General features: G+C 51.7%; 6 protein-coding genes and 1 long non-coding RNA gene across 8 annotated transcripts in view; 5 read left to right on the forward strand and 2 right to left on the reverse strand.

The window, feature by feature from the left end:
• The first annotated feature begins 6,949 nt into the window (after positions 1-6,949).
• CUNH1orf174 (chromosome unknown C1orf174 homolog) lies at positions 6,950-10,538 on the forward strand. The gene is made up of 3 exons (XM_087702186.1): positions 6,950-7,050; positions 9,150-9,551; positions 9,757-10,538. Exons 1-3 carry the CDS (start codon positions 7,036-7,038, stop codon positions 9,871-9,873), a joined length of 534 nt encoding a protein of 177 aa, XP_087558312.1. The 5' UTR covers positions 6,950-7,035; the 3' UTR covers positions 9,874-10,538.
• Positions 10,539-11,734: 1,196 nt separating this feature from the next.
• DFFB (DNA fragmentation factor subunit beta) lies at positions 11,735-20,409 on the reverse strand. Its single transcript, XM_014057887.2, has 7 exons — positions 20,281-20,409; positions 20,054-20,183; positions 19,002-19,190; positions 18,725-18,804; positions 12,947-13,117; positions 12,464-12,564; positions 11,735-12,238 (listed from the first exon to the last, which is right to left on the reverse strand). The coding sequence occupies exons 1-7, from the start codon at positions 20,383-20,385 to the stop codon at positions 11,896-11,898; spliced, it is 1,119 nt and encodes a 372-aa protein (XP_013913362.2). The 5' UTR covers positions 20,386-20,409; the 3' UTR covers positions 11,735-11,895.
• Positions 20,410-20,565: 156 nt separating this feature from the next.
• Positions 20,566-44,315, forward strand: CEP104 (centrosomal protein 104). 2 transcript variants are annotated; one of them, XM_087701811.1, is made up of 23 exons: positions 20,566-20,641; positions 20,984-21,059; positions 22,620-22,750; positions 23,437-23,610; positions 24,091-24,229; positions 24,769-24,831; positions 25,579-25,655; positions 25,783-25,951; positions 26,493-26,651; positions 27,985-28,224; positions 29,335-29,538; positions 30,000-30,167; positions 30,962-31,135; positions 32,676-32,852; positions 34,614-34,820; positions 35,543-35,659; positions 35,972-36,008; positions 36,322-36,403; positions 37,156-37,264; positions 38,117-38,255; positions 38,354-38,421; positions 39,290-39,386; positions 41,125-44,315. In XM_087701811.1, the coding sequence occupies exons 3-23, from the start codon at positions 22,638-22,640 to the stop codon at positions 41,259-41,261; spliced, it is 2,850 nt and encodes a 949-aa protein (XP_087557937.1). In that variant the 5' UTR covers positions 20,566-20,641; positions 20,984-21,059; positions 22,620-22,637; the 3' UTR covers positions 41,262-44,315. The 2 variants fall into 2 exon arrangements, with proteins under 2 accessions (XP_087557937.1, XP_087557938.1); XM_087701812.1 differs by lacking the exons at positions 20,566-20,641; positions 20,984-21,059 and having other exon boundaries at positions 22,651-22,781.
• Positions 44,316-47,023: 2,708 nt separating this feature from the next.
• Positions 47,024-53,835, forward strand: LRRC47 (leucine rich repeat containing 47). The gene is made up of 7 exons (XM_087701895.1): positions 47,024-47,749; positions 48,736-49,170; positions 49,540-49,656; positions 50,551-50,666; positions 51,639-51,741; positions 52,253-52,342; positions 52,548-53,835. Exons 1-7 carry the CDS (start codon positions 47,057-47,059, stop codon positions 52,752-52,754), a joined length of 1,761 nt encoding a protein of 586 aa, XP_087558021.1. The 5' UTR covers positions 47,024-47,056; the 3' UTR covers positions 52,755-53,835.
• Positions 53,836-59,011: 5,176 nt separating this feature from the next.
• On the forward strand, positions 59,012-78,735 carry ZNF362 (zinc finger protein 362). Its single transcript, XM_087702569.1, has 10 exons — positions 59,012-59,231; positions 61,842-62,008; positions 64,639-64,847; positions 67,698-67,761; positions 69,175-69,421; positions 69,945-70,266; positions 70,887-71,111; positions 72,814-72,892; positions 73,834-73,992; positions 75,340-78,735. Exons 4-10 carry the CDS (start codon positions 67,699-67,701, stop codon positions 75,454-75,456), a joined length of 1,212 nt encoding a protein of 403 aa, XP_087558695.1. The 5' UTR covers positions 59,012-59,231; positions 61,842-62,008; positions 64,639-64,847; position 67,698; the 3' UTR covers positions 75,457-78,735.
• Positions 78,736-80,845: 2,110 nt separating this feature from the next.
• PHC2 (polyhomeotic homolog 2) lies at positions 80,846-116,182 on the reverse strand. Its single transcript, XM_087702463.1, has 17 exons — positions 116,094-116,182; positions 109,223-109,434; positions 104,118-104,276; positions 103,660-103,728; positions 103,365-103,544; positions 102,254-102,340; positions 101,494-101,855; positions 100,195-100,556; positions 98,111-98,237; positions 94,848-94,852; positions 93,786-94,193; positions 87,424-87,632; positions 86,181-86,304; positions 85,604-85,718; positions 84,066-84,207; positions 83,280-83,562; positions 80,846-81,061 (listed from the first exon to the last, which is right to left on the reverse strand). The coding sequence occupies exons 2-17, from the start codon at positions 109,394-109,396 to the stop codon at positions 80,907-80,909; spliced, it is 2,961 nt and encodes a 986-aa protein (XP_087558589.1). The 5' UTR covers positions 109,397-109,434; positions 116,094-116,182; the 3' UTR covers positions 80,846-80,906.
• Positions 116,183-131,428: 15,246 nt separating this feature from the next.
• Positions 131,429-137,142, forward strand: part of LOC148042626 (uncharacterized) — a 26,828-nt gene continuing 21,114 nt past the window's right edge. Inside the window, exon 1 of the long non-coding RNA XR_015695172.1 lies at positions 131,429-132,029. This is a non-coding gene — a long non-coding RNA (uncharacterized LOC148042626). The remainder of the gene's footprint in view (positions 132,030-137,142) is intronic.

Raw genomic sequence — 137,142 nt, forward strand, 5'->3', positions numbered from 1 at the left:
GACTTCGAATGGCCACTAAATGGACTTAATGATGAAGGAGGAGGGGAGGAGGAGGAGGAAGGAAGGAAAGAAAGAGAACAAGGAAAACGAGGAGCGGTGGAGGAGGAGGAAGAGGGAGGAGGGAGTAAGGGAAGGAGGAGGAAGAGGAGGAACGAAGGGAAGGAAGGAAGAAGAGAAGGAAGAGGAGGGAGGAATGGAAGGAAGAAAAAGAGGAGGAAGAGGGAAGGGAGGGAGGGAAGAAGAGAAGGAAGAGGAGGGAGGAGGGAGGAATGGAAGGAAGAAAAAGAGGAGGAAGAGGAAGGAGAAGGGAGGGAGGGAAGAAGAGAAGGAAGAGGAGGGAGGAGGGAGGAATGGAAGGAAGAAAAAGAGGAGGAAGAGGAAGGAGGAGGGAGGGAGGGAAGAAGAAGAGGAGGAGAAGGAGAGAGATTGTAGAGTCTGTGGTGCTCCCTGAATCTTGCAGACATTTTATTACCAAATTAGGTAACATCATCAGTGTTGGGAGGCAGTGGGCTTTGCAGAGAGGAGGAAGAAATGTGCCACTTAATTAGGGAAGAATAATTTGAAAGAAAATAAGGGAGCCATGGCCTCTTGGACACCTTGAGGAGGAAACGGCGGATCCTCTCTTGGTCTGGAAGGGAGACGGTCCCTAAAACCTCCCCCCCCCCAAGGAAAAATAAGCCATCAAACTTTTAAGCAAGCCTTTTCTTCATTTCCCCCCCCCCCAAAAAAAAAATAATTTCAGCAAAAGAAAACCCAGCCATTTATTAGATTCCAACCATCTCCACCAACACCCGAAATCGATCACATCCATTTTAATTGGAAGAGAGAAAACCTGGCACCACTTTTCTCCCCCCCACCCTCCAAGACTCGGAGGGGGGAACCCGCTCCTTCGTTGCAGGGGGCCACTCGTTTTAAGTTAACGGGGCCCCGGGGGCCCCTGCGTCCTTCCTTCCCAAGTCCCCCCCCCACCCTGCCTCCATCCGACGTTTGCCGTGAAAATATCTGCGCGTGGAAAGGAAACCTGGGATCCGAGCTGCAAAGTGTGAGATTTTTATGGGTGCAATTAGAGAAAGGTTTGAATGCAGCTCGATGGCTCTGCACAAAAACAGAGTCACAACGCACGCACAAACACACACACACACAAACACACACGCACCCAGGGAGCAAGGTCTGTGTGACAAATGAGCTTGGCAATCCCACTGCAGCAACACGAGGCCCTTATATATTACGAGAAGGAAGATGAAGGAAGCCATTACTTCAAATAGCAGAGAGGATGGACGGCATTGGGAGTGGGGAGCAGAGGGGGGGGGAATAAAATAAAAACGGAATAAAATTTATAACCTCAGCCATCTGGACTGGCCAAATGTGATTTTTTTTTGGTATTGGGGACTCCAAATTGGCTTCAGCAGGTTCCTTTGCGGGAAAATCAGGGCGAAGGGTGGGTAAAATTTGGCATCAGATGCCCCCTCCCTCCATACCCACCAAACCCCGGGGGGGGGGGGGAATTAAGCCTTTGAAACTTCCCAAAGTGATTAAAAACATGCAGAAGGTTGTGAAGCTAATCTCAGGTTATTTAACAGGGAGTCCTCGGTTTACAACGATTTTTAAACAATGGTTCAAAGTTACGGCAGCGTTGAAAAAAAAATGGATTTACAGCTGCTCCTCCCGCTTGCAGCTGATCCTCGCGCTTATAACGGTCACGGCATCCCCGTGGTCGTGAGATCAAAACTGGGGTGCCTGGCAACCGGCATGGACTTACGAATCCAAGCTTTTGGTTGCTGAGCGAGACAGTTGTGAGTTTTGCCCCATTTTGCGACCTTTGTGAATCATGGCGTTTGATCAGCCAGTCAAACGGTCGTTGAGTGAGTCCGGCTTCCCCCCGTTGACTTTGCTGGACAGACGGTCGCAAAAGGGGATCGCGTGGCCCTGGGAACTCTGCAACCGTCATAAATACGAGTCAAGTGACCTTTTGAGGATGCTGCAGCAGTCACAAAAGGGTCCCAGGCGATTTACCAAAGTCGCTGCGCTGAGGTCTCACTTAGTGACAGGGATTTGGGGCTCCACTGTGGTCGTAAGTCGAGGACGACCTGGAAACGGCCTGAATCTACTTTTCACTTTTCTCTGGCTCGGGGGAATCTGTGCAGGGCGTTGCATTCGAGGTTGATGCTTGTAGAAATTTAATAAACTCCGGCATCAAATATTCATGGCTTTTACACGGGGTTAAGTCATTTTCCCTTGCCAAAATCAGCCCGGCCTCTTCATTTTTCATGAGGCGGCTGTAAAACAGGCCCCTCGCCCAGCACTGAAAGACCGGGCGGTGTTCGCACATCGTGTGGGGTGAGAGAAGCATCCAACTCCCCAGAGAAATCCCCCCCCTAAATAATGCAAGGAGTCTTCTTCTTCTTTCTTTCTTTTTCTTCTTCTTCTTCTTCTTCTTCTTCTTCTTCTTCTTCTTCTTCTTCTTTTCTTTTTCTTCTGCTTCTCCTCCTCCTCCTCCTCTTCCTCTCCTTCTCCTCTTCTTCTTTTCTTTTTCTTCTGCTTCTCCTCCTCCTCCTCCTCTCCTTCTCCTCTTCTTCTTTCTTTTTCTTCTACTTCTCCTCCTCTTCTTCTTCTGCTCCTCCTCCTCCTCCTCTTCTTCTTCTCCTCCTCCTCCTCCATTTCTTCTTCTTCTTCTTCTTCCTTTTCTTTTTCTTCTGCTTCTGCTTCTTCTCCTCCTCCTCCTCCTCTTCTTCTTCTTCTTCTCCTCCTCTTCTTCTTCTTTCTTTTTCTTCTGCTTCTGCTCCTCTTCTCCTCCTCTTCCTCTTCCTCTTCTTCTTGTTCTTCTTCTCCTCCTCCTCCTCTTCTTCTTCTTTTCTTTTTCTTCTGCTTCTGCTTCTCCTCCTCCTCCTCCATTTCTTCTGCTTCTTCTGCTTCTCCTCCTCCTCCTCCTCTTCATCTTCTTCTGCTTCTTCTTCTTCCTCTTCATCTTCTTCTGCTTCTCCTCCTCCTCCTCCTCTTCTTCTTCCTCCTCTTCTTCTGCAAGGCGGTGCCCCCCCCTCCCCAAATTGGCACCCGGCAAATGGAAAGGCCCCTTACCCAGCTTTGAAGGAGATCCATGGAAATTAGCCTCTTCCTGCCAGGCAATTGGGGTTTGATGGCACCAGAGTTCCTCCCAGGGAGACCTCGCCTCCCCCCCTGGCTCTTCTAAACTGCCCAAAGGGGGGGACCCCGTCCCTTTTCCGAAGCCTTTGGAAGGGCTCCTAAGAGAGGCCTGCACGGAAGGGGCTGCAAGAGGACATTGGGGGGGGGCTTTCCCGCAAGGAGTATTGTGCCATCTCTCCAATACAGGAGTTGGGGGAGGTTGGAATTAGGGTAGGGCGGGGGGTGGCAAAAGTGGAACTCATGCCAGCATGCCCATCCCTGTATTTTGGCTGCTTTCAGGCCGTTTGTGGCCCGTAAAACAGCCTGAAAATGTCCCCAAAAATGTCATGGAAACAGCCATGAAAACCATGGGAGTTTTTTGGTCATTTTGGGGGCCGTTTTCCGGCCCTCCAGGACCCATGAAGACCAACTGCCGGAAACCGGGAGAGCAGCTGGCGATGGTGCCCATGCCCACAGAGAGGGGCTCCACGTGCCTCCTCTGCCACGCATGCCACAGGTTCCCCATCACGGGGAACACATTTGTTTAGGGAAATCAAGGGGCTTAGGTGACTTGGGAGGAAGACGAGGGTGGCGGTGAAAGGAGGGAAGGAGGGAAGGGAGGAAAAGGGGAAGAAAGGGAAAGGAAAGAAGGGAGGAAGGAAGGAAGGGGAGAGAAGAAAGGGAGGGAGAGAAAAGAGGGAGGGAGGAAGAATAGGAAGGAGGGAAAGAAAAAGACAAAATGGAAAAAGAAAGGAAGGAGGGAAGTGGGCCAAGCCCTCTCTTCTCTTCTGGGGGAGGAACAGAGGAGAACTGTAGCTGGGGAGGGGGGGTGGGGGGGTTAAGCCTGTCCTGTTGGGTTTTGTTCTGCTTTCCTGGGAGCAGCTCCCCCCCCCCCAGACACACACACACCCTCAGGGAGGGGGGGAAAGGGGGCTGGGGCTGAGTTTATTTGAGGCCACCCATAAGCCCAGCACCCTCTCCAAATCGGAGGCTGCTGAAGCTGCAGTTGGCGAAGAGCAGAAACGCCCCCCCCCCACACAACTCTCCCCTTCGGCTGACGTCACAACCTCATCCTCTCTCTCCCAACTCCCTTTTTTCAGTGTTAGTGGAGCAGAAACTTCCCTCCACGCCCGGCAGCCTCTCCGGAAAGCCCAAGACGGCCGAGTCTGGGCAGGGCTGAAACTTCGCCCCCCCCTGGACCAAAGCCCTGAGTCCTTCTCTGGAAAGCCTTTCCTTTCAGACAGACAGACAATCCTGCATCTTCCAAGCAATTAGAAGGGGAGGGAGGGAGGGAGGAAAGAGGGAGGGAGGGAGGAAAAGAAGATGGAAGAGGAAGGAAGGAGGGAAAGAGAAGAGGAGGGAGGAAGGGAAGGAGAAAGGGAGAAGGGAAAGAAGGAAAGGAGAAAAAGAGGGTGGGAGGGAGAGAGGGAGGGAGGAAGGGAGGAAAGAGGGAGGAAGGGAGAGAGGGAAAGAAGAGGGAAAAGGAAGGAGGGAGGGAAGGAGAAAGGGAGAAGGGAAAGAAAGAAGGAAGGAAAGGAGAAAAACAGGGTGAGAGGGAGAGTGGGAGAGAGGGAGTGAGGAAGGAAGGAAGGAAGGAAGGAAGGAAAGAGGGAGGGAGGGAGGAAAAGAAGACGGAAGAGGAAGGAAGGAGAGAAAGAGAAGAGGAAGGAGGGAGGGAAGGAGAAAGGGAGAAGGGAAAGAAGGAAAGGAGAAAAAGAGAGTGGGGGAGAGAGGAAGGGAAAGAGAGGAGGGAGGAAGGGAAGGAGAAAGGGAGAAGGGAAAGAAGGAAAGGAAAAAAGAGGGTGGGTGGGAGGGAGGGAGGGAGGAAAAAAAGAGGGAGAGAGGGAAAGAAGAGGGAGAAGGAAGGAGGGAGGGAAAGAGAAGAGGAAGGAGGGAGGGAAAGAGAAAGGGAGAAGGGAAAGAAAGAAGGAAGGAGAAAAAGAGGGGAGGAAGGAAGGAAAGAAAGAAAGAATAAAAGGAGAGGGAAGATGAAGGAGGGAGGGAGGAAGGAAAAGTGAAAGAGAGGAAGGAAGCCTTCTATGTGTCTGCTCTGGCGTTCTTCTATCCTCATGGTGGTTTTCTTTAGCCCAGATCAAATGCTGGCTTGTCCAGAGAGAGAAGGTAGGTTAAACTAGGGGAAAGAACCTTGAGGGAAGGAAGCGCAGCCATTTCATTTCTGGGCGATGGGTGCCCCCTGCTGGTCAAAAGATGCGTGACAGTCTTCCTGCTTCCCATCCTCTTCTTGACAAGCCCAACATTCAAAACAGTAAAATTCAAAGTTTTTTACTTTCGGTGACTTCTCTTCTTCAGGAAGAGACTGGACAGCCATTTGTCCGGAATGGTCGAGGGTCTCATGCTTGAGCAGGGGTTGGACTAGAAGACCTCCGAGGTCCCTTCCATCCCTGTCACTCTATCTTCCGTGTTCTGGTTTGATTTTCTCCGTTGAAATAATAAGAGCCGCATTTTCATCCTTCAACTCTTGATTTGAGCCAAGTCCAGGCTGATGTCTGATGACAGGCCAGTTTCCATTTCTTTGTTCCCTTCGGGGTTTTTTTATTTTTTTATTTTTTGGCCCCTTCCAGCTTTTTAAGAGCATCTTTCAATTATAAACATTTGACAAGGGAGAGGATGACTTCATACCTTAAGGTTTTTTAAAAAAGGATTTTTCCTCCCTCCTGCAGCAATTTCTACAACCAGTTTTGGAAGGCAAAACAAATCCTTGCTAATAGCATTTTTATTGATTTTGCTTCCTTCTTCAACACAAAAACCTTGTAAGCCTGCCAAGGCAACCACGAGTGTGAGTGTGTGTTTGTGTGTGTGAGAGAGAGAGAGAGAGAATGAAGGGGGTGTTGGGGCTTAGAAAAAGGCTACACCAACCTAGCAGGGTGGGACGCTCCCCAAACCACAAATTTATAGACCGGTTAGAGGCATATAGGCAGCACACAGGTGGTCCTCAGTTCATAACCATCCATTTAGAAAAAAATAAATAAATAGCAAAGTTGGAGCTGAAAAAAGTGGCTTGCAACTGGTCCTCGCACTTATGACCGCGTTGCAATGTCCCCTCCCATTATTGCGTGATTGCGATCCAGGTGCTTGGCAAGTGACTTGCATTTGTGACAGTTGCAGCATCCTGCACTCCCCGTGTCACCATTCGCAGCTGACTTCTGATAAGCAACATCAGTCGGGGATGGAGGGTTCACTTAACGTCCAGCGGGGGGAGGGGGGTCGAAAAATTGGATGTGATTCATTTAATGACCAGACCGCCTAGCAACTTACCTTTCAGTCCCGATGACGGTCGTAAATCGAGGAGTACTTTTAATCCATGTCTCTGTTGCGGGTTGTGTATTTTTATTTTTGCAATTTTGCAAAAAAAATAATAATAATTCAAAAGGCTCATTTGAACTCGTAAACTCGACGCAGGCATATTCTTCTACACGTCGCATATATCTACGTGTCACATATATCTACGTTCCATCCAGGAGGAAAAGTGGGCTTACCCTCCCTAAAGATGGCCGTTTCTACGTCAGCCTTGGCCTACTGTTTAAAATTCTTAGAAAACACAGCACTGAAGGGGGTGAAGCACCTAACCCTAATCCTTAGGCGATTAAGAGATTACCTGGAATAAAAAAAAAACCGAAAAAAAGCTTCACAGTTAAGGAGCTCTTAGGCTTGGAAAGAACTGCCATATAAAGGTGCCCCGAAGAAAGATGGCGACGGCGCTCAAGGCGGGAATGAAGTCCCGTCGGGAGACGGGGGGAGGTCTTGTTGCCAGGCAACGACGGAAGAGAGAGGGCGTTCCCCCGTCCTGCATTTTAATTGGGCAACTTTACCGGAAAGGTGGTGCTGCTGCGGAAGGCGGAAGTCCTGGCGGGGAGCAGGTGGCCTTAGGGTGGTGGGGGTCCCGCCGCTTCTTCCATGCGGGCCCGGCGGGTGAGTGGAGCAGGCAAGGGGCGGGGCCTCTCGAGCCGCGATTTGCATATGGATATATGCAAAGCAGGCTAGCAGGACCTGCGGGGGGGCTATGCTAATTTATGCAAAAATTGTGCTAATATTTGAGTAAATGCATGGTTAACGAAAAGGATCACTTGGGGTACCTATGTGGGTGTATATGGGCATATATGTATGCGTGTGTATAAATATACACGTACATAATTAAATATTGAAATAAACATTTGCATAAACCATGCATTTGCTCGGATATTAGCATATATTTGCATAAATTATCCTAGGCGAATTAATGTAGAATTGTATTGATTTATACTAGTTTTTAAATTATATATGAGCGTGAATGATAAGGATTACTTGGGGTAATTAATTAATGTGGGTATGACTATATTATATGTGTATAAATATGCACTTATATAATTAAATATTACAATACTCGTTATCATCACACACATAATTTAAAAAACTTGTATAAATCAATACAATTCTATTATCGTTCTTTTTATATTTTATTTAAATTACAATAGACTATGAAACTAATATGTTAACATACATATTTATTGCGTTATGCATTCTATGTACACTAGTAGCATTCTAAGAAATGCTTTTCATGTGGAAATAGATGTTTACATCAATATTAGCCTAACCCTGAATAAATCAGCATGGGGACAATGGGAGCTTTCTAATGTTGCATGAATTGCCAGGGAAGGAAGGAGAGAAGGAGAGAAGAAAGGAGGGAAGGAAGGAGGGAATGTAGGAGAGAAGGAAGGGGGGAAGGAAGGAGGAAAGGAGAGAAGAAAGGAGGGAGGGAAGGGGGAAGGAGGGAGGGAAGGAAGGAGAGAAGGAGAGAAGAAAGGAGGGAAGGAAGGAAGGAGGGAAGGAAGGAGGGAAGGAAGGGGGAAAGGAAGGAGAGAAGGAGAGAAGAAAGGAGGGAAGGAAGGAAGGAAGGAGGGAAGGAGAGAAGAAAGGAGGGAAGGAAGGAGGGAATGTAGGAGAGAAGGAAGGGGGGAAGGAAGGAGGAAAGGAGAGAAGAAAGGAGGGAGGGAAGGGGGAAGGAGGAGGGAAGGAAGGAAGGAAGGAGAGAAGGAGAGAAGAAAGGAGGGAAGGAAGGAGGGAATGTAGGAGAGAAGGAAGGAGGAAAGGAGAGAAGAAAGGAGGGAGGGAAGGGGGAAGGAGGGAGGGAAGGAAGGAGAGAAGGAGAGAAGAAAGGAGGGAAGGAAGGAAGGAGGGAAGGAAGGAGGAAGGAAGGGGGAAAGGAAGGAGAGAAGGGAGAGAAGAAAGGAGGGAAGGAAGGGGAGGAAGGAGGGAAGAGAGGGAAGGAGGGAGGGAAGAGAAGGAGGAAAGGAAGGAGAGTAGAGAGAAGAAACGAGGGAAGGAAAGAGGGAGGGAGGGAAGGCTGTAAGATAAGATGGGTTTATGGATGTTAAGAAAGCAATCTTCAAGTATATTGTCAACTGTAGGGAAAAATTGTTATAAATACATATTATTAATAACAGTTATGAGATCATATAATTGTGAATGTATATATGAAATTGATAAAATAAAAAATTAATTTAAAAAAAGAAAGAATTGCCAGCCTAATAAGCATAGGCTAATGTTGATGCAAATGCCTAGTGCAGTGTTTCTCAACCTTGGCGACTTTAAGTCCTGTGGACTTCAACTCCCAGAATCCCCCAGCCAGCACACCTGTGCTGGCTGGGGGATTCTGGGAGTTGAAGTCCACAGGACTTAAAGTCCCCAAGGTTGAGAAACACTAGTGAGGTTCATGAGCCATAGCATCTCCTGCATTTTGGTACCCCTGAAGGGCAATCCATTGGTTTCCAAGTCCAGTTCTGACTTGCTAGCCATCCCACCAGCAGTTTCAACAGAATGCAGAATCACAGTAGCTGGAAAGGGACCTTGGAGGTCTTCTAGTCCAGCCCCAGTCTATCCAGTCTCTTCTCGAAGACCTCCAACGATGGAGCACCCACAACCTCCGGGGGGACAGCCTCCATCCCACTGATTGATTGTTCTCACCGATAGGAAGTGTCTCGTTTCGAGGGTCCTTGGCGGGCTTCCTTCTCTCCTTGCCCTTCCTTCCGCAGGGTCCTTCGCACAACGGGACCACCAGGCGTCCCTCGAAGAAGCCGAGATGCGAAAAGAAACGGGGGGCCAAGAAGACGACGGCGCCTGGGGTGGGGCTGGCTGATGAAGCCCACTCGGGAGCCTCCACCCTGGACCTTGAGGCGAGGGTGCCGAACGAGGAAAACCCCCAGGATGGAGCCCAGGAGAACACGGAGCCCAGGAGGTCTGAGGCCTTCCGGCCCCACCGGCCACAGGAGGGGGAGGAAGAGGAAGGAGACGAGACTGCGTCCACCTCTTTGCAGATGGAGCCGGAGGAGGCGTCCGGCCAAATCAGCGAGCCGGACAATAGCGTTTTCTTGGACGAGGACAGTAACCAGCCTCTGCCGATGGACCGGTTCTTCGGAAGCATGGCATTCACGCAGGTACGGGTGGGTGCCCTTCCGCAAGGCTGGCTGGGGCATTCTGGGAGTTGGGAGTCCACAGGAGGCAGGTAAGAGGCAAAAGGAGGCCCTCCTTCCTTTGGGTGGTCAACGGAAGGTGCTTCAGCCTCTTAATTTGGGGGATCAAAGTCCATACTAATGGAGGGCTGACACTTCAGCTCTGAAGGCCATCGCCTCTTTCTTCCAGGACCCCCCACCGGCCGCCTCCTTCTCACGGAGCAACACCAGCCGGCGGGAGTTCCGAAGAATGCACTTTATTGCCAAAGAGGAGGAAGAGGAGGAGAGCGGAGAAGAGGTGCTCTGAAGGCCCCGCAGTTCTCCCTGAAGGTTGTTTGAAGGCCAGCGAGAACCAACCCTGGGTGAATTGTCCCTTTTCCCAGGCCCAGTAAAGGCTAAGAATGCTCCTCGCCGTTGTAACATCTTCCAGAGTTTGTGTTCTTCAGGAAGAACCACCGGCGTGATGGTGATGGACGCTGGGCTACTCGCAAGCCAAGGTCCCCGTTTCTGGCGAAGCCCATGGGTCACAGCAGCAACGACGACCATGTTGACAGAGCCTTGGACGACTTGACAACCCACCACCCAGAAGTTGTGGGTGCTCCATCAATGGAGGTCTTCAAAGAGATTGGTCAGCCATTTGACTGGGCTGGAATAGACTCCTGCTTGAGCAGGGGGTTGGATTAGATGACCTCTGAGGTCCCTTCCAACTCTGTTGTTCCGTATGCTTCTTTTCCCCAGGCGTATCAAATCTCTCTTTATCTAAAAGCGTGTTTTTTAAACCATTTTCTGAGTTCATTCAGAGCTGTTTTTGAAGTTTGTAAAACCTGGCTAAGCTGTGGACTGCACGTTAAAACCTAGTTTATGTTCTGTGAACAGATGTTGGAGGGGTTAAAAAAAACTAATGGCAGATGTGTGGGCCCTCCCAGGTTGGGCACATCTGCCCCTAACTATGAATAAAAGACTCTTATTTTAGAGCTCAAGAAATGGTTTTTTTTTTTAAAGATACAAATGTTCACAAGATTTTGCTCCCTTAGATCAGTGTTTCTCAACCTTGGCCACTTGAAGATGTCTGGACTTCAACTCCCAGAATTCCCCAGCCAGCGAATGCTGGCTGGGGAATTCTGGGAGTTGAAGTCCATACATCTTCAAGTAGCCAAGGTTGAGAAACACTGCCTTAGATTACCACAATTATAAAGCTTTATTACTAAAATTAAAACAACCACGATGACCGAAAGGAACTGCTTTCGTCCCTGAAGGCTGAGTTGGTGCGCTTAGATCAGTAAAGGACAAAGTAACATTTATTATTTATATAATCTACGTAGTTGAGAGACACTGAAATCCAGGAACAGGCCCAAAACTGGATGAAAACAGGTCAGCAGCTCCTGTCCTTATTCTTCACAGCTGACACAATAGTTATCGCTTAAATCATAGCAATAGCAACAGCAGTTAGACTTATATACCGCTTCATAGGGCTTTCAGCCCTCTCTAAGCGGTTTAGAGTCAGCATATCGTCCCCCACAATCCGATAGATAGATATAGATATAGATGATAGATAAGATAGATAGAGATAGATAGATAGATTGATAGATATAAATAATTAGATATAGATAGATATAGCTAGATAGATAGTTAGATTAGATAGATAAGATAGATAGGTGATATAGATGATAGATAGATGATAGAGATAGATAGATAGATAGATAGATAGATAGATAGATAGATAGATAGATAGATAGATAGCAATAGCAGTTAGACTTTTATACCGCTTCATAAGGCTTTCAGCCCTCTCTAAGTGGTTTACAGAGTCAGCATTTTGCCCCCAACAACAATCCGGGTCCTCATTTCACCCACCTCGGAAGGATGGAAGGCTGAGTCAACCCTGAGCCGGTGAGATTTGAACAGCCGAACTGCAGTCAGCTGAAGTAGCCTGCAGTGCTGCACTCTAACCACTGCGCCACCTCGGTAGGATTCTTCCCACAGCACCGTCTGTAACTTACTAAAAGTGGTTACTGAACAAACCTGGTTTTTCTGGGTTCACATCGCCCATCAGACCCTGCAATGAAACAATTCCGGCTTGCAAGGGGATTTCCCGACATTTCCAAAGGTGGCTCACCAAGTTGCAGCCTTTAATGAATGGAAGAGGTGGGGGGAAACAAACGGCAAAAATATTCACTAATTTCTGTAATTTAATTTTTTTTTAATCTATTTTTTTAAAAAAAAATACGGAATGGAGTTAAAAGCAATCATTTAAATAACAAAAATAGCTTCCTGGCCAGGCAAATTTGATTCGGCCTCTTCTGCAGTCGTCGTTAAGCAAACGGCACAGCCGTTAAGCGGATCCCTTCTTAGCTATGGGGTGGGGCTTTTTTGTTGCCTTGTTTTTAGAAAGTTTGGTGTTGTTTTTTTGTTTCGTTTTCGACAATTGAGCCCGTGGACTTAGGTTGTGGCCGCAAAGAGGCCTGGTCTTCCGGCCTGCCTTTCGTTTACGGTAGATTTTTGTCCGGTCGCAGCCGAGGTTGTGGACTGTTTTCTTGTGGCACACAATGTGCACCAGTTTCAAATTGTCCGTGGTGAACATGAGCCGGTAAAAATATTCCCAGTCGATTTCCTTCCCGTCGCAGCCTTTCACGGCCTCGACTAAGGTGGGCAGGACCGCCCTCTTCTTCTCAATTCTGAAACAGAAAGGAAGGTTATGTGTATTTCTCAACTTAACTTATAAATTCAATAGTGATATTGCTGTTTCTTTTGAAATTCTTCCCCGTCTGTACATACGGCAGCCAGGGAGCTTAAAATTCAAGGAATGTTTTTTTGTCTACACACAATTGATCCATCATCCCCAGGAAGGGCCAAAAAATAATGACTGAATGAAGAGGGTGGGGTTGTGTTCCGAGACTCACATGTGGTCGAGGTTCCACGTGCTGAACAGAATTCGGCTTTCTTTGTTCCCGTAAGGGTTGATGGAGTGTCTCCAGGAGCAGTCTTCGGTGTCAAAGGGGCCCTGTAGATATGAGGCACACAAAGCTGGAGACAAGGAGTCCTCAACTTACAACAATTCATTTCGTGACCGTTCGAAGTACCAACGGCACTGAAAAAAGGAACTTAGGACCATTTGAATCCATTTTTATAAGTTGAGAACTACCTGGAGGTTTTATTTTGGCACTGTCAATATATGTTGGGCAGTTTGCATCTCTGTAAAGCCAGCGTGAGCATCCCCGTGCCCGCGGGCCCCACCCTGAAAGACCCACCCCCCTCTCCCCGTGCTTCCTGCAATGCCTGACCAAAGGTTCAACTTCGGAAAGCGAAAGTGAACCACTCAACGCCACTCAAAGAGGAAAATAAAAATGCTTTAACGCCTTTGCTTTGGTTTTCTTACCACTTACTTGGCAAGAGAACCAGCCTTCCGGTGTGCAGAGGCGATCCTTGGTCTCTTCCTTCCGGTCAAAATAAAAACCATTGTATTTCTCCGACTTCAGTTTCTCCAGCATGGCTTCAGCGATCCCACTGAATTTCATTTGGAGGGCGGGAGGGACGGCAGAAACGTAAGCCCCAACCTTTGGAGGGAGAAACGCAAGCTTTAAGTATCTTATTTAAAAATATCATTTAAAGATAATTGGGCTTCCTTGCCAGTCCGCTCCCCAAAGCAAACTTCACGGTGGTTTTTTTTTCCACAAACCAGGCTGAAACCTGATCGATCAAAAGCTAATTCAAACCCTGAATAAGAATGGCGAAAGCAAACCAAACTAAAAAGTAGGATGGAAAAAATGCAGGGAATTATGGGGGATGCCTTGCCCGTAACATAAAAGAAAGAAAATCCCAAAGCAGCTTAAAAAGGTTTGTGTCTATATTATCAGGGAGCCTTTGTGAGTTTGCAGTCCGCAAAAAATACACTCGACGTTTCCATGTAATTAAGAGCACAATATGGAAAGTTAGAATTACAAATGTTTAGTGCAGATAATGTGCCAAACTGTGCTTCACCTTGAATTTTATGCCTTTCTTTTTTGATTTAATAAACAAAATAGTAATGGGCCACAAAGTAATCATGCAAAAATAAGCAACTTTTTTGACTGTTAAGTGCTAATCAGTTCGAGGAAAAGTTCAATCAATCATTTAGGTTTAGGTTTAGGTTTATTGGGATTTATATGCCGCCCTTTTCCCTGAGGGGACTCAGGGCGGCTTACAACCACAGGGGAGGGGAAGTGCAAGGTCAAAACAAACACTTTGTGAACAAAAGAAAAATAATAAAACACAGCTTTCATTCAGCAATCAAACACTCGGGCGGGTAATTGGAAGCCTATCCCCAGGCCTGCTGGGAGAGCCAGATCTTGAGGGCTGCGCGGAAGGTCTGGGTCGTGGTGAGGGTGCGGATCTCCATGGGGAGCTCGTTCCATAGGGTCGGGGCAGCAACAGAAAAGGCTCTCCTCCGTGTGGTCGCCAGTCGACATTGACTGGCAGATGGAATTCGGAGGAGGCCCAGTCTGTGCGATCTGATTGGTCGATTTAGGGAGGTAATCGGCAGAAGGCGGTCTCTCAAGTACCTAGATCCACTACCATGGAGTGCTTTAAAGATGGTCATCATTATCCTGAAGCGCACCCGGAGACCAACAGGCAGCCAGTGCAGCTCGCGGAGGACAGGTGTAACGTGGGCGAACCGAGGTGCGCCCACTATCACTCGCGCGGCTGCATTTTGGACTAGCTGTAGTCGCCGGATGCACTTCAGGGGCAACCCCATGTAGAGCCCATTGCAGTATTCCAGTCTAGAGATCACAAGGGCTCGAGTGACTGTTGTGAGGGCCCCCCGATCTAGGTAGGGCCGCAACTGGCGGACCAGGCGAACCTGGGCAAATGCCCCCCTGGTCACAGCTGACAGCTGGTGGTCAAAAGTCAGCTGTGGATCCAGGAGGACTCCTAAGTTGCGGACCCTATCTGAGGGGTATAAAATTTGACCCCCCAGCCTAAGCGTTGGTGTATTAGCCAAATTATTGGGGGGGAAACACAACAGCCACTCGGTCTTATCCGGGTTGAGCACCAGTTTGTTAGCACTCATCCAGTCCTTAACGGCCTCCAGACCCCGGTTCATCACGTCCACCGCTTCATTGAGTTGGCACGGGGCGGACAGATACAATTGTGTATCGTCCGCATATTGATGGTATTTTATCCCGTTTTGTTAGCACTCATCCAGTCCTTAACGGCCTCCAGACCCCGGTTCATCACGTCCACCGCTTCATTGAGTTGGCACGGGGCGGACAGATACAATTGTGTATCGTCCGCATATTGATGGTATTTTATCCCGTGCCTCCGAATGATCTCGCCCAGCGGTTTCATGTATATGTTAAATAGTAGGGGGGATAGGACCGAACCCTGAGGTACTCCACATGTTAGGGGCCTCAGGGACGATCTCTGCCCCCCCACTAACACCGACTGCGACCTGTCCGAGAGGTAAGAGGAGAACCACCGCAAAACAGTGCCTCCCACTCCCACCTCCCGCAGTCGTCGCAGAAGGATACCATGGTCGATGGTATCGAAAGCCGCTGAGAGGTCAAGGAGAACCAGGATGGACGCATAGCCTCCATCTCTGGCCCTCCAGAGATCATCGGTCAATGCGACCAAAGCGGTTTCTGTGCTGTAACCAGGTCTGAAGCCGGACTGGAAGGGGTCAAGATAGCTAGCTTCCTCCAAGGCCCGTCGAAGCTGAAAGGCCACCACTTTCTCAACAACCTTCCCGATAAAGGGAAGGTTGGAGACAGGACGAAAGTTGTTTAAGATGGCTGGATCTAACGATGGTTTCTTTAGGAGGGGTCTCACCACCGCCGTTTTGAGTACGGCGGGGAAGTGCCCCTCCCGAAGAGAGGCGGTGACAACCGCCTGGATCCAGCCATGTGTCACCTCCCTGCTGTTAGCCACCAGCCAGGAGGGACACGGGTCCAGAATACAAGTGGAGGCACTTACAGCTCGGATGGCCTTGTCCACATCCCCAGAGGCAACTTCCTGGAACTCAACCCAGAACTGATGTGGCAAATGATCCTCCCGTGTCTCAGCTGGATCTACTGCGGTGGAGTCCAAGTCCGATCGCAACCGAGCTACTTTGTCCGCCAAGAATTGAGCATAATCCTCAGCCCTACCCTGCAAGGGGTCTCCCGCATCCCTCCTATTAAGGAGGGAGCGGGTTATCCTGAACAGGGCGGCTGGGCGTGACTCGGCGGACGCAACCAAGGAAGAAATATATGATCTTTTTGCAGTTCTTAATGCTCGGACATAGTCCTTGGTGCAGGTAGTTAAGAGTGCTCGGTTTACCTCGGACCTATCGGACCTCCACTGGTGCTCTAGGCATCTCCTCCGGCGTTTCTTCTCCCGGAGTTCCTCGGTAAACCAGGGAGCTCTCCGGGATCCACTGACCCGGAGGGGCCGTAGTGGCGCAATCCGGTCGAGAGACTCCGACGCCGCCGAGTACCAGGCGGCAGCCAGAGTCTCCGCCGAACTGTGGGCGAGGGTATCAGGAATAACCCCAAGCTCCGTCTGGAACCTCAAAGGGTCCATAAGTCGCCTGGGGCGGAACCACCTGGTCGGTTCCTCCTCCCTACGGTGGGGGTTTGGCCTCCGGAAGTCAAGCCTCAGTAGGCAATGGTCTGACCACGACAGGGGTATGATCTCATTACCCCTCAGACCAAGATCACACATCCACTGCTCCGAGAGGAATACGAGGTCGAGCATGTGACCCGCTGCATGGGTTGGGCCCCGAATTACTTGGGTCAAGCCCATGGCCGTCATGGAGGCCATGAACTCCTGCGCCCCATCAGAGCGTTCACCGAGCGATGGCAAGTTGAAATCCCCCAGAACTATAAGCCTGGGGAACTCAACTGCCAGCTCGGCTACTGACTCGAGGAGCGAGGGGAGGGATGCTGCAACGCAGTTGGGAGGCAGGTACGTTAGCAGCAAACCCACTTGACCCTTGAGGTCCAACTTTATCAGCAGAGACTCACACCCGACAAGCTCCGGAGCAGGGACCCTACGAGGTAACAGAGACTCCCGGATTACAATAGCCACACCGCCACCCCTTCCCTGGGCTCTCGGCTGATGAAGCACCTGAAATCCCTCTGGGCACATCTCTACAAGGGGGACTCCTCCTTCTGTGCCCAGCCAGGTTTCAGTAATACATGCCAGGTCTGCCCTCTCGTCAACAATTAAGTCCCGGACGAGGGGAGCTTTGTGAACAACAGACCTGGCATTTAGCGACAACAGCCTGAGACCAGGGTCCTGACTACTCGCGCCATCTGGTCTTGGAGTGGGACTCCTAGGGCCGGAAGGAGGGATCTCTGCAATGTAGCGAACCCTCCTTCCCCGGTAATGGCCAGCCCTAAGGTCCCCGCCGTATCTGCCTCTCCCTGTCACGACCGCTATGCTCCGACCCACTCCCATGTCCATGGTCCCCCCAACCACCCCGGTTCCTCCCGCCTTCCCCAGCAGGTCCTCCGAGTCAAACATACTCATTTATCCACTCTAACAATTCCCACGTAAAAATTTAAAACATATAAAATACAAGGGTAACAATTACTAAAAGTGGGCCATTCATTCAATTCCAGCCAGCTCCCATACACTCAGCATTCTATTTAAAATTGCGCAGTTATAGTATGTAATAATAATAATAATAATAATAATAATAATATGGGAACAATGGAGGAAGCGATGGTTTGCTCCTCTCCCTTCTTATGACCTGAGGAAATGTCCTAAGCCACCAAATCAAAAGTACGTAGTATATCAGGTGGCTGTAGGCAAGCGAAATTAAATATAAGACTCCAAAGTTCATAAACGACATCCGTATAGTCTTGTCCCACTGGTGGAAGTTAGCGGGCTGTATATTCGAGAGTCTCTTTCCCAAGGATATATAAGGGCCCCAATGTAGGGGACCAGAGTTCGAGGCTAACTTGCACCGCTCTTGGAGATGGAAGGAGAAATGCTGGTATTCTCGGGGCTCAGTCCTTATCCCTGTAGTCGCCATCCTCTATTTCTCCCCGCCAGTTGGCCACAGTCCTACTCCTCCTACTAGTTTAATGAGCAGGGAGCAAAGTCCGGAGGGGGCTACAACGACGATAGACAGCAAAGCAGCAGATGATAAATCATAAATAATAAAATGGCGACAGATAGTACAGTGAGCAGAGATAGATCCGAGGGGGGGGGGGCGTCTAGGGCGATAACAAGCACGTCCATTCAATCTGTAAATTCAGTGCAGCCTCCAACAACTTCCGACAGCCCCCTTCTTTAAAGTAAAATAAATTAAAAATTCACCCCTCTCAGTTCACTAGTCACCAAGACTCACAATCTCAGTCACGACTACTCAGCTCCAGCATAGTCAGCAAGCTGGCCGGAGAAGAGGATGTAAAATGTAATACTGTGAGTCAGCTGATTGGCGCCGCCATTTCCTCCATGCTTTCCTCCACGTTTCTCTTCCAACCTCAGCAGCTGCTGTTCCGCTGCTCTGGGATGGATGCTAGGACCAGGGGCCAGCAGGTAATTGGCCAGGGGGCTCACCAGCAGCACCAAGGGCTACCAGGAAGACCAGAGATGGTAAGGGGAGGCTCCAAACAGGCTCCGAACGCCCGCCGCCGCTCTCACCGCCGCGCGCCGCCGTCGCCGCCACCCTCGTACAGCTGGGTAGCCCGGGCTGCCGTTATGAAGAAAATGCGAGCCTCCGGATTCCGGGGATCTTAGGCTCTCCCAGGCGCTGTTCCCAAGGCCAGAGAAGGCCAGAGATGGTAAGGGGAGGCTCCGAACAGGCTCCGAACGCCCGCGCGCCGCTCTCACCGCCGCGCGTCGCCGTCGCCGCCGTCCTCGCACAGCTGGGTAGCCCGGGCTGCCGTTATGGAGAAAATGCGAGCCTCCGGATTTCAACAGGTCCTATGGGATCCGAGGGTCTTAGGCTCTCCCAGGCGCTGTTCCCAACAATTTTTGCGGTCCGTTTGGGGCTTCCCGGTGCTTTTTCGCCAGGTTAATGTAGAGCGAAAAAGCCCGGTCGCCATTCCAAACCCGCACATGCGCATAAATTTGCCGAATGCCTGATCACCATAAACAATGGTTAGGTAATAGGTAGGTATGGTGAAGGCCGGCTTTGTCTCCAAAAACCTTAAGGTCAAAATAAAGATTGGGTAAGGAGTTTCACACATTACCTCTTTCATGTATCCACGAATTCTGCTCTCACAACTATGGCGCATATAACTGGACTTGGTCTTAAACCGAGACTCAACCCCTAGGAATGGTCGGAAATGAATGCCGTCAGTCCTCTGCTTTCCCAAAAAGCCTCTTGGGCCCACATTCCAAATCCAAGCGAGACTGTCAAGTTTCTAGTCCTTAAGGCTGCGTTCCCCAAAACTCTCGACATCCTGAGCATTTTTACCCACAGACCAAACGCCAGAGAGATGCACAAGAGGTCGGCTCAGAACTGACCTTCAAACCACATCTCGTCTTCCTTTCTGCTTTCGGCAGAGATGTTTTCGCTGAGGTTCTGAATCAGGTCAGACAAGAGTTTGCACCTCATCGGAGCCTCCTCGCCTGAGAGGAGCCCCTGAGCTGCGTGGACCACGCCAGGAGAACAGCTGGAGAAAGCGCTCAGGAAGCGCTCGATCTCACTGACGTCTGCCAGGAGAAAAAGACGGGAAAACCAAAGATTACTCATTCCTGCAGATGATTAGCTTTAAGGGCATATGTATATGTGCATAAGGTAAAGGTTCCCCTCGCACATATGTGCTAGTTGTTCCTGACTCTAGGGGGCGGTGCTCCTCTCCGTTTCAAAGCTGAAGAGCCAGCGCTGTCCGAAGACATCTCCGTGGTCATGTGGCCGGCACGACTCAACGCTGAAGGCGCACGGAACGCTGTTCCCTTCCCACCAAAGGTGGTCCTTATTTTTCTATTTGCATTTTTTACCTGCTTTCAGACTGCTAGGTTGGCAGAAGCTGGGACAAGTCACAGGAGCTCCCTCCGTTACGTGGCGCTAGGGATTTGAACCGCCGGCCTTTCTGATTGACAAGCTCAGTATCTTAGCCACTGAGCCACCGCTTCCCCATGTGTGTGCGTACCTATATGTGTATACGAGTGTATGTATATGTATGTACGTATGAGTGCCTGTATGTATACATTTATTTGTCTGTGTTATATATGTACATGTGCATGTATGTATCTATATATTGGATCTTTGAGGTTTGCACATTTCCTAGTATGTCAAGTTGCTAGTCCTCAGGGTGGTCTCTAATCCAGAGTTAAAAATAAGGAACGATTTCAAAAGAAACAATTTAAAAACAAGACACCATACAATCAATCTGAGCAAGGCGCTAGTCCTCATAGAGGCAAAGTTCTAAATTTCTAACAGCGCTAGAAACCAACCCTTAGCTGACCTATTTGGGGCTGGTTGGAAGAGGAGCAGGGGAGGGGGTTGTGTTGTGTATTGTGTGTTGTGTATTTTGTTTGTGTGTGTGTGTGTGTGTGTGTGTTGCGCCACTTACATCCGCTCCATTCCTCCCCGGGGCGCAGCAGGATCAGTTCGGAGTTCTCGGGCAGGGCGCGGAAAGCCTCCTCGCTGACTTGGCGGCCGTCCTCGTAGCAGCCCAGCCGGCAGCCCTCCACCAAGGGCGGCTGTGGGGAAGCAGGGAAGCCCCTCAAGGGAACCGTTACTCGGACAGAGACGCGCCGGCCGCCCGCCCTCCTCCTCCTTCCCCTTCCCTTCATCCACCTCCAGCCGGGAGGCCTTCCGCAGCAGCTCCGCCAGGCTCCCGGCCGCCAGCCCGTATCTGCGCCCTGCGGGGCCCGCCCGCACTTTGAAGGCCTTGGCCGCCATTGCACCGGAAACCGCCCCCCCGCCTCCCCCCAACTGCGGCTCCTGCTCCTTGATTGGCCCGGAGCGCAGCCAATCCGTGGCCGATTCGCGACTGCGCACGCGCGGAAGGACCCCGCTGCGAGCATCCCATTCGCTGCCTCGCTGGCCCTTTCCCCCCCTCCCGCCGGCCCCACTGTGCCGCCGCGCTCACGCCTGCGCAGTCGCGCCGCAGCGGTTGCTAGGGGAACAGAGGCCCTAGTGATGGAACCGGAATAAAGTAGGAGGCGAGGGGGGCGAGAGGGACGGAGGGAGCCCCCCACCTTCTCTTGGGCTCCCCTCCCCAAACGTGGGGACTGTGGGGGGCGGGGCTCCCTTGGGGCGGGGGTGAAAGGGGCGGAGCTCCTCCCGAGTGCGGGGCCGGTGGAACTGCCCGCCACTAGATGGGGGCAGCGGGAAGGGGCTGGGGGGGGAGGGCTGGCGTTGCTAACATTGGGATTTATGGCTCCTCTTAACCGGGACGGGGGAGGGGAGGGGAGGGAAGCATCGCCGTACCCGAGAAGAGCCAGTCAAAGTGAGCTGTGCCCCCTCCCCTTTTGTTCTCCCCCCCCCTTCCCCGCAGTCGTCTTCATGGTGGTGAAGGTCGCGCGAGCAGAAGAGGCCGCCCCCGCCTGCCACGACGGACGGATTGGCTCCAGGTGGGGCTGGGAGAGGGGTGCGGGATGGAGGGGGGGGGGAGGCACCTGCATGCAAGCCCAGAACAGTGCAAAACATGTCAATCCAATGCATGCAAAACTCCTGCGCAATGCAAAACATGCCAACCCAACATATGCAAAGCATGGGGCATGCAAGGCCAGAACATGCAAAAGTCACGCCATTCCAACACATGCAAAACAATTGTGCGTGCTAGCACTGTGCAAGCAAAGTGTGTTCAATTTCTGTAGCTGCCCAGAGTCTCTTATTGAGAGGGACAGCTATATAGAAATCCAACAAATGTTTCTTCCCCTTTTTACGACCCTGTAGTCGTAATTCAGGGTAGATGTGGGGCAGCTGGGTGGAGATGAGCATTTACTGGCCGGATGCCCTTCCTGATGCCTGTGCGGAGTTGGCAGCAGATATTTTCTCTTGGGCCGCCGAGAGAGAAAAACGTCTGCTTGCTATACCTAAGATTGAAGTCTCAACCTTCACGAGTGGGAGGCGGGCATCTTCACCAACTAGGCCACTCAAATAAATAAATAAAACATGCCATTCCACGTGAAATGGTGGAAACACCATTGCACAGTGGGTGCAAACACAATACATGTAAAACACATGTGCATGCAGACCCAATACGTGCAATTTATTTATTTATATTTTCAAAGCACCTCTAGGTGACTCACAATAATACGCAAATCGATTGGGTGCAAATACACAACATGCAGATACGTGTGCCCAGGCCAGAGGCCCCAAATGTGTGAAGGGCCCTGTCTTCTGTTTTTACTTTGGTTTGGTTTATTGGTTTATTGGTTTTGCACTCCCGAAGGACTCCGGGCGGCTCACAATAAAACAGGGAAAGGAAAATAAATAAGACAATACAAAGAATTTAAAAATGCACAACATTCACAATTGAAGCGGGGCTGGATACTTCAACAGCCCCCAGCCTGCCGGAACAGCCAGGACTTAGTAGCTTTGCGGAAGGCCGGAAGGGTAGTAAGGGTCCGGATCTCTACGGGGAGCTCGTTCCAGAGGGCCGGAGCAGCAACAGAGAAGGCTCTCCCCCGGGGCTGGCAGATGGAACCCGGAGAAGGCCGAACCTGTGCGATCGAATTGGTCTTTGGGAGGTAATTGGCAGGAGGCAGTCTCTCAGGTACCCAGGTCCGATGCCATGCAGGGCTTTATAATAACTAGCACCTTGAAGCGAGTCCGGAGACTAATAGGTAGCCAGTGCAGCTCGCGGAGGATAGGTGTAACGTGGGTGAACCTAGGTGCACCCACAATCGCTCGCGCGGCTGCATTCTGGACAAGCTGAAGTCTCCGAATGCTCTTCAAGGGCAGCCCCATGTAGATAGTTTTATCCTGGTTTGTTTCCCACAGTTGCCAATTGAGTTGGGCAGCTGTATAAACAGACTGAATAAGATCGCTAAGTAGGAGGCAGCAAATGCGAATGTTTGAGATGGATCTTTGACTAACTTTCGAAGTCGCTTGCGGTTCACAGCGCAGAGTTAAAACGCCGTAATCGTTCTCCTTCTTGTAAAAAGCAGCCTGTTCTTTCTTCCTAGTTAGCACAAGAGGGCAGGATGCCACACAAGATTGGGTTTATTGTTATAAGTTCATCTGGACACGAGGACGGCTTCAGTGCCAAGGAACTGATGGTTCACGCGCCAGCGGTCAACGGATGGAGGTCACCAAGGTCAGGCCCTAAGAAATTCTAGATATTCCATGTGAGATTTTTTTCTTCGATTTAAATAAGTGGAACAAATAAATAAGATTTATATGCAGCCCCCCTCTTGTTTTCCACTGTTCAAAAGAAGCTTCTTCTCTCCCCCCCCCTCAAAAAAAATGGACAATAAAGCAACTAGAAAAAATTACAACCTGTCAGTCAGAGGGTTTTTAAAACTTTAGTAGCGTGTCTTCATCTCTATTATTAGGAGATCAGAATGTTGAAAAGGTCATAATTTTAAGCCCAGGATTGTAAAGCAGTCAGCCAAGAAAGTTTCCTCATAAATCATAAATTTCATGCATTTACCTTTAGCCTTCTTGGTTTTTAGAGTCCTGTGGCTACAGTATGTTATGTAGTGTTAAATTTATCCACATTGAATTAGGTATGTTCAGGCAGTTTAGCTGTATAGAGACGTCGGGGTTTCTGACATTTTATTTTCCTTCTTTTCCTTCTCTCCCTTTCTCCTTCCTTATCTCTCCTTTCTTCTCTCCCTTTTGTCTCTTTTTCTCCCTTTTTTCCTTCACTCCCTCTCCTTTTCCTCTCTTCTCCCTCCCTCCCTTCCTTCCTTCCCCCTGGTCACTGAGTGTAATAAAATATTCCCTCCGTTTCAAACCTGCCATGGGAAATCAAAGGCCTCCCTTCGTCTTTATTTTCAGACTCTGCCAGTATCCCCAAGAAATAGTCCTCCAGATGGTGGAAAGGTGCAGAATCCGAAAGCTGCAGCTCCTGGCTCACCAATATATGATCTCCAGCAAAATTGAGTTCTACATCAGCGAAAACCTGCCCGATTATTTTGCCCCCTATAAAACGGAGCAATTCCAGAGGCTGGGGTGAGCTTCCTCTTCCCTGACGTGCGTCAGTTTTCCTGCCTGAGTCCATCAGGGGGGGTCACCTAGACCAAGTGGGTTGTCATTGGGCATGTGGGATTTGCCCGGCCCCCTGGCTGATTCCGGATCAGACCGCCTGTAAAAGCAAGGTGCAATTCCCGATAAGCAACCATAGATCCTAAAAGACGTGTTTTGTGAATGCTGGCTGATTCTCTGCTTGTTCTCCTTTCCTTAGGAATTTGAGAGCATTTGTGGATAGTTTAGGATTTCAAGCCAGTAATTTGAAAAAGACGTACGCCCATCCAACACACACACACACACACAACACACACACACACACACACACACCTCTTGGCAGCTCACTCCAGGCATCCTTTTCTTAGGACATAAAATATTGAGCGTCCATCAGTGCCAACGGCTTCGCAATACTTGTAAAATATAATCTGCATTAAGCCTCTCTCTTTTTTTCCCCATCTTCTACAGTTATGTCTCCCTTTCCGATAATGAAAAGACCGGCTACAGGGCCCGGGAATTAAAATCGGTCTATGTGGATGCGGTTGGCCAATATCTAAAGTTGACTTTCCACAAAAGCTACGCCAACCGGTATAACCTATACAGCCAGGTAAAAAAAAATGCCACTCTCTAGATCAGTGTTTCTCAACCTTGGCCACTTGAAGATTCTCCGGACTTCAACTCCCAGAATTCCCCAGCCTGCCATGCTTTTCCGCCCACCAGAGTAGAGAGATTGCAGAAAAAGGGATTATAAGAGAGGACACTGTGGGGATATCGGAAAGAATGCGGTGGGGCCAGGGAATTGGGAGTTAAAGTCCACACGTCTCAAAAGTTGCCCAGGCTGTGAAACACTTAAGGGAAGACCGTATAAAAATCATTGAAGTTGATAGTAATATTCTGGTTTTGAATGGCCAGAGAGAACCTGTCTGTGGGGCCCACAACGTGCCTGGAAAAAATACAAATTATTAAGTTCCTTATTATAAAAATAATTAACGTAGGATGTAAAAGTTGACTTTCCTACGTGGATCATTAAAAGCAGACTGGCTGGGAAGTGGTTAAACTCTGTTTTTGTTGCCCCTTGGATTCTTCTCTTGTTCTCTTGAAACAAAAAAGACCTCCGCTCTCCCTTTCTCCCTCTTCTTTTCCCAGGTTGCTCTCGTGGCAATAAATATCATTGGGGAACCTGCGGATTTGAGCCATGAGAACAGCCAGGTAGGTCTGTTTACCCCCCTCCTCCCCCCCCCCAATTAAAGATTTTCAACCATCCTAAGTTACGACTCTGACAGGCAGACTCCATTACAGTCTGCAACTCAAGGTGCAGAGGTGGCCCTTGATACAGTTGTTCAGATGTAGAGGCTGTAACTCAAGGACCACCTGTATACGAGGACTAAAGCTAGTCCTTCGACCTACGACCACAATTGAGCTCAATGTTTGCTGAGCGAGATAGTTCTCAAGTGAGTTTTGCCCCATTTTACCACCTTTCTTGCCACAGTCGTTCAGTGAATCCCTGCAGTGTTTAAGTCAGCAGCACGGTCGTTAAGCGAATTGATTTCGCCGGTCAGAAGGTGGCAAAAGGGGATCGCGGGACGCTGCGTCCGTCATAAGTATGAGTCGGTTGCCAAGCGTCTGAATTTTGATCACACGGCCCGTGGAGATGCCGATGTGGTTATAAGTGTGAAAATGGTCATAAATCACGTTTTTTTCAGTGCCCTTGTGACTTCAAACAGTCACTAAACCAGTGTTTCTCAACCTTGGCCACTTGAAGATGTCCGGACTTCAACTCCCAGAATTCCCCAGCCAGCATTCGCTGGCTGGGGAATTCTGAGAGTTGAAGTCCAGACATCTTCAAGTGGCCAAGGTTGAGAAACACAGCACTAAACATATGATTGTTATGTGGAGATCTGCCTGCATTTCGGCGTTGCTGTCCCCCTTCCGGTCAAAAGTTCCACCTTTCTCTAGTCTTCCAGGGAGAAGCTGATCGACCATTACCTAGGCACCAATTCGGAGGACTCGGCCCTCGAGGGGAGCTACCCTGGGTGAGAACGGCCTCAACGGGGAAGCCTCTCCGCGCCCGTTTCCCTCCCCTCCCTTACCCACACCCGCCCGCCCACCGTGGGCACCCGGCCACCGTCCCAGGGCTGCCATTCTCCCCCTTCATTCCAGGAAGGCCGACGCCATTTCTCCGCTGGACGATCTGGCTTTTGACATGTACCAGGATCCGGAAGTGGCCCAGATCATCCGGAAGCTGGACGAGAAGAAGCACGAAGCGGTGCACATGGAGCACTACGACCACGCCAAGAAGCTCAAGCAGGCCATCGCGGACCTCCAGAAGGTAGTGGCGGCCGAGCATGAGAGTGGGTAGGGTCCGGATCTCTGGGGGGGTAGCTCATTCCATAGGTCCGAAATGTGGGAAGGTTTTTTTGTCCCCCTTCTGGGTGTTGAATATCAAAAGCTCTTCCTGTTGGGTTGGGGTAACCCGGTTTCTTAAACCAACCGTGGTTTAGTTTCTCATGGCTTTGAATGCAGACCTGGTGAATGGTGGCCAATTCATTCGTTTAATTATCCCTCGGACATAGCAATATAGCAGTAGACTTATATACCGCTTCATAGGCCTTTCAGGCCTCTCTAAGCGGTTTACAGAGAGTCAGCATATTGCCCCCAACAACAATCTGGGTCCTCATTTTACCCACCTCGGAAGGATGGAAGGCTGAGTCAACCCTGAGCCGGTGAGATTTGAACCGCTGACCTGCTGATCTAGCAGTAGCCTGCAGTGCTGCATTTAACCACTGCGACATCCGGGCACTTGCTCGCTCTCCCTGTGCTTCAGAGGCTTTCTCCTGACCGATTGCCTCCATGCCGGGCTCACGTTTCAGGTCGGGGAGCGGCTGGGCCGCTACGAGGTGGAGAAGCGGTGCGCCGTCAAGAGGGAGGACTACGACTTGGCCAAGCAGAAGAAGCAGCAGATGGAGGACTATCGGCTGAAGGTCTACCAGCAATTGGAGCTTCATAACCTCCTGGACCCAGAGCTTGCCGTGAGTGGGAAGGAATCCCCCGGGGCACCTCTGGAAGCCAGCTGTTTGGGACCCTGGGGAAAGCTGTCCTCTCTGAAGACTGATCAGGGGGTTGGGATTTATAGGATTTGGAAGGTCCGCTTTGGGTTCGAATTTGGCCGCTTGAAGATATGTGGACTTCAACTCCCTATTAGAAGAACCTGGGTGGCAGAGAAATAGGCACTGGGGGAGGGGGGGGCACCGTGTGCCACAGTAAACGTGGTAACCAGAGTTTCTCAGCCTTGGCAACGTGAAGATGTGTGGGCTTGAACTCCCAATTCTAACGCCTTCCTCTTGATGTGTACCCCCATTGCAATAGCAATAGCAGTAGCAGTTAGATTTATATACCGCTTCATAGGGCTTCCAGCCCTCTCTAAGCAGTTTACAGAGTCAGCATATCGCCCCCAACAATCCGATAGATAGATGATAGATAGATAGATAGATAGATAGATAGATAGATAGATAGATGATAGATAGATAGATAGATAGATAGATAGATAGATAGATAGATAGATAGATAGATAGATAGCAATAGCAATAGCAGTAGACTTATATACTGCTTCCTAGGGCTTTCAGCCCTCTCCAAGCGGTTTACAGAGTCAGCATATCGCCCCCAACAATCCGATAGATAGATGATAGATAGATAGATAGATAGATAGATAGATAGATAGATAGATAGATGATAGATAGATAGATAGATAGATAGATAGATAGATAGATAGCAATAGCAATAGCAGTAGACTTATATACTGCTTCCTAGGGCTTTCAGCCCTCTCCAAGCGGTTTACAGAGTCAGCATATCGCCCCCAACAATCCGATAGATAGATGATAGATAGATAGATAGATAGATAGATGATAGATAGATAGATAGATAGATGATAGATAGATAGATAGATAGATAGATAGATAGATAGATAGATAGATATAGATGATAGATAGATAGATAGATAGATAGCAATAGCAATAGCAGTTAGACTTATATACCGCTTCATAGGGCTTTCAGCCCTCTCTAAGCGGTTTACAGAGTCAGCATATTGCCCCCAACAATCTGGGTCCTCATTTCACCCACCTCGGAAGGATGGGAGGCTGAGTCAACCCTGAGCCGGTGAGATTTGAACCGCTGAACTGCTGATCTAGCAGTAGCCTGCAGTGCTGCATTTAACCACTGCGCCACCTTGCAGCCTGCTTACTCCCTTCTAATCCCTTTCTCTGCAATCAGAGACTTTGCATTGTCTCTGTCCTTGGGGGTTTTCTGAGAAGCAGAAGGGAGGAAGGAAGGAATGAAGGGTTGGGTGAATTCCTCTCGTTCACTCAGATCCGGCGAATACCTGACTTGCCGCTCGACCCCGTGGCTCAGCCCACCACGACCCTCCAGCAGAAGAAGCCCCTGCCGTCCCCCTGGCGGGAGAAAGCCGAGCCAGAGAGCCCTGCCTCTCCGCTGCACTCCGAGAAGCCCCCCGAAATCCCCTCGCCTGAGCCGGGCCCCTCTCAGGTGGCCTCCCCCCCACCGGCCCAGGCAGCTCCCATCGCTGCGGAGGGATTCCCCAGGATCAATGTAAGTTTGGGCCGACTCTTTCCTGCTTCTCTCGTCAGAGGTCGGGTGGGGGGGGGAGGAAAGGACACAGCAGGAATTCCCCCCCCCCCTGAAGAAGAGACCCAAGTGCCAAGACTCAGGGCCTTCTTCCTTCTTCTCTCTCCTTCCTTCTTTCTTCCGTTCTTTTACTTTTTCCTTTATCTTTTTCCCCTTCCTTTCTTCCCTCCTTTCTTCTCTCTCTTTCCTTCTTTCTTCCATTCTTTTCCTTTCTCTTTTTCTCCTTCCTTTCTTCCCTCCTTTCTTCTCTCTCCTTCCTTCTTTCTTCCTTCTTTTCCTTTCTCTTTTTCTCCTTCCTTTCTTCCCTCCTTTCTTCTCTCTCCTTCCTTCTTTCTTCCATTCTTTTCCTTTTTCCTTTCTCTTTGTCTCCTTCCTTTCTTCCCTCCTTTCTTCTCTCTCCTTCTATTCTTTTCCTTTTTCCTTTCTCTTTTTCTCCTTCCTTTCTTCCCTCCTTTCTTCTCTCTCTTTCCTTCTTTCTTCCGTTCTTTTCCTTTTTCCTTTCTCTTTGTCTCCTTCCTTTCTTCCCTCCTTTCTTCTCTCCCCTTCCTTCTTTCTTCCATTCTTTTCCTTTCTCTTTTTCTCCTTTCTTCCCTCCTTTCTTCTCTCCCCTTCCTTCTTTCTTCCATTATTTTCCTTTCTCCTTTCTCTTTTTCTCCTTCCTTTCTTCCCTCCTTTCTTCTCTCTCCTTCCTTCTTTCTTCTGTTTTTTTCCTTTCTTTTTTCTCCCTTCTTTCTTCCCTTCTTTTCCTTTCTCTTTTTCTCCTTCTTTTCTTCCCCTTGTCTCCTTTTCCTCTCTATCCGTCCTTTCCTCAAATGCCGAGTTCTTGTGGGAGAACTTTTTCCACAAGTATCTCCCGCCCTTCACATCTCTGGCCCTAGACACGAATCTTCCCCCCCATTCTTCTTCCTCTGTGCTACCACACTTCCCACTTTGCTTCCTTCAGAACTGCTGCCGGGGGGGGGAAGGGGGGTGTTTCCGGGAGCCGCACCCTGGAGGGCATCCAACCGAGGAGGGACGTCATCCGGCCACCCACCCACCTTTGACCGCAGGGGGGTGTGTGTCCTTCTCTTCCAGGTCGAGTTCTTGCCCTACGACGAGCGGCCCCTCCCGGCCATCCGCAAGCAGCAGGAGGAAGGCCTTTCCTTGCCGGAGCCCGAGATGAACGAGGAAGATCCCGGAGACACGCCCAGGAGCGGGGTGGTTGGCGATCCGGAGCCTCTGACCGAGAAGGCCCTGCGGGAAGCCAGCGCCGCCATAGACGTCTTCGGGGAAACTCTGGTAAGGGGGCAGGGAGGGGGGCAGGCAGCTCAGTTACCTACTGAGCCGAGGTGGCGCAGTGGTTAGGGGTGCAGTACTGCAGGCCACTTCAGCTGACTGTTATCTGCAGTTCGGCGGTTCTAATCTCACCGGGTCAGGGTTGACTCAGCCTTCCATCCTTCCGAGGTGGGTAAAATGAGGACCCAGATTGTTGGGGGCAATATGCTGACTCTGTAAACCGCTTAGAGAGGGCTGAAAGCCCTATGAAGCGGTATATAAGTCTAACTGCTATGGCTATTGCTAACTTCTGGAGTTCCACTGATGGATTTGTTCTCACGATCATGAAATTCCTCCTTGGTCCCAGGTTGGATCTCACCGTGATTAGTTTTCGCCCATTGTTTACCCTTCCTTCCCTCCTTCCTTCCCTCCTTCCTTCCTTCCTTCCCTCCTGCCTGCCCACCTGCTTGCCTTACTTTCCCCAGGTGGCCGGCGCCTATTCCAAAACCTGGTCATATCGCGAGGACTCGTTGTTGGCCATCTACAAGAAAATGACCGAGGCTCCCACCAGCATGCCAAAGGAAGAGCTCAAGAACATGCTCCGGGGGGCCATCTTTCTTGTCGTGAGGGCCATCAAAGATATCGTCTCTTCGGTGAGTAAAGGTGAAAAATGGGAGGTAGAGAGGGAGGGTGCTGTGTTCCACCAGTGGGGCTGGGAGCAGATTTGAACAGTGAGGAGGTTGGGGAGGAGGATGGGCCAGTCCTGGAGTCTGGGGGAGGCTCTGAGGAGGGCTCTATGTCAGAGGCAGAGACGGGGCCAGGGCCGTCTGACAGTTATCAGCTGCCTTCGGAGTCAGACGTCAGTGAGGCAGAAGAACAGCTGGAGCCTTTTCCCAGTGGGCGCATGCGCAGAGTGGCCAGACGAAGGGAAGAACTAAAGAACAGGGGTGGACTTGGGAGGAAGGCCTCAGGAGGATGGTGAATGGCCCCTCCCAGAGGGAATAAAAGAGGAACGAAAGGGGAGTGGAGCTTCCAGGAGACCATTAGTTCATTTCATTGGTTCGTGACTCTCCGAGGCTCCTGGCCAAGTTCTGCAGAGATCGGCCTGGCAGCTCTCCAAGCCAGATAAGGTCTGTGACCGTAAATCCTCCCTGGAAAGACTTTGCTGGAGGTGAAGGAGCAGAATTCACAGGGAATTAATAAAAGGGGGTTTTGTCGGGACAAGGAGTTGGCTTCAGGCGCTTGGGAAGCCTCGGTCAGAACAGTTTATCCCAGCACCCTGGTTCCCCAAATCCCCTCCCCGTCCCCAGGTCTCCTGCGCCTGCTTCCAGCTGATGCCAAAAAGAATAGCGGTTGCTTGAGGGGGGGGGGGGGCTTAAAAAAACCTGAAAACGTCTCACCTGGATGCCCTCTCTGTGTGGCTGCTTCCTTCTTTTAACCACGGCAGGTCTTCCACGCCTCCTTGAAGCTCCTGAAAATGAGCATCACGCAGTACATCCCCAAGCATAAACTGGGAAAGCAGGAGACCGTCTTCTGCGTGGAGCGCAGCTTCCCCAACCTCCTCTCCCGCACGGGGGACTCCTCGGCCCGCCTTCGGACGGCCGCTGCCAACTTCATCCAGGTCAGTCTGGCTTCAGGGAAGCCGCCTTGGGCTCATAACGGTTCCGCAGTCGGTTAGCTCAGTGTTTCTCAACCTTAGCAACTTGAAGATGTCCGGACTTCAATTCCCAGAATTCCCCAGCCAGCGAATCTTCAAGTTGACAAGGTTGAGAAACACTGTCCTAACCACTGCTGGGGAATTCTGGGAGTTGAAGTCCGGACATCTTCAAGTTGCCAAGGTTGAGAAACACTGGGTTAGCTGACTTGCCTTCTGTCGGGTAGCTGGAGATTTGTCCCGTGTTGTGATATCAGACGTGATTTAAAAATTCACCTTTTTTTTTTAAATGTTCTAGTCCAGTTTTCTTTTTTTAAATCTGTTAATTTTTCTTCCTGTTGCATTTTGTATTTGGATCTTCTGAGCAAAATGTTAAAAAATGAAATTAATTTCAGTGCAGTTTCATGCGTTTCTTCATATTTTTATGATTTCATTTGAGTGTTGTAAGCCACAATTCAAATGAAGGACTTCTTTATTTATTACGCGAAGAACGGTTGCAGGAACTGGGGATGTCTAGTTTAATGAAAAGAAGGACCAGGGGAGACAGGATAGCAGCCTTCCAATATCTCAGGGGTTTCCCCAAAGAAGAGGGAGTCAAGCTATTCTCCAAAGCACCTGAGGGCAGGACAAGAAGCAATGGGTGGAAACTAATCAAGGAGAGAAGCAATTTAGAACTGAGGAGAAATTTCCTGACAATTAGAACAATCAATCAGTGGAACAGCGAAGGAAGGAAGGAAGGAAGGAAGGAAGGAAGGAAGGAAGGAAGGAAGGGCAATGGATGGAAACTAATCAAGAAGAGAAGCAACTTAGAACTGAGGAGGAATTTCCCGACAGTTAGAACAATTAATCAGTGGAACAGAATTTGCCTTCAGAAGTTGTCAATGCCCCAACACTTGAAGTCTTTAAGAAGATGTTGGATAGCCATTTGTCTGAAACGGTATAAGTTTTCCTGCCTAGGCAGGGGGTTGGACTAGAAGACCTCCAAGGTCCCTTCCAACTTTGTTATTCTACTCTATTCTATTCTAAGAGTGCAGAGAAGAGCAAGAAAGAGGATTAGGGGACTGGAGACTAAAACCTATGAAGAACAGTTGCAGGAACTGGGTAGGTCTAGTTTAATAGAAAGAAGGACTGGGGAGACATGATAGCAGTCTTCCAATATCTCAGGGGTTGCCCCAAAGAAGAGGGAGTCAAGCTATTCTCCAAGGCACCTGAGGGCAGGACAAGAAGCAATGGGTGGAAACTAATCAAGGAGAGAAGCAACTTAGAACTTAAGGAGAAATTTCCTGACAGTGAGAACAATTAATCAGTGGAACAGAACTTGTGAATGCTCCAACACTGGAAGTCTTTGGATAGCCATTTGAAATGGTGTAGGGTTTCCTGCCTAGGCAGGAAAGGTTGGTCTAGAAGACCTCCAAGGTCCCTTCCAGCTCTGCTATTCTCTTCTAAACGAATGGTTGTAAGTCGAGGACCTTTCTATGCTGACGACCGAGTCTCTGCCTCTTCGCAGGAGATGGCCCTTTGCAGCGAAGTGAAACCCCTGCAGATCATCCCTGCCCACCTGGTGCAGCCCCTGAGGTCCAACTGCCCCACGCACCTCGCCATGAGCCAGATGGAGCTGGTGGAGCGCTTGCTGAAGCACCTGGGCACCGAGAACTCCGGCTTCACCGTCGATAACGTCATGCGGGTAAGAACTCTGGGATCCTCTTTGTCCTCGGATTTGAGCCAGAGACGGGACTTTTCTATTTTCATCCTCTCTTATCCCATCCCAACCAAAACTCTTTATTTCCTTGGACACTTAAACAGCCGGTATTTCTCCCCCTCGGCAGCTTGGTGATGTGTGGGGGCTTCAACTCCCAGAATTCCCCAGGAAGCCAACATAGCCCATTTCCCCCCGCCTCCCGTCCCCCGGAGCGGAGAGATTGCAGAGAAAGGGATTATAAGAGAGTCAAGCAGCCACAATGTTTGGGATGCACATCAAGCGTGAACGCCTTAGAACTGGGAGTTGAAGTCGAGACATTTCCAAGTTGCCGAACTCTTCGATTACCAGGTCAAGGGGGCGTATCTTTTTATATATATATATATATATAAATTTTTATTTTTATTACACAGACAACACATACATACAACAATAAAAAAAGAACAAAAAAGCATCATCACATCCAGCCTGTCGTTTGTTTACAGGTGTTTTAACATCCATATTCTGGAATAGACATTTACCATCTCAGATTTTCCATCTAGTATAACTAAATGCCTCGCTTTCATTGTACAGTATATGTTCAATTACAATTAGTATTATTTTTTCCCCAATAAGTCATAGTTCCCTTACATTCTTGATTATCTATTTGATAACAGTATAACCTTTATATAATCCCCATGTGAAAGAAAAGATTTTTTTTTTAACCAACCATTTATATTTATAACTATTTTCCATTATACATAATTCCACCAATCGACTATCAGGTATGCTGATGTTCATTGTTATCCTTGTACCTCATACCTTCAAACAGAAGTCTTATTCCTTCATTTTTCAACAAAATATTCTAAATAGTCGCTACATATATATATATACCAATTTTTAATTATTCCCTTATTAAAATTATCAACAACAAGATATCATTGTAATATGTTCTTAACAGTCACTCGGGCCCTTGTGACCTCTAGGCTGGAATACTGCAACGTGCTCTACATGGGGCTGCCCTTGAAGAGCATCCGGCGACTTCAGCTAGTCCAGAACGCAGCCGCGCGAGTGATTGTGGGTGCACCCCGGTTCACCCACATAACACCTATCCTCCGCGAGCTGCGCTGGCTACCTGTTGATCTCCGGGTGCGCTTCAAGGTGCTACTTATCACCCATAAAGCCCTTCATGGTACTGGATCTGCGTACTTGAGAGACCGCCTGCTGCCAATTACCTCCTCACGACCGATTAGATCACATAGATTAGGCCTCCTCCGAGTACCATCTGCCAGTCAGTGCCGACTGGCAACTACACGGAGGAGAGCCTTCTCGGTAGTAGCTCCGACCCTTTGGAACGATCTCCCCGTGGAGATTCGTACCCTCCAGACCTTCCGCACAGCCCTCAAGTCCTGGCTATCCCGTCAGGCCTGGGGACAAAGATAACTGTCCCCACCCGAATGATGAATGAATGTTGCTTACTATTTTATTTCTATGTATTGTTGTGTCTATTGTCTGTCTATCCCCCCCCTTATTTTATGTAAGCCGCCCTGAGTCCCCTCAGGGAAAAGGGCGGCCTATAAGCATTAATAAATACCAAATACCAATACCAAATATACATTATATCACCAATCCTCTGTCAAGTATACATATCTTGAGGCCCATCCCCTCTCCCCCCACCGGCCATCTTTTCCTTCTTGTGGCTCCAGATCCTAAATGATTATGCCGGACGCTCCGATTGTTGAGCCTGACCGGGCTGGTTTTCCTTCTCAGTTTGCCACAGGGGCTCTGGAGCACCGCGTCGTCGAGGTGCGGGAAACGGCCCTGCGGATCATCCTGGACATGTACCGGCAGCACCGAGAGACCGTCCTGGACTACCTGCCCCCCGACGACGCCAACACCCGGAAGAACGTCCTGTACAAGACCCTCTTCGACGGCTTCGCTAAAATCGACGGGCGGCTCACCGAGGCCGAGCTCAAAGTAAGGGAGGGTCCCCGCCCCTTTTTCAGGGCTCCGCGTGGTCCCTGCTGGAAATCCCTGGCTCTTAGAAACCCCAGGCGTGGGGCTGGCGCAGAGGGCAGGCCTTGAGTTGGCTTCCCCTGGCCCACGCTTAGTTGGGAAGGGGCCGGAGGAAGAGGCCGTGGGGCCCTCAGTGCTCTCCGACTTTGGTGGCTTTCTTAAGAGACCCATGATGGCAAACCTGTGGCATGCGTGCCAGAGGTGGCACATAGGTCCCTCTCTGTGGGCAGACATGCTGCTGCCAGCTGCTCTTCTGGTTTGAAAAACGGGGGCTTTTGGGGGGCATTTTCAGGCCATTTCTGGGCTGTTTTCAGGCCGAAGAGTGGCATGAAAATGGCCTGAAAAATGCCCCTCAAAATGGCCCCCAAATGGCATGAAAAATGCCTAAAAAAGCCCCCTCAAAACGCCCCCCCAAAACAGCCCAGGAAATGGCTTGAAAATGTCCCCCAAACTGTCTGGAAAATGGCATGCGTGCACCGGCCTGATGGTCTTTGGGGTTCCGGCTCTTCAGCGCACACACAGGCACACATGCACCCATGTTCCACTTTGGCCCTCCATCACTGTTCCAGACGTTTCACGGCCCAGCGAGGTGGCGTCATCAGTGCTAGAAGGAAGGGGGTGTGGGTTTCAGGGGGGAGGAAGAGGAGGGGGCTCCATGGCTGCCCGGCTGGTTGTCTCCGCAGGCCCAGAAGAAGCCGGGCGCGGAGGAAGCGGAGAAGGAGAAGAAGGACGAGATGAAAGCCTTGGAAGGCCAACTGGCAGCCCTGAAGGAGATGCAGGCAGAGGCCCAGGCCGACAAGGTCTCCTAGGGGCTTCAAAGACACCCCCCCCAACACCGTCCCCGTCCCCCGTCCCCCCGGCCAGCATGGGCCTCAGCAGATGTGGCCCTCCAGCACCTCTGTGGGGTGTCAGCCAGAGAATGGTCCCCCCCCCTGCCTCCTGCTGTGACTCGGGGGAGCCCCACATTGTCAACTGCCTGGCAGGTTTGGGGGTTACCCGATGAGACACACACAGACACACACACCCCTTTTGTTTTGCCTTGTTAATTAAACTTGGCTCTGCGCAAAGAGCCTGCGTTTCCCTTTCTCTTGACTCCCTTCACTTCTTTTTAGGAAAAAGACGGCGATTTCCAGAAACCAAAGAATCGAGGTACTGAATTCATGTTTTTTTAAGGCTTTTACACAGCACGGCTAAATTCGGCTACCCTGTGATTTAATTCCCGTAAAAATAAGGAGGAGGAAGCGTCCGGCTCTTTCGCAAAAGGAAGGGGCCTTTTAATTTTCTTCTAACGGTTGGATTGTACGGGGAGTCAGCCAGAGAAGGGCCCCCCAGCCAGAGAAGGCCTCCAGCCTTCCCCTTAATGACCGCTCGGAGTTGGGGGGAAAAGGGAATTTAGGGCCATGATCAAAATGCGGAGCCTTGGCAAGGGGCTCTTACGGAACTCTCTCCTTTTCCTTCCAAGTGGAAACGTCCAAGAAGAAAGAGAAAGAAGTCCCAGCGGATCCTCAGGATGACCATTCGTCCGTCACGAACTACCTGGACAAGTAAGTAGCTGGTGATTCCTTCCTTCCTTCCTTCTGTCTTCCTTTCCTCCTTCCCTTTCTCCTTCCTTCCTTCCCTCCCTTTCTCCTTCCTTCTTTCATTCCTTCCCTCCTTCCTTCCATCTTTCTCCCCTCCTTCCCTTTCTCCTTCCGTCTTTCCTTCCTTCCTTCCCTCCCCCCTCCTTCCTTCCATCTTCCTTCCATCCTTTCCTTCCTCCTTCCTTCCCTTTCTCCTTCCTTCTTTCCTTCTTTTTCTCCTTCCTTCTTTCCTTCTTTTTCTCCTTCCTTCCTTCTCCTTCCGTCTTTCCTTCTTTCCTTCCCCCTCTCCTTCCTTCCCTTTCTCCTTCTTTCCTTCCTTCTCTCCTTCCTTCCGTATTTCTTCCCTCCTTTCCTTTCTCCTTCCTTCCTTCCCTTTCTCCTTCCTTCTTTCCTTCCTCCCCTCCCTCCCTCTCTCCTTCCTTCCTTCTGTCTTCCTTCCCTCCTTCTCTTTCTCCTTCCTTTCCTTCATTTTTCCCTCCTTCCCCCTTTCTCTTTCCTCCTTCCCTTCCTCCCTCTTTTCTTATCGGGCATAAAGAATCAGGACCACACATTATCCTCCAATGAAGCTTCTTCACGCAGCCCTGAACGGAGGCTAGGGGAGAGCCAAGAGGAGAGAGCGCCAGAGGGGGCTTGGGTGGGGGGCCTTTTCCAGGGGGTGCCGTTCCCGTGGCTGAATCTGAGGGTTTTCCCCCCCCCCTGTTCTTCCTCCCCACCAGCCTCTGCATCTTTTGTGGGGAAAGGGACGAGACCTTCACCGAGGAAGGGCTGGACCTCCATTACTGGAAGCACTGCCCCATGCTGACCAGGTGTGACTTCTGTAAGCAGGTGAGCCTCCCCTCCTTCCCTGAGGGGCTCCCCTCCTGGACTTGGGGGCGGGGGTGCTCCGTCTCTGGAGGTTTCAGGAAAAGATTGGACGGATTTTCAGCGGCATCCCCGGGGGTCACGTGGACGCTCGGCAACCGACTCCTATTTATGACGGTTGCAGTGCCCCGGGGGCCTCCTGACGAGCACAGTCAATGGGGAAGCCGGATTCGCTTAACAACCGAGTTAGTAACTGAACAGCTGCAGGGATTCACTTAAGAACCCTTGTAAGAAAGTGGCCGTAAAATGAGGCAAAACTCAGTTAACAACTCTCTCACCTGCTTGGACAGGGGGTTGGACTAGAAGACCTCCAAGGTCCCTTCCAGACCTGTGACTTTTAAGGCCCTTGGTTACACCCTCCTCTTCATTGCCTCGTAACAGAATCACAAGAGCTGGAAGGGACCTCGGAGGTCTTCTAGTCCAACCCCCTCCCTGCTCAAGCAGGGGGACAATCAACCACCCCAGTCAAACGGCTGCCCAGGCTCCTCTTAGAAACCCACAACGTCTGGAGGGGGAAATCCCCACGGATTCCTTGTCCTGCCTTAACTCCTTTTGCAAAAGGAAAATGCCAGACCTATTTTGCAAGCCAGTCCTAGGAGTTTGGGGAGAAGGAACTCTGGTCAGTGAAAGCTGGTCGCTAACGGAGAACCTGGCCACAAAACGGTTGGGAAGGCAGGCCTGGCTTCTTTGGTGGTGGTGGGGGCAACAGGGGGGTCTTCCTGCCAGCCTGGGAAGAAAGAAACACGCCCCCCCCCAGACAGAGACCGGTTTGCCCTCCTCTCAAGCCGAGGCCGCCTTCTCTTCCCACCTGGGCAGGTGGTGGAGATCGCCAGCCTGACGGAGCACCTGCTGACGGAGTGCGAGCGGAAGGACAACTTTGCCAAGTGTTCTCGTTGTTGCGAGGCCCTGCCGAAGGACGAGCTGCCCCGGCACGCCAAGAGCAGAGCCTGCAACCGTAAGTCCTTCGTTGGCGGCCGCCCAGGGACCTCCGTTGGCATCTGGGACCCTCCCCTGGCTGACGGTCTCCTCCCCCCCTCTCTCTCTCCTCTCCAGCCGCCAAGCCTGAGAAAGTGGCCAATCGCTGCCCGTTATGCCACGAGAATTTTACGCCGGGCGAGGAGGTGAGAGCCGCGGGCGCGAAGCAGAGGAATTGATGGTGGAGTGAAGAGTTTGGGCAGGGGGGAACAGAGGAAGGGTCCCCTTCCTGTCCTGGGCGACCGAGGACAGCCGTTGACTTGCATTAATGAGGGGAAGTCCGCGTGGGTTCAATCCGGGCAGAGCTATAATTCTTTTTGCATTTCTACGTTGCTTATATTTCTCAAATCGATCAGAATTTCAGGGACTTGGCAATCGGCATTTATAAACTTCCCCACTTTAAGAGGGGTGGACTTCCAACTCCCAGAAATCCCCAGCCAGCTCTGCTCTTAAAGGGCTCGAGCCCCCCACGGCCCTGGGGGTTTATTAACAGAATTAAGAAGCAGGATGTACAAAAAGCACCTTGACCCACCCCAAATAGTGTGAGAATCAGGGAGCTGCGTCAGGATCTTGACCCCCTCGGAACAGTCCCAGCGCTCCTCCCTGGGTGGATTATCTCATTCATTTTTAATCCTGGGTTTGGTCCTTCGACATCCGCCTCCCCCCTCCTCTTCCCCACCGCATTTTCTCACCATGAGGGGAACCCCCACTGCCACCGAGCCACCATTCTTCCACTGGGGGTTGTGAGCCTGTCGTCCGTTGCTCCTTCTCTCTCTCTCTTCTCTCTCTCTTCATGGCTGCTGTAGACCGGTGTTTCCCAACCTTGGCGACTTTAAGTCCTGTGGACTTCAACTCCCAGAATTCCCCCAGCCAGCTATGCTGGCTGGGGGATTCTGGGAGTTGAAGTCCACAGGACTTAAAGTCGCCAAGGTTGAGAAACACTGCTGTAGACCATCTGAACCTTTCTTTCCTCCTCTCTCCCTCCCCCCACCTGCCCCCCACCCCACCCCGCAGGCCTGGAAGGTGCACCTGATGGGCAAAGACGGCTGCCGCATGAACCCTAGGCACGCACATTCCCTGAACAAGAGCCTTCCGACGCAGACCGCCACCGGTAAAGACCCTCCCGTCTCTCCCCCTCCCTCCTCCATAAACTGGGGTGACCTCCTTCCCCCCCCCAGAAACCAGGGCTGCAAAACGCAGGCAGCTGGCACTTCTGGCTGGGAATCCGCGTCTTACTGTCCTTGACTTCACAACCGTTCCTTTAACCAACAGCGCTGAAAAAAGTTACAGCCGGTCCTCGCGCTTACGACTCTCACCACACCAAACCGGTGTGTATCTGAGACGGTTGCAGGATTGGCGACCTTCTTGGCTAAGCAAAATGAACCGGATTCACTTAAGAACCACGCGATTCACTTAACAGCCACAGCAAAAAATGTTTATATGTGGTGTCCCTTATACAAAAGGACACACACACAAACAACCCTCCAGGGTTAAATATCGCCTACATGTTATCGCCCAGAGGGGGAGGGAAGGGAGGTGGGGATTTAGGGGGAGTGGGGAGGGGGGAAATACAATATGTGTTAAATTCCATGATTGTATTTGTATACTGTGGCTTTTCAATGTTAGTGCGAAAATAGAACAAACCGAATATACTGGAAGGTAATAGAAATATACCGAAGGAAAGAGTCGAGTGAAAGAAGAAGGAGGGTGGAGAGGGTGAGAGAGAGGAGGAGGAGAAGGGAGGGAGGGAATGGATTAGAGGGAGTGATAGGGTTAGGGTTAGAAAGAAGGGGAGGGGAATTAGGTGTAGAGGGGTGTGTGAGAAGGAAGAATGAAAGTTGGAGGGGGTTGAAAGAGGGTGTATGGTGGGCCAAGGTGGTATATTGGGTTTGTATTGTAGAGGGCATTTTCTATATAAGTGAGGGCCGTGTTTATTACTCAATGTTATATGCCCTGATTAAGCACAGTGAATATGTGATTGTATAGAATGAAAACATAATAAAAAATATATATATCAGAGTATCCCCATAGGCGGCAAGTATATTTAACGAATAAATGAAAAAACGAACACCGTACAAATGACAACGTAGAATAATTATATTGGGACTGGAATTCTGTTGCAAGCTTGGCCAGAGTTGCGGCTTCAGGGAACAGCCTCGAAATTTCAATGGTTAATAATAACCACGCGATTCCCTTAAGAGCCGCAGCGACTCACTTAACAACCAAAAGATCAGGCGATCCGGCTAAAAGGTAACTAAAAGGTTCAGTGGAAAATCCTGTTCCCCCATTGAGGTCGTATGTGACGTTCCCGTGGTTCGTCCATGAGTCCAATGTGGAGAAAAGACACGGACACGACCTTTCTCGGGATGGAGCGACCCAGATTGGGGGTCTGGGAGCCCCTTTTATTGAGATAGGACAAAGGCAGGAGGAGCAATCAGCATGTGATTAAAAACAGCCTTTAAAAGTACAATTTCTAATCTACTGCTCAGGGAAGTTCTGTCTATATATGGTCAAATCCTGGGCGTCATTGGTAGGGCACATCTCAGGATGTTATGTTATTCACTATCAGGATGTTATGGAGTTTTAGGAGTTTGTTTTCTCCTGTGTGGTTCAGCGTGGCTCTGCATGCCCTGGTATGAACTGGGCCATGGAGGACACACACCTACACAAGGAACTATATTACAACAGTCGTAAGCCGAGGACTACTGTTAGTTTCAGCTCTACACACAGACAGAGCCCATCTTTGGCTGCAGACTCCCTCCCCTTCCCATCTGTTCCTCAGAAGGGGTGCTAAATTCTCTCTCACACACACTCTCTTATTTTTCTCTCTTTTCGGTCTTAATTTGCAGGTCGGGCTGGCGGGAGCGTCCTGAACCGGTCGGGGCCCCTGGGAGCGAAGCTGCGGTCGCCCACCGTGGGGAGCAAAATCCCCGCCCCTCGAGGAGGCTTCAATAAAAACGCTGGCAGAACGTATGCGAAGCGATGAGGCAGCTCCCTTCTTTACCTCCCAGGGGCCCCCCGTTTCTCTCCTTTCGCTGCAGGACGCCTCGCGGTCCGCGTGGAGCAGCGGCGGTCCGATGGGGATGGGGGCGCACCCTGATCCTCTGCCATTCGCAACCCCCCCCCTTCCCCCTTTCATTTACAATGGCTGCAGTTTGCTCTCTGTGCAGAATAACAGAGTTGGAAGGGACCTTGGAGGTCTTCTAGCCCAGCCCCCTGCTCGAGCAGGAGACCCAGTCAAGTGTTGGCCCAATCTCCTGTTGAAAACCTCCTCCAGTGATGGAGCAGCCACAACCTCCGAAGGCAAGCACTTCCACTGATTAATTGTTTTCACTGTCTGGAAATCCCTCCTCATTTTGAGTTTGGATCTCAGAATGCAGACTTAACAGAGTAGGAGGGGACCTTGGAGGTCTTCTAGTCCAGCCCCCTGCTTAAGCAGGAGACCGTCTACCACTCAGGACAAGTGGCTGTTCCAGTCTCTTCTTAAAAGCCTCCAGAGATGGAGCTACCCACAACGTTTGTTTCACTGAATAAGTGTCCTCACCCTTAGGAAATTTCTCCATAGTTCTAGGTTGGCTCTCTCTTTAATGATCTTCCAATACTAGGGCTGAAAGGGACCCCGGAGGTCTTCTAGCCCAACCCCCTGCTCAGGGCAGGAGACCTTATAGCGTCCCAGTCCAGTCACTTCTTAAAGGCCTCCAGAGATGTTGCAGCCGCAGCTCGGATAACCCAAGATTTCCGCCAGTGAGGCGGGCTGTGTATAAATTTAGCGAATTTCTAAATATTCCCTCTTTGGAACGAAAACCAAAGCGCGAAATAGATTAGAAGCGACTCTCTCTGGAAGACGGTCGAGCTGTGAGAATTTGCAGGCTGCGTTGCTCCACAGTAGCGACCCTTAAAAGGGCTTTTCAACACACTCGCGCTCTTCCTTTGGAAGCCAGGCCAAACAAGGCCAAGGAGATCCAATTTTTCCCTTCGCCCAGAACTAGCAAAATCTGGGGGAAAACTCAGCAGCTTTTTTGGCTTCACCCTGGCTTTTTATGCCTCGGGGAGCACAGTTGAGTGAGTTACTTTTGATTCCCCAAAAGTCATCAAAAGGCAATTCATTTTGTTCAGGATCGCAGCCAGGGAAAAGGGCAAAGGAATCCGTAAAATGAAAGGGGGGGAAAAAATCCCTTTGGAAGTACAGGAAAAGCTTATAAACAATTGGACGAGGGAAGTAGAAAACAGTCAGCGAATCCTCCTCTTTTAAAACAATAATAATAATCTCTTTTTGGTCTTACGCTTCCAGCCCTCAATTTGAAAAGACGGGCAGCATTTTTTCCCCCCAAAACAAATGGATTTGCATCTCTTTTTGAGATGCCTTAATTAACCAAGGGCTCATGCGTAGGTTTCTGAGATGCACCAGCATACAGGAAACTAAATATGCTTTTCTGTCAGAGAGCCAAGCCTCATATCTATATATCCTCTTCCCCATCCTCTCTTGATTTGCTCAGGACAGGCAAGAGTCTTCCTTTAAGAGAGAGCCGAGGTGCGGCAGTGGTTAAATGCAGCACTGCAGGCTACTTCAGCTGACTGCAGTTCTGCAGTTCGGCTGTTCAAATCTCACCGGCTCAAGGTTGACTCAGCCTTCCATCCTTCCGAGGTGGGTAAAATGAGGACCCGGATTGTTGTTGGGGGCAATACGCTGACTCTGTAAACCGCTTAGAGAGGGCTGAAAGCCCTATGAAGCGGTATATAAGTCTAACTGCTATTGCTATTGCTATTTAAAAGACTTACGAAAACAAACCAGGTTGTAGGAAATCAGCATTTTCCCTTTTCTCTCTCTTTTATTTTTAAAAGAGCAATCGCGGTCGAGACCCCGGCCGAGCCAATTCAGTTTGGGCCGAGGGACTCACCTAGGCAAGACAATTCGAGAACTTTCTACTATGCAGTCCACCCTCTCGACATCTGTAGATGCACAAATGCACACCGTAGACGCTTCCAAACTTTTTTTAAAAAAAATTGTAAGGAGTGTGGATTTATTTTTATTTTTGAAAAAAATGGAATTGTAGAGAAGTTCAGTTCCGTAGAACGGAAGAGGGAAGGGAGGGCTGAAGCGTTGTTGGATTTGACTCGGAGCGGAGGGCCACGGTTGCTCACACTCCAGACATGCTTTGAGGAGTAGGGGGTGGGGGTTTCTCAGTCTCGGCAGCCTGACCTCGTATGAGTGCTGGCTGGGAATCCTGGGAGTTGGAGTCCGCCCCTCCTAAAGTTGCCGAGATGCTTTTTAAGGCGGTGTTTCACAGACCCCCCCCAGCACCCATCGCCTGCTCAGCAGGCAGCCCTCACCTTAAGTTAGGAAGGTGACCGTTAAGTGAAGCTGGTCGGAAGGTTGCAAAAGAGGGCCGCGTGACCTCGGGACACTGCAACCGTCATAAAACGCGAACCAGTTGCCACGTGTCCGGATTTTGATCACGAGAGAGAGAGATGTTGCAATGGTGGGAAAGTGTGAAAAATGGTCCTCACTTTTTTTGAGTGCCGTTGTAACTGAACGGTTGTAAGTCAACGACAGAACGATGCCTTGGCTAGCAGGTCCTGCCCCTATCTGGGAAGGAGGGGGCAAGGAGGACCCTCGCCGTACTCGTCACATGCCCTGAAACCTCTCTTTTCCTGGGTTGTTCTGATTGCGTCCATATTTACTTTCCTCTGAGATGGGAAAGGGAAAGTTATGGGAAAAGAGGCCTTCAAAAACTGCCTTCTCCACCATCTGAGGGCCTCGGGTGGAAATCTCTGGCCAGTCTCGAGGTTTGCAAAAGCACATTTTTGGTGGTGGTGGTGACGGGGATTCCTTTAGATCCACCAAAGTGGAGTCCTACTCCAAAGGAATCCTTTTGAGGCCTCGAAGGGTCCGGGCCGTTTTTATTCCGACGCCTGTCTTAACCTAAAGAGCAAATATGATGGATTGCAGGTCTGATTCCAGAGTTCTGCAGGCTCTCGGCTACGTAGAAACGCTCCTGTTTGTACTTAAATGATAATAAAAGTTCTGAATTTCAGCTGACCGGTCCTTTTTGTTGTATCTCTCTCTTTTCTGCTCACCCGATTCTTTTTCTATCATCATTATTATTATTTTTGCAGCATCGTTCTCAGCTCCAAGGGAAGATTTAAAATGGGTGCTTTAGAACAAAGAGCCCCTTGGGCGTGAGTTCTAGTGCCACCTGGACACAGAGTTGGATGAGTGAAGTTGGGTCAGTCTTCTCCCTCTCAGCCCCTAGGAGGGAGGCCGTAGTATTTAGGGTCCCGAGGCTGAATCCACCCACGGAGAGCTGAGCCACCAGAAGTTTATTGAGCAAAGCGGTTCATGGATAGCAGAATCAACAGCAAAATTATTAATAGTGGAACATCATTCCTGTAGTTTTCGCCTACTTTACTTGTTATATCATTATTGGTTAACAAGTCTCCAAGGCACAATAATTGGTTAGTCATTACATCCTTGGTGTTTGTGAGAATGTGCATGTTCTAAGGACCATCCAGATGATTCACTGTGAAAACCCTACAGGAGGCAATGGCAAGCCATGGGATCTTGCCTAGAAAAGGGACAGCCGTTTGTTCAGGCAGTGACCCAACTACGTAACGGTATCAGTGCTGGAAGGGAGGAGGGGGTTTATAGAGAGGAGGAGGAAGAGGGGGCCTGTGGGGTTCTTGGTGCTGAGATTGGTGGTGGTCTCGCAGACGTCTTACGACCCAGCTAGGGGACATCATCAGTGCCAGAGAAGATTAATGCACAGATGTTCTCCAGTTGGCTTGGCCTTTCAAGGAGACACCGAGGACCCTACAGAAGGGGTTCCCCAGCAACAGGGGAGACGGATTCAGCCATAGCCGTGGAGGGGACCCCCTTTGGAAGACCAGGTAAGAGGCGGATCCTCTGGAGAAGGTCTATGTGCTTGTGTTGGGAGAAATGGCCTTCTGGGCACATAGGCCTTCTCCAGAGGATCCGTTCAGCTCCAAGTGGGGGGAAAGACACTGGAAGCATGGAATTTGCTTGGAAGGAGGGTTTAATGGCGGACAGGACCACGTGGCTTGAGCTCCTGAACGGAAGAGGGGGATCATAGGATGCTCCCAGATGTTGGGGGAAGGAGGACAAGAGAAGGGCTTGCTGAGAGTTCCTGGGTTTTTTTATGCTCTCTGTTCGGCCCAAACTCTCTTGTTTTCTGTTCCTGTGTAAGAAATGTATTCAGATTGGCTGTCAGACTCGCATGGCAACTCTCTCGGCTGAGTTTTGAGTCTAGGTTTGGTTGAGCCTTGCTTCTTCCCAGGTGCCCTGTGGTGAGGTGTGTAAAGGGCTAATGTTATCCATGCCTTACTCCCATCACCCTGGAGCTGAAGGGGGAGACCTTTGTTACGTAGAATAGGCTGGCTCAGGCCTTTTAATGGCCCATTGACAAAAAGTGGGGGGGGGCTATCAAGAGTGAGTCTGCTTCCTGCCTAAAAACACGTTTCTCCATTTCTGATCCAGGGAAATAACAACATTCTGCCTTTTCAATATTTCCCCGGGGTGTTTCATTCTTCTAGGAGAAGGGTGAGTTTTTAACTTTCTACACTTGCTTGGAATGACGGCTGGCTAGGTTAACCAGAAAGAGACCACGATGGAAGGACTGCGATGCAGGCGCCATTAGAAGCACAACTAAGGGACGCTTGCCCTGCAGAAGGTTGTTGAAAGAAACGTCCTTTTGGGTTCGGCTCCAAGTGGGGAAAAAGACACTGGAGACATGGAGGCTGCTTGGAAAGATGGTTTATTGGTGGATGGGACCACGTGGCTTGAGCCCTGAACAGAAAAGGTGATCACATGCTTCAATGTTGGTGGAGAAGAAGAGAAGGGCTGAGGGAGGGGCTTGCTAGGCTTTTTATACCCTGTTCAGTCCCACCTCTCTGTTTCCTGTTCCTGTGTAAGAAATGCATTCTGATTGGTTGTCAGACTCCCATGGTGCCATGCAGGGGGCTACTCTCTAGGCTGTGATGAGTTCTCAGATGCCTTGTGGTCAGTTATTATCATGCCTTTCTGTAGCTGCTGGTGAAGTCTTTATTATGTAAAGTGGGCTAGCCTGGCCATCTCAATGGCCCATTAACTGGGCGTGGGCAGGAAGCTACAGGCAGCTATTCTGTCTTTTAAAACATGTTTCTTTCTTTTCACATCCGGAGAAATATTCTGCCTTTTCAATATTTCCTAGGATATTTCATTTTTCTGGGAGAGGGCTGGGTGATAACTTCCCACAAGGTCTTCGGGGGACTTGGCGTTTCCTTGATGATGCTAATCCAGAGGACTCCAAACTGGGCAGCTTTTCAGACTTGGGGACTTCAACCCCCAGAATTCCTCACGTTCACCCCATGGGTGTTGAAGTCCCCAAGTCTGAAAAGCTGCCCAGTTTGGAGACCGTTCCTTGGATCAGCCATTGGGGAGGAGAAGCAGCAGCGGCACCACTGGAAGATCCGAGAAACCAAATATATATATATCTTAAAAGGTGTAGAATTTTTTTTCAATCTGGGCCCCTTTAAAGACGGGTGGACTTCATCTCCCAGCATTCCCCAGGCGGGAAGTCCGCCCATCTTAAAAAAAGAACCCATCTTGAGAAAAAAGCCGGTCTTAAAATGTCTCGGCGCCTGCGCAAGAAGAGCCGCGGGAGGAGGAGGGGGAGGCCGCGGGAAACGGCGTGACGTAGAGCGGAAGAGACGGGCCGCGTCATCCGCGCGCGTCGCAGGGGCGTCATCCGCGCGCGCCGGAAGCGGCCGGGCGAGCGAGCGAAGATGGCGGCGCCTGAGGGAGCCGAGGAGGACTGGCCCGAGCTGGCGGCGGGCGGGAGGCGGGAGCTGCGGCTGGAAGCCGGCGAGGCGCTGGAGCGGAGGGTCCGAGCGGCCGGAGGTCGCCTCCCGGCCGCGCTGGGCGAGCTGGGCGAGGCGCTTCGCTCCCTGGAGGTCTGCGGCTGCCCGGAGCTACGCGAGCCCGGCGCGGCGCTGGGCCTCCTCTCGGGCCTGCAGGCGCTGGCGCTGCCCGGCTGCGCGCTGGGCCCGGCGGGGCTGTCCCTGGCCGGGCGGCTGCTCCCTGCCACGCTGCGCTCGCTCGACCTGTCGGGCAACGGCCTGGAGGAGCTGCCGCCGCAGCTGGGCGGCCTGGAGGGCCCCGAGGAGGAGGCGGCGGCGGGGACGGCGGCGACCCTGCCCGAGCTGCGGGTGCTGAACCTGCGCCGCAACCGCCTGCGCGGCCTGGGCCCCGGGCTGGCCCGCTCGGCCCCCGCGCTGCTGGAGCTGCTGCTGGGCGGGAACCGTCTGCGCGCCCTCCCGGGGACGATGCTACCCCCGCCGCCTCCTCCGCCCGCCCAGGGGGCTCGCCGCCCCGGCCCTCCGCCGCCCTCGCCTCTGCCGCTGCTGGGCCTGCTGGAGGCGTCCGGGAACGAGCTGGAGGTGCTGGGCGCAGAAGTGGCCCGCCTGGCCGGGCTGAAGGTGAGCCAAAGCCGGTCACCGCAAATGAATGACGGGCCAATATAGATTATATTTCAGTAAAGCACGCCTACATTGGGAGGGGTTGGACTAGAAGACCTCCAAGGTCCCTTCCGACTCCTATCCCTTCTCAATTACTCAATGGAAGGGCTTCCCCTCCAGAAGTTGTGGGTAGCTCCATCACTGGAGGTCTTCAAGAAGAGATTTGGCAGCCCTTTCTCCGGAATGATATAGGCTTTCCTTCTCATGCAGGGGGTTGGACTAGAAGACCTCCAAGGTCCCTTTCAGCTCTGTATTATACATTATATGCAGTGGGTGAAATGGGGGCTGTAAATCCACATAGACACACATCGGCATGAAATAAAACATGTTTTCAGGAAAATCAACTTCACATCCCCCCCCCCCCAGCATTTCTGTAATGATGAGAAATGATATCTGATTCCTACTGACTTCAGGAACCAAAGATACATAAGTGATGTCGTAAAGCATTCCAATTTTGGAATAGAACACACACACACACACACACACCATGATGGTGGCCTTGACCAAGAATGTGGAAGGGGTGAAGGTTTGTGGTAAATAACCTCCAAAAAATGCCTAGCACCTCTTAACTTCGTGACCCGACAAAAGCGTGTCGCTAAACCCGCGACGTCGACAACAGCGGGTCGACAGAAGGGCGATTTAAGTTAAGGGTTAGGCTGGGGGTTAGCGTTAGGGTTAGGTTTACAGCGCCCTTCTGTCGGCCCGCTGTTGTTGGCGCGATTCAGCGCTCATTCATCCTCGCAGTTCAGAACCCGCGGTTCAGAACTCGCGGTTTAGTCGGGCGCGCTTTTGTCGGTGAACCCTCAGCTTCACTCTGTGAGCTTTTGCCCTGCCACCTGTCGTGGTTTTTCAGCCAAGGCTGCCATGTCTGAGAGGACAAGAGATGTTCCTAGGGATTTGCTCTCTTTTCTTGGTGGAAAACAACCGGTTCTGTTTCCTTTCTCCAGACTTTGGACCTCTCCAATAACAAGCTCTCCGAAATCCCAGCGGAGCTGGCCGATTGCCCGAAGCTGAAGGACGTCAACCTGAAAGGCAACGCCCTGAAGGACAAACGCCTGGAGAAGATGGTCAACGGCTGCCAGACCAAGTCGATCTTGGAGTATCTGCGTCGGGGGAGAGGCAAGCAGGAGGGGGGCACCGACAGAGAAGAAAGCCGGAAGAAGAAGCGGGAGAAGAACAAGAAGAAAGGAGGCAGCGACGACGAACTGGAAGACGCCCAGAAGCTCCTGGTGAAAATACTTCACATCTCGGAGAGCCCAGCGCCGCTGGTGGTGAAGGCCAGCCCCAGCGCGAAAGACGTCCGTCCTTACATCGTGTGTTGCGTGGTGAAAGGCATGGATTTCAGCTCTGGCAATGCTCTGAAGAGGTTCCTCTCCATTCAGGTGAGGTTCCCAAGTGGACGCCAAGCTGTTAATTTGAGTTTGAGTTTAATAAAATTTGTATGCCGCCCGCTCCCTTGGGACTCTGGGCGGCTCACAGCAAAACAAAAGAAACATTTAAATTTTAAAATAAAAAACACAAATACTAAAATTCCACACCATCCATTCCATCTAAGTGGGGCAACAGCCCCAGGCCTGCCCGGAACAGCCAGGTCTTGACGCTATGGACTCTCCTGTCCCTCCCAGGTGGAAAACTGTTCTGTTCTCAAGTCCGCCTGTTCCTGATCAGGCAGCAGGATCTCGGCTTGAAACGCCGTAAAGGAAGAGTTCAAAATAAATCTGAATCTGTTTTTCTTTTAATCCCATAAATAGACGAAGCTCCACGAGGACATTTGTGAGAAACGGACAGCGGCCACCATTGCAACTCATGACCTACAGCTGGTGAAAGGACCACTGGTCTACGAGGCTCGGGCCCCAGAGGAGTTGAAGGTGGGCTATCCTACAGCAGAGGGGTTTGTGGAGAGGAGGGGTGGGTCCCTTGGTGCTCTCTGAGCATGTTTGGTTCCTTGTAGACGTTTCATGACCCAACTAGGGAACGTTGTCAGCACTAGGAGCAAACTCCCCCCTCCGAATTCCATCAGCCGGTCAATGTCGACTGGCAACTATCCGGAGGAGAGCCTTCTCGGTGGCTGCTCCGACCCTTTGGAACAAGCTCCCCGTGGAGATTCGGACCCTCACCACCCTCCAGACCTTCCATGTAGCCCTTAAAACCTGGCTGTCCCGACAGGCCTGGGGCTAAAGATTTCAACCCCACCCGAATATAGCAATAGCAATAGCAATAGCAGTAGACTTATATACCGCTTCATAGGCCTATCAGGCCTCTCTAAGCGGTTTACAGAGAGTCAGCATATTGCCCCCAACAATCTGGGTCCTCATTTTACCCACCTCGGAAGGATGGAAGGCTGAGTCAACCCTGAGCCGGTGAGATTTGAACCGCTGACCTGCTGATCTAGCAGTAGCCTGCAGTGCTGCTCTAACCACTGCGCCACCTTGGCTCTGTATGAATAGTATGACTGTTGTGCTTTTTAACGATGTATTGTCTTCATGTGTATAACTTGTTTTGTACTCCCCCCCCCCCTCCTGAATTCTGAGCCGCCCTGAGTCCCCCCAGGGAAAAGGGCGGCATACAAATAAAGTTAAAATCAAAAATCAAATCAAAATCTGTTCTAGCCCTGATGACGTTCCCTAGTTGGGTCATGAAACATCTTACAGCAAAACAACCCAGCTCAGAGAGCATCAAGGTTATAAGTTGCCTGCCTGTTTCCTGCCTCAGTTTTTCTCCCTCCGAAGTTGCCCATCTTGAAACCGTTCCCCGTTTTTCAGATCGTCCCCCTGGGCCGGAAGGAGATCAAGGCCAACGACCTCCTCCGCCAGTTGCAGGCCGAAGCTGAGGAGCAGCGGAAACAGAAGAAGAGGCAGAACATCTCTGGACTGTACAAGTACGTCACAAGTTGAAGGGCAGAGGAGGAAAAGTAAGGGGAAGCACGAGTTCAAGAGTTACCACGTCTGTAGACTAAACAGGGTTTGTTGCCAAGGTTTCCTAAAAGAAGCAAAGATTTGGTGCTCTCAAATTTTACGTTAAAAGTTTAGTTTTAAACTACATTATTTTACCTCTTTATCCTAGAATTGGCAGCAGGGTTTCTTAAGAAAAACTCCCGAGATTGTGCACACAAATAAACACTCAGATTTTACACACACACACACACACACACACACACACACAAACACACACACACACACACACACACACACACACACCACACAAACAAAAAGAAATCTGTTTTAAAATATTAATTTACCCACGTATATTAGAGTTGCCAGCAAGGTTTTTTTAAAAATCCAAAATTTCATGTTCAAATAAACCCGGATTCTACACAAAACACCCCAATAAATCATTTTTACACTAAATTATTTTTATCTATTTATCTCAAGAGTTCTCAGTGGGTTGACTAAAAAAAAAAAAATTCAAGATTTTATGCTCAAATCTTAAGTTTTGCACAAAAGTCCCAAGACAGCAAAATATTCTATCTTAGCTTTCAACTAAATAATTTTTAACCATTTAATACACGTTCTGTAATCTCACGTATAGAAAAAATTAAGTTTTCTGTATGTTTTAAAATAAGAAAGTAAAAACCCAGACAGGAATTGAAAAAAAAAACCCAAATTTGGATTTAAAAGCCCAGCACTGATGATCCTGTCGTGAAGCCTTTTGTGGCTCGAATTTAATTAAATTCTTCAACATGCAGTTTGATCTGCCTCTCGGCTGCTATTTTTAGAGACGTGGTGGGGAGGTTTTAATTGATTTATTTTTTTAAATGGTGCATCAATCTAGGGCAGTTGCCTGGGGCTTATTTGACTGTCATGGCATCCTAATGACATGGAGCTTCTTCCTCCTTTCAATTTGGTCACAGGTACCTTCAGTTGCTGGATGGGAAGGAGAATTACCCCTGCCTGGTTGATGCCGAAGGCGCCGTGATTTCTTTCCCTCCTATTACAAACAGCGAGAAAACGAAGGTGAGGGGGGCTTGGCTCTGAGCACTGGGTGAGGAGGGGGCTGGGATCCTGCACTTATTAAGACCAGTTCTTCAATCTGCCAATCACACAGTCGAGCCAGCCTTGTATAAATATATTACAATCAAAGAGGAGACAGATAAAACCACAGTGGGGAATAGAATGCGCTGATGATGTTACCTAGTTGGGTGATGAGACGTTTGCAAGAAAACCAGCTGAGAGAGCACCGTGGATCCCGCAGTCCTCCTCCTCTCCTTCTCCACCTCCTCTTCCTCCTGCTTCCCTCCAATCCCTCCTCCCATCTAGCACTGATGGCGTTACATAGTTGGGTCATGAAACGTCAAGGGACCAAGCGCCTGGACACAGGGACGTCACTGCAAGGACTGGTTTGATTAACTTTCTTCAGGGCTGTTGCAACTTTGAACGGTCATTAAAATGAATGGTTGTAAATTGAGGAGTTCTTCCTTGTAAATGCAGGGATTAAATGTTGATGTTTCCTTTCGGTCTTTTTAAGCTTGGGAAAACGACCACCGATTTGCTCCTGGAAGTGACCAGCGCCAGCAGTCTCCAGCTGTGCAAAGATGTAATGGACACTCTCGTTATGGTACGTCCTCCTTCCAGAAATTGGCCATGCAGTGCTTTGTTCTGCCAACTCCCCATTCTTGATTTTATCACATCTTTTCTGTATTCTTGTCTCGTCTGTTGGGCCTTCAGTAGATTTTTGTTCTTTACTTCGATTAATAGATGTTCTTGACTTTCTTTTAAATAATAATAATTATTATTATTTATATTATTTTTATGAATTACAGAAAATGGCCGAGATGAACAGGCTGACGGCAGTCAACAAAGATGGGGAAGCGGGTTCGGATCACGAAATCTCCCGGCCCGAAGGCAGCGTCCCAACCCCCCCTCTGGTCTTGGAACAAGTGCGGGTGGTGGACGCCGAAGGGAACCTCAGAGTCGTCTACCCGTCCAAGGCGGATCTCCAAACCTCCCTCCTCACCGTCCTTCATTAAGCGCCGCTTCCCCCGGGACTCCCTTCGGGGGACGCTGGATAAAAGTTTTCGGGGAGTCCCGGCACTCGGCTCGTCCGCCAGCCGCAGCAGCCAGGAAGCCTGGAGCTATTTTAAGCCGCGTGAATTTGGGATCTCGAGAGAGGCTCGGACGCTCGGCTTGCTTTAATCCCCCTTCTCGGGTGAGAGGGGTGGTGGTGTCAGTTTTGATCCCTTGCCAACGAGCGTCCAAAGTTACGTCCCCCCAACCGATCCCTCCCGGTGGGAAGAGGTTTGCTGTGCTGTGTGACCGAGTTCCTTCCACGGGAAAGAGGCGGGTTGGGGGGGGGTCTCAAGGCATGTCCTATGGGGAAGGAGCCCCAGTAGAAAATCACTGCAGGGTAGCCTTTCCCTACCAGGCTCTTCTCTGCAATGCGGATTCTCCAAGAGAAGAGGGGTCCCCCTGACTTCCCCGGCTTGGCCCTGGGACATTTGGGGTGGGGGTGTCCCAAATGGCCACCAACCTTTGCCCCCTCCCAAATGTGGGTTTCGTTTGAGCTTGGCGCATTCTTCTTGCAGAGATTTCATTACCCAACTAGATATCGTCATCAGCACCAAGAGGGAGAGGTGGTTTGTGGAGGGAGGGAGAGGAGGAGGAGGAAGGCTGTGGGGTCCTTGGTGCTCTCTTAGCTTGGTGGTTTTCTTGCACACGTTTCCTGACCCAGCAAGGGAACGACATCCATGCTGGAAGGGAGGAAGGTTCCGCTTTCTAGCAATGACGTTACCTAGTAGGGTCGTGAAACGCCTGCGAGAAAACTACCAAACTCAAAGAGAGCAGGAAGGACGGACGGACACGCCCGACAGGCAGGGCTCCATCCCCCGTTTCTCTTCCGCCAAAGCTGGCCCAGGGTCACGCCCGCGTTCCAGGTTGTAGGGGAGCAATCCTGCTATTCAGGGCAGCGCAAAACGGGTTTCCAAATCCAAATTTCCCTCTAAAAACGCATTTCCAGCTGGCGAATCTTACTGGAAATTAAGGCTGCCTGGATCTCCAGCTTTGGGGCATCGATAGTTCCTCAGAGAAGGAATAAAAACGTTGAAAAATCTCTGTTTTGCCGTGTGTTTTTTTGGCAGTGAAGGAAATGGGGCAGAGAAGCGGGGCCCGAACCTCAGATGGCAGCCCTAGGGGGCTGGAGTACAGCAGGCAGCGCCAGCCCTGCAGAGTGGGCTTCCTCCCCTGTTGCTAGATGCAGTGTTTCTCAACCTTGGCAACTTGCAGATGTTTGGACTTCAACTCCCAGAATTCCCCAGCAGTGGTTAGGACAGTGTTTCTCAACCTTGGCAACTTGAAGATGTCTGGACTTCAACTCCCAGAATTCCCCAGCAGTGGTTAGGACAGTGTTTCTCAACCTTGGCAACTTGAAGATGTCTGGACTTCAACTCCCAGAATTCCCCAGCCAGCATTCGCTGGCTGGGGAATTCTGGGAGTTGAAGTCCAGACATCTTCAAGTTGCCAAGGTTGAGAAACATTGTGCTAGAGTGAACAGTGAATTTGGGGGGGTCACAGTAAGGAAAAAATGAGTCAGAGGACGGTGGCCTTCAACCAGTGTGTCGTCCCCCCAAACCCTGAGGCTCAATGGGCTTCTTTGTAGTGCACCCCAAGATTTGGGGTTTATGTAAAAGCCAAAGAGCTTGACCAGTTGAGTGCTCGGCCTGCATTCCCAGCCACTCGGGCCCCCCTATGACCTCTCTCCACAATCCCTTCTACATTGGACCGGAGACGCTGGAGAGTCAGTCACAAGGGTGAGACGCTTCCCACGGCCTGGGAAGAAAGTACATGGCTTAGTTTCACTTTCGTTTTCAGAGGGGAACGAGTTCTACGGAATCCCATTGGGCTCAAGAGAAGGCTCTTAAAACTCAATTTTCACCATGTGGCCATTGAGCTCCTCAGAACACACACACACACACCTTGAGCCCGGCTTTGGGGGGAGGAATTGCATTGCCCAGATTTCCCCCTTGGGAGCCTGCAGGACCCACAGCAGCCAAGGGAGGGCGCTACAACCTACAGTCTCAGTATGTTGTATCTTGCTCCTGTGTATGTTGAATTGGGGTAGGGGGGTGGGTTTTTTTGGCCATTTTTGAGTTGTAAGTCACCCACTGAATGGCAAATCAATTAAATAAATGAATAAATAAGTATTGCCCGTAATATAAAGAAGATGAAAAACGTTGCAATGTGTTTAGGCCGTGGGACATGCTGCCCCCTGGCGGAGGACGTGGGTGTTGCAGGCTAAACACGGAACTAGGACAAAGCATTGAAAATATAGGACACTGTCGTCATATTCCTTCTCCCCCATTGTGCCTGCGGCAATTCGGTGATCCACCAGGGGGCAGTACGACCTATAGGTTCAGGAAAGGGTGTCACGAAAAATAGGGGATGAATAGAAGAATTATACTATCCCAAAATAGTTTTATGGGTCTTGAACTAGAATGTCCTTTTCATTTTTAAATATATCATAAATATAATAAATAAAGCAAATATCCCTTTTTAAATTTGTCGCGCATCTCAGATATTTGTAGAGCAAAAGAGCAGATCATCATCATAAGCTCGCCACCAAAAAAAAATAATAATGTTTTGCTGTCCTTTTCAAGTTGAACTAGTTAAAAACTGTCCTTTGCTGGGTGTAATTGCCCCAAGGCACCACCAGAGGGCTGCTTTCAAGAGTGTGCAATAGCCCAGAACGGCCACAGGAGGGCAGCAATCGGGAGAGCCTTTGTAATCCTGGCCTCCAGTTCCTCCTGCAGGGAGGGGCTGTTCCCAGCCCTCTTGGGGAAGCTGCAATTTCAATTGGATAATTTATTTTTTAATTTCGGGGCCGGCGGTGAAGCTGCAAAGGGAAAAGGCCGCCGACAATTATGGGATGGGCAAAGACAGCTTTAAAAAAATAAATAAAACGAGGAATGCAAAGCAACTGAATAAACCTTAGGAATAAAACTTAGGAAGAAGAATCTGGAGCAAACTCCCTGGGATTTCCCAGTTTTATGGGGATGTTGTGTGAATGCGTCACAGAGAAAGAGCGGAATGGGGAGGGGGGACAAGCCGCTTCCCAGGAGATTTCCAGAGTTGGGCAGGGGTCTCCAAACGTGACTGGGAGTGGAAGTCCACAAGTCTTAAAGTTATCCCGTTTGGAGATCCCTGCAGTCGGCTGTGTGTGTGTGGGGTGGGTGGGTGGCCTGAGACAGAGCCTCTGAGACCCAGGCCCACTTTCAGCCCCCCTTCTCCGCGTTGGAGGAAGTCGGAGGGGAGGGGTGTCATTTGGCCTCTTATCCCCCTCCCCTTCCAGCTGTGCAGAGAAAACTCTGAAAACACAGCCCAGCAGCGAAGGCATCCCCCCCTCCCTGGGTGTGGGGGGGGGGCTCCAGCCAGCCTGCCATGCGAGGGGGGGGTGGGCTGCAAGGGAGAGAGGGCCCCTCCCTTGTTGCTCCTGGCCCACTGCCAACTTCCCCTCCTGTTTGGCTTGGCAGAGGAAGGGGGCCCTCTGATCAGCCCCTGTGGGGATTTTGTGCTCCTCCCCTTCCAGATTCGGCTGGGGTGGGGGAGTTTTGGGGGTCTCTGCCCACCTGGGATGCAGAGAGGAAGCCAGAGCTGGGAAGTCTTCAGCCACAGTTTGCCCTCCAGATGATTGGGGGGGGGCGCTGGGGGAGGAAACGGGTTCGAATCATGCGAGTTGCCAGGCTGAGAACAGGCAGCCCTTTTTTCCAACAGTTTACTCCCCCCCCCGAACTACAGCTCCCATCATCCCCAAATGACACCACCCCGAGCCCCCCCAAAGAACAGAAAATGTGACTTACAGCCACAACGGAACCCAAAATTTCGGTTGCTAAGCAAGACAGTTAAGCTGTTAACGTTTCGCCCCACTTTACGACTTTTCCCGTCACAGTTGTTCAGGGTTAAGTTGTTAAGTGAATCACTGCTGTTGTTAAGTGAGCCACGGGGTCATTAAGTAGATCCGGCTTCCCCATCGTGTTTCCTTGTCGGAAGGTCGCAAAAGGCCATCAAGGGACTCCAGGACTCTGCGACCGTCACAAGTCCGTGCCAGTTTTGATCATGGGACCACGGGGAATGCTGCAACGGTCGTAAGTGTGAGAAATGGCCCTAAGTCCCTTTCTTCAGTGCCATCGTGACTCTTCAAGTAGCCACTAAACTAACAGTCGTAACTCGAGGACTGCCTACAATAGTCGCAAACTTTCAAATAAACAGAAATGGATTTAAAAAATAATAATAAACACTAAAAGAAAGTAACAAAGCAACCCTGATTGAGGGGGGGGGCTTTTCCCTTGAATTCATATACTGGAGTTCAGTGCCCTCCTTGTTACTTTTCTTCTTGCAGCCCCCTCCTCAAAAAGAGGCCCGTGTCCTTCCTAAATTTCCCTCTTAATTTAGGATGGAGCGGGGGATTAAAAGGGGAGGGGTCACAAAACAGGATTCGGGGAGGGGGGGCAGCAATCCAAAGAGGGGCTCCTGAGGTTGCTATTGGCTGTGTTTGGGGGGGGGGAAGAAGCTGAGTTTCTTTATTAATTCAAGGACCTCTTTTGGGTCTGGGGGTGACAAAGTCCAGCCCAGGAATGTAGACCTCCCAACAGGGTTGTGGAAAAAGGAAGCCCCCCCTTCCCCTTGGGCCTCTTCTTAGATGCTCTGCAAAATCTGGGTGTGCAAAGGGGGGGGACTGCCCCCCCACTCACCCCTCACACATAGAATACACACACACACACACTGTGTTTTCTTGGCTGCAACCTCCCCCCCTTCCCCTCTTCTCCTGTAAAGGTTGGAGACTTCAAAAGTGTTTTGACACGGCTGGGGGGGGCGCAGAGAGGAAAAGACACCCTGCCAAGTTGGGGGAAGGGTGTGTGTGTGTGTGTGTTTGTGTATGTGTGTGTGTGTGTGTGTGAAAGAGAGAGAGAGAATGAAAAAGAGAGCAAAAAGAAAAGGGAGAGAGAGCAAAAGAGAAAGAAAGAATGAGAAAGACTGAGAGTGAAAGAGAGAAAAGAGAGACTGGAAGAGTAAAAGAGAATGAGAGAAGAGTGAAAGAGAGAAAGAGAATGAGAGAAGAGTGTGAAAGAAAATGAGAAAAAAGAGAATGAGAGAGAATGAAAAAGAGAGAGAGAAGAAAAGGGGGAGGAAGCAAAAGAGGGAGAATGAGAAAGAGAAAGAAAGAATGAGAGAGAGAGAGAATGAGAGTGAAAGAGAGAGAAAAGAGACTGGGAGAGTAAAAGAGAGAATGAGAGAAGAGTGTAAAAGAAAATGAGAAAAAAGAGGAGAGAGAGAGAGAGAGAGAGAGAGAGAGAGAGAGAGAGAGAGAGAAAATTGTTGAGAGACAAAGGGAAAAGGGGGGAGTGAGAAAACAGAAGTGAAGAAGGAACGACCTTCCACTCTTAAAAAGATTTTGCAAACTTTCCTCTTATTTTTCCCCTCCTCTGTCCCTTCTTTTCTCAACCTCTTTTCAGGGATCTACCCAGATCTCCGAGCCTTCGCGAGGACCCAGAAGTGAACTGTCCACCAACCCGGAAGATTTGAACTAACCACCCAGCGAAAGGGGGGGAGGGAGACCCAGAAAAAAAAGGGGGGGCGTTAGATGTACCATCCCACCTTCAGGCGTGGGGGGGGGAGCCCAGAGGGGGGAACACACCAGACGCTCTTTCTCCCCCCCCCTCCAAAAATCCCCCAACCCTGAACGGCTGAATTTGGGAGAAAAAGCCAGCGAGCAAGGAAGAGACCTTCCCCCTCGGCTTAGAGCCCCCTCCTCCGCCGAAGGTACCTGGGCCAAAGCGCTTATTGCTTCGCCTGACTTCTTGAACTCCAGAAGGCGGGGGGGGGAGGTGGGGGGGGCGTGGGAAGGGAGGGGTCGGGAGGAGAAAGAGTTTGGGAAAATGTGCCTGTTTGGGGCAAACTTGCCGCCGCCCCCTCCTCTTGCTCTGCAGGTCAGTCTCGGGGGGGGGAGCTGGGAGGGAGGGAGGGGAGGGGGTCTCTCTCTCTCTCTCTCTCCTGAGTGCGGGGGTCTCTCCTCGAAGGAGGGGGGGTTCTCTCTCTCTCTCTCTCTCTCTCTCTCCTGTCTTTGCAAAAGAGGCGGCGTCTGCGTCCTTTGGCGGGGCCACCCAGTCTGGCTTGGGTAGGGGGTCTCTTCTTTGCCCCCCCGCCAGAGAGGGAGGAGGAGGAGGAGGAGAGAAAGAGGAAGGCTGGGGGGGGCGCCCCCTTTCCCTTTCGCTGGCGGCGGAGGGGCCATTGCCAAGCGCGGCGTCTCTCTCTTCTTCTTCTTCTTCTTTGAAATAAATAAAAGGCCGGGCGATTCAAACAGCGCCGTCGGGGGAATCGGGGGATCGAGAGAGAAAGCAGATCCCGAGCAAATAAGCCCCCCCAAAGCCATGCTGATCCAAGGGACCCTTTTTGGCGCAGCCTTCCGGCCCGGAGCGATCCCCAAGCAATGAGAGACGATGGCTAAGCGGAGCGAGGTGGCCTTTTTCTTCCTTTGGGGGTCTCAGCCGGGGGGGTTTTCCCCCCTTGCCCTGCCGGGGAGGGGGCTGCCTGGCGCGGTGGGGGGAGGCCCCCCTTCCCTCTGCCCCCCGGGCTGCCTGGTCCCCCCTTTCCCTCCCCAGATCTGCAGAAGATGGCGTCCCCGATCCGTTTTAAAAATAACACTGGCTGCCATTTTTCCCCTCTCTTTTGTCTGCGAATTTTCCTCGAAACGGGGCCGGCGGGGAGGGGGGCGGCAGGGGGGAGAGGGGGCGCGGGGAGGGGGCTGGGGGTCGCGCGGAGGAAGGGCTTTCCCTCCCCAAAGAGGGGGGGGAATCGGATTTCTTTTTCTTTAGCTTTTGGGGCGCATTTGCGGCGGAGTTTCGCCTTCTCGCATCCGGATTTCCACGCGGGTGGGGGCTGAGGGGGGGCAGGCGGCGGGGAAGGGTCTTTCGGAGGAAAGGGGCAAATCTTGGGGGCCGAGAAGGCGAGCGGAGACCCCCCCCTTTCCTCCCCCCCCTCCCCCGCCGCCTCTGGAATTCCGCCTCTTTCTTTCCACGCGTGTCGCGCAGGGCGCGGGGAACCGAACCCGCGGCGGAGGGAGAGGCGGAAAGAAGGGAGCGAGACAGAGAGAGAGAGAGAGAGGAAGAGGGGAAAAAAAACCCAGCACAGGAAATGCAAAATGTATCTTTTCGGGTAGTTGGTCGGCTGGGGGTTTTATTTTTTTATTTTCCCCTTCCCTTTCTTGCTCCAAAATGGTGGGAATCGCTCAGCCTCCCTTTTTCCTTCCTTTCTTCCTGCAAAAAAGGAGAGATAGAATCGCTCGCTCGCTCGCGGCACGGAACGATGCCACGTTTGCTGTGGAATAACCGGGGAACTTTGCACGGTTCGTGGGTGGGTTTTTGCAAGGGGGGGGCGAGCTTCACAAACGGGGGGGGGGATTTGCCTCTCCGGTGGGGGGGGTTGTGTTGTGTTGTGTTTTTCTGGCGGATTTGCGACTTTGTATGAAGTGTTGCGGCTTTGTGTCCAGTAGAGATCTCTTATGTATCTATTTCTGGAGAGGCTTCGTCTCCCCCCCCCCCACCCCACATTGTGCGATCCCTGGTGTGCAAAGGTATCCTGGTTGATATCCGAGTTTGTTTGCCTGGAATGGCAGGAAAGGAGAGAAGGGGGGGGTCCAGCAGGAATTTATTGGGGGGGAGGGGAGGGGGCTAAGATGATCTGTGTGAGTGTGTGTGTGTGGCCGCAGTGCCTATTTGAGGGGAGAAATGCTGGAAATTCTCTTTTTCTCCCCCCCCCCTCTGGCTGCATGGAATCTTGGGGGGGGGGGTGTTGTGTTTCCCTTTTGTGTTATTTTCCAGCAGTTTGGGGCAGCCTGAGTGTGTGTGTGGGTGGGGGGTTCTCCGTCCATAATCTGACATTTTGCTTCGTTTTCTGGGTTAAAGCTGAGGCCTGGGGGGTCCCTGCCTCTCCAGGCCTTGGGGAGGGAGGGAGAGATTGGGGGGGGCAGAGGGGGGGATGTTGGGGGTCAGTTTGGAGGGCTGGGGATACAATACAGGTAGTTCTCGACTTACAGCTTTTCATTTAGTGACTGGTTGACGTTACGACGACCCTGGGGTGGGGGGGGAAGTGACTGAGGAGTGTTTTCCCACGTGGCCCTTGGGGGTCATGGGATCAAAATTCAGACACTTGGCAACTGACTCGTATTTATGACGTTGATCCCTTTCCGCGACCTTTGAACCAACAAACCCAACGGGGAAGCTGGGTTCGCTTAACAACCGGGTTGCTAACAGGAACAACGGCAGCGATTCACTTAACAACAGTGACCAGAAAGGTCGCAAAACAGGGCGAAACTCGCTTAACGATGGCATTGTTCAGCGTCGCAGGTGTTGGGCCCCATTGTGGTTGTAAGTCGAGGGCTACCTCTCATTGCGGCTGTTTTTCCTTTATAAACGGGTGGGGCTTGGTGACACAATTGGGGAGGGGGTTTTTTCACAGAGGCGCGTGGGTGCTGAGAGGGACCCCCCCCCCTTGCCCTAACCGTGTTTGTTTAGCTGTTAAGCTGCGTTTCGGGGTTAAAATGTGGCTTTATTTCTGGAGCCTGGCCTGAGCTTTGGAGAAGTTGGGTTTAAGAACACTCCCCCGTTCAAGAGAAGTTTGGGTGGCCATTTGTCTGGGATGGTTCAAGGGTGTAAGGGGGTTGGACTAGATGACCTCCCGAGATCCCTTCCAGCCCTAGGAGGCAGATCCTGGCCGAGGGACTCCCACCACGCTGAAATTGGGATATACGTGGAAGGTCAGTTTTAGCTAAAGCAGTGTTTCTCAACCTTGACAACTTGAAGTCCTGTGGACTTCAACTCCCAGAATCCCCCAGCCAGCATAGCTGGCTGGGGAATTCTGGGAGTTAAAGTCCACAGGACTTCAAGTTGCCAAGGTTGAGAAACACTGAGCTAAAGGATGAATAATTGCTCTAAATGTGAGACCCCAGTCGAGGTTTCCCCCCCTCTTAATTCAAGGGTCTCCAACCTTGGCAACTTTAAGCCTTGGGGACTTCAACTCCCAGAATTCCTCAGCCACCCATGCCTCTTTTCTTTTCTTCCACTGTCTAGAGCGGAGAGATTGCAGAGAAAGGGACCGCAGGAGAGAGTAAGCAGGCATAAAGTGGGGAATACATATCAAAAGGAATGCGTTACTGCCAGGGAATTCTGGGAGTTGAAGTCCACCCATCTTAAAAGTTTCCAAATTTGGAGACCCCCCTGCCTTAAAGCTTTTTCAGGTATTTGGTTCTATTTTATTCAGTTTTATTATTGTTTGATGAAACTTATATCCTCGATGTGGAGAAAGGCTTTATCAGGCCAAAGGCCTCTCTACGCAGACACCGTTTTCTTGGGTCTCCTACCTCTGGCCTTCGTCTGTAGCCTTGAGGACTAGGAACCTTTACAGTTGTCATTACTAATTTGACTCAGCCCGAATGGCAATTATGCCAGCACCTTGTGGCACGGAGTTCCCCAGGCCAGCCATCTATCTGCTTTGTACCTGACAAAATAAGTTAAGGGCTTGCTGTAAGATGGAAGAAAAAAAAACAAAAACCTGGAGAAATATATAAATATATGTACATTTGAAAAAGACTTTCCCCTAAAATATACTTAGTGGTGTCTCTTGATTTTCATTCAGAGAACTGCAGAGTCCAATTTTAATATCAGAAAATTACAGTGTTGTATCTATTTTTTATTAGATAAATTGAGGCTTTTTTCCTCCCCCTAACAACACCCATCTGTTGGAGTCTTTTGTTTTCCCAACTTTCCAGCAAAGTTGGAAGTGTGAATTTTAGGGGATTTTTTCCCCCCTGTCCTGTGGTCTTAAATCAAAGGAAGTGTATTTGATTTGCTTGTTTATTTAATTTTTTTAATGAAAGAAATCAAATATTTTAAAACCGCATGCCTGCTGCACTTCCATCTCAAAAGTTTTGAAAATACCAAATTATTTTGAAATTTTTGGACAGGGAAAAAAATATCAATAGCAAAAGCTCCTTGCTGTATGTTACACCGTTTCCATTACACTTTTATTTGTATTTGAAAACCTGGTTTGTTTGTGGTTTAGTGTATTTTGTAAACAGATTGTGGTTAAAAGCAATTAACTCCTTAGTGGCAGGGATTCAAGCACTGAGATTTATAAAACAGAATTTGCGGTGTAATGCAATAGGTCAATCCAGTTCATGTTGGGCTATTCAATAGACTATGATTAGTAGAAATCATGGTGTGTTTTGGCCAGAAACTAGAATTAAACCCCAGTTTCCAGCAAAAAAAAAGGTTGTACGTTACAGTCACGTGACCTTGGAACGCTGCAAATATCCATAAATGTGGGCTTGTTGTCGAACATCGAAAATGCAATCACTTAACCGGAGGGGTGGCCATTGCAACTTTAAAACCAGGTTGTAAGTAGCACTGAGAAGGTCTGTCATAACTTGGAACGGTTGCTAAGTGAGGACTGCCTGCAAGCGATCCCTTGACTCCACCTGTTGCTTTCAGTTTTTTAGCACTTTCGGTGGCATCCGAGATGCTGGAAGGGAATAGAAAATTACACTGTGTGTGTTAGGAACTGCAGTGTTGTTGTGAGGCTGTGATAGAAGGACTGTGCTTTATTTTAAGGACAGAAGGATTGGTGGATTTTTGTGAATTTTTCCCTTGATGGGAAAAGTCGTTTGGAGCCCCTCCCTCCCCCCCCTCTCTCATTCTCCTTACCCTTTCTTTCTTTCTCTCTTTCTTTCTCTCTTTCTTTCTTTCTGTCTATTTCTTTCTCCTTTTCCTTACCTTACTCCTTCCTTCTTTCCTTCCTTCCTTCCTTCCTCTTTCTTACTCTCTATTTCTCTCTCCTCTCCCTTTCTTCCTTTCCTTTCCTTACTCTTTCCTTTTTTCCTCTTTCTTTCTTCCTTTCTCTCTATTTCGCTCTCCTCTCCCTTTCTTCATTTCCTTAACTTACTCCTTCCTTCCTCTTTCTTTCTTTCTTTCTTTCTCTCTATTTCTTTCTCCCTTTCCTTACCTTACTCCTTCCTTCTTTCCCTTCCTTCCTCTTTCTTATTCTCTATTTCTCTCTCCCTTACCTTGCTCCTTCCTTCCTTTCTCTCTATTTCTCTCTTCTTCTCTCCCTTTCTTCATTTCCTTAACTTACTCCTTCCTTCCTCTTTCTTTCTTTCTTTCTTTCTCTCTATTTCTTTCTCCCTTTCCTTACCTTACTCCTTCCTTCTTTCCTTCCTTCCTCTTTCTTATTCTCTATTTCTCTCTCCCTTACCTTGCTCCTTCCTTCCTTTCTCTCTATTTCTCTCTTCTTCTCTCCCTTTCTTCATTTCCTTAACTTACTCCTTCTTTCTTTCTTTCTTTCTTTCATTCTCTCTATTTCTTTCTCCCTTTCCTTACCTTACTCCTTCCTTCTTTCCTTCCTTCCTTCCTCTTTCTTACTCTCTATTTCTCTCTCCTCTCCCTTTCTTCATTTCCTTAACTTACTCCTTCCTCTTTCTTTCTTTCTTTCTTTCTTTCTTTCTTTCTTTCTTTCTTTCTTTCTTTCTTTCTTCCATCCTTCTGCATTTCTGCTCTTCTCTTCCACTTCTGCCTTCTCTCGCCTGGAAGCCTGAGGGGGGGGGGCCTCCTGCCTGCTCCCTCGCAGAACCTCCATTCGCCTTAGGAACAGCTAACCCAGCTTTAGCTGATTAGGTGGCGAGGACAGGACAGGCGGTGAGGTTTCACCGGAGGAAGCGAATCAGGAATAGCTTCTGGGCGCCTTCCCAGGTGCCCTCGGACTCCTCTGAGGTAGACTGCCCCTCCACGGGAGGCTCCATCTCCTGCCCGGGCCCACGCTCAGCGCTCGGCCGCCCTTTCTGTCTGAACAATGTCTTATTTCTCTTTATTTCAGCCAGGCGAGAGGCCAGGCAGCCTCCCGGGGACGGCAGCCTCCCCCTGCCAGGGGCCGTAGCTTGTGTTAACTGCAGTTGGGTAGGACCTGGCGGAGGCCGGGCAGATCTCCCGGCCCGAACCCGGCGGCCGGTGCTTGTCCCTGCCGGCAACAGAAGGGACGTTTCGGAGTCACAGCAACACCCTTCTCGCCAGGGTTCAAGACAGCCCGTGAGTACCGAGCTGCGGTTAACGTCTTCCCTTCTTGCAGGGCTGCGACCGGCCCCAGCAGTGGCCAGACCCCTCCGTCCGTCCGCCCGTCCCTGCCTGCCTTCCTTCTTTCCCCAGGCAGCTGGGGCTCCATGTCCATCTGAGGAGGCCCCATCCCTCATTTCCTGGCTATGGAGAAATCAGGGTGGTGAGAATCCTCCTGCAGGCCCTCCTTTCCAAGGGGTGGGGGGTACGTGCCCCACTTCCGATGCCTAGAGGGGTCGTTTTCTCTGACTTCCGAATTTCCAAAGCAGAAGCTTGGAGGGATTTGCAAAGCAGGGTTGAAACATTGAGGGCTCCCTGGTGCTCCCTGAGCACGGAGGTGTCTTTGCAGACCTCTCATGACCCAACTAGGTAGCATCATCAGTGCTAGAGCCGAGGTGGCGCAGTGGTTGGGGTGCAGTACTGCAGGCCACTTCAGCTGACTGTTATCTGCAGTTCAGCGGTTCTAATCTCACCGGCTCAGGGTTGACTCAGCCTTCCATCCTTCCGAGGTGGGTGAAATGAGGACCCAGACTGTGGGGGCGATATGCTGACTCTGTAAACCGCTTAGAGAGGGCTGAAAGCCCTAGGAAGCGGTAGATAAGTCTAACTGCTATTAGAAAGGAGGGGGGCTTGCAAAGAGGAGGAGGAGGAGGAAGTAAAGGACTGTGGGCTCCTTGGTGCTCTCTGAGTTTGGTGGCTTTCTTGCAGGCGTTTCATGACCCAACTGGGGAACATCATCAGTGCTAGAAGGGAGGGGGGCTTGAGGAGGAGGCGGGGGGCTTGCAGAGAGGAGGGGGAAAGGAGGAGGAGGAGGAGGGAGACTCCTTGGTGCTCTCTGAGTATTGTTCCTTTCTTTGTAGGCATTTCATGACCGAACTAAGTAACATTATCAGGAGGGTGTTTGCGTTCTTTTTAAACTCCCATCCTTCCCTTTTTTTTCTTTGCCCCTTCAAATTATTCTTAAGCCCCCCCCCGAGATAAGTTGGGCCATTTGAAAGAAGGGACCAGGATGTAGCTGCGTAAGGCAGGTGCTGGACTGTTTCAACAGTTCAGGATTCAAAGAAGCCTCTTGAACAGATGCCGAACATCTGGGCTGCGACCCAAAGGGAAGCTGGACTCACGCTGATGTTGTGGGTGATGGGCTATAACGGGAGACGGAAGTGGATCTTGGGGGGGGGAATCGAGGAAAGATTGCAAGAAAGAGGAAAGCGGGAGGGAGGGAAAAGAAAGCTTGAAAACTGGATGCGTCTTGATTTTAGACACGCATAAAGCGAAGGGATGGGAAATTCTGGCAGGTTTTTTTTAAGTTTTTGCTACGGTATCGCACCACAATAAAAAATGGACCAAAAGCCATTTTTACAAATCGCATCGGCTTCCACCTGCATTTGCTACTTCTAGTCCGTTAACGGCAACGTTGTCATTTTGCAACCAAAATTTCTTTCTTTGCTGTCCTTTAAAAGGAGGTTTCTCTCTCTCTGGCTCGGCGCTGATTTGAAGTGTTGTTTTCTCAGTTTAAATTATTTAATCGCGTCGTTTAATCCGTGAGCGTGGCAATTAATTCGTCTCCCGGATGGTTCGTTATTTTTCTTATTGCGGGAGATGGCTTGGGAGTTTGGGGTGAGCACTGCAGTTTATCAGCGACTCCCCAAAAAACTTTCCAAAGTTGTGTCTGTTGTAAAAAACAAAAAAGGGGGGGACATATCTTTGTTGTGATTTCGTTTTTCCCTGCCTTGAATGTCCCACTAACAAGGTGGGAAAACTTTAAAAGTGGGTCCAATTCTCAGCCAGCTCCTTGTCTTCTGTCTGTATTTTGAAAATATATATTTTATGTTATCTGTGAGAGTTAAAATTTGGTGTGCGGTTGAAAGATTTCAGCCTGTTTATGGTGTGTTTTTGATGCGTTCCCCCCCACAAACACACAATCCTTCCCAACCCCACCAGTAAAAAAACCCCACCAGACCTTTTGTCAATTTGGAGGCCAGGATTTGGGGGGGGGGCTCACAATGGTGAGGGTGCTTGCCAAGCCTTCACTCAAATGAAGAGGGGTCTCCATTCCCACTCTCAGGTTTTGGATTCAAGTGGATTTAAGTTCCCCTCTTTCTTTTCTAGCTGAAACCAGGTTTAAAAGTGGCTGGTGGTCTTAACTGGTCTTTTAAAAATAAAAATTTAGCTGCTTCTTTTTAAACCTCGTAGCCAAAACAGGAAAGTCCTCGTTTTACAACTAAAAGGGAGACCCAAATTTATCTTCCTAGAACGACTCAGTTGGGTCACGTGAGCTTTGGCCCCATTTTGCGACCTTTCTTGCTACAGTTGTTAAGTGAATCGCTGCAGTTGTTCAGCTACTCGCGCGGTCGTTGAGTGAGGCTGGCTTCCCCATCGACTTTGCTGTTCAGAAGGTCGCAAAAGGGGGAATTGCGCGACCCCGGGGTCGTAAAAATGAGCCAGTAGTTGCCAAGCATCCAAATTTTGATCGCGTGAGACGGGGGGTGGTGGAGGTTGCGGCGCTCGTAAGTGTGGGAAACGGGTCCTAAGCCCCCATTTTTCAGTCCCGTGGTAACTTCAGTCACTAAATGAATTGTTGTAAGTCGAGGACTAACCAAAGAGTGGGGAGAGGGGGGAAGCAGAATTTCTAGGATTCTGCAACCGTTTTTTTTTCCTGGGGTTTATTTTTCTTTTGGGGGATTTATTTGGGGTTCTGCTGAGCCCCTCCCATCTCCCCTGGGGAAGCGGAAAGACCCCAGGGGGGGGCAGGGGGGCATCTCTCTGCCTTCCTCTCCTGACCCATCCTCCTCCTCCCCCTCTCCCCCCCTCTCTTTCCCTCCCCAGAATGGCGGAGCCGCGCTTTAACAACACCTACTTTTGGCCACCGCCTCCCACCATGCCCAGCCAGGTAAGAACCGCGACGTCTCGGCTGCTCCCCCCCCCCCCAAAAAAAAGTTTCTAGTCCTCAAAAACTAAAGTTCACACGCCAGGTTGGTTTCCCCTGCCCTATGGGGAGAATGCTAAAATCCTGATAGTATTGATATATGTAAAGTCAAGCGGGCATTTGGGGTTAAACCTTGTCCCCGGGGGGGGGGGGGAGGTATTTTTCCTTGCCATGGGGAGAACAGCAGCCATCCCCCCCCCAAATAGGGTGATTGGGAAAAATGGGCCCAAGTAAGAGAGAACTTTATAATTGAACTTGCATTTGTTTATTTTTTCCTTCCTCTTCCTGCCGTCCATTTCTTTCTTTCTTTTTTTCTTTTTCTCCCTTCCCTCCCTTCTTTCTTTTTCTTCCTTCCTTTCTTTCTTCCCCCTTCCTGCCTTCCGTTTCTTTCTTTCTTTTCCTTCCTTCCCTTTTTCTTTCTTTTTCTTCCTTTCTTTCTTCCTCCTTCCTGCCTGCCATATTTTTCTTTCTTTTTCTCCCTTCCCTCCCTTCTTTCTTTTTCTTCCTTCCTTTCTTTCTTCCGCCTTCCTGCCTTCCGTTTCTTTCTTTCTTTTTCTCCCTTCCCTTCCCTCCCTTCTTTCTTTTTCTTCCTTCCTTTCTTTCTTCCCCCTTCCTGCCTTCCATTTCTTTCTTTCTTTCTTTCTTTTCCTTCCTTCCCTTTTTCTTTCTTTTCCTTCCTTCCCTTTTTCTTCCTTTTCCTTCCTCCCTCTCTCCTTCCCCCTTCCTGCCTGCCATATTTTTCTTTCTTTCTTTATCTTCCTTCCTTCCTATATTCCTTTCCCTCTTTATAATTTGTGTTTTTTTTATGTTCTTCTAAAAAGTTTAATTACGTGTATTTAAACAGAGAGAGTAGCAGGTCCTCCTGCCTTAATGATATTACTTTTGGCTATCCTGGTGTATGTAAGAAAGAAGGGGGTATTTCCCCCCCCAAATCTTCCTCCAAATTCCGATTATTAATTTTTGGGGCTACAGGAGGGAGACGAATGGATAAACGGAGCACCCCACAGATCCATGGTCCTAGTGCTGGCCTCTTCTCCAGGAAAGCTTTCTCCTACTGTGCTATCCAAGATCTCCTAGTGGCCTCCACTCCAAAGATGTAGAGGTCTGACTCTACTTAGTTTATACATCTTTGGAGTGGATTAGGTTGGAATGCTTCCGTTCCTTTGAATCAGAACTAGACAACATTGTGTTCCGTGGTTAAATTATTGTTAGCCCTTAAATTTGCCTTGGCTCTAGGATTCCCTCTGTCGGGTGCATGAATTGCAGAGGTGTTTGAAGGTCATCTAGCCTGACCCCCGGTTCCTTGGCCTCCTGCCGTCTTTAAACCACGAGGGTCATCCGTTCTAGGTCGCTCATTCTCTTCTCTTCTGTCCCCAGCTGGACAATCTAGTCCTCATCAACAAAATCAAGGAGCAGCTCATGGCGGAGAAGATCCGCCCCCACCACCTGCCCCCTACCTCGGTCTCTTCCCAGCAGCCCCTGCTGGTGCCCCCCTCGCCCGCGGAGAGCAGCCCTTCCATCATGTCCATTCCGAAGCTCCAGCAAGTCCCGGGGCTTCATCCCCAGGCGGTACCCCAGCCGGACGTGGCCCTCCACGCGCGCCCTGCCACCAGCACCGTCACAGGTAGGGGTTCGGACGCTAGTCCTCATGGTTTCGATGGCGGGGTGAAGCCGGAAAGTTCATCACTGAGGGGTGCAGGCATGAAATGACCACACCTGATTTTGCAACCTGTCCAATGGTGCACGGCAGTGGTGGGTTCCGGATCCTGTTGCCACTGGTACGCTGCGCACGAGGCCAGGCATCCTAATCGGGCACATGCGCTGCACATGCATGCACAAACCACCCCCCTGCTCGGCTGAGGCCACACGGGCGCTGCATTATAAACAGCGATGGAACAATGCGGGTGGACCAAACAAGCCACCGTACTGGTATGGTGGCCATTGATCCTGGCTACTACCAGTATGGCTGTACCGAGGCATACTGCCTGGAACCCACCACTGAAGCACGGCTTTTAACAAGAGAATTGTGTTTATAATGTGTTGTCTCTTTAAAAAATGAAAGAGAGGAGAACCGGGCTGAATCGAGACTCCTTCCTCTTCCTCCTCTGGTGCAGGATTTTGCTTAGCCTTTTCCCCCCAACTTCCAGGTTTGGGGCTGGGGTCCCGGACTCCTGCCGTCAGCACTTCTGAATCCAGTACGGGGACGGGGACCAGCACCGCCTCCACGCCCACCTCCTCCAGTCAGAGCCACCTCATCGCCTCCTCGCCCACCCTCATTTCGGGGATCACTAGCCCCCCGCTGTTGGACTCCATCAAGACAATCCAGGGCCACAGCCTGCTGGGGGCCCCCAAGAGCGAACGAGGCCGCAAGAAGATCAAGGCTGAGAACCCGTCGGGACCGCCCGTCCTCGTGGTCCCGTACCCCATTTTAGCTTCGGGAGACATCGGCAAAGAAGGGAAGACGTACAGGTGGGTGGAGAAAATGGGCTTCCGATCACTGGCCCACCTCGAAATAAAGGTGCGGTTTTTGGTGTCCAGCGAATGCCACATTTAGCTTCGAAAACAAAATGGGAAACGGCTGCGTTTAAATGTTCATGTCATATGTGACATTTTTGGTCTGAGAAATGGGAAACGCCCCCCACAAAAGGGCTGCTGTCACAGAGGCAACCTGTCTCCAGACCAACCACTAGTATAACTGGTCTCATGATCTCTTGCCTCCACTCTGTCCCTGTGTGGGGGGTCCAGGTGGGACCCTGCCCATAAAGATGGAGTTTTCACCATCCGCACAAAATAGTTTCCTGGATTTGGTATTCTGCGTTGCAGAGTCATGCATGATAATAAAGTTGCTAACGTGGCAGTGAGTTCCAGAAGTCAAAAGCCCACCTTTGTTTCTGTCTGAAGCTTCCTTTCACTCTCTGTTCCAAGCGTTGTAATCTCAGCCTCCCATTTTTGCACCCGGGCACAGTGCGTTCTCCTCTCAAGACCGAGGCTTTCGCCGTCCACGTGGGGCCAGAGTCAAATCCGGGTAGTGGGCTGCCCTCTGGTTTGGGGTTCGGCAGTGTCCCTAACCTCTCTTCCTCGCTCTTCAGATGTAAAGTCTGCCCGCTTACCTTCTTCACCAAGTCAGAGATGCAGATCCACTCCAAGTCGCACACCGAGGCCAAGCCGCACAAGTGCCCGCATTGCTCCAAGTCCTTTGCCAATGCCTCTTACCTGGCGCAGCACCTGCGCATCCACCTGGGTGTCAAGCCCTACCACTGTTCCTACTGCGAGAAGTCCTTCCGCCAGCTCTCCCACCTCCAGCAGCACACCAGGTATGGCTCAGCCAGCACAGAGGCCTTGGGACCTTGGTAGGTCCACGACGGCAGCGGGACGTCCTTCGTCTGGGTGGTGGGGCAGTTTAAACCATTTGGAGCGAAGCCAAGGGGTGGAGTTAAATGGAAGAAGTGGGGTTACAAGGGAGGGGCAAAGTTGCAAGCAAAGGATAACATAGCAATGTGGAATCAGGGCCTGTACTGTACACCGCCAGTATACTACCTGTACTGTACACCGCCTGTATACTACCTGTACTGTACACCGCCTGTATACTACCTGTACTGTACACCGCCTGTATACTACCTGTACTGTACACCGCCTGTATACTACCTGTACTGTACACCGCCTGTATACTACCTGTACTGTACACCGCCTGTATACTACCTGTACTGTACACCGCCTGTATACTACCTGTACTGTACACCCCCTGTATACTACCTGTACTGTACACCGCCTGTATACTACCTGTACTGTACACCCCCTGTATACTACCTGTACTGTACACCGCCTGTATACTACCTGTACTGTACACCCCCTGTATACTACCTGTACTGTACACCGCCTGTATACTACCTGTACTGTACACCGCCTGTATACTACCTGTACTGTACACCACCTGTATACTACCTGTACTGTACACCGCCTGTATACTACCTGTACTGTACACCGCCTGTATACTACCTGTACTGTACACCGCCTGTATACTACCTGTACTGTACACTGTATACGACCTGTACTGTACATTGCCTGTACTGTACACTGCCTGTACTGCACAGTCGCTCATGAATCCGGATGAGGACCTGCCACTGGCTAGTGCAGGCAACGAGAAGGAAGGGTCATTTATAGCAACATCTTGTGTTGTGGGTGGTGCAAATGGATCTATCCTTAGAATTCAGGGATTGTAAGACTAGAGTACTTATTTTGAGCACTTTGTATTGTGTTACTATGTACATTTGCACACCATTTCATTGATCATGTATATGTTGGGCAAACAAAGGCATCCATTCTCCACTTGGACCATTTAAGTCAGTGATGCTGAAACCTCTGGACTGAGTGTTTTGAACATTTTAAAAAGGCATAAATTTATTCTGCTGGCCTCCCTCCCTCCACGCCCTCTCCTTCCCTCCCTCCTTCCCTCCCTCTCATACACACACACACACACACACACACACACACACACATACACAAGAGAAGCAATAGTTTAAGTATTCATTTATTTTTTTGAAAAATACAACCCCATTGTCTACAATGCCTAGGATCTGCTCTGTATCGCTTATTTTCAAATGGTGTCTTTTTCTGTTGTCAGGCCCTTGCGGCCTACTCAAGGCAACTCTGGGTTGCACACATTTGGAGGGGGGGTTGTGACTTTGGACAATGCTTTTCTGCTACCTCTGCCTTCCCTGAATATACCCCCCCTCGCGTCATTTTCAGAATCTACCTGAGAACATAGTCCAGTCTCTTGTGTCTTCCACAGCCTTTGAAACTCATTCGGGAATGAAACACGCTTTCAAAAATAGTTGTCGGGTGTTGGTGAACGCTGGCGTGTCACCAAATCATGTCATCTTTGTGTCTTAAGTTCACCCTAGAATTTAAACCTTTGTCACTCGAGCACAGAGTACGAGACTCGGGGTGGAGGAGGTGTTAGCTTGATCCATGATTTTTAGCTTTGTGAAACGATTCCTGGGTCTTGCTGCCTTTCAGAATTCATACCGGAGACAGACCATACAAGTGCCCACATGCCGGTTGTGAAAAGGCTTTCACGCAGCTCTCTAACCTCCAGGTGAGTGGAGAAATTGGGGAAGCCAACGGGGGGATTAATGGGGAGTTGAGGCCTCAGCTTGGGTGCAGAATATCTGTTTCCCTTAGAAGAAACTGCAGCCCATAAGTCCACACGCAAATTGGGTCACTGTAAGCTGTGTGGACTTCAACTCCCAGGATTCCTGTGCTGGCCGGGGAATTCTGGGAGTTGAAGTCCACACACCGTGCAGTGGCCAAACTCTAAAAACCTTGGCCTAAATCTTTCCAGCAAGGATCTGTTTTTACTCTCATGCAAGAACAAGAGAAACTGTCTGCTGGTTTCCTGCTAGTTAAACAGTCTGGATACCAAAACACAATTTCTGTCAACACAATTTCAATTGTTATTTTGCTTTTCCTCGCAACCATCAATGCAATTAAGGAAGGGAGAGGTTAGGAAGGGTCCCCTGACCCTGTTATAGGTAGTCCTCAACTTAACGGCCACAATTGAGATCAAAATTTATTTTTCCGCGCGAGATATTTTGTTGGTGAGTTTTGTCCCATGGTACGACTTTTCTTGCCAAACTTTTTAAATGAATCACTGCCATTAAGTTAGTAACAAATCTGGCTTCCTCACTGACTTTGTTTGTCCGAAGATCACTAAGGGGGCATCACACATGACCCTGGCATGCTGCAACAGTCATAAGTGTGAAAAACGGTCCTAAGTCCCCTTTCTCATTGCCGTTGCAAATCTGAACAATAACTGAACGAACGGTTGTATATCCAAATTACCTGTATTATGTTCAGATTGTGACGCTGGCTGCAGCTCAGGGAGGTGGGAAAAAGTGCACCGGAGGCTTTCTGGTAGACTAACGCGGCCTCTGGAGTCTTGCCGTCGCAGGGTGAATGGCCTGCGAAACGGCCTCCGGAGGCAGATGAGGCTGTGGTTGCGTTTGACCCGTTTCCTCCCCTTTCCACCGCCCGCAGTCGCACCAACGGCAGCATAACAAAGACAAACCCTACAAATGTCCAAATTGCTACCGGGCGTACTCGGATTCGGCTTCGCTCCAGATCCACCTCTCGGCGCATGCGATCAAGCACGCCAAAGCCTACTGCTGCAGCATGTGCGGACGAGCGTACACTTCGGTAAGTGAGACGCCCCGAGCCGGGCCGCGAAGGTCATGGGAAAGCAAGAGTTGGCGTAGAGATCGAGTTGGCGAGGGTGTCGACCAAACGCCCAGGCGCAAAGCAGAGGGGGAAAGTCACGGCTCCCCCAAAGTACCGCCCTTAAATTTGAGGTGGAGGTTGGATAGCAATAGCAGTTAGACTTATATAGCGCTTCATAGGGCTTTCAACCCTCTCTAAGCGGTTTACAGAGTCAGCATATCGTCCCCAACAACAATCCGGGTCCTCATTTCACCCACCTCGGAAGGATGGAAGGCTGAGTCAACCTTGAGCCGGTGAGATTAGAACAGCCGAACTGCAGATAACAGTCAGCTGAAGTGGCTGCAGTACTGCACTTTAACCACTGCGCCACCTCAGCTCTAGTGGGAAGGGTGGGGTTTTTGAAGGTGATGCACCTTTGAAGGTTCTCCTCTAGTGGGAGGCTGTCCCATGTTTGAAAGGACAGGCCAGGAGCTGGAAGTACAAACTGTGGTGTGAAGTTGCAGTTAACCCATCGTATTACGGTTTGGGAAACTGGGAAGTTGCCGATGGTCCCAGTGCCGCCAGCAGGGCAAGGGGTGGCCCTGACCCAGGAGGAGGAAATAGTTCTGTGTTTTTCCAAGCTGCTGGTGCCCCCCCCCCCGTCTCCTGCTCCCTCCCAGCCTCTACTTCGCTTTCGGTACGGGAGAATCTCGCCTTGCGGTCATAATTGAGTCTCAAAAGTGAGTTTTGCAGCCTTTCACAACCTATTCTTGCCGCTGTTGTTAAGTGAATTGCTGCGGTTTGCAACCCCGTCGTTAAGCAGATCACGCTCCCCCATTGACTTTGCTCAGCCGGAGGTCGTCAAAGAGGATCACATGATCCCACAACATTGGGGACCGTCATAAGTACCGTATTTTTCAGAGTATAAGACGCACTAAGGTTTTGAAGAGGTAAATAAGAAAAAAGGTTTTTGTACTCCCCGACCCCCCCAGGAGCATTCTGCAGGCTTCAGCAGGGCTGGGGGAAAGCGAAAAAGACCCTGTTTTTGTGAAAAACAGTCCGTTATCTGCAAAAATGGGGTGTGGGGCAGGGCTTTGGGAGCCCCAAAATGGCCGTATTAGGGGTATAAGACACACCAATATTTCCACGCTCTTTGGGGGGGGGGAGGTGCGTCATACTCATAAACATACCGTACATGTCGGTTGTCAAGTGTCCAAATTTTGACCAAGTGACCTCAGGGAGGCTGTGGTGGTCACACGTGTGAAAAACGGCAACATTTTCTAGTCCTGAATGGTCGGTAAACAAAGCAAGTTGAGGCTCATTTGTGCCTGTCCTCTCTTTCCCCAGGAGACATATCTGATGAAGCACATGTCGAAACATACGGTGGTGGAGCACCTGGTGAGCCAGCACTCACCTCAGAGGACAGAGTCCCCCGGCATTCCCGTTCGGATATCCCTCATCTGAGACGCAGAGGGGCAGCGGCCCTCCCCTTGCGCGACGGACCTTCGTGAATACCCAAAAGGAGGAAGGGAGCAAGACGGAGATCTCCGGATGATGCAAGATGGCCGCCGTGCTCTCCCTGTGCTGTTTCCTCAGATTTCTCGACAGTCTACAGCACTGTGCTCAGGAGGACCAAGGGACCCCTACCCTCCCCCCTGTCCCCCGCCCCTCATTCACCCCCAAGCAACCTCGGACCTTGACTATGTTTGTGGAGGGGACGCGTCCTCACGACGTTGGGGACAACCAAAGACAATCCCACAGCACTTTCACCCTCCCTTCCTCGCTTCTCCGGGAGCACCGCTGTCTGGGATCGCGGCGTTCTGTTTTTTTCCTGCATTCCCTCCCTTTTCTCAATTCAAATCATTTCCCCCCTCTCTCCTCCCCACCCTAAAAAAAAAAACATTGGCGCGGATTTGAGAGATGTCTTGGATACGGAGCACATAATCCCTCCGCCCGGAAGCTATTGTGGGTCTTCTTGGACAAAGGACGGCGCCGCACAGTATTTTGGTGCTAAATTGGAAGGAGACCCGACACCCCAGAAGCATCGAGAGAAGAGAGGCACAGTCTGGGCGGACGCAACAATGCCACACGCCAAATGTCGTAAGCCTGTACCCATTCACTTTCTGCCGCAACGTCAGGGAGGATCCTGGGGCCCGTCTTACGTGAAGAATGGAGCCAACCTCTGGTCTTTTTCGAGAGGGGGAGGAAAGCTTGCAAAACTCAGTGGGGAGATCCTGCACGCATTGGGGCAGGGAGGGATGCGGGAACCAGAGCACTTGTAGCCGTATGTCAGGAATGTCCGCAGCATTAAACAAGGGTTTGACACCCTGGTGGTCTGTTGGGACGAGACAAACCATTGGACGAGATCCGTCACGTAGAGAAGACAAGGTTGGCACCTGTCCTGGCAGCAAAAGTGGGGGCAGATCTAGGGGACACGCACTTGGGGGGGGGTGTTGCTTCCAGGAGCACGGCTTTTAGCCATGTCTGAGCTACAACTAGGGGGTTGGGATGTCCTATTCCCACGGAGTCGGAAAACCATTGTATTTGGTCGATGGGCACGCAACTTGGCCGAGTGAGTCTTTCGAGGGGGAGGGCAGCGGGATCCCTCACTTTGCCATTTCTCCCCTCCCCCCATCATCAAATCTGCCCCTTCCATTTTGTGGTCGCCCCGATTCTCCACCTCTAGTTGACCCAAAGACGCACCAACAGATGTTCCTACGCCTCTTGGCTGGTGTGTGAATGGCAGAAGATGACCATCCGTGGTGAGAAGCAGCAACTTGCAGGGAACTCATTTTATCTTAGGGGACGGGACATGGGGGGGGGTCATCCAGGAGCCTTAGAAAAGTGGTCTTCCCCAGGCAAAGGATGATTTATGCAGCTTTTCAATCTCAGGCCTTCCGCTAGTCCTGCTTCCAACTGCAACACTAACCCTGCACGCATCGCAGTGGTTCAGTTGTAACAGTCACGAAATGGGTACCTCACACGACTGGCGCAATTTTACAACCTTTTTCGCGGCAGTCGTAGAAAACGAACCCCCGAACTCATTAAGTGTACGCCACAGTTGTTATAGCAAACCCATTTGTTCACTCTTAACAGTGACCAGTCATAAGTCAGGGAGTACCTATATAGTTGGAAGGGGTCTCCCCGACCCCCCCCCCAAGGCTTCATCACCCCAATGCAGTCAAGGCCTTCCTTTCTTCCGCGTGCAATTGGGCTCTGGCACAACCACATTAGTTTGCAAGAGGCATTGCCAAAGATCTTGGCATCGGACGAGGCAGGACTTCAGTTCACCAACCATGCCAGCCATCCAAAACCCATCCAAAGTCTCAAGGGCAATTATTTCTCAACTTCAGCCACTTTGAAGACATCTGGACTTCAACTCCCAGAATTCCCCGGTTAGCCCTGTCTTTTTTTTTCCCCACCTCCGAGAGCAGAGAGATTGAAGAGGAAAGGATTATACGAGAGTTAAGCAGGCCACAAAATACAGGGGAAAAAGAATGCATTATCAAGAGCCGCAGTGGTTAAGAGTGCAGTGCCGCAGGCTCCTTCTGCTGATCCCTGGCAGTTTGGCAGATCGAATCTCACCAGGCTGAAGGTTGACTCAGCCTTGCGAGGTGGGTAAAATGAGGACCCCAATTGTTGGGGGCAAGAGGCTGACTCTGTAAACCGCTTAGGACTGTAAAAGCACCATGAAGCGGTATATAAGTCTTAAGTGCTATTATCCCCAGGGGATTCTGGGAGATGTCTTTGAGTGGCCATGGTTGAGAAATTGACCTTCTGTTCTTGGTTTTGTCTCCCTTGGGAGAGGCACAGGACAGACCCCCCCCCAATGTCTTTTCAAACCTCACCTCCCCCCTCAAAAAAAAAATGCTGGGGGGGGAAAAATGCCATTGCTCATCCTTGCCCGAGTGTTGCTCCCACACTTCCTTCTGAAACCAAAAGTACCGGCAAGCCCCTTGCCAAGATTTTTGCAGGCCAACCCAAATGCCACTCCAACCCCCCCCCCTTTGCCTGGTTTTTAGTCACACCTTAACATTTTGTCTAAATAGGGTAAGGGGGGAGGAAGACCTCCACTCTCCCCACCAACACAACTGAAAATCCACCTCTCTCTCTCTCTTCCCCCCCCCCTTTGGAATCCCTGCTGGTGGTTTTGTTTTTAAAGATATGAATTACCTATTTCTTTTTTTTAAAAAAAGGAAGAAAAAAATATTTTTACGCCTTAAAAAAGTGTTGCTGTTTTTTTTTAAGCAGGTTGTTTGTTTCTCGCCGTTTATACTGATTTGGTCCTTCCTCCCCTTTTTAAAAACGCTTTTTTTCTCTCTCTCTGAGTTTTGAATTGATGTTGTATGATATTCAATATTGTATCCTCTCCTCTCTTTTTTTTGGCATGTTAATAACTGTGTAAATAAGACTCTTATACATATTGTTAACATCTTTTTTTTTCTATATAAAAGCCCTGGAAACATCTAGGTAGTGCCCCTTGTTAATGAAGAAGAGGAAAATAAAAGAATTTTTTAAAAATATATATATAAAGAGGGAACATCCTTCCTCCCAATTTCTAAAACTCTCTCGTGTTGTGGAAAGAGAGAGACTGTCCCTTGTTCCGGGCAACCGTTTGCATCGTTCAGAAAGAAAATTAATAATATTACCAATATATGAGAAATGATCACTTTTTAAAAGTTGCTTTGTATTCTCTGTTGTGGAAAAGCAAATAATAAAATGTCTTTTCAATCTTGGGCAGGACTTGGCGTAAGGGGGGGTCTCCTTTTCGGGGGCAAAGCTGGGAGGCTGTTGGGCCTGGCGAGGGGGGGGGTTTGAAACTCCAGGTTGACACCCACCCCTTCCAAAAGGCCGAGCTCTGCATTCACAAACAACACGTTGAGCTCCCAAAACCTTGAAGCGGCTTTTTTAGCCGACTGTTCTCATCACAATGCCCATCAGACCAAAGCAAAGGAAGTCCTTGACTTACGACCATGAGGGAGCCTCCCCGTTACAGGCATAAGCCATGATGGTCGCCACTCTGAGCGGCCCGGTTTTTGCAACCTATTTTTGTGGCGGTCGTTAAGTGAATCACTAGTCTTTTAAGCTAAATCCAGAGCCCGCCAGCAAACCGGGACACTGCCACGGTCATAAATGCAGGGCAGTTATTGTCAAGTGCCTGAATTTCGATGACGTGACCACAGGGATAAGCGTAAAAAATGGTTAACTTTTTTTTTAGTACACTTGCAACTTTAAACGGTCACTGAATGAATGGTCGTAAGTCAAGAACTACATGTAACCACGAGGACCAGTAGAAAGTACCTTTTTACCGCTGTCATAGTTTTAAACAGCTGCTTAAAGAGACGGACGTAAGTCGAGGACTAGCTGCATTGGCGTTTTTAATTTCATAAAGCTGACCGGCGTTATCCAGGACAGGATGGGCTACAGAACATATCAATAAATTCAACCAATCGCCAACAGGGAGGTTGATTTCCGTTGTGCTTTTTTTGGGGGAAGACCAAGAGAAGGGGAAATTGATACGGAAACAGATGCCTGGGGATTCCAGTCCCATCATCCACACACAGTCGGTCTCCGCAGCAGCCAATGGCATGCCCAGGAGCAGCTAATTCTGTAAGAGAACTAGGAATGAGAACGGCCTCCGAGAAACTACGCCCAAATCTTCCCGTACAAAAGAAATTGGCAGCCGATCCAGCAGCAGTGGGTATTTTCACCTCCCCTTTCCCCAAAAAGAGACTCCCGGAGGACATCGGATAGTTTCAGCCCTCAGCAGACGACCATTTTTAAGACACCTTTTTTTTCCCAAAGATGTTTATTAAAAACCAGGTGATGGAAGAAAAATTCTCGCAGCCCGGAAGGCTTCGGTGAGTGTCCAGCACACGGGGGGGGAAAACGAGGCGCTGCAAACTTGGCGACCACGGAGGGACACAGCTCAGCTGCACTCCCACGTGGCTCCTTTATCCGTCCCTGATTGCCCCAGGGGAGCCCAGCCACTCCTGACTCCCCTGAGGCCGGCCCCATCTCCCAGAGAGAAAACCAGCCCCTCCTGCCCTCCCCCCCCCCTTGGTGGGTTTTTCTCAAATTGGGGTGTATGTGTGTGTGTGTGTGAATTGATGCTTGTCACAAACGCAAAACGTTTCTTAAGGCAGCTGGGAAACTGGTCTCCCCTCCATGGAATCGCCCCCCCCCAAGCAGATGTTTGAAAGAGGAGGGGGGAGAACCCAGGACTGGCCGTGTTTGTGGCCCACTCCCCATTTCAAAAAAAAAGCGGGGGGGGGAGAAGGATGGACGGCAGGAAGAGGATGTGTCCCCATGAGGAGGGGGGCTTTGTCCGTATTTCTGTGGGGCCATTTTCACCTAGGAAGGGGGCCCTGATGAGCCCGAAATAGCTGCCCGGGGAGGGGTAGGGGGGGGGCAGAGAGAGATGGGGAAGTGCACTATGTGGCACCCATAACACACACACACGCACACACTTTGCTACACAAAAGTTTAAGGCAATGGTCCAGTTTGGCTTTGAGGTTCCCGAGAGGCTTTGTGGGGGACGGAGGCTGAAAAGGGCCTGGTGGCCCCCTCCTCTTTCTCCTCCGTCCAAGGGGGGGGTACTACTTTCCTCCCCCCCCCCCCATGTGGCAGGGGGAGGAGCAGGTGGGGAAGCTACGGACTATTTGTTCTTGTTGTCGTCATCATCGTATATACACTGCCCCGCGGCACTGCCCTGCCTCGAGGCATCGGGTCAGCAAGACGAGGGGGGGTTATCTGTCTCTTCTCCCCGTCCCCTCCCCCATCAGGTCAGCGGGGGCTCTTTGTGCTCAAGTTACCTGGTGGGAGGAGGGAGTCCCAACGGCCTCATCCACCTGAGCTCCCCCCTCCCTCCCACACAATGGTCCGCCATGGCCCAGCACCAGCCCCGCCGGCTCCTAAGAGTCCTTCAACATACAGATGCGGGCGTAAATCTTCAAGGCGGGCCCTAACTTGATGTTCATGGCGCTCATGAGGTGGTCTTCCTTCAGCAGCAGCAGCGCCTGCCCATCAATCTCCTGGGTGCGGAACTCGTCCGCGATCTCTTGACAGCCTGCGAGGGGAAGGGAAACCACCGGTCAGCTTTTCTCTTTCAAATCCATTCACCAAGACACATTCCTATAAACATTTACCTATTGAGTATTGATATCTATCACTATCTTCTTGCAAATATAAAAAAACCCACAGTTGGGGGTCACTTTCTTGCCACCCCCACCCCCCCTATCTCCCTCTTATTTTGCAACAACCCTACTTCCGTCTTCCCAAACTCCCTTCTCTGCCTTCTTCTTTCCTCCTCTCCTTCCTCTTTTCTTCTTCCCCCCTCCTCCTCTCTTCTCCTCCTTTTTCCCCTCTCTCCTACTCTTACTTCCCCTCCCTCTGCTTTCCCCTTTCTCCTTTTCCCTCCTCATCCTCCCTCCTTTCTTCTTCCCCTCTCTTTCCCCCCCTCCTCTCTTCTCCCCCTCTCTCCTACTCTTACTTTCCCTCCCTTACTTCCTCTGCTTTTACCCTTTCTTCCTTTCCCTCCTCATCCTCCCTCCTTTCTTCTTCCCCTCTCTTTCCCCCCTCCTCTCTTCTCCTCCTTCTTCCCCTCCTACTCTTACTTCCCCTTTCTTACTTCCTCTGCTTTTACCCTTTCTTCCTTTCCCTCCTCATCCTCCCTCCTTTCCGTTGTGGCCCTTGTTCATTTTCTTTCTCTGATGGATTCTCGGGGTGGGTCATTCCAGCGATCCCGACTTTATATTTACGTGAAAATAATTTTCTCTATGAACATTCTACTTCCCCGTAATAAACCCACTCGTGCCATTTTTGGCTTGTATACCTGTACTTTTAATGCTTTTCTATTTTTTTTCCCTTCCGCTCCCCTCAATTTGATAATGTGTCGGCTGAGTTGTTTATTCTATGCAAGCTCAAGAGACTTTTGTCCCCCTCCAGCACCCCAACTTCACAATCCCCAGCCACCTAACATGGAGGGCGGGTAGCTTTCTTGACATAAAAAAAACCAATAACTGTTGTAATATAGTTCCTTGTGTAGGTGTGGGACACCCATGGCCCAGTTCATACCAGGGCATGCAGAGCCACGCTGAACCACACAGGAGAAAACAAACTCCTAAAACCCCATAACATCCTGATAGTTCATAACATAACATCCTGAGATGTGCCCTACCATTGACGCCCAGGATTTGACCATATATAGACAGAACTTCCCTGAGCAGTAGATTAGAAATTGTACTTTTACAGGCTGTTTTTACTCACATGCTGATTGCTCCTCCTGCCTTTGTCCTATCTCAATAAAAGGGGCTCTCAGACCCCCAATCTGGGTCGCTCCATCCCGAGAAAGATCGTGTCCGTGTCTTTTCTCCACATTGGCCTCATGGACGAACCACGGGAACGTTACAAATAACCGGGGTACAAAAGATGCTCTCAGGACTTTTGAGGAAGGCTAAATCACCCTACAGAGCTCAGGGACGTTACTCTATTGCTGCGGAGCATGGCAGCAAAAGTTTGCAATCCATCCAGAGTTCTTTCTTCTTCATCTTATACCTGATCTGACCAAATCTTGGAAGACAACCGAGAGTTTCCACTTCATCTTATACCATGGTGCGCCAAAGTGGTGCAGTGGTCAGAGTGCAGTACTGCAGGCTACTTCTGCTGACTACTGGCTGCCAGCAATTTGGCAGTTCAAATCTCACCAGGCTCAAGGTTGACTCAGCCTCTCGTTCTTCCGAGGTGGGTAAAATGAGGAGCCAAAATTGTTGGGGGGGGGGGGCAATAGGCTGACTCTGTGAACCGCTTAGAGAAGGCTGGAAAGCACTATGAAGCGGTATATAACTGCTCTTCTTCCTTCCCTCCCTCCTTCCTGTTAGAATGCAATATTGCAGGCTGATTCTGCCCGCTGCCAGCAGTTCGATCCTGACTGGCTCCAGGTCGACTCAGCCTCCCGTCCTTCCGAGGTGGGTCAAATGAGAACCCAGATTGTTGGGGGGAGGTGGGGGGCAAGAAGCTGACTCTGGAAACTGCTTAGAGAGGGCTGTATAGCACTGTGAAGTGGTATATAAGTGTAAATTCTATTGCTACACCTAACAAATTTGAGACAGGGCTATAATATGAATTTGTGGCCCTTGTTTCACTTCTGGTGTTCTCTCAAAGTCCTCCGATCACCTTTTCCATTGGGGGAGGGGGTTTCTCACGTAAGGCAATGAAGTGGCCCAACGTGGGGTAAGGAGACAGGATTCCCTTTCTTGGGACATTCCCGAGGTTGGCCCATCGCTTACCGGGCAGGGAGTGGATGAATTCGTACACGTCCTCCACGTTCCACTTGGTGGGCTCGCTCGGCAGGAAGTGGCGTTCCAGATCCCGCAGACGGACATCCGGCAGTTCCATGTCTCGCTCGCCCTGGCGCCGGCGGGAGGCGGAGGAGCTGGCCGAGATGGGGGAGAGGGGCTCTTCGTAGCTGGAGTTGTCCGAGCAGCGGCTGGAGTCCTCTTGTCCGTGACCGAGTTGGAGAGAGCTGGGAACCGCCACGGGAGCAGAACTGGGGGGCAAGGAGGCCGGTGCCTACGGGCCCAAATGGGACACAAACCAGATTGACAAGAGCCGCTTTCACACCCGTCCTCGCTCAGAAGGAGAGACCGTCTGTACGGAATGACAGGTAGTCCTCAACGTACGGCCACAACGGAGCCCAGAATTCACGTGAAGTGAAAAATTTGTTAAGTGAGTTTTGCCCCATTTTACGACCTTCCTTGCCACATTTGTTAAGTGAATCACTGAAAGTGTTAGATCAGCCACACGGCTGTTAAGTGAGCGAGATGCCAAGTGTGCAAATTTTGATCACGTGACCAAGGGGAGGCGGCAGTGTGAAAAACGGCCGTAAGACACTTTTTTTCAGTGCCGTCGTAACTTCGAATGGTCGCTAAACTGACTGTTGTAAGTCAAGAATTACCTATAAGACCGAAAAGGACAGAAGCACCATCCGAATTTGTTCCAAATTTCCCTCTCTTAAGGAAACGCCCCAAAGTCCGGGTGCCTTGAGGCTCCTGCCCATCCCCCACCAGGCTAACCGTTTTTTTGCTTTCTTTCGTGAGCGGGGGAAGGGCTCCCTTGCAGGGTCGGCGTCGGCAGTGCGCAGGCGTGTTCGGTTTCTGCAGCTTGCTGCGGTCCGGATGGAAGAGTCCCACTCGCTTGGTGCAACCCACATTATACCTAGGGGAGGGGACAGAGAGGTTAATACGCTGCGGTGGAGAAGGAAGAGCAAGTCTCCCCTCCGATTCTAAGCCAGGCCCGACCCTGCTTAGCTGGGAAACCTTCGTGTCCCCAGACTTTGCTCCCTACGGATGTCTGGACATTCCTGGCGTTGGTCCAGGAGAGGAGGAGTCTCAACTCGGATGGGTAGGAAATAAATTTGATAATTACGGGTAGTCCTCGAGTTACAACAGTTCATTTAGTTCAAACTTAAAACGGTGGGGAAGAAAAGTGACTTATGACCGTTTTTCACACTTATGACCATTGTATGGTCACCTGATGAAAGGCTGCTTGGCAACTGACTCATGTTTACGACGGTCACAGTGTCCCGAGGACCCCTCTGGGGACCTTCTGACAAGCAAACTCAGTGAGGGGAAAGCAGGTTCACTTCACAGACGTGTGACTGACAACCGCAGTGATTCACTTAGCAACAGAAGGTCGTAGAATGGGGCAAAACTCTCTTAAATATCACACTTGGCAACAGAAATTTGGGGCTCAGAAGAAAAGATATAAGAGATATAAAAAGAACAAAAAGAGGGGGGGGGGAATCTAGGAACAGCTGATGAGTAAAATTAAATATATTAATCGTGGCAATAGTAGATGTGAGCGAATTATACTAATACTTTTAAATGTGGAAATTAATTATGTTAAATGTTTACATTAAAAAAATGAATTTGAAGAGACATTTTACTTATGGATAACAGATGGAAAGGAAATGATAAATTTGGTTTATCTCCAAAGGGAAGAAAAAATGGCACTGTTTATGTACATAATAAAAATTAAAAGTTGGAAAATATGAGAAGAAAATAAATACGGCTAAAATTGGAAATGGAAAAGGAAATATAATGTAGAATGAATTATGTGTACGTGAAAAGGTTAAAGGGGGAAAACCTGACAACGCTCTGTTCACAAAAGAATTTTAATTATGTAACAAAACATTAAAAAAAAAACTCGTTTGCAAAGAAATTTTGGGCTCAGTTGTGATCGTAACCGGAGGACTACATCGGATGCCATCCCAACGCATCTGCAGCAGCCCAGGATGGACCGTCGGCATTGACACAATCCCCGTCAGTCAATTGCAGAAGGCAGTTTGGGACCGCTCGCATCCTGCCACGAGGCCTTTAACGCCATCACACAACTACTGCTGCCTCTCGCACCAGGTCCTTGGGGGGGACGGGGGACTCAACAGGTGGGCAAAAAGGGCCAAACTCCAGCCTGAACCCCTGACGGACTCTGAGGGCCAAGCGTAATGGTGGCAAGGGGCTGCCCTTCCGGCGTTAAACCTGGTTTAGGGTTTGCCCTGCGATGACGGGCAAAGGGGCCCAAACCTCCCAGGGGTTTTGGGGTTCGGAGGTACCTCTTGGCACACGCCGTGGAGCAGAAGCGCTTCGAACGCTTGAATTTGTACGCAAAGTCCAGGCGGCCGCAAAGCTCGCACTTCAACTTTGGGGGCGACGCCTCGTCTTTGGATTCTGGGGGGGAGGGGGAGAGAGAGAGTAAAATGTTTCAGTCAAGGCCAGGCACAAGGAGACACACACACACATACCCCATCCCGGGGGCCACACAAAGGGGGCCAGTTTGCTGCAGGGCACTCCGGGAGGAAGGAAGGAAGGAAGGAAGGAAGGGAGGGAGGGAGGGAGGGAGGGAAGGGGGAGCAATGCAGGAAGACCCCTCTACCCCCTCCCATTTTTAAAGGCTCAGGAAAATGACTCCCAGCCCCAGAATTTATGCACCATTCGGACCCTCTGCGGAAGCGAAGAGACATGGGGTGGGGGAAGGTAGGTAGGGGTGGAAATTGGGGGAGGAGACCCTTGGCAAAAGAGGGGTTTTTCTTCTGCTTCCGGAGCCCTCCCAAGGCACCACCCGGGCTCCAGCCGAGAGGCATTCTGCGCATGCTCAGAGTTCCCCATCTCCCCGTCCTTCCCCGGACGCACCTTGGAGGTAGGGGTCTTCCATCTCGGAGTCGGTGGTGGTCTCTTGCAGCTGGGGTTTCTCCGCCAGAACCGCCTGTGCATACTTTTTCTTCAGGTTCCCCACCAGCAGGGAGGATCGGCCCACCTGGCCGGAGAGGAGCAAGGCCGGGATTTAGGGAGCCCACCCCCCACCCCCACCAAAAACAGACTTTTGGGGGGCCAGCAAGAATTGAGAGTCAAGGAAAAGGCTGGAGCTCTGGGGCGCCTGCCCACCCCTCCAGCCTCAAAATGAAGCCCCTCCCCCAGGCACTCCCCACTTCCATCCCATCCCCCCCCCAGGCTCATTCTGCACCCCATCTAATTTTTTCTTTTTAAAACCCCATTTCAGATGGGGGGGCAGAGAAAGAGAGAGGGGGGGAAGGAGAGAGAGGGACAGAGGGAGAGAGACAGAGAGGGAGAGAGAAAGAGAAAGACAGAGGGAGGGAGGGAAAGAGAGGGGGGAGAGAGACTCACAGAGAGAGGGAGAGAGGGAGGAGAGACAGAGAGGGGGGAAGGAGGGAGGGGGGAAAGTGAGAGAGAGGGGGGAACAGAGAAAGGGAGAGAGAGACACATACACATAGAGAGAGGGGGAGAGGGAGGGAGGGGAGAGGGAGGGAGAGGAGAGAGAGGAAGAGAAAGGGGAGAGTGAGAAAGAGAAAGAGAGAGAAGGGGAGAGAGAAAGAGAGGGGGAGAGAGAGGGAGAGATACACAGAGAAAGGGAGAGAGAGAGACACAGAGAGAAAGAGAGGCAGAGAGGCAGAGAGGGAGGGAGGGAGGGAGGGAGGGAGAGGGGGAAAGAGAGGGGAAGAGAAAGGGGAGCGAGAAAAAGAGAAAGAGAGGGGGGAGAAAGGCAGAGGGAAGGAGGGACGGAGGGGAGAGAGTGAAAGAGAGAGACATAGAGAAAGAGAGAGGGAGTGAGAGACACACAGAGAGGGAGAAGGGGAAAGAGAAAGACAGAGGGGGGAGAGGGGAGAGAGAAAGAGAGAGACATAAGAGAGAGAAAGAGAGAGGGACACACAGAGGGAGAGGGGGGGAGAGAGAGAAAGAGAGAAAAAGAGAGAGGGAGAAGGAGAGAGAGAAAGACAGAGGGAGAGAGGGGAGAGTGAAAAAGAGAGACATAGAGAGAGAAAGAGAGAGAAAGAGAGAGGGAGAAAGAGACAGACAGAGGGGGGGGAGAGAGAGAAAGAGAAAGAGTGCGGGGGGGGGGGGAGAGAAAGAGACGTACCGGGAACGGTTCAGCCCCTTCCTGGATGACGAAGCCTTCGATCAGATGCGTCAGGATTTGGGGCTTCACGATGGCTTGGGGGGGCAGCTTGTTCTCCCCGTTCTGGGGCAGGGCGCTGGGAACGGTGGAGGGAGCACTGCCGTTGCCTGATGTCATGCCGGGGGTGCTGGGGTCTGGGGGCGTCGTGCGAACGCTGCCGGGGGTCGCCTCTGCCGGGGGAGGGAGGGAGGGAGGGAGGGAGGGAGAGGAGGGGCAGGCGTGAGGAGGCAGGGTTCGCAGACAAAGGCAGAGGCCCCGGGCGCAAGGCAGCCCTGCCCCTCCCACCCTGCCCTGATTACCATACAGCTGACTCCCCCCCCCTCCCCTTTGCCCAAGACCCACGCTGGACAGCCCCCAGCCCCTCCAGCCCCTCGCTCCAGAGGCCGGAGGAGCTCAGCTACCCAATCCCAACAGCCCTCTGAGCTGGGAGGTTTTCCTGACCCAATTTCGGTAGCCTCCTCGGTGCTAGTAAGACTACTACTAGCCCTAATCAATGGGTAAAACTAAGCAGTTTCCTAGCACTGATGATGTCGCCTAGTTGGGTCATGAAACGTCTGCAAACACCACCACCCCCAAGGACCCCTCGTTTCAACCCTGAGCTGCCAAGATTCCCTTCTGTGCCAACCCTGATTGCGCCAGGAAGCTCCTCCGGGAGCACAATCCCCCCCTCCCTCGTTTTAAATTCAGCTCCCAACGCACTGACACCAAAGGGACTAGGAGCTTGAAAGCCATGCCAGCAAGCACAAAAACCAGACCCACAGGCTTGGGAGTTTCTTGCGGTCCTAGTCGGGCGAGGAGGTAGGAAAGTCACAAGACAAGGACTGGGCTCTCCTCCTTCCTGGTCCCACTTGGGGAACCAGGTTTTGGGGGGGTCAGGAAGCGTTTAAAGCCTCGAAAGCTGCTTGCCTCTCTCCCCCACCCCAAAATAACCCAAAAGGCGGGGGGAGCCTAATTATAGAACAATCACAATTAAGCGAGACGTGGATTCACCCTAAAAACGGTGCATTTCGGGGGGGAAATGCAAACCCTGAAATGAAACCAGGGACGTTTTCCATCCTGGGCTCTGGGATCCAAAGAGGTGAGGAAGGGGTGGCAAAATGGTACCCCAAATTTCCAGTCGCCGAGGGATGTGCCACGCCCATCACTTCATACTTGCAACTCAAGTGTGCAAATTTCGGCAGGGCCCAGATGTATTTTTTTATAACGACGTTCTGTTGTGATCTGACATGAAAAGTTACAAGATTTTTGAGGATGGTTATTTCTGGGATAAGGAGTGGCTTGGTGTGAACTCAGTGAGGACTAGAAACTTCAGGAGGCTGTGGAAAGGACACAAAGCACAGTCCCTACCTGTTGCTGCCTACCTGCGTGGCTAAAAAATTTCCCCTTCCTCTGATTGCTGATTTACGTTGAGTAAATGGTTTTATAGAAGCAAACAAACAGAAAACCGAGGCGTTCACTCATACGTAGCTAAATAATAAGTAAAATAAAACACATTTAACAAATGAAAGTCATTCGTAGGAAGACGGAAGGCGCTTTGGGAGACGTATATGCAGCTTCCCGGTTGTGTTTCTTGTTTGAAACGGGGTTTGTAATGGTGGTTATGTTCCTTGTTTACAAATCCTACATTTGGGGAAGGAATTCCAGTGTCCAAAAACATGGAATGCCACTATGCCTTTTCCCTCTTAAGCTCTCTCTCTCTCCAAAAACAAGGCCTATAACCCAAATCATCCAGACCGGTTGGCAAAGAAGGAAGCATTCTTGGCCGGTGCAAAGTAGTGACAAAAAATAACAAAACCACCCAGGTTTCTGGACCTCATGATGTCCGAAGCAGGATGTTTACACAGGCAGAAAGCGTCGGTTGTAAACAAGAGAAATTCTGGCCAAAAAGAACAACGGCCATTCACGGAAGGAACCACCGCCGTCTCCACAAGGAATTGTGGGGAAAGGAGGAACTGGGGGCCTCGCATGTTTGCACACAATTTTCTGCTCAAAAAGCAAACTTAAGATTTGCAAACGAGAAAAAGAAGGAACCGATTTCTCCTCCCTCTTTTATTCTGCAGGAAGCAGAGAGGGAGACGTTGAGGCCTGTAGCTATCGCTCAGGAGTTCCAAGCTGACACGCACAGGGCTTTGCACGCCAAGCCGCCTGCCCCCCCCTCCACACACACACACACACGCATGAGCGAGCTTGTTGCTCGCTCGCCCGCCTTTGCAATGCCCCGGGAGAGTCGGCACTCCCTGCTCACGCGCCTCCCCGCCCTCTCCGGCGCAGCAGCAGCAACGCATGCAACCTTCACAACAGAAGCCAACAGGCGCCCTTTGCAAGGCATGCTGGGAGCCTTTCTGGGTCAACAAAAGGCGCCCAGCTGCCCACCACGGGCAAGGCTCCTGCGGGAAGAAAGCTGCGCCAGTTGGCCTTCGTCCTGCTTGGCTTGCCAAAGGAAGAACGGCCGAGCGGCACCGTTTGGGGAATCACATGCGCACACGCCTCTCGTCTTGTCCCCAAAGTCCAGCTCAGGAATTGGGGGGCCCAATTCTTAGCTCTGTCACACCCCCAAAGTAAGCCTCCCTGGTGGGAGCAGGGGGTTGGACTAGAAGACCTCTAAGGTCCCTTCCAACTGGTGTATTCTGTTTTCCTGGCTTGGGAACGAGGTGTGATTGTAAGCCAAGGACCGACTTTGTGCCTCTAGTACTAACCAACTCAAGAGGAAGATGCTTTCTAAGCAAGAGTTTGTGCATGTATGTGTGAATGCTGAAGGCCCCATCTCGGTTAGTTGGTTAGCCAGGCTCGAAATCCCCACCAAACCACGGACTATCTCTACGTAAATAAAACAGTTGCTAGGACATGGGAATCTTGAAATACACAAAGCTGATCCTTTGAAGCAAATTCCCTCAAGGTGCTTCTAAACGATTTAAGCAGACAGAAACATTCCAAGAATTCAGACACGTGCAAAACTCACATAAATCTCATCTAAGGATTTCAGCGAAGGTACAAAAAAGGAACAAAAACTTAAAAGGAGTCCAGAAAAGTCCCAAAATATTCTGATTTACAGTTGGGGGGGGGGGAAACCACCAGCAGCCGGCGGATAAATTCCCACGCCGGGCAGGAGCTGTGTTTTCTCCATCAGACCACCAAGAGTTGAGCTGCCACATGAGAAGCCACAAAGGCAGGGTCCAGGCAACGCCCCTTAGCGCCCCCCCCCAAAGTTACTTTAAATCCGGCTGGTGAGCAGGAAGGGTCTGCAAAACAGGAATCAAAGGTTTGGATTGGCTGGATTAACCGTGGTTCCAACAAAGAGGGTTGGACTAGAAGGCCTCCGGAGGTCCCTTCCAACTTTGTTCTCCTGTTTTTCTGCTCTCCAAAAAAAACGGAAGGGGAATGCTCAGCGTCACCACAGCACATGCGCAGGGAAGGAAGCGCTGGCACGGAAGCCCTGGCAGGGAGGGAGGGGGGGATTGAGTCACAACACAAAGGGAGCCACCCCTCACTCAGCTGTGAGCCTGGAATTGTTGTGGTTTTCTGTTCTCACGCTCAGGATTTGGGGAGCGGGCTTTGCTTGCTTGTGCCCCCCTTGCACACTCTCTCGGTGCAAATCCACCCAGGCTGGGCTCTGAACCCCGCCCCCCCCCTCACACACACACACACACACACACACACACCGCCCCAAGCGTGGCCCTAATCCAATCAGACCCGGCTGCCTCCTTTGAGACGCCATCTGGACTCACAATGCAAATTCGAGCTGGCTTGGAAAGCAACGGAAGCCCCTTCACCCAACAAGCCCACCCCCACTGGGGATTCCTGGCCATGTGGTGCTCCCACCGGAAGGACGGGCCAGCCAACCCCTCCCTCCCTCCCTCCCTCCCTCCCTGGAGAGCTGGAGGGGGCCCAGGCCGCATCTCTGCAGGAGTCACCACTGTTCCCTTATTTATCTCGTGTTTATCTGCCACCCACCCATCTCACACCCCGAAAGGAATCTGGGCATCTGGCTGAAAGCCTCTCAGAAGCAGCGTCCCCCGAAACAAATGGGGGGAGGGTCTCTTTTAGGAGAGAAGAAGAATTCACCCCCCACTTAACTTGTTACTGGGGACATTTAATCAATTCTCTCATTGCAATCTCTTGAGACGATGATGAAATAGTAGGGTTGGGAGGGTCCTTGGAGGTCCTCTAGTCCAACCCCCTGCTCAAGCAGGAGACCCTCAACCATTTCAGGCAGGGGGCTGTCTCCTCCTTGAAGACCTCCAGTGTCGGAGCCCCCACCCCTCCTGGAGGCCAGCTGTTCCACTGTCAGGAAGTCTCCCCTTAGTTCCAGGTTGCTGGAATTGGGTTCAAAATTGATTTCCGGAAGCAGAGGATCGGAGGGGAAGGGCACCACAAGGGGATCTGCTCAGCGATGGGCGGGAAGGACTATTTACAGCCGTAAAAAGCTGCTTTTGCGTCCTCCCCACCCGCCAACCACTTCCTGGAAACAAGGATCCTCTCTCTCACACACACACACACACACAGCTCTGAAAAACCGCCTGAAAACATTGAACTGATCTCACTCAAAACAACACGGCAGTGAGCCAAGGGGCAACATTCCTCCAGGAAAGACCAGCAAACTTCGGCCATGGAGGATGATTTTGGGCGAGCCGCCCCCCCCTCCCTCCCCCCCTCCCTCCCTCCCTCGCCTCTTTACAGAGTTAGCTTCTCCGTAGGTGACACAAAAGCCATTTTACCTCCACATTCTTTTAGAGAGAAGTTGTGGAGGGATGCACAATGGGGAGTGGGGGGGACACACACACACACACGCCATCACACACCAGAAAACAAAACCCCTCCCCGGCCTCCATTTCCTTTTTCTGGCAGCCCCCTCCCCTCGGGGGGGTCTGCAGAGGAAGGGACGGTGGCTCCCCGAAGTCATCCCAGAAAGTCACAATTTTAGGAAGAAGTTTGGAAAGGAAAAACAAGGGGGAAGGGGAGCTGCACACCTGGTGGGGAGGGGCCTCCCTTGAGCAGGAAGGGAGAGAAAGGAAATCAGTGGGGCACTGTGATAAAGTCGTCCCCCCCCCAAAACACTGTCTCTCATTGCAATCTCTTACACGATAAATAAACAGTCGCGCTGTTTCTCACCTTAAAATGTGCGGACTTCTACTCCCAGAATCCCCCCCCCAGCATGAGATTCAAAAAATATCACTGAAAAAGTTTGAGAAAGAAACTCAAAGCAAACCCCCCCCCCCAAAAAAAGAGATTCTGCTGGGTAGAAGAGGGCGAAAGTAGAGAGAAACAGGCTTGCAAATTTGTGTAACCAACAGTAAACACGCTTTCTGACAACATGCGGATTCTCTCCAGTGTCCCCACTTGGCCTCCCTCAAAGGGCTGGCAGGGAGGTTGTGTTAAAAGGAGACCATTCAGGTTCAGCGACCCAGTTTACGACCCCTGCACCAAACAAGGACGGCATCTGTTGGGGGAGTTTGTGACTCCGGGCTAACGTCAACACCTGGGTGTTTTGATAACCCAGGTCAGGCCTTGGGGGCTGTGTGAAGGGTGAGGCAAATCTAGGGGAAAGATTTACAGAGGGCACGGCTGGGGGGGCAGGGGCTCCGACTGGCTAGCCCCCAACCTATCTCCCCCCACCCAAAGGCACTCCCAGCTCAAGAGAAGGCTGGAGAAAAGCACCATGGGCGTTGCAGTCCCAAAACATCAGAAGGATTCATTCGGGGGGGGGGGGCAAGATGCTTCCCATCTGAAAGGGGCTCCTGAAGCCATTTTAGACTGTGCCACCACCCCCTCTTGCCCCCCCCCACAAGAGAACACAATCCGGGATGGGAGTTGTAGTCCAAGCCAGGCCAAGGAGGCCCCCAAGTCCCAAGAACGGCTGTGACTCAAACACGCGTTTCTAAGAGCCCCGAAGGGGAGCAAACTCCCGCTTCTCCGCCTCACTCAGGACCCCCAGACCCGAAAGGAGCTGGCCGGCTGGGAAGCATGGGCGCTGGAGTCCCACAAAGGAACCCACCGCGCTTTCCTCTGCGGGCAGCAGCCCGTTTCACAACCCAGGCTTAGCGATCAGGATCCCACGCGGGGCGGAGCAGCTGCTGGGCTCCACAGGAGACCCCCGGCCCTCCGCTCTCCCCCTCCCCCGGGGAAGGAGGCGGGGCGAGGAGAGGGGGGGTCCACGGGGGACTCTCCCAAAGGGGCCCCCAAAGTCCAAGGGAACCTGAGGGGGGGGCGACCCCTGGATCTGGGGCCCCACGGCAGACGCGCTGCGCCCCCTCCCCGAGGACAAAGCCCCCAACCTCCAGTCGCCGCCGCCGCCGCTCCGCCCGGGAGCCGCTTCCCGGCCTTACCTGCGTCCACCTGAGTCACCTGCGCCGCCGCGCCGCCCGGCCCGCCCAGCTCCCCATCCGCGCTGGGCTCGGGCGGCGGCAGAAGGGCCGGTGGGGCGCGGGGGAAGCAGCGGCGGCGGCGGCGGGGGCGTCGGGCTGGGGCGTCGCGGGGCTCGGGGCGCGAACAATGCCGCCCGCCGCGCCGAGGGAGGAGAAGCCGGACGGGGAGGCGCCGGGACCGCAGCCCCCTCCTCTCGCCCGCCCCTCCGCCCCCGCCCCTCCGCCGCTCATTGGCCGCGCCCGGGGCCGCCTCGCCCGGCAGGATCCAGCGCAGCGCAGCGCCCCCTCGCCGGACAGCTCCTCGGCGCTGCTCCGGGACGCCGCCCGGCTCCCCCGACCCGACCCCCGCCCAGCGTTGCCCGCCCGGCTCTGGAAGGACGAGGCTCCGCTCCTACGACTGCTTTTCCCTCCCCCGGGACCCTAACTTAACACCCCCCCCCGCCCGCCCGCCCGCCCCGCCGGGGGTCTTTCTCACACCCTCCCCCCCCCCAAGCGCCAGCCTCGCCCGGCGCCTGGGAAACCAGCCCAGCGACCCCCGCCGCTTGCAGGGAAAGGTTGGGGGAGTTGGGAGGGAGCCCTGGAGGTCTTCTAGTCCAGCCCACGGAGCCTATGCTAGGGGAGAGTTTGGGGGGCTGCTCTGCGGAAAACTCAGCAGGTCCCAGTGAGAAGAGGAGGGTGGGAAGGAGGAAGAGGGGGAGAGGGAAAGAAAGGAGAGAGGAGGGAGAAGAGGAAAGGAGAAAGTAGAGAAGGAGGGAGGGTAGGAGGAGAGGAAGTGGCGTCCGTTGTAAAACGAGTCAGATGTAGGGATGGCAGGAAAGCAATCTGGATTCTGCCCTTCACTTTGAATCCTTAACAAATGTTCAAAGGCAACACATAATATTGATAATATCTACAAGAATGTGTTATTTGCCCATGTACGTCTGAGAATAAAAGTATAAGAAGTAGAAGTGTAATATATAGAATTTAAATAAGGATATAACTTAGGATAGTGACAGAGAGGTTTTTGGTAAATAGGATTGTTACGCAAACTACGGGTACACGATATATGGAAATGCTGTTTACAAGTGGAAATTTGTGTTTTGTTTTTAAATGTTGGAAACTGTAATAAATACTATTTAAAAAAAGAGGGAGTAAAAATAAAAAAAAACCTTTTTTTAAAAAAAGAACAAGAACAGGAGGTGGGGGGAGCAAAGTCCTTGGTGATCTCTTGCAGAAAAGATGTTTTGGGACCCAACAAGGGAATGTCATCAGTGGTGGTCTAGTTGGGTCACGAAACATCTGCAAGAAAACAACCAAGTTTGGAGAGAACCCAGGACCCCACAATCTTCCTCCTCCTCCTCCTCCTCCTCCTCCTCCTCCTCCTCCTCCTCCTCCTCCTCCTCCTCCTCCTCCTCCTCCTCCTCCTCTTTGCAAGCTCCCCTCCACCGTAACACTGATGAAGTTACCTAGTTGGGTCATGGAACGTCTGCAAGAAAACTGAGATCAGACACGCCCCCCCCCCCTCTATTTCAACCCTGAGCTACCCATATTGACTGGTGGGTCTTCCAGGCCAACCGCCTGTCCGAGCAGGAGACCCTCCCCCCAAAACCATTCATTTTTGTGCAGGGGGAAAAAACAAACAAAAGGAAAAATTCTCACCTATCCAGGGAAACTTCCTAATCCCCTCACCTGCGATTCCCCCCCCCCCCCCGCAGTAGGTGGTGGGGCTGCCACAAACAATGGCCAGACCCCTCCCCAAGTGCCAGGGCTGCTCTCAACCAGATTTAAACAAGGGGGGGTTTAGATTTGAGGGGGGGGAGGTGTTGGCAGAAGGAATGGCCCTTAAATTCTTCCTTTGTCTAAGTTTGGCTTAATCTTATTGGTCCTGCCAATCACCTTCCACTCCCCAGGCCATAAGAAAGAGGCGGGGGGGGGGGGGTTCAACACACGCGCACACACACATAGAAACACATACTTTTTTTGCACTGCAACAATTCTGGGGGGGTCTGTAACCCACCTGGGCATTTGTACCAGGTGGAATGAGAGGGCAGGCGGAGGGGAGGGGGGTTTGCTCCTATGATCCCTGCCCCCAAGAGGCCCAGATTTTCAGACACCCCCCCAAAAAGAACCTTTCCAAATTGTAGCAGCCCCTGCCCTCCCCCCCCACTCCAAATGACGCCTATCCCACATCAGAACTACAAATCCCAAGATTCCCAGCTAATCCAGCAAGGAGGCATCTCCTTTGTTTTAGGCTCAGGGGCCCCTGTTTGGGGAGGGTCAAAGGTCACCCTCTGCCTCCGAATGACACAAGGGGGGGGCTGCCCAAACAAGCCCCCCCCCAAATGATCCAGGACAAAGGGCTGGGCTGGGAAAGCAAACAGAACAGGCAAATCCTACATGATACTTATATTTATTCTGGGTTTTTTCAAAAAAAAAAATCCAGTTTGGAAAAGGGTTTATTTGATTTTTTTTCTTTCTTTCTCTCTGTAAAGGTGGTTGAATTTTTGCAAAAATCAGAGAACAAGGAGAAGCTAATTTTAACCTAAATTTAAATTAAACCGAAACCTAAATTTAAGGTTAAACTGAGCTTTCCCTTCTTCTCAGATTCAAAATTTAAATTTGAACTGAAGGGACGGATTTTTTTAATGTTAGACTGAGAGGTCGGCTAAGGGGGGCCAGAAGGTGGATTCTCCCCACATCACGGCCGGCTTTTGCCCCCATGTGGGACGGACAAAGGAGTTTTCTGAGTCTGCAAATAAGGGAAGAACTGATGAGTAACCGAGTTGGAAGGGACTTTGGAGGTCACTTAGTCCAGCCCTGGGGGGGCCATGGGATCGCCATTGGCAACCTTCTGACAAGCCACGCCCATAGGGAAGCCAGATTTGCTACCCCTTAACAGCAGTGATTCGCTTAAGAACCGTGGCAAAAGTTGTAAAACGGGGCAAAACCGATTTAACAAGCTGCCTCGTTTAGCCATTTTGATGTTCGCAACTTAACAACGGCAGTGAGGTCTCCAACATCCATGGGAGAAAAGGTCGTAAAATCAGGGCGTGACACCCCCCCTCCTCTTAGCAAGGGAAATTGGGGGTTCGGGGGGGGGGGGCTCTCCATTCTTTGCAGGCTTTTTCCAGATGTCTTTAGATGTTTCCACTGGAACATCAGCTGGAGGCAAGGGAGTCTGTGTGTGTGTGTGTTTGTGTGTGAAATGGGAGTTTGCATGAGAGAAAGACAGCTGCTTCTGGGGGGGGCAGGTGTGCCCTGTGGTTTCCCCCCCCCAATTCCCCCTGCTTCTCAGCAGGGGCCCCTCCCATCCATTTTCCACAAAGGCCTGTAGCTTCCAAGTAGTATTGTCCAGCCTTGGAGAGGGGGGGGGACGACACACAGATTATCTTGCCCCCCCCCTGGGAGAATGCAGATGTGATCTCACCCCTCCCAAGGGAGGGGGGCATGCTGAGGTTTAACTGGCGTGAAGGGGTGTGGGGGGGTGGGGAAGACAGGTCAGGGATCCAGCTGTGAGGTGAAGCCGAGAGAGCAGCCCTATTGTCTTTGGGACAGTTGCGCCCCCTCCCCAAAAAATGTCTGCAGAGCAGACAAAAGGCAGTTCCTGGCCCCCCTCCCCAGCCACAGATGGGGAGGGACAGCCCCCTCAGATGCGGAGGGGGGGGATATTTCTGGGCCAGAAAGGAAGCTGGGTAAAAACAAGAAAGGGGACCCCGATTTCCCTCAGGGATGGGGGGAAGCCTTTAAGGAACTCTGGTTTTCATGGCCGCTAGGACCCCCTCCTCACAGTTAAAGGGACCCTTTGTTTCACCCCCTTCGAAGGGTCCCTAAAGCGACGGTTGAAAGCCCACAGATACTCCTTGACTTACGGCCACAAGGGGCCCCCCAAAATAGTGTTTTATAAGCCCCTCCAACTCATAGCCTCTGAGCAGCGAGCATTAAAAAACAAGGCTCCGAAATAAAGAACGCAGGCAGTCCTTGACATATGACGGTTCACTTAGTGACCAAAGTTACAACGGCCCTGGGAAAAAGGGGGCCGGTGAGCATCTTTCACATTGAATGACCCACACGATCAGAACTGGAAAACGGACTCGTGTTTACGACGGTCCCGGGGTCACATTTTGCGACCTCCTGAGAAGCCCTTCCCATTTGGGCCAGGCCGTGAGAGCCCATCATCCCCGCCCAAACCTCCCGAGAGCCAAGGGACGTCTGCAGGTAGACTGCCCTGGAGGGGGAGGTTCCTCTCAGGGATCCCCAAGGAAGTCACTTTTTCCAGGTTGCCTGGGAAGGGAGCGGGCATTTCCTACCGTGTGTTGTCGGGGGTCCGGTGCCCTCGGGGGGTGGCGGTGGTTTGGGAGGGGCTGACGGAGACGTGCAGGCAGCCTCGAGAACAGCCGGATCTTTCCGGAGACCCTCCGGGACGCCCAGCGGCAGCTGCCAACCGAGGAAGGAAGCGAAGAAAAGCGTCAGAAGACCAGAGTCCAAAAATGCCACGGAAGGAGGGAGGAAGAGGAGGGAAAGGAGGAAGCAGAGGGAGTAAGGGAGGGGAAGTAAGAGGAGGAGAGAGGAGAAGGAGGAGGGGGAAAGAGAGGAAGAGGAAGAAGAAAGGAGGGAGGAAGAGGAGGGAAAGGAGAGGAAGTAAGGGAGGGGAAGTAAGAGTAGGAGAGAGGGGAAGGAGGAGGCGGAGAAGAGAGGAGGAGGGGGGAAAGAGGGGAAGAAGGGAGAGAGGAAGAGGAGGGAAAAGAGAAAGGAGAAAGCAGAGGAAGTAAGGGAGGGGAAGTAAGAGGAGGAGAGAGGAGAAGGAGGAGGGGGAAGAGAGGGGAAGAAGAAAGGAGGGAGGAAGAGGAGGGAAAAGTATAAAGGGAGAAAGTGAGGAAGTAAGGGAGGAGAATTAAGAGTAGGAGAGAGGGGAAGGAGGAGGAGAAGAGAGGAGGAGGGGGGAAAGAGAGGGGGAGGAAGAGGAGGGGAAAGGAGGAAGCAGAGGGAGTAAGGGAGGGGAAGTAAGAGGAGAGAGGAGAAGGAGGAGGGGGAAAGAAAAGGGAAGAAGAAGGGAGGGCGGAAGAGGAGGGAAAAGGAGAGGAAGTAAGGGAGGGGAAGTAAGAGTAGGAGAAAGGGGAAGGAGGAGGAGGAGAAGAGAGGAGGAGGGGGGAAAGAGAGGGGAAGAAGGGAGGGAGGAAGAGGAGGGAAAAGAGAAAGGAGAAAGCAGAGGGAGTAAGGGAGGGGAAGTAAGAGTAGGAGAGAGGGGAAGAAGAAAGGAGGGAGGAAGAGGAGAGAAAAGTATAAAGGGAGAAGGAGAGGAAGTAAGGGAGGAGAATTAAGAGTAGGAGAGAGGGGAAGGAGGAGGAGAAGAGGGGAGGGGGGAGAAAGAGAGGGGAAGAAGAAAGGGAGGAAGAGGAGGGTAAAGGAGAGGAAGTAAGGGAGGGAAAGTAAGAGGAGGAGAGAGGGGAAGGAGAAGAAGAGGGGGAGGGCGGGGAAGAAGAAAGGAGGAAGGAGAGGAGGAAAGAAAGGGAGAGAAGGGAGGTTGGGAAGGAAGGAAGGAAGGAAGGAAGGAAGGAAGGAAGGAAGGAAGGAAGGAAGGAAGGAGTAGGGTGGTTGCAAAATAAGATGGATAAACGGGGTGGGAAGGAAACGAACCCAATTATGCTTTTTATATCTTTAAACAGATTGTGAGAAAGGCTAGAAGGGAAGAGATAAAAAGACCAACGGGGGCCTATGAGAAGATCTATTTCTGAATGTAAATGGAAAGAGAAAAAAACCAAAACTTTTTACCAAAAAAAAAGAAAGAAGAAAAAGTCCATAAATGCAAAGAACTTTTTCCTGACGGTTGGTGGGAAAGAATATTTGTAGCTCAGGGGTTGAACTTCTGTGGGGTCTTTGGGCTCTTTCCTTGCAGACGTTTCCTGACCCAACTAGGGAACATCATCAGTGCTGGAAGGGAGAGGGGTTTATGGGAGAGGAGGAGGAGGAGGAGGAGGAGGAGGGGGAGGGGGAGGAGGAGGAGGAAGACTGTGGGGTCTTTGGGGCTCTCTGAGCAGGGACGTTTCCTTGCAGACGTTTCGTGACCCAGCTAGGGAGCATCATCAGGTTAGCTACCACTGATGACGTTACCAATGAAAGGTCTGCAGGAAACCCCCCTCCCAGCTCAGGGACCCCCCCCCCAGTTCCACCCTGAGCTACAAAAACCGGGGACCCAGAGCAGGTGAGGTTTCCCTGGATGGAGGCGCCTGGGGCAGCCATCCGCCAATTTGGAGCAGGGGTCAGATTGAATGACCTTAAGGGGACCTCCTGAATCAAAATTCCAAGCAAAAGAGCCCCCCCTGGAGGTCCAGGGCAGAGCCCCCCCCCCCACCTAGAGATCATGGAGCTCCTCCACACACACACACACACTCACCGTCCCAACGGGCGGCTGGAGCTGGAGGATGACGGCCGAGGCGTGTTGGAACTTGTGCTGCTGCGTCGCGTGGTTGGGGCATCCGGCGGGGCGTCCGTCCGTCCGCTGCAGCCCCAGGGCAGGGGGGCCAGGGAGGTGCTGGGGGGACGGCGACGCGTGGCTGGAATTGGCCTTGTGCTGGGTGGGGGGCTGGCAGGCCGGCAGGTGGGCCGGGGGGGCGCTGGGGCTGGGCGCAGGCGTGTTGAAGGCGGGCGGGTGGGGGGTCTTGGGCTGAAGCTGCTGCTGGATCACGAACTGGTGTGGGTGGGGGGACTTGGGCTGAGCCTGCGGTGGGGGCGGCTGAGTCTGGGCTGGGGGGTAAGCTGGAGAAAGAACGGGGGGGGGGGCAGAAGAGTCCATCACTTTCCCACAGGGGGACGGAGACCCACCAGCGCCCCTTCCTCCCCGTTCTCTCAGGCAGAAGCCTGATTTTCTTTCCTCAACGCAAAAGAAAAGGAGAATGAAAAAGAGAAGGGAGGGGAGAAGGGAGGGAGGGAGGGAAGAGGAAGGAAGGAAGGAAGAAGGGAGGAGGAGGAGAGAGGAAGAAAGGAAGAAGGGAAGAGGAGGAGAAAGGAAGGAGGAATGAAGGAAGGAAGGAGGGAAGGAAGGGAAGGGAGGGAAGGGAGGAAGAGGGAGGAGAGAGGAAGGAGAGGAAGGGAGGGAAGAGAAAGGAAGGAAGGAAGAAGGAAGGGGGAGGAGAAAGGAAGGAAGGAGGAATGAAGGAAGAAGGGAGGGGGAGGAGAGAGAAAGGAGAGAAAGGAAGGAAGGAGGAAGGGGGAGGAGAGAGGAAGGAAGGAAGGAAGGAAGGAAGAAGGGAGGGGGAGGAGAGAGGAAGGAGATTAAGGGAAGGAAGGAAGGATAGAAGGAAGGGAAGGAAGGAGGGAAGGAAGGAGGGAAGGAAGGAGGGAAGGAAGAAGGGAGGGGGAGGAGAGAGAAAGGAGAGAAAGGAAGGAAGGAAGCAGGAAGGGGGAGGAGAGAGGAAGGAAGGAAGGAAGGAAGAGGAGGAGAGAGGGAGATTAAGGGAAGGAAGGAAGGAAGGAAGAAGGGAGGGGGAGGAGAGAGAAAGGAAGGAAGGAAGGAAGGAAGAAGGAAGGGGGAGGAGAGAGGAAGGAGATTAAGGGAAGGAAGGAGGGAAGGGAAGGAAGGAAGGAAGGAAAAGAGGGAGGGAAGAAAGACCTGGAACCGCAAGGAGGCTCCCCTCCCCGTGTCCTCCCACCACCCTCCCTTTCCCGGGGCCACCCCGCCTTCGGAGACACTCACCTGGGGCAATCAGTGGGTGGGGGGTGGCGGGAGGGCCTGTCCGGTTGGGGGCGCTGCTGCCTCGTCCGTCCAAGGCAGCGGCCTCTGTCCCGTTGCCACCGCTGGTGACGCCGCCTGCCCCGCCCGCTTCCCCCTTTCCTCAGCGGCTCGGAGAGGACCTCCTGCCCGCCTTCCTTGGCGCCCTTCGCCTGAGCCGCCGCGGGGGAGGGAGAGGAGGAGGAGGCGAACGAGGAGGAATGGCTGCCGTTATTCAGAGCGGGCTTGATGGCCACGGGGGCGGCGGGGGGCGCCAGCGCCTGACCCACGGGGGAGCTCAGCGCCTGGCTCACCGCCTGCTGCGTCCGGAGAGCGGGATTCTGCACCTGGGGACGAGATGAAGCTTCCAGCTGCAGCCACTCCTTGACTTACAACCCGCCGTTCAAAGTTACAACCGCACGCTAAAAAGGGACGGAGGGCCGCTTTTCACACTTAACGACCACTGCAGCGTCTCCATGGTCGCGCAACCGACTCATATTTACGACCGGGCTGCAATGTCACTCGATCCCTTTTTGAGACCAGCGAAATCAGTGGGGGGAAGCCTGATTCACTTAACCACCATATTACCGGCTTAACCTCTGCAGCGATTCGCTTAACGACGGTGACAAGGAAAGGGGGGGGCAAAATCCACGTTAACAGCGGCCTTTGTCCAGCCGTGGAAATTGTGGCTCCCTGTGCAGAGGGGACCCCCCCCTGGCCCCCGTTTCCCGGCCCCTCCCCTTACCTGAGGTGCGGTGGTGGTGGGGGGCTGCATGCCGCTGCTGCTGGTCCCCTCGGGCTGGACGGCGGCGACGGTGGGGGTGAAGATGAGCTGGGGGGACAAAGGAACAGCACGGCCTAGGCTCCTAGCTACTTGCATTAAGCTTTTCTGCTGGGCCTGAAAATCACAGCAAATGGTTCCCCCGTTGCTGATCCCAGCCGGCCAAGCAAAACACAGAAGACAACGGGGCACCCCGGAGGTCCTCTAGTCCAACCCCCAGCTCCGGCAGGAGACCCTGCACCCCCTCCAGACAAACGTAGTAATTCAGTCTCTTCTCCAGGGACGGAGACGCCGCAACTCCTGCAGCCGAACCGTCCCACTGATTAATTGATTATAGAATAAGAGGAGGACAGAGCTGGGAGGGACCTCGGAGGTCTTCTAGTCCAACCCCCTGCTCAAGCAGAAAACCCTGTCCAGTCTCTTCTTGAAAACGTCACCCAGGGACGGAGCAGCCTGAACATCTGGAGGCAACCGATGGATTAACTGCTCTGGGGAAATCCCTCCTTATTTTGAGGATGGGTCTCAGAATACAGAACGGCAGAGTCAGAAGGGACCTCGGGGGTCTTCTAGTCAAGCAGGGAGACCCTCCACGGTTCCAGACAAACGCCCATGGAGATTCCCAACCATCCAGGTCAGGATTATCCCAAAATGCAACTTCTTCTTGTGTTTTTTTCCCCCCTGTGGAAACATTTCACCTCCCGTCCAAGGAGCTTCTTCAGCTCTGCCTTCTTCACTGCCCCCAGGATCACGTGGTCCCTTTCGGGGACCTTCTGACCAGCCAGGGAGAACCTCACTTAACGGGGGTTGGCAAGGAAGGGGCCATAAAGTGGGGCAGAACTCATGTCCCCACTGTCTCGCTTAGCAACGGAAAGTTGGGCCCCCGATCGTGACTGTAAGTCGGGGACCTCCTGGAATTAAGCCGCTCGGAGGAACCTGAAATCCCATTTTCTCAACCGCAGCATCGCAAAGGCAGCGCTGACACACAGAGGATTGAAGCTGGAAGGACCCCTCCCCTCCTGGGGCCAACTGGGACCCTCCCCTGGGGGGGGGGCGTCCCTGACGGAGCATCGCTTACCATCTGCGCCCGGAGGTACATCTGCGCCTGGCTGGCACTCAGGGCGGGGCTGCTGGTGTTGCCCAGAATCACAGCTTGCTGGGCGATGCCCGAGGCGGTGGCGGCCGCAGAATTCGCACTCTGCGCCCGGTTGATGAGCTGGGCCGCCGCAGGGGAGGTGGCCAGGTTGATATGGATGGAGGCGAGAGACGAGCGGGGTCAGTGAGCCCGGCCGGCTCTAAGGGAAAGGGGAGCCCCCCACCCCACCCGACCCCCCAGAGGGAAGCTCAGCCGGGCTCCGCCTTACCGTGGGCTGCTGGGTGGGGGTCTGCGTGGCCCCGTTGGAGGAGGGGGAGACGCCCTGCCGGTTGGCTGCCAAGCTGGCCTGCAAAAGCGGGGAGGGGGAGAGGGGGACCCCCCACTTCGTTTAAAGTGCCGTTCCCGCAACCTCAGAACCTCATTAAGATCTTAACAAATAAATAACGGAAACCGGCTTGGCTGAGCTGATGCGGGGAGTCCTCGACTTACAACCGTTCACATGTTAATGACCTCAGTTACCACAACTCACTCAATGGGGCACAACTGACTTCCCAGCTGCCCTCACAAAACGACAGAAATGTTGGGTCGTAAGTAGAGGACCACCTTTCCCTCTTTTGCAACCTTTTGGGGGGAGCGGAAGACGAACCCCGTCCCCCCACTCTCTCCCCCCCCCAGGTGGAGTCCCTGCCTTTCTGGTGGCCTCCCCCTTCCCCTCCCCCCGCCGGAGGGACACACCTGTTGGATGGCCGCCAGGTTCTGCAGCTGGCTGTTGCCCAGGTGCTGCTGCTGGAGGGCGGCCGTCTGGAGCATCAAGTGCTGTTGCTGGGCTGCGTACATCTGTTGCAGGTATTGTGCGGCTGTATTCGGTTGTCGGTGCAAGGCTTGCTGGATCACCTGCCCAAGGAGAGGAAGAGGAGGAAGGAGGAGCAGGAGGAGAAGGAGGAGGAGGGGGGAAGAAGAGGAGGAGGAGGAGAAGAAGAAGAGGAGGAGAAGGGGAGGAAGAAGAAGAGGAGGGGGGGAGAGGAGGCGGAGGAGGAGAGGTGGAGGAGGAGGAGAAGGAAGAAGGAAGAAGAAGAAGAAGAGGAGGAGGAGGGGGGGAAGAAGAGGAGGAGAAGGAGAAGAAGAAGAGGAGGGGGGAGAGGAGAAAGAGGAGGAGGAGGGGAGGAAGAAGAAGAGGAGGGGGAAGAAGAGGAGGAGGAGGAGAAGAAGAGGAGGAGGGGGGAAGAAGAGGAGGAGGAAAAGGAGAAGGAGAAGAGGAGGAGGAGGAGGAGGAGAAGAAGAAAAGAAGAAGAAGAAAAAGAAGAAGAGAAGGTTGCAGAGAGAGGAAGGGAAAGCGGCCCCCAGGCGCCTCCCCCCGCAACCCCCCACCGACCAGGCATGAGAAAAAGGGGGGCAAAGCTTCTTCTGCCCCCACCCCAAAAAAATTCCCACCTGCCTTCTAAACAAGGCAAGAAAAGGAGGGAGATTCCCCCCCCTCCCAAATGCAATTTGTGCCCCTGAGCTAAAACCTCTTGCGATTCTTTTCGAATCGAGCTTAGAACAATTCGTTTAGTGACCGAAGTTACAAAGGCACTGAAAGACGGGTCATTTTTCACTTACGGCCATTGCAGCATGCGCACACACCCACCCACCCACCCACACACACACACACACACACGGTCCCGCCATCAAAATCCAGATGCTTGGCAGCTCGTATTTGTGACGGTCGCGCTGCCCCGGGGGGGTCGTGTGATCCTCTTTTGCGACCTGACAAGCCAAGTCCAGGGGGAAGCCGGATTCACTTAAGGACCGTGTGGAGTCTGGGTGGGACACGTGACGTTTGGTAAACGGTGGTTTGTAAAGTGTGGCTGTGGTCGCTTTTTCTCCAGCACCCCAGAAACAGATCCCCCAGAAGGGACCTCGGAGGTCTTCTAGCCCAACCCCGCTTCCCAAGTCACCGGACCTCATCGGACCCGGTCCAAAGGTCGCCCCTTTCACTTCTGAAGACACCCACAACTTCTGGAGGCGAGTAGTTCCACTGACTGGCTTCCTTCCGGTTATTAAGAAATTTATCCTGAAATCCAGATTGCTTCTCTCCTTCATCAGCTTCCATCCATGTTGCGTCTTGTCCTGCCCTCTGGCTGAGGCATTTTGGGGAGGGGGGGCAACCCATGCATTTAACCCAAACCCTCCTCTCTCTCGGTGTGTTGCCCCACGCAACCTTTTGGAAACCTTGTGCATTTCGCACAGAGCCTTACAAAGAAACGGAGAGAAAGTCCAGGCATTTCCAACCACGTAACGTTTTGGAAACCTTGTGCAAGGTTCGCAAAGAAGCTTACCTTTCAGAAACTCCAGGAGAGTTCAAACTACACAACTCTTTTTTTTTGTGAAGCCTTGTGTGTTTTTTGCGGAGAGGCTTACAAAGAACTCAGGATAGCGTCCAGGTGCGCTCGGCTACACAACCCTTTTTGCAAAGCTGGTGCAGTTTTGTCAACAGGCTCGCAAAGGAAGTCGGACGAGGAGGGAAGGAAACGGGGTTTTGGATAAAAGGGGGCCCGTGGTAAACGGAGGGAGGGAGAGGAGGGGGGGGGTCAGATCAAAGGTTAAGCAGCCTCAATGAGGGTCTCCGTGCTTTGACCTTGTAGGCAGGGGATTTGCAGGGGTCCCGGGGGAGGGGGGGCTATCAAAAGGAGTCATCAATCATCCCCTTGACAGCCTCATTGCAACTCAAAGAATCCAGAAGGAATCCTTGGCCACTTAAACAATGTTGTGTAGTGGACACAACACCGATTGGACTCCTTGCCTTCTCCTTAGTGGCAGGAAAGCCCCCCCCCCCCCCGGGTTTTAATTTGGTCGTCCGTACCCCCCCCCCTGGAAACCAGGGATGGAAAAACCCCAGAGGGTAGAATATACCCGACTTACGACCATTTGTTTAGTTCAGTTACAGTGAAAAAAAAGGGGTGTTTTTCACACTTACGACCGTTGCAGCACACACAATCACACAAACACACACACCGTGGTCACGTGATCGAAAGCCAGGCCCTTGGCAACTGGCATGGAGTTCGACGGTTGAGGGTCCCCAAAGTCACGAAAATCCCCTTTCGCGAGTCCAGGGGGGGGAGCCGGGTTCGCTTAACAACCAGGCTACTAAGTTAAGGACTGCAACGATTCACTTAACAACGAGAAAGTTTGTAAAAGGGGACCAAAATCCTCACTTAGCGACCATCTCGCTTAGCAACAGAAATTTTGGGGCTCTGTCGTGGTCGTTAAGTCGAGGACCAGCTGCACTGGGGTTTCTTGAACGTCAAGTGGAGAGAATCCCAGCGTAGATTCTCCCCGGTTGTAACTTCAGTGAATGTTTTTCTTTCGCATCAGCAGCAGCAGCACATACACACACAAAACACACAAACACACCATAAAAGCAGAGACCTTAGAGACACAATCACAAAATCACGGCACCCCCCGTCGGTGTACAAGACTTTTCTCCGTCCCAAGGCACTCTTGGTGTGAGGTGTAATCCGACCAGAGAAGGACAGGGGGGGCTTTTGAGCCCGCACAAAACCTTCAGCCGCTGTGTGTGTAAGTTTGTGGGTGTGGCAGCGTGCTTGCAAAGGTCCCTGGCTGCTGAGCTTGTGGTGTCAGGTTTGTGTGCCCTGCACACCTGGAAAGGTGGGCCAATTCAGCCCCCCCCCCCCCAGGGCGAGAGCAGGGGACTCGCTCTCCATCAAAAGACCACAGCAGCAACAACAACACAAACGCCCACTTAGAAGGAAAACCTGGATGGGGAATCCCTGCACGGACCTTGCAAACTCTGGAGATGCCCCCAAGGGACCAGCTGGAAAACACACACACACACACACACACACACACACCCCAGGATGAAAAGGGGTTCACAAACAACGCAACCTGACAACGGGCTGTTCAGAGAGCTTCAGAGAGAAGCGGAGATGGTGGGTTTCCTTGGCTTGAAAAAGCTTCGGGGATATAAAAGATACCTGCCACGCTCTCGGCTCTTTCCAGGCAGAGATCCCTCCTGTGTGTCCTTCCTGCAGGCGAGGAGGGGGATCCACTGCCAGGGAGACCCCCAGGCAGGATTAGCCTTGGGGGAGGGGGAAGGGGGGAGGGCTCTCTAAATCCAAAGGGACAAAGGTTTGGCCTCCCCCTCCCCGCCTCCAGCCCCCGAAATAATAAAGTTTCTGCATCAGAAAGTTTCCCTCCCCCTGGCAGTTCCTGGAAAAACACACACACACACACACACACACACACACCGGGGGGGGGGGGGGGGGAGGGAGAGAGAGAGAGAGAGACCCCTCCTCTCTCTCCTCTCCTCTCCATCCCTTGCAAAACGTTGTCTGGGTTTCCCCCCCCTCCACTATCCCTGGGGTTTTTCCACCTGGGGGCCTGCATTCCCCATCCTTCCCACGTTCCTCCCCCAATTCCTCCTGGAGGATAATGGTAATTGTAGTCCAATAGGCTGAGGAGGAAGGGGGGGAAGAGGCCCTTATTGGCCTGAAGATTTAGCATTTGGCATCTTCGGCTGCCTGGAACAGATTTGGGGGCCACCAGACAAAAACGCAAAAGTGATTTTTTTTTTCTCAGTGTGTGGGAAGGGTAAATCTGGGGCAGTTTTTATCCAATTTTGGCACCTTTAAAACAACAACAACAACCAGGACTAGGAACTTTAATTAAAGTTCTCCAAGTCTCGGAATGGATGTGCAACTTCAACGTTCCCAAAGTTGAATGTGGTGAAGTTTGAGTGAATCAAGAAGAGACGGGATAGGTAGGACCGTTAGCTCCCTTTCACGCCTTCCCTTGCTACGGTCGCTAAGTGAATTGCTGCATTTGTTAAATTAGTTACGCAGCTGTGAGGCGGACCTGGATTTCCCGTGGACTTTCCTTGTCCAAAAGTCCCAAAAGAGGGAATCACTTGATTCCCACCCGGGACACGGCAACCATCGTACGTCCATGCCAGTTGCCAAGTTGCGGTCGTAAGTGTGGGAAATGGCTGTAAGTCGCTTTTTTCAGTCTCGTTGCAACTTCCAACAGTCACTGTCGTAGGTCAAGGACTTTTTGAAAGGATCCGACAGACACCCAGAACGCCACGCCGTAAACCGTGATTTATATACCGCAATGTTGGCCTATTGCAAGCCTTGGTCACCCTTTGCCATGATTAAGCCAGCAATGTTACAAGCCGCATGCCGGGCTCTTCCTCCCCAGGAGCCCCCCTCAGAAAGGGAACTCCGGCAGAGACCCCTCCAAGGCTGCCTGGAAGGTCATAAGGTCACCTGGGCAGCTTCTTAATTAATTAAGGCTACTTAATTCCTTCCGGATGGTCCATTAGCCTCTTGAGTTTGTCACACGGGCGCCCGCCAGGCCACGAAGGGCCACCAGAGGGCGGTATTTACCCCAAAGATTCCAGCTCGGGCACAGGAACCTTGGGAGGGACCCAGAGGTCATCTAGTCCGGCCCCAACAGAGAGGTTCAGGTTCTAACCTTGATTCCAATGCCCCCCCCCATCAATAAATGCTTGCTGGTGAAACCTCTCTGCTTTCAGCTCTCTTTTCCTCTCTTCCCCACTGATTGCCCCCCCCCCAAAAAAAGAATCTAAGGTTAACTGGGGAAGGGGCCTGTGAGGCCAAAAAAATGCCCTCTAACCCCCCCCCCTCTTTCACAAGGGGAGGGGGAAATGGGGGACGGGCCAAGAGAAATCTCCTCTAATCATGTCAGGCGGCTGAAAGAGCATGCAGGAACTGTATCCTGGGAAATTGCCGAGTTGGACCTCAAAGGTCATCTAGCCTGACCCACTCTTAAGGCCCAGTGGTGGGAACATGCACTTGGTTTCCCGGCTGCTCTCCCCTCACCTGGACGGTCTGGCGGTCGGGGATCCCACTGTAGACGGAGATGGGGGCCCCCGTCTGGCGGCTCCCACTGCTGCTGCTGCTGCTGCTGGGGGCCGTGATGGCGGTGGTGCTTGTGGCCCCCGGGTTGCTGAGGGGCGGCGGAGTCGGGGTCTGCTCGTTCTCCATGGTGACCATGCAGGGCAGCCCGTGAGGAGTTGACAGCAAAGCAGCCCCTGCAGGAAAGAGGAAGGGGGGTGTACGTACATACACACATACAGGGTTCAGTCCTGAGTTCGAGTCTCGCCCCGTCTGACTTACAACAGCCGCCCCATGGATGCTGCCTGGAAAGGAATCCCCACTGGAGACACGCAGCATTTGCTGGTTTCCCACTTAGGTGATGCTTGGTCTACTGTGAACACACAAACACACACACACACACACACACGGGCCTTGCTTTGGAAATCGCAACCTGACAATCTCCACAATGGTGAGCTTGTCCCTGCCACAAAAGCCGCCAAGGGAGGATCGCCCCACGCGCAGGTTTCACCCTCCTCCTCCCTCCACACTTTGGGACATGTTCCTGGTGCCAATGGAGGACTAGAACCCGGCTCTTCCCACGCCACCTCTCCCTCCCTCCCTAACCTGGCCATTCGAAACCTAGAAGTTCTCCCCCCCCCCTTGAAATTTCACTCTCAAACCCTCTGCCACCCCAAACGTCTGCTCTCCCAGCCTTGAGGACTAGAAACTTGCCCAGTCCAATTCGACGAATAAGTTTAGATCAACCAAAAAGTCCACTCCACCCAGAAAGTGCCACGGTATAACGCAGCCCCCCCCCACCATTGCTATGACAATTACAGAAAAAGGTGGGGGAGGTCTCACCTTCTGCTCCCCAAACCCCCCCTCCCCCATCACCTGCTTGCCCCTTTGCCCCTTACCTTCAGGACCCCCACCACTCTCTCGGCATTGGCAGAAGGCGGGTGTAGCTGACAGGGGGTGCGTGCAAGACCCCCGTTCATCCCCCCTGGCAATGCCCCTCAATCTCACACCCCCCCAGAGGGGGCTCCAGGGCATCCCCCACTCCCCATTTGCACCCCGTCCCTCTGGCCAAATTCCAGCAGCTGCAAACACAGCCCCCACCCACCCCCCCACCCCGGCCCAGGGATGCTGCAGAGGCTGTGCCCAGGCACCTTTTGGGGAGGGGGTCTGTCTCAGGGGCTCATCCCCCCCCCTCCCCACAAGCCTTTGTTCCGCTCAGCCCCTCAGCCGGGCGATAGATACGGAGGAGGGGAAGGAGGAGGACGGGCGACGGGTGGGAACCAATTTCCGGATGATTATGGCATTTCCTAGCAACAGCCAAACAGGGACGGCCCCCTTTTTTGCCTGCCGTATTTCATGCAAATAAGTTTCGGAGGGGTCTCCTCTCCCCCCCCTGCCCCCCCCTTTCTTTTAATCACGCCGGGGTCAGCCAGGCGGCATCGGCGGCTGCATTGTTGCCCTAGACCAAGAGGGGGAATTTGCATGCCAGGGAATCCACGGCCCACCTGGAGGAGACGGCAAGGAGGGGATGGATGGGGAACGCGGGGAAGGGGGCAGGAGGACCCCCGCCCTCAAAATGTCCTTGGCAGGCGGGGACTTTTAACAGCCCAGGCCACGGCGGAAGCGGGCACCTTCGCAGCTCAATTAACTGAGTAACAACAGAACGGCACAATAGCAAAACGACAGAACAACAGAACGGGAGATTGACAGGGAAACAGAGCATAGCAGAATAGCAGAATAACAGAATAGCGGAACGACAGAACGACAGAACAAGAGAATAGCAGAATGACTGAATGACACAATAGCGAAACGACAGAACAGCAGAACAGGAGAATGACAGAACGACGGAATAATGGAATGACAGGATAGCAGAACAACGGAGTAAGAGGCTGACAGAAATAGCGGAACAATAGGACAGCAGAATAACAGAACAGCGGAATGACAGAACAACAGAGCTGGAAGGGACCTTGGAGGTCTTCTAGTCCAACCCCCTGCCTCATCAAGAGACCCTAGAGACCATTTGCCCCTCCCCAAGAAAAAAAAGGAGCAGTTTTTGTTGGGGGAGGCTGGGCAATGGATTTCATCCCCCCCCCCTTGCAGCTGGACAGGCGGGGAGGGAGCCCACCGAGGGGGCAAAAACGGAGAATCCTTCACCAAAGGAAGAAGAGGGAAGAGACAGCGGTGGGAAGAGGGGGGGGGGTCATGTCTTGCATTAATTCAACCCCTGGAGTAGGAAGGGGGCCCCTCCCCACCCCACCCCAGGCCATTTATCTCCCCTAATTGTTTCATTTTTACGGCCATCCTGGAAAGGATTCTACTCACTGATCACTCCTCCCGAATCTCCCCCCCCCATGCAATTGATCCTCTGCTGATTTCCAGTGGGTTTCATTAGCATATCAATTAGCCATTTCAGAGAAGATAAAAGGGGGGGAGGGGCACACACCAGCCTCCATAAATTGATGTGGATTTAGGAGACGTTTTCCTCATATCATATCACCGCATCCTAAGACCCCTCTGGAAAGGGCTCTGGACTCTCCTAAACAAGGAGCCCCCAATTCTCACCCCTTGGGAGAATTGAGGCTGGGGGCTTGGAGAGGCATAGGGGAGACACACACGCAAGGAAACCCTTCCTTTAAAAGGAAAAAGACTTTCAGAAGATGCTGGACAGCCATTTGTCTGAAACGGTATAAGGTTTCCTGCCTAGGCAGGGGGTTGGACTAGAAGACCTCCAGGGTCCCCTCCAACTCTGCTATTGTGTTGTATTGTAAGACTTTAAAGAACAGGAGGAAGTTGTGTCTGCTGACCCCCGATATAGCTAGTCCCCGACTTGCGGCCACAATTGGGGATCAGACATTCTGTCACTAAGCAAGACTGCTGTAAAGTGGGTCATCCCTGCGTCCGATTTGGCGACATTTTGGCCACGGTCATTAAGAGAGACATTAAGGTCGCAAAACGGGATCAGGTGAGCCCGGGACTGTTGCAAATAGATGCCAGTTGGCCGAATTGCCATCAAGGGGACATTGTGACGGGCAGAAGTGTGAGGACAGGCTGTATCTCACTTTCTTCAGCATGGTGGTTAAGTCCGAACGGTTGTAAGTCGAGGACTCCCTGTGAGGGTAAACGTTGTGACGTCCGGCCTTTGCACTGGGGCCTCAGTGACCTTCGAAGCTGAGACGGCCTTGGGAAAAGGGGGCTTACGGCTGTTTTTTCACACTAACGACCGTCACCGTGGTCACAGGAGCAAAATTCAGACGCTTGGCAACTGGTTCGTATTTACGACGGTCGCAGTGTCCTGGGAGGGAGGGGTCACGCGATTCCATTTTGGGACCTCACCTTCTGAGGAGCCAAGTCCACAGGGAAGCCAGTTTCGCTTAAAAGCCGCGCGATGAACTTAGCAACCGCAGGTCGTAAAATGGGGCAAAACTCATTTTTAACAACCGTTATGCTTAGCAACGGAAATTTTCGCCCCCCCCCCCCCGTTGTGGTCCCCCAAATGCAGGCAATGAAGACGAGTCTTAAGCGGCTCTGATGAACCCCCTCCTGCCTTCCTACCAAGCCTCCCCCCCCTTGGGTAAATTTTGCACACAGAACCCCGTTAATCTGGAACGGGGAGAGTTTTTTTGCCAGCCAGGCTGGGCAGCTGCTCCTGCGATTTAATGATGATTAAACATGGGGGGGGGATTGATGGCAGCTTCTCTGATCAAAAGCCAGATGCCGCGTCTTCTGCCTTTGTTTACCTCCGGAGGAGCACGGAGGAGCCGAATAAAAACATCGCTGGACATAAAGGGGGGAATGCATGCATGCATGTATGCATGTATGTATGCATGAATGTATAAATTATACATGATATAGACCCCCCAACGCTACAACGAGGATACGCTGAGCATAAGCTCTACAGCCACGGAGAGATGAGAGGATAAGGGGAATTAAAGACCCATCTTGATTCTCACAATTAAGGAATTGGGGAAACTCACAATCGGGAGGGATGAAAGGAAGAAGGGAGGCTGGGAGACTCAAAGCCCCCCCACCCCCCAATTCCTAAGTTTCCTCGCAAGGGGAGAGTCCAGGCGAACCGAATCCCAGAATCCCCCCCATCAGGCTGTTTCTTCCCCCCACCCACCCACCCAGAGGGGCCCAAAGTTGGAGAGCCAGGAAAAAATAATCTGCTTCCCCCAATTTTGGGAACCAAAATTCCCCCAGGACGGAGGGAGGGAGGCAGAAGAAGCTGGGAAGAAAGAGGGGAAGCTGGGACACAACAACACAACAACACAACGCAGCAGCCACGGAGGAGGGTCTCCAGTCTCAGGCTCCCTTTGCATTTGCAACTCCAGGAACAAAGAGCCCCCCCACGCCCCCCCCCCAATCCTAAAGAGTCCCAAACATTAATAAAGGCCTCGCTAATTCCCGGACCAGTTTTTTCCCGCAGTCCCCAAAGTGGGTGCCGTTCCGTCAGCGCACTGGACTTCTAGGCGCCGAGGAGTTCTTGGTTGTGGTCCCCTGGTGGAGGGTAATTAGCTGTCCATAAAGCGGGGGGTGGGGTTGGGGGGGGTGGGAAGCATCTGGAAAAAATTAAAAACTCTCTCCCCCTCCCCTCCGGTTCTAAACCTCATCTCAATCCCCAGGGACGCCGCAGTTTAGTTCAGTTGGTCCTTGACTTACGACCAGAATCGAGCCCAAATTTTCCCGCCGCTAAGCCAAGGCAGTCTTTAAGTGAGTTTGGCCCCACTTCACGACCTTTCCTCGCTGCGGTTTGTGAAGTGACTCACCACCATTGCTAAGTTGCTGCAGTGTGTTGTGAGTGTGAAAAGCGGTCCAAAGTCACTTCGAACCGTCACTGAATGAACTGTTGTAAGTCGAGGACTACCTGTCGGAATAAGGCCGGAGGACGCCACGACCCTCCAACGTTCGCCTGACAACAGCAACCGGAACTCTCACACAACCACAGCTTCACACAAAGCAGGCCTTGTGCTTTGCAAGGGCATCGCTTAGTGATGGAGTCGCCAGGCCCACTTTCCGTCGTTAAGCGAGGACGGTTTGTATTACGATGACCCTCCTCCTGAGCGCCTCTTGTGTTTAAGGCAAACAAAGAGACTTTCCCTTTTTTTTAATGGGCCTGGAAGAGTCTTTTGTGCCTGTTTCTCTTATCAATCTGCATCCATTTCAAAAGGTAAATTTCGGCTTTGCTATTTGTTTTTATTTCTTCCTTGGGATTTCCTTGTTTTTTGATCTGTCCATCACAGAGGTGTCAATCATGGCAACTTTAAGGCTTCTTCAACTCCCAGAATTCCCTGGGGATAAAATATTCCCTTCCTTTCTGTGCCCCCACCGCCTGCCTGCCTTACCCTCCTTTAGTCCCTTCCTCTGCAATCTCTCCGCTGTCAGGAGGGGGGGGGGAGAGAAGGAGGCCTGGCCGGCTGGGGAATTCTGGGAGTTGAAGTCCACAAGTCTTACAGTCGCCAAGGCTGGAGACCTCTGACCACAGGGGGCTGCCAATCCCACAACCCCCCCCCAGCTGGCTATGAATCCTGGGATATGTAGTCCCAATCCCTCCAGGGACTGTGAGGCTAACAGTGAGCGGCTGTCCCAGCACACACACACACACACACACGCACACGCACGCACACAGACACACACCGAGAATTTCAAAAAGGGGACTTTCCAATCGGTTGATCGGTTGTCTCATTTTGAAACAAACGCGCAAAGCACAGTTTCCGCTGTGGCATTGTGGGGGGGGGGGGGTGTTGTCTTCGGGGCATGAACAAACGGCGATGCGTCCCTTCAGCCACGTAGCAGGAAAGGGATCCCGTTGGTGGCTTGTTCATCAGTGGAACTCCCCACCACAAGAGGCGGCATGCAGAGAAGGCATCCCAAGAGAAACAAGGAGGGATGGAGAGGAATGACACCTCCCTGACAATTGAGCCAACAGCCTCCCCCCCCCCAGCCCCCGCTAATTCCCAGCTGATGGGGACTCTGGGCGTTGTAGTTGGCCACATTTGGTGGGGCTCACAAAGGAAGGTTCAAGAGTCCCGATTTTGTGGGGTTGGAGGAAAGCGGGATGAATCCTCCAGGGTCCATCATAGTCTACCCCCAAATGCTGGGGGTCAGGGGGCAAAGGTCGATGGGCATCTATTCACCTGCAGCTTCCTGGACATTTGGGGGGGGGTGTTCAGGCTCAGTCACTCCTCCCAAAATCTACAAAATCTAGGGCTGGAGATGTGGGACCCCCCCCCAAAGGAGCATTGCCCCCCCCCCGCCTTCCAAGGACTGCTAGGACTGCCTTTTATGGAGAACCTCCCCATTCAAGAGCAGTCTTCCTCTGCAGAGGAGGGATCCCCTATTCCTCAACACCCCCCCCCCGCCCCCAGTGCCTGCTCAGCGGCTGCTCTGCCCAGCCTCCACCTTCCGGATCTCAACACCCATCATCCTGTGCCAAACCCCCCCCCCCAAAACAGGCTGCTTGCAAAGGAGGGGAGTTCATCTACCCGCGTAAAGATGGGGACCTCCTCTCCCATCGTCCCCTTCCCGCAGGCAGGCAGGCAGGCCGCGGCTGATGGGAGTCGGAGTCCCCAGCAGGGAAGAAGCTTCAGCCTCTGCCCGGCTAATAGCTGCCAGATGTACCTGCAGCCTGCGTAGAGGATGATGGAGCTGGCAGTCCCGTCCGGAGGTCTGGTGGTGGTGGGGGGCTCTGGATAAGGACCCCCCACCGCTCCCTCCACCGCCCGCCTTGGCAATGCCAGGCCCGGAGCAGCAGCAGCCCGGGGAGGGGGCGCCAGACCCTGCAGACCCCGGCCCACCCAGGTGCCGGCCCTGCCATCCCCCGCACCCCCCACCCCCCGAGCGCCCCGTTGGTGCTTACCTGCCCTCCGGCTCGCCCGCGCAGCCGCCCCCGCTGCCAGCCAGCCCGGCCAGCCGGACGCGCAGCAACACCCTCCGACCCCCGCCGCAAAGCGGAGCAATGCCAGGGCTCATTCCAGCGGCCGTCACGTGCGCACCCCCGCCAATGGCAGCAGCCGCCCGGCTCCCCCCTCCCTCCCTCCCCCCTCCCTCCCCACGCCTGGGACTCACCGAGGGGGGGGGGAGAGGAGGAGGAGAGAAAATGCCAGGCATGACCCGGGCGGTTGCCATGGCAACTAAGAAACCTCCGGGGGGGGGGTCGCCGTCCCCGCCTGCTTCGCATTCTCCAAATGGGGAATGAAGGGGGGGGGGGACAGAAGGGTTTGCGGACGCAAGGGAGGCATGCAAACACGCGGGAGGGGGCGCCAGATGTGGAGCCGCAGCCGGAGGGGAAGGCAGGGGTGAGCGGGGGGGGGCGTTGGCTGGAGAACGCTGGAGGAAAGGAGCCCCCATGGTTACCCTACGACACCCCTGCAGAGTAGGCAGGGCTGGGAGGCCTCCCTATCGGTCCATGCATAGGACCGCCTGCACACGGAGTCCTCGACTTACAACCGACCCTTCCAGGGGGGGGAAGAAAGGAGACGTAGAATCAGCCGGTGTGTGGCCGCCTTGAGCAGCCTCCATTGAGGTCGCAACCTGAGGACCACAGGGAGGCCTCCCCTTACCACCGTTCGTCTGCTTGAGCATTCGGAGTGACCACGGGCACAGAGGGGGCTGCCCCCCTGGATGGTGGTAAGGGGAGGAAGGAAGGGAGCGACATACGGCCGTTTCTCACACTTACGACCGTTGTTTAAAATCTCTGTGGATGATTCCAGGTTCCCCCCAAGGGGCGTTTAAGGGAGACGGAGATACTTTCAGTCCCAATCAGCTGCTCAAAGGATACAAAACGATCCTTTGAATTGCCTTCTGGTTTACAAAGGGCTAGTAGGGCAAGGGGCCCTCCGAGACCCCCCAATGGAGCCCCAATTTGGCTCATGTGAAATGCCCTTGCATCTGTCTGTCTGTCTGTCTGTCTGTCTGTCTGTATCTACCTACTTATCTACTTATCTATCTATAGCTATCTATCAGTTTATCACAATTTCTATCTCTATCTTCTATCATCGCTCTCCTTATCTATCCCTTTATCACTGTATCTGTCTCTCCTTATCTATCTATAGCTATTCCTTTATCACTGTTTCTATCTATATCTCTCTTCTATCATCGCTCTCCTTATCTATCCCTTTATCACTGTATCTGTCTCTCCTTATCTATCTATAGCTATTCCTTTATCACTGTTTCTATCCATATCTCTTCTATCATCGCTCTCCTTATCTATCTCTTTATCACTGTATCTATCTCCTTATCTATATCTGTCTATCTCTATCTATCTATCTATCTATCTATACATACATGTACATGTACACGTACACACACACACGTGTGTGTATATATATATATATTCTCTCTCTCTCTCTCTCTATATATATATATATATAGATAGATAGATAGATAGATAGATAGGGAGGGAGGGAGGGAGGGAGGGAGGGAGGGAGGGAGGGAGGGAGGGAGAGAGAGAGAGAGAGAGAGAGAGAGAGAGAGAGAGAGAGAGAGAGAGAGAGAGAGTGAGAGTGAGAGTGAGTCACAACCCCTGGTAAGCCCCAATTATGGGAGGAAGCTAACTGCTTCCATTTTCTATCAATCGGCTTGTCACAAGAGACCATCACGACAGAAACCCAATATTTTTTACTGTTGTCTTTGTTATATTTGTGTTTTTTATTTGTGCTGATTTATTTATCAGCACAAATTATATATATAATTTAAAGTCACAACCCCTGGTATGCCCAAATATGGGAGGAAGATCACTCTTCCATTCTCTGTCCTTCGGCTCGTTATTTATCAGCACAAATATAACAAATGTAACAAAAAGGCAACAGTAAACATATTGGGTTTCTGTCTGGATGGTCTCTTGTGACGAGCCGAAGGACAGAGAATGGAAGTGTGACCTTCCTCCCATATTTGGGCATACCAGGGGTTGTGACTTTAAATATATACCTTTCACCCTGGCCTGGCTGATAAGGAGTCGAGCTCTGTAGCTCAATGGTTAACACATCTGCCTAAGAGGCAATAGAGCACAGGTTCGATTCCCAGCAAGGGAGCTGGTGAGAGCTAAATAGCCTGAAATAGATCTATACTAGTCTCCCTTTATTTATTTATCAGCACAAATGCAATATATATATATATATGTGTGTGAGTGTGTGTGTGTGTGTGTTGTATTTGTGCTGATACATTTGTGTCAGCAAAGGCAACAGTAAACATATTGGGTTTCTGTCTGGATGGTCTCTTGTGACAAGCCGATGGACAGAGAATGGAAGCAGTTAGCTTCCTCCCATATTTGGGCATACCAGGGGTTGTAACACTTAATACATATGTATTACAGATGTATTACATCTTGGGCATACTAGGGGTTGTGACACTAAATACATACGTATTTCCCTGGCTCAGCTGATAAAGGAGGAGAACCTTGTGGCTTAGTGGTTAACACATCTGCCTAAGATGTAATACAGCACAGGTTTGAATCCCAGTAAGGGTATGGCTAGCTGATGAGAGCTAAATAGCTAGAAATAGATCTATACTAGTCTCCCTTTATTTATTTATCAGCACAAATACAACATATAAATATATATTTGGGCATACCAGGGGTTGTGACTTTAAATATACATACATACATACATACATACATACATACATACATACATACATACATACATACATACATACATACATACATACATACATACATTCAATCCTTACATACTGCATTTGGGCATACCAGGGGTTGTGATACAATATATATATGATCTTTCTAGCACTTTGTCTGTCTGGTCTGTCTCTCTCTCCCCCCCTGCCAAGATTGACCACCAGGTGGCGATAGAGTACTTTCATAGCCACATAAAGGTTGGTTTTTTTAAGGTCTTTGAGCTCAGCTGCCTTTTTAAAAAAATCACCTTTTCCCCCTTTTGTTAAAAAGAAATCTTCCTTTTTTTGCAAAGGGGTGAAAGTCAGCCCCCTCCCCAGCAGAGAGCAGAGGTCTCTTCCCAGCTGCAGATCCCCGTGTGTGTGTGGGGGGGGGAGTTTCTTTCCCTTTCACCCAGGAGCCTCTCCTCCTTATCTGGGTCTCGCGTTTCCTTCAGGCCAGGCTGGCAGAGACGGGCGTCCTTCACCCATTTCAGAGCCCGGGCGCTGCTGGGATGCTGAAGGCCAACCCGATAAGCCAGGAGGGCGAGTGGAGGCGGCTGCCAGGCTCTCCCACACTGCAGGAGAGGAGCGAGGAGGGAGATAGCGAAGGAGCTCAGCAGAAGCAGCAGTTGGTCCCTTCAAGGAGGCAGAAACTGAAACCCAGCTTAGATTTGGGCCTCTGCGTCTCTGGGCTGCAGGACGGGGGCCAGAGAGGTGGGGGGGGGGCGTGCAAAAGTTGGTCGGCCTTGGTGTCCCCTCTGGGGGCATCTGACAATGCCACCCACCTTGGCCCTTCAGCAGTTGCCCATGAAATCCGTCCTTCTCAGCAGGTTCTGGCAGCCAGACGGGGCCCCAAAGCTGCTTTCCGCCCTCCGAGGTTGGGGGGTGGGGTGGGAGGGGCTGTGAAGGCAGCAGGGCATAATGGGCTCAAGGGGGGGGTGGGGCTCCACTCATGAGCCGACCCAGACGGGGCCTCACATTAATCAGAGTTAATGAGGAGGATGGTTGCAGCCTTGCAAAGTTGGTGATTTGGTTCTTTGCTTTTTGTATGCAATTTGGCAAAGGGTCAGCGAGAGTTGCCGGCGGCGTGCAAGGGGTGTGTGTATTTGTGCAGGTGTGCACATACAAATGTGTATGTGTGTGTGTGTGTGTGTGGCGCTCAGAGTCAGCCGGACGGCCTAGCAAAGCTGCAACGAGACGGTCGGGATGGGTTGGATGGCAGATAATCCAACAGGTGAAGCTTGAGAGAGCTGACTCTTTCCAGAGAGATCTTGGGGGGGGGGGGGTTGGTAGTCACCCCCTCCCTCCTGGAAGGCTCAAAATCTGTAAAGGGCCCTTCCTCCTCCACCACCCGCAAGTGTGTGTGTGTGTGTGTGTGTGGTTTTGTGTAATTGCAGGATTAGTGAATCAGTGCCAAAAATCTCTTAATTCTCAAATAATGAAGGAGCCAGAAAGGAAAGCCAACTCCGTCCACGCCTGATTTCCCCCGAAGCCTTAAAGCAAAATCTGAGTGAGAGTCTGGGGGGGGGGAGGGGAAGGGGGAGGGGAGGGACGGAGACTCCCAATTCTCTAGCCAGCATTGAGCTCCCCAACAAAGGTGGGAGGTTAATGCAACGTCTGTATGATCACGTGACCAAAATTCAGGGGCTCTTGGCAACTGACCTGAACTTATGACGGTTGCACTGTCCTGGGGTCACGTGATCCACTTTTGTGACCCTCTGACGAGCAATGGGGGAGCCTGGTTCACTTAACGGCTGTGTGACTTGCTGCAGGTTCACTTAACAACTCTTAATGGAAGGAAGGAAGGAAGGAAGGAAAGAGTAGAGAAGGAGAGAGTAGAGAAGGAGAGAGGGAGATATGAAGGAAGGAAGGAAGGAAGGAAGGAAGAAGATAAAGGGAAAAAAGGAAAGGAATGGGTAGGGAGGGAAGGAAGGAAAGAGGGAGGGAGGCATGGAAGAAGGAAGGAAGGAAGGAAGGAAGGAAGGAAGGAAAGAGTAGAGAAGGAGAGAGGGAGATATGAAGGAAGGAAGGAAGGAAGGAAGGAAGAAGATAAAGGGAAAAAAGGAAAGGAAGGGAAGGAAGGAAAGAGGGAGGGAGGCATGGAAGAAGGAACGAAGGGAGGAAGGAAAGAGTAGAGAAGGAGAGAGGGAGATATGAAGGAAGGAAGGAAGGAAGGAAGGAAGAAGATAAAGGGAAAAAAGGAAAGGAATGGGTAGGGAGGGAGGGAAGGAAGGAAAGAGGGAGGGAGGCATGGAAGAAGGAAGGAAGGAAGGAAGGAAAGAGTAGAGAAGGAGAGGGAGATATGAAGGAAGGAAGGAAGAAGATAAAGGGAAAAAAGGAAAGGAAGGGGTAGGGAAGGAAAGAGGGAGGGAGGCATGGAAGAAGGAAGGAAGGAAGGAAGGAGAAAAGAGTAAGAATGAAGAGCGAAGGAAGGGAGGCAAGGGGGGAGGGGGGAGGAGAAGGAAGGGATGAGGAAGAGAAAGAGAAGTGAAGGAGAATGAAAGAAGGGAGGGAGGAAATAAAGGGGAAAGAGGGAAGGGAGGGAGGAAAGAGGGATGGGTGGAAGGAAGGAAGGGAAAGAAAGAGGAGGGAGGGAGGGAGGACAGAGCATGTTTTCCCAGCCTTCACCCACTTCCCTTAGTGGGCTTTCCATTGTGTGGCAAAGCAGCCAGGAGGAGGGGGCTGTTTTCAGGGACCCCCCCCCCAAACACACTCTGCCTCCAGCCAGGGCTTTCAGCCGAAGAGCCCCTTTGTGTGGGTGCATTCCTCCATGCGCTTCGCAAGCCCACCAACAATGGGAGCTGCCAGGCCGAGCTTTTCCGCTTGGCTCTTCCCGGCTGCCCAGGCTGCCCTGCCAGCCCCCAACCCCCCCAGCCCCCCCCAGCCCCCGGCCTCTCCGATTTGCACCGTCAGTGGATTCCCAAACGGCGCCCAGACCCTTTTGGGAGGGGGGGCGACTCGGTTCCTCTCCTTTGTCTGGTTTTCTTCTCCAGAAAACTGCAGAGATTCCCTCCCTCTTTGTTGTTGGCAAAAGCTGGTGCCAAGGAATCTTCCCTGCAGCCCTGGAGGGGGCGCACGGATTTAGAGAGCCCCCCCACCCCCCTTGAGATGGGCAGTTAATGCAATAAATAGAATAGCATTGCAGAATAAAATACAGAATAGAATAGAGTGGAACGGAATTGCAGTTAATGCAATAAATAGAATAGAATTGCAGAATAAAATACAGAATAGAATAGAGTGGAACGGAATAGAATAGAGAATAAAATGGAATGGAATAGATTAGAACAGTGTTTCTCAACCTTGTCAACTTGAAGATGTCCGGACTTCAACTCCCAGAATTCCCCAGCCAGCGAATGCTGGCTGGGGAACTCTGGGAGTTGAAGTCCGGACATCTTCAAGTTGACAAGGTTGAGAAACACTGTCCTAACCACTGCTGGGAAATTCTGGGAGTTGAAGTCCGGACATCTTCAAGTTGACAAGGTTGAGAAACACTGGATTAGAATAAGAAATAGAATATGGAATATGGATTAGGAATAGGAATAGAATACAATAGAAATATTATATAATATGACTCCTCAATTAATTTGCCTTTATCTATTTATGTACATGCCCACCCCATGATCGACTTTAAATACAGGTAACCTTGACGTACGACAAGAATTGAGCCCAAAATTTCTGATGCCAAGGGAGAAAATTGTGTTTTGCCCCATTTCATCACTTTTCTTGCTACAATTGTTAAGCTAATGAGCCGGCTGAAGAATTCAGAGTAAGTTTCCTCAAAGGATGCGGTTCTCCTGCGTGGGCAGGAATTTTAAGCATGGTGAACATTTTCACCTGGGCTCCACCCTGGCCAAAGGGTGGATTGCAGACCGTGAGCAATATTTACTCACTGAGTAAGGAATCAGTCATCATGTAGTAGACACAGGACGTGCCATTCTTCTGGTGAGTAAAAGTGTTTTAAGGAGACCCAGATCGTCCCCAGGTCTATAAATAGCAGGGAAGGGATGAGGAATAGCAGAATCTCACAGTTGGAAGGGACCTTAGAGGTCCTCTAGTCCAACCCCCTGGCCAAGATCATAGAATCATAGAAACATCATAGGGCTAAGGAAAGTCCATGGAGAATCGTGTCACTTGCTGAACAACTGCAGGAGCCCACTTAGCAACGGCCTCAAGAAAGGTTGTAAAACGGGACAAAATTCACTGAACCGGTGTCTCGCTTAGCAGCAGGCATTCTGGGCTCCGTGGCAGCCATAAGTCAGGGACTTAGCTGGACTATCCCGGACCCGAGCGCTGCAAGAGGAAACTTCCTGCGTTTTGCAAAGAGGCGTCAAGAGCCAAATCCCGACGCTCGGAAGAATCCGATTATTTTTTTTATCTTTGTTTTCCAGTTCAAAAGCCTCCGTGGGAAAACGGTGGCAGAGCTTAAGAGCTTTTCTCCCTCCAAATCCCTCCCCGGGTCCCAGGAATAACTTTCAGCAGCCCCCTTGCCAGGGTCACCAGTCCTGGAGGGGGCAGGGGAGGTTGGGGAGGGGGGAGAAGGAAGAGTGGGGTGGAAAATGGGTTTTTTTTCCTCCCACCCACCCCCTGGATCAAGGTAAACGAAGAATAACAGAGTTGGAAGGGCCCTTGGAGGTCTTCTAGTCCAACCCCCTGCTCCAGCAGGAAACCCTCTAGAGCATTTCGGACAAATGCTTTTTGCTAATTTTTTTTTAAAAAAAATAATTAATAATAATTACCGGTAGAAAAAAATACATCTCTTGGGCCAGGATGGCAAGAATGACAGAACGCTGTGCAAACTGTGTGTGTGTCTGTGTGTGTGTGTGTGTGTGTGTGTGTGTGTGTGTGTGTGTGACAAATTCATGAGCGTGAAAGCTTGCAGTGTTTGCAACGTGTGGCTGGCAGGAAAACCCTGAAGCTTTCCCCTCCGGCCTGAGTTTTTTCCACTCAGTTCGATGAAAAGGGGCTTTGTAATTCTAGGATTTTGCAAACGGTGTAGGGAACTTTCTGAGTCTCAGGGTAATGCAGTAGGAAAGGCCCTTGGAGGTCCTCTAGTCCAGTGGTCCCCAACCTTTTTATCGCCGCGGACCAGTCAGCCTTTGATAATTTTACCGTGGCCCGCTGAGCGCGCGCAGGGCTGGGGGGGCGTTGTTCGCGGTTTCGGTGGAATACGTCGATGACCAGCGCTAGTAGCGTAGCCTTGCGCAGGCGCAGTTCAGTATGGCTAGCGTAGATAGCGTAGCACAAACTGCGCCTATGCAAGGCTACGCTACTAGCGCTGTCTACGCTAGCCCTACGTAGCTGCGCAGGCGCTCTTAGGTTTTTTTCAGGAATCGGCCAGCGCTGAAGCACTGAAAAGGAATGAGAAGGGCGGTGCTGGACACAGGGGGGCGGTGGGCCGCTGGTGACGTCAGAGTGCCACCAGCGGTCCAGTAACACCCCTTGTGCCAGTTAGCCCTAATTTGCATACAGAAAGAAACTATGGCCCCCAGCCGCTGCAGCGATCATGGCCCCCGGCCGCTGCGCGGCCCGGTGCCAGGTACTCCACGGCCCGGCACCGGTCCGCGGACCGGGGGTTGGGGATCACTGCTCTAGTCCACTGCTTCTCAACCTTGGCAACTTGAAGATGTCCGGACTTCAACTCCCAGAATTCCCCAGCCAGCATTTGCTGGCTGGGGAATATAACATTTTGTGTTATATTTGTGCTGATAAATAAATAAAGGGAGACTAGTATAGATCTATTTCAAGCTATTTAGCTCTCATCAGCTATATATATATATATATATATAGATAGATAGATAGATAGATAGATAGATAGATAGATAGATAGATAGATAGATATAAATTTATTTTATTTTTGTTACATAACAAAAAGTCCTTTTGTGAACAAGAGTGGTGCCCGGAGTTCCATTTCCAGAAACACATAATTCATTCTACAATATATATTTCCATTATTTCCAATTCTTAGCCGTATTTCTTTTTCTCCCTATCTTCCAATTTCTAACACTTATAAACAACATCATTTTTTAAAAATCTTTTTAAACAAACAAATCAACTCATCGCCTCTTTTCCATCCATTTCTTGAAAACCAACCAATGATTTGCAACTGCGGGAGGAAAGTCGTTCCACTGATTGATTCGCAGAATAACACAGTGGGAAGGGAAACCTTGGAGATCATCTAGTCCAACCCCCTGCTCCAGCAAGAGACCTTATACCCTCCCGGGCAAAAGGGCCCAAGGCCATCTCCGAATTCCTCCATCTTTCCTCCTCTTGGGAAAAAAACTGGAAATAATCATCATCATCATCATCATCAGCCACCGGATTTCGCGAGCGGCCGATTTCCAAAGGCCGTTGAAATCCTGCCTCTGTTTAAGTTCAGGAGACGCGGCCTCCCTCCATCAAAGGCCGGCGGTGGCCTTTTGCCTTCCCCTCCCCAGGCGGGGCGGCTGCGGGGGGCCTGGAATTCCGCCCCAGAATTTCCTGCAACCAGCGGAGTTTATTTGGAGAAGGCTCCGACCGACGGCTGCTCTATTCATGCCGGGAATTCAGCCCCTGCCCAGAAGTGCCCGGAGCAGCGAAGGCAGGAACCGCCCGCTAACCCTGGCCGAATCCTGGGTTCCCTTGAGATTTTGGGGCGGGGGGGGGGGCAGAAACAGCAGCCGGCCAGGGGACTTGCGAACATCCGCTCAGCCTCGGGAGAAAGCGGGCTCTGCGCGGAACGCGGTGTTTGCAGACGGGCAGGCGAGGAACAAAGGCTTCCACTTTTCCTTTGTGGGCGCAAAACCGGCCTGGCCCAACAAAGCCAGGGAGGGATGCCCGCCTGGTGCCCCGCGGCGCTCAAGATGCGTTCTTCCTTCGGGCCGGTTTGTTTTTCTGCCCCGGGAAGAATTTCCTCCTCTTCGCTCCACCTGGGCTGTGAGAACCTTGGCGAGGGGGGGGGAGGTGTCGGGAGACGGGTTTGGGATGAGCCTTTGTGGGGCGCAGCGTGGGGTAATGATGATGGGGAAGGTTTTGGGCTGGGGTGTCAAAGAGGAGGAAGAAAGGAGAGGAAGAAAGAGGAGGAGGAAGAATGGAGAAGAAGGAGAAGAAGGAAAAATGCAGAAGGAGGAGGAGGAAGGAAGTAGAGGAAGGAAGAGGAAAAAGGAGAATGGAAAAGAGGAGGGAGAAATGAAAAGAAGAAAGACAGAGAAGAAAGATGGAAATGGAGAAAGAAGAGGAGGAGGAAGAAAGGAGAAGAAGGAAGAGGGGAAGGAAGACTGGAGAAGGAAATAGGAGAAAGAGGAGGAGGAAGAAAGGAAGATGAAAAAGGAGGGGGAGGAGGAAGAAAGGAGGAGGAGGAAGGAAGGAAGAGAAGAAGAAGGAAGAATGGAGAAGAAGAAGAAGAAAGAGGAGGAGAAAGAACAAAAACCTCACTGAACAACTTTCTCACTTAACAATGGAAAGTTGGGGCTCTGTTGTGGTCGTATCTCAAGGACCACCTGCAGACGAGGGGCCTCGCAGAGGAATCTGCCCCTAAACTAGATCTGCAAAAGTTGGCATTCAAACTGCAGAAACCAAGAAGCCTGGAGGTGTTGGCACCCGGTGCTGACAGCCAGGATGACATTTTCTGAGAATGGGGAGGGGTCTCCTGCCCTTTCCCCACTTACAGCCTCCCCCTCCCTCCCCCCCACTCATTGTCTTCCTTCCTCTTGGCAGCCAGGCTCCCTTTTCCTTTGAAGTCTCCCTCCTCGGCTCAGCCGCTCCTCTCAAGAGGCCCCACGGCCCCTGAAGGGCCCTCTTGGCAGCGGAAATGTCTGAGCAGCTATTCTAGGAGGCCGGGGGTCCCTTTGGGGGGAGAAGGAGAGTAGGGGGCGGGAGACCACCACTGTGGAATAAGGATGGCCTGGGAGGAAGGGGAGGAGGAAGAGAAAAAGGAGAAAGAGAAGGAGAAAGGGAAGTGGAGGAGAAGGAAGAATTAGAATTAGAAGAACGAGGAGGAGAAGGAAGAAGAAATAGAGGATAAGGAGAAAGAGAAGAACAAGAAGGGGAAAGAGAAGGAGAAAGGGAAGTGGAGAAGGAAGGGAAGAGGAGGAGAAGAAGAAGAAGAAGAAGAAGAGGAGGAGGAGGAGGAAAGAGAAGGAGAAAAGGAAGTGGAGAAGGAAGGGTGGAAGAGGAGGAGAAAGGAGAAGGAGAAAGGGAAGTGGACAAGGAAGGGAGGAGGAGGAGAAGAAGAAGAGGAGGAAGAGGAGGAAAGAGAAGGAGAAAGAAGTGGAGAAGGAAGGGTGGAGGTGGAGGAGGTGGAAGAGGAGGAAGAAGAAGAACAAGAAGAGGAAAGAGAAGGAGAAGAGCAGGAGGAAGAGTTTGGGAGGCTTGTGATGCCACGTGTCGTGGGGGTGGGACAGTCCTGGTCTTGACCATTCAGATGTCCAGGGAAGCTTCCTTCAGCCAAGCAAGAGGGACCCGGGGCCTCCTCTTCACCCCACGGAAGGGGCAGGGTCCTCTCCAGGCCTTCTCAGAAAGCCCCCTGGCACTCATCCGCCTGAAGCAGAGGGCTTGGGGGTCTGGGGGTGTGTGTGGCACCCGCAGGGCCCGTGGCTGAGCCACCTGACCGTCCACTCCTGGCTTTGCAGGCCCATTGGGGGAGGGGAGGCTGATCCACCGAGCAGGCTGGACTTCCACCCCCCCCCCCAGGGAGGGAGATGACTTTGGCCCAGCCCGCAAGAGGAGTTGACACCCAAGTGAAGGTCATCTTATCTCAGGAGGCTTCACCCCAGCCAGCCTGGAGGGGAGGCTGGCCGGAGGGAGAGCCCTTATCTGCTCCGGCAGTGGCTATTCTGGGATGCTGCTGGTGGAAAGCTGAGTGGGGAGTTCTCAGCTGCAGTCTGAAGGATCCTGCGGGGGCCTTTGGCGCTTCTGAGCCCCCTGGAAAGGCAGCGGTGAAGCATCCGGGGGAGGTTTAGCCCCCCCCTCCACAGGGGTGCAGCTGTGGGGGCTTCTGGGCTCCCCGTCCCCTCCCCACCTCTGCGGCTGCAGGCTGCCCAGGAGGGAAGCATCCCGACCCCTCGGCAGCCGCCTGATCCCAGCCTCTCTTCGCCATTCATTCATCCTTCTTCAGAATTGTTTTTGCAGAGTAAAAGAGAAATCGAAAGAGAAAACGGAGAGAGAGAGGGAGGGGAACAAAGAGGGAGGGAGGAAGAGAAGAAGGAAGAAAAAGGACTGAAGGAAGCAAGCGAGAGGGAAGGGGGGGAAAGGAAGGGAAGGGATGAAAAAAAGGATTGAAGAAAGGAAGAGAAGGAAGGAACAAAGGAATGGAAAAAAGGATTAAATGAAGGAAGCAAAGCAAGCAACAGAGGGAAGGAAAAAGGAAGGAAGGAAAGAAAGAAGAAGATAAAGGGGAAAGGGAGGGAGGAGGGAGGGAAGGGGAAAGGAATGAAGGACAAAGAAGAAGGGAAGGAAGGAAGGAAGGAAGGAAAGACGGAAGGAAGGAAGGAAGGAAGGAAGGAGTAAAACAAAGTCCAGGCTGGAACCCCAGGTGATTCACTCAATGACCATGGCAGAAAAGATCTTAAAACCAAACACAGTCACATGATGACTCTCTTAACAACCACATAGTGCTTAGTGATGCGATTGTGGTCGTAAACCGAGGACCCCCCCATAGGACCTGCTCTGGTCCTCATCCCTGCTGGGGGCGCTTTGACCCGCCCACTGGCTGCCCCTCCCTCCCTCCCTCCCTCCCTCTTGTCTGCAAGGGACTCTGGGAGTTGTAGTCCTGGAGACAGGGCCTGCTTTGGGAAGATTCCCTCCTCCTGTTTCCTGATTTTCCGCTCTGGGCCTTTGTGCCTGGGGTGGATGCTGCAACATCTGGCATTGCCAGGGCACACCTGGGCACACCTGCAGCCCTTGCATCATCCCCAGGGAAGGCCCAGGAGCCCACAAGCCCCCTCCCTCCCTCCCCCCTTCTGCAGGCTCTTCCAGAGGCCGAAGGGATCGGCTGGTCCAAGGGAGGAAAAACGCCACTTAGGAAACCTTTCCCGGCTGAGAAGATGAAAGTGGATTTTCCTTTGAAGTTTCTTTCAAAGGGAATTTCAGGAGGGGGGGGGAGAGGGGAGGGTGGTGTTTTCACACGGATTGGGAGAGCAGGTGGCTCAAAGATGGGTGAGAATCCCTCCCTCCCTTCTTCTCTTCCTTTCTCTCTCTCTCCCTCCCTCCCTTCCTCCATCCCTTTCTCCCTCCCTCCATCTCTTCCTTCCTTCCTCGCTCCCTCTTTCCCTCCCTCCCTTTCTCTCTCTCTTCCTTTCTCTCTCCCTCCATCCCTTTCTTCCTCCCTCTTTCCCTCCCTTCCTTTTTCTCTTCCTCCCTCCCTCCCTCCCTCCCTTTCTCTCTCCCTCCCTCCCTTTCTCTCTCCCTCCATCCCTTCCTTCCTCCCTTCCTCTTTCCCTCCCTGTCCTCTCTCCCTCCCTTCCTCTCTCCCTCCCTTCCTTTTTCTCTCCCTCCATCCCTTCCTTCCTCCCTTCCTCTTTCCCTCCGTCCTTCTCTCTCCCTCCCTCCTTTCCTCTTTCTTCCCTTCCTCTCTCTTCCTCCCTTTCTCCTGCCCTCCCTTTCCCTCCCTCCCTTGCCATTCCATGTCATGGGGGGACACTTGGCTTGTGCCCCCCCCACTGGTGAAAAGCTGGGCCCCCGAGACCAAGGGGAAACGCCTGACATTGGCAAATCCTGCTTTTGTTTTGTTAAAAGTTTTCAGCACAAGGAGCCTTTGCCAGGAGAGCCCCTTCCCCACATTTGGCCGGAGGTTCCCCTAAAACGGGGCGAAGGAGCTTGGTGTCCCCCCTCCCCATTGCCACAGCTTCAAACAAACCCTTCCCCCCCCAACAGCCTCCCACCCTACAAGGCGCTTGGCTGCCTGCCTGGGTGTCAGGCGAGGCTCTGCGCGTGAAGGCTGACCTTTCGCGCGATGGCCGACTCAAGTGGCCAGGAGGAGAGAATCCAACCAGGCTACAAATGTGTGTTTTCCGTGTGTCTGTGTGTGTCTGTGTGTTGTGTTCCTTCTTTGGGGCGGCTGTTTAAGCCGACTTGGCTCGAGGTAGCAGGAAACTCCTACAATTCCCCTTGGCCTCTTTTCCTCCTCGTGGCCCACTTGGAATCCTGGCTGCGGATGGTGGTGATTGCGTGGCCTCTGTCGCTGTCTGTCGCACACCAAATCAATAAACAATTGTGGTAAATGAAGCCACTGGCTGGGCATTTTGTCGAGAGGGGTTGGGGGTGACAGAGAAGAGGGGGAGGGGTTTCCACCTGTTCTCCAAAGCCCCCGAAGGCAGGAGAAGAAGCAGCAACGGATGGAAACTCATCCAGGAGAGAAGCAGTTTGGAATTAAGGAGAAACTTCCAAAGAGTGAGGACAATTAACCAGAGGGACAGAAGTTGCCTCCAGAAGTGGTGGGTTCTTCTCCGTCACTGAAGGTGATTGGACAGTCATTTGTCTGCAATGGTCTGGGGTCTCCTGCCCGAGCAGGGGGTTAGAAGACCTCCAAGGTCCCTTCCAACTCTGTTATTCTGTGATTTTTATAACCCCAGGTCAATTAATCAATGGAAGAGCCCCCCCTCCGGAAGCTGTGGCTTCTCCATCGCTGGACGTCTTCAAGAAGAGACTGGACAGCCATCTGCCCAGAGTGGTAGAGGGTCTCCTGCTTGAACAGGGGGCTGGACTAGAAGACCTCCAGGGTCCCTTCCAACCCGTTGTTCTGTTATTCCCCTAGATTAGTGTAAGCAGCCACTGAGTTCTTCAAGAGCAGTAGAGATGGGCAGCTAGAGTGTCCGGCTTTCAGAAACTCTGAGCAGGGGCTGGACTAGAAGACCTCCGAAGTCCCTTCCAACCCTGGGATTCCGAGGTTCTACATCTTCAGAAGGTTTCTCCGACGTCTGTCATGAACGAAACAGAAATCTCTTCTTGGGTTCGACCTGTCTTTTCTCAACCTTAAGATGTGTTGGGGCTTCAACTCCCAGAATTCCCCAGCCATTTTTTTGCCCTGGTTGTTAAGTGGATCATGCAGTCGTTAAGAGAATCCAGCTCCCCTCCGTTGACTTGTTTGTGGGTAGCTGGCCAGGAAGGACACAAACGATGACTCCCTTGTCACGCTGCCATCCATGCGTGCCAGTTGCCCAAGCGCCTCGATTCTCATCGTGTGACGCTGGTGAGGTTGTGACAGGTGGAAGGACACGTCATGAGGTGTCTTTTTTTTCCAGGACCGTTGCAAGTTCAGTCACTAAACAAGCGGTCGTAAGAAGAGGACAGCCTGTTTTGCCCTTGTTTATGCTTTCAATTCAAAACGGAAAGCCGTTTCTTGCTTTGCAATTTCTTAAGAGTCTGGCGTGACTCATTTGCAGCCACTGGGACAGGAGGGAGTTTTTGAAATATCAAAGACATTTCCATCACGTAGAGAGATGCCCACCGTGCCAGCGAGAGAGCTCCGTGCCAAGGGGACCTGGCATGGAGGAGGCTGTGCTAAAATTAGCCAGCACGGGGCAAGCGTCCCACGGAGGCTCCTGACACCACTGGGCAGCCAAGGTCCTTCATCCGGAGTAAATCCTCTTCCCCAACAGCAGCAGCAACAGCATCCCTTGAGGGAAGGGGACTGGGAAGAGGAGGGGGCTTTCTGGAACCAGTGTGGAGCTCCTTGGCCCTGCTTTTAAGCCAGGTGCCCGGGGGGGGGAAAACCCAAGACTCTGATGGTCTCTGCTGGTGCAAGAAGAGGAAGGGACAGGCTGGCCAGCCACCCGTGCCGGCAACCGGTTGAGCGAGAAATGAATTTTAGCTCCTGAATTCACAGGTGCCCTTTGCTTCGCACAGCCCTTTGCAGAGGCGTCTTGTGTAGGCTGGTGGTTTGCTCGGCCAAAGGCCGGGACGCTGTGCCCCTGAAGAAGTGGGCCAAAAAAAAAAAGGGGTTCAATTCAGCCTCTTCCCCCGCGTGGCAAACCCGAGAGGGACCTTCGTCACTTAAGCCGCACGGTTTAAACCAGGCTTCCCTCTTCCAGGTAGGGCTGGCTGGTTTTGCAAAGCAAAAAAACTGAACCTTCCTCCCCCCCGCCCTGTGTGAGTTGTGTGGCCCTCTGTGGCACCCCTGGTCGCTTTCGGCAACAGAGGAGACGGACGGGAAAAGAGGTGAAACACACACAGCCGGGCAGGATTTGATGCCCTCGGGATGGAAGAAGAGGTAAGAGGGATGGGGAGAATGGACACCCAGGGATCTTTCATGGCCCCTGAATTGTGCACGGGGTTTTTGGGGTGGGGGGCACAGAAAGGATATAAGATTTTGCTTTATTATTTTAATGTCTGGTGGTTTTAATGTTTGTGAGCTGCCCAGAGTTTTCTCTGGGGAAAATGGGAAGGATATTAATTCAATAAATTAGAGGATCATGATGAGGATAGATAGATAGATAGATAGATAGATAGATAGATAGATAGATAGATAGATAGATAGATAGATAGATGTAGGTAAGTGTGTAGGTAGGTAGGTGGGTGGATGGATGGATGGATGGATGGATAGATAGATAGATAGATAGATAGATAGATAGATAGATAGATAGATAGATAGATAGATAGATAGATAGATAGATAGATAGATAGATAGATAGGGATATAAGATAGATAGATAGATAGATAGATAGATAGATAGATAGATAGATAGATAGATAGATAGATAGATAGATGTAGGTAAGTGTGTAGGTAGGTGGGTGGGTGGGTGGATGGATGGATGGATGGATGGATGGATGGATAGATAGATAGATAGATAGATAGATAGATAGATAGATAGATAGATAGATAGATAGATAGATAGACAGACAGACAGACAGACAGACAGACAGACAGACAGACAGACAGATCCATGGATGGATGGATGGATGGACGGACAGACAAGATTCGAATTCGCTGGCTGGGGAATTCTGGGAGTTGAAATCCGGACATCTTCAAGTGGCCAAGGTTGAGAAACACTGCCCTGAAGGGAGGAGAGGAAGCAGTGAAACTAATGAAGGAGAGAAGCAGATCCTAGAATTAGGGAGGAATTGAACAATTAATCAGTGGAGCGGTTTAAAAAGTTGTGGGTGCTCCCACCACTGGAGCCCTTTAAGAAGAGTGGAAAAAACCATTTATCCAGGATAATAAGCAGGGGGCTGGACTAGAGGACCTCCATGGTCCTTTCCAACTCTTAGGCTGTACTCTTTATTGTGAGGTCCATCCTCAAAATAAGGAGGAATTTCCTGACGGTGAGAACAGTTAAGCCATGGAACAGCTTCCCACCAGACGTTGGAGGGGGAGGGGGGGGTCTCCATCACTGGAGGTTTTGAAGAAGAGGACAGCCTTTTGTCTGAAGTCTCCTGCTTGAGCGGGGTGTGTGGGTGTGTGGGTGGACTAGAAGACCTCCAAGGTCTCTCTGTTAATCTCTTGTCTGAGATGGTCTCCCCTTCCCAAGAGGCCTTCATTTGGGCAGGGGGCAGATTGGATGGCCTCAGGGGACCCTCCCAGTCCTAACATTGCTCCTCTGGGACTCCCTCCTTCTAAGGTCTTGGCTTGTAATGGCGGGGGGGGGGAGTGGGGGGATCAGAGGAAGATGAAGAGAAGAGCTAATGCACCAGACTTGGTCGGTTGCTAAGACCAAGTCAGGAGATCCTGGCCTGTCGGCATGGAAACCAGAGATGGAGGCAGTGTCCAGGGGGGGCTGAGAGGGGGGGGGGCTGACCAGCCTTGCCTACCATGGGGGAAGGGCTGCTGGCAGGCACCGGGACTGGCCCTCTGGCACACAGGGACAAAGGGAGAGTTTTGCAGCATGCTGGGTGTGTGTGTGGGGTCGACCGGCCGATGGGGGGGCCTCGTGGGGGTCCGAGAAAGTCCCAGCGAGCTTGTTGTTTTGCAGAGACCAGAAGTGTGGGAGAGCATGAAGTCAGGCGGACGGCCTAGATGGAGGTAACGCACAGCGGCAAGAATTAAATAAAACTTCCGTGAAGCAGATCACGTTCCCCAAGAAGATCAGAAGATTTGGGTTGCCTCTAAAAGCTGTGGGTGCACCATCACGGGAGGTCTTTGAGAAGAGAAATGGACACTCACCTATCCGGAACGCTCTCTGGTTTCCTGCTTGAATAGGGGGTTGGGCTAGAAGACCTTCAAGGCCCCTTTCAGCTCTGTTCTTTCTGTAATTCACTGAATTACAAGAAGGGGGGAAATGCACGGTGCAATCAGGTTTGAAAAGTGTGTGTATCTATATATTTTATTTATATATATAAAAAAGACACACACGTTTGGAGACCCAAAGCAGAAGACCAGAGTTGGAAGGGACCTCGGAGGTCCTCTAGTCCAACCGTTTCCACGTCCGATATTTTCACCTCTGCCAAATTTTCCAGCGCTTTAGGGCGTGGGCTGGAAGCGTGGGTGGATGCTTGCAAGGTGTGTTTTTCTCCCGAAAATCCCGGTGCGGATGGATTGAGACATGTTTTATCCTGCTCGGCTGGGTTTTTTTTCCCCGATCTGGGTGCTTGCAAAGATAGGGCACTTTTTGGAATAATGGGTGGGTTTGCTGTGGAAGAGGCCCCTCCGCGTCTCTGCGCTGGGGATTGGCAAGCGGTCCCTCGCCCGTCGAAGGGTCTGAAGTTTTAGGAGCTGCAAACATGCAATGGAGTTTTTGCAACATTGCAAAGAAAAAGCTGGAATTAGCTGCGGGCTTTGGGTGGCGCACACCCATTGCAATCCGATTAATTCATGGTGTGCTTAATTTCTGGCTTTCCACGTCCCTCCTAGTTTCTTTTATTTGGCCCTGCTGTTTTCCTAGCTTTTGCTTTCTGAAGAAAGTGGATTCCATCCCTTCCCCATCCTGGGGGAATAACAGAATGGGAAGGGACCTTGGAGGCCTTCCAGTCCAGCCCTCCAGGGCCATTTCAGACCATTGGCTGTCCAAACTAATCATCAGCAATCAGTCGACTGATTAATAGGAAGAGAAGGAGGAGACACGCAACAGTGAGGTGGGTGGGCTCAATCAAAGCAGGGTGTGAGGCTCCTTTGGAAGATCCGAAGGGTCAGGTTGGGGATGGAGGAAATATATCCAAGAGGTGACGCCCACATGATGGACCTAATCAATGAGGCCCCTTCAATACATCACTGAGGCGTTGAGCTGTATGAAATGTGGGGATATGCTTCCCCGGGATACTAAATGCTAAACACGGCATCCATCTCTGGTCACCACAACACACAAAAAAGACGTTGTGTCTCTGGAAAGAAGGCAGAGAAGAGCAAGCAAGAGGATTAGGGGCCTGGAGGTTGAATCATGCTAAGAACAGTTGCAGGAATTGGGGGCGTCCGTTTTAAGGAAAAGAAGGCTCAGGAGGGGCATGAGAGAAGCTTTCCACTACTTGAGAGGTTGTCACCAAAGAAGAGGGGGGGGGTTGTCAACCTATCCTCCAAAGCCCCCGAAAGCAGGACAAGAAGACCCAACGGATGGAAACTCATCAAGGAGAGAAGCAAAGTGGAATTAAGGGGGAAACCTCCAGGCCAAGAGAAGAATTAATTGGTGGAATGGCTTCCCTCCAACGGTTGGAGGGAAGCCATTGACTGGAGGTTCTCAAGAAGAGACCGGACAATGCTGGAACATTGGCATAAGTCTATAAGGCAGTGTTTCTCAACCTTGGGGACTTGAAGTCCCGTGGACTTCAACTCTCAGAATCCCCCAGCCAGCTATGCTGGCTGGGGGATTCTGGGAGTTGAAGTCCACGGGACTTCAAGTCCCCAAGGTTGAGAAACACTGCTATAAGGTCTCCTGCCTTGACCAGGGGGGTGGACTAGAGGACCTCCAAGGTCCCTTCCAACTCTGCTACTGGTTTTTTTCTGCCGGCGTCTCCATTTCTGGCCCACGCCCGTGTTCCCATGATGCTGGTGTGCTCCTTTGATGAGGTCATGCCTTGAGTCATGCTTTCTGGTCTATGAACAGCCGTTGCATCAGCCAGGTGCATGTTTTCCTGTCCAGACTGCCTCTCTTTTGGCCTCCTTCATTCTGAGAAGGAAACCCACTTAATTCAACTCAATTTTATTACAGCTAAAAAAGCCCCCCCCCCTACCCCAGCCGCTTCCAGACACAATTTAAACCTGGCATTGGACCAAATGGTTGAGCGCATAAAATATTTAAATCAACATTGCATAAGAAACAATTAAAAAGGGGGGGGGGAAGAGAAGTAAAAGCCGGTTGAAGTTTTATATTATATTTATATTCCTGAAGCCAGACAGACTTTTATCAGGGTTGCAAGAAGAATCTTCACATGCCTAGCTATTATCGTTTATACGCATGATGAGCAGGTTCTTTGGATCCCAGAACCAGCCCGTGAGGTTCTCTTCTCTCTGCAGGCAACATTCCCCAGATTTAAACTAGGAATGGTGGCTTGCATAGCTTGACTGACTGAACGATGGCCCTGAATTCACAGGACCCACTAAACCACGTGGGAGACAAAATTGAAGATTTTAAAATTCTTGCAACCATCTTTGGAAACTATTTCCCAGCTTAGGCTGAGTTGTTTGCCAACACAGATGTAAAGTTTGCTCATGCCGCCTGGAGCCGATTCCTGCCCTGGCAGAATTAACAAAATTGGACGTTTCCTCTTTTTTTTTTTTTTGCCTTAATTAAGGAGAAAAAAAAGTTGGCAATGGAAAGTTTGAACAAGCCTGCATAATTGGCATTAAGTGGTATATATAATTGGATTCCTTGGCATCTCTCAATTACACAATCCATAACTTTCTGGAATAGGGTTTAGCCCCTGGGTTGAACCGGTTTTGTTCTGTTCTGGGGGTTTTTTTTAGTTGGGGGGGGGGTGTTGGTTTTATTTTTCCTCCCAGACTTTGTATCGGGAATTACGGGCAAGAAATAACGAAAACGGGTTGTTTCCCGAGCCTTCAAAATCATAAACCCTGTTTGGGAAAAGTTAGACAAACTTGAAGCAGCTTTACTAGATCTTATCAAAATTGCTCAGATGAGTCTATGTAGGGACATCCGGTGTGTAACTGTGAGGCCTCCCTCTATACACAATTCGCCAATTGGCCTTGTGGGGACTCCAACACTGGAGGTCTGTAACGGCATAGTGCCTGCTGCTTGAGAAGGGGGTTGGACTAGAAGACCTCCGAGGTCCCTCCCAACTCTGCTATTCTCCTATAATCCCAGATCAATTCACCAATGGAACGGCTGGCCACCAGAGGCTGTGGGCGCTCACACGCTGGAGGTTTCCAAGAAGGGCCTGGGCAGGATGCTGTAAGGACCCCTGCCTTGTTCCTGGGGGTTCATAAATTCCTAGGGCTGG

Source organism: Thamnophis sirtalis, unplaced genomic scaffold, assembly GCF_051295495.1.
Source record: "Thamnophis sirtalis isolate CommonGarterSnake01/CBP01778 unplaced genomic scaffold, rThaSir2_p1.2 scaffold_15, whole genome shotgun sequence".
NCBI classification, from domain to species: Eukaryota; Metazoa; Chordata; class Lepidosauria; order Squamata; family Natricidae; genus Thamnophis; species Thamnophis sirtalis.

What these genes read in the sequence shown, in the direction of transcription:
- ZNF362 (XM_087702569.1), top strand. Translation starts at nt 67,699, where the DNA reads ATGGCGGAGCCGCGCTTTAACAACACCTACTTTTGGCCACCGCCTCCC. An exon ending in AAAGAAGGGAAGACGTACAG is followed by an intron (nt 70,267 to 70,886) that starts GTGGGTGGAGAA and finishes CTCGCTCTTCAG; the next exon opens with ATGTAAAGTCTGCCCGCTTA. An exon ending in CACCTCCAGCAGCACACCAG is followed by an intron (nt 71,112 to 72,813) that starts GTATGGCTCAGC and finishes GCTGCCTTTCAG; the next exon opens with AATTCATACCGGAGACAGAC.
- PHC2 (XM_087702463.1), bottom strand. Translation starts at nt 109,396, where the DNA reads ATGGTCACCATGGAGAACGAGCAGACCCCGACTCCGCCGCCCCTCAGC. An exon ending in TGTACCTCCGGGCGCAGATG is followed by an intron (nt 102,341 to 103,364) that starts GTAAGCGATGCT and finishes TTGTCCCCCCAG; the next exon opens with CTCATCTTCACCCCCACCGT. An exon ending in CCACCCACTGATTGCCCCAG is followed by an intron (nt 100,557 to 101,493) that starts GTGAGTGTCTCC and finishes TTCTTTCTCCAG; the next exon opens with CTTACCCCCCAGCCCAGACT.
- CEP104 (XM_087701811.1), top strand. Translation starts at nt 22,638, where the DNA reads ATGCCACACAAGATTGGGTTTATTGTTATAAGTTCATCTGGACACGAG. An exon ending in AGGGATTCCCCAGGATCAAT is followed by an intron (nt 28,225 to 29,334) that starts GTAAGTTTGGGC and finishes CTTCTCTTCCAG; the next exon opens with GTCGAGTTCTTGCCCTACGA. An exon ending in TCCGACGCAGACCGCCACCG is followed by an intron (nt 39,387 to 41,124) that starts GTAAAGACCCTC and finishes CTTAATTTGCAG; the next exon opens with GTCGGGCTGGCGGGAGCGTC.
- LRRC47 (XM_087701895.1), top strand. Translation starts at nt 47,057, where the DNA reads ATGGCGGCGCCTGAGGGAGCCGAGGAGGACTGGCCCGAGCTGGCGGCG. An exon ending in CAAACAGCGAGAAAACGAAG is followed by an intron (nt 51,742 to 52,252) that starts GTGAGGGGGGCT and finishes GGTCTTTTTAAG; the next exon opens with CTTGGGAAAACGACCACCGA. An exon ending in TAATGGACACTCTCGTTATG is followed by an intron (nt 52,343 to 52,547) that starts GTACGTCCTCCT and finishes TATGAATTACAG; the next exon opens with AAAATGGCCGAGATGAACAG.
- CUNH1orf174 (XM_087702186.1), top strand. An exon ending in GAAGCATGGCATTCACGCAG is followed by an intron (nt 9,552 to 9,756) that starts GTACGGGTGGGT and finishes TCTTTCTTCCAG; the next exon opens with GACCCCCCACCGGCCGCCTC.
- DFFB (XM_014057887.2), bottom strand. Translation starts at nt 20,385, where the DNA reads ATGGCGGCCAAGGCCTTCAAAGTGCGGGCGGGCCCCGCAGGGCGCAGA. An exon ending in GGAAGGCCTCCCGGCTGGAG is followed by an intron (nt 20,184 to 20,280) that starts GTGGATGAAGGG and finishes GCTTCCCCACAG; the next exon opens with CCGCCCTTGGTGGAGGGCTG. An exon ending in TTCGTGGATACATGAAAGAG is followed by an intron (nt 13,118 to 18,724) that starts GTAATGTGTGAA and finishes CTCCCTCCAAAG; the next exon opens with GTTGGGGCTTACGTTTCTGC.